The sequence below is a fragment of the Bradysia coprophila genome (genome assembly GCF_014529535.1).
Source record: "Bradysia coprophila strain Holo2 chromosome X unlocalized genomic scaffold, BU_Bcop_v1 contig_26, whole genome shotgun sequence".
Taxonomy (NCBI): Eukaryota; Metazoa; Arthropoda; class Insecta; order Diptera; family Sciaridae; genus Bradysia; species Bradysia coprophila.
The window spans coordinates 4337984-4450520 of NW_023503313.1; the positions used below are offsets into that span (position 1 = coordinate 4337984).

At 34.7% G+C, this 112537-nt stretch overlaps 2 long non-coding RNA genes across 2 annotated transcripts; one reads left to right on the forward strand and one right to left on the reverse strand.

Moving 5' to 3' along the window:
* Window positions 1-28857: 28857 nt before the first annotated feature.
* LOC119069048 lies at window positions 28858-96649 on the forward strand. Its single transcript, XR_005086269.1, has 3 exons — window positions 28858-29359; window positions 95778-95957; window positions 96281-96649. It is a non-coding gene; the product is annotated as an uncharacterized LOC119069048 (long non-coding RNA).
* Window positions 66487-70725, reverse strand: LOC119069050. The gene is made up of 2 exons (XR_005086270.1): window positions 70668-70725; window positions 66487-66701 (listed from the first exon to the last, which is right to left on the reverse strand). It is a non-coding gene; the product is annotated as an uncharacterized LOC119069050 (long non-coding RNA).
* Window positions 96650-112537: the final 15888 nt, after the last annotated feature.

Below are 112537 nucleotides of genomic sequence, written 5' to 3' on the forward strand. Positions count from 1 at the left end.
AGTTTTACGAGTAGCGGTTGTACTAACATAAAGTTCTGTTATGTCAGCAATCACCAGCACTACAAATGAGGTATCAACGGAAAGCTTAGACAATGTATGTTACAACTAGCATGTTAGGTTCACATTAAGCGTCATCAGTACCAGCCCAGACCTGTCTAAAGTTCACACAGATTTTGAAAATTTTTCTTGCTAATTTTTGCAAACATATATCAATGAATCTAATCAAACTAGGCATGACCCGAAAGAACTTAAGCTCAGCTTTCCAAGGAGGCCGATCTCACCCGGAACGATCAACTTCGGAGATCTTCCACCAGCAACCAGGTGTGGCTCGAGACTGTGTGAGGCCTGTTTTAAGGTCTACTGGCAAAGACCTTTCAAACCATGTATGTACCAATCCCAGACGAAATAGGTCTGATTTTGATAGGTGGATTTGCAAAAGAATCCCTCCAAAGGATTTACTTTGAGTTTTTTTTAATAGACGGGGCTACAATTATTTCATACAATCATTGCACTATCCATTGCCGTCAATGAGAACGTTACAGTCATGGTCAAAAAACATGTCTGTGGTTCCAGGAATAGTACTGAAAGACAGTTTAATAGCCCTCAAGGCATTAAGTGAAACTTTGACAAATGGAAAGAAACAGGTCAGTTAACAACTGTGGTCGGCAAGAACTAGGTTTTAAAATATTAACAGAATCATCGAATTATGATATTGTTTAGGTCGTTGTGGCTGTTGATGAAATGAAGTCGAAATCATTATATGAATACGATAGAACTTTGGATAAAATTTTTGGACCACACGAGCAAGTGCAATGCGTAATTGTACGAGGCTTATTCACAAAGTTTAAACAGCCGATTTACGTAAACTTCGACGAAAAAATGACAGCAGAATTACTGAAGCTTCTATTCACAAAACTGCACGAAATTAACTAAAACGTGGTGGCGTTAGTTGGGGACAACGGAGGAGGAAATGTTGGTCTGTGGAAAGATTTGGGCGTCAGTTATGTACAAACTTGCATGAAACATCCAATAACTGGCGATGATATTTACGTGTTCTCCGAAGGTTTACATTGTCTCAAACTTCTTAGAAACTGGATCATTGATGGAGGCCTCCAGTTGTAAGATAAAACAATCTTAAATAAATTTAAAATCAGAGAAATAATTGAGACCAATCCTGAAATAAGTCCAATCTTTTAAATAAGCATGCATCACATTACAGTAACTGGAGCGGAAAGGCAAAACGTTAGAGTTGCTTCTTAGTTATATTCTCTTCGTTTGCAACATATTCCCTTGACTAAAACATGTTGCAAGGAAGTCGAATACTCCGGACGATTGCTATATTTTTGGTCATTACTTTCGTTGATGTACTCGCACCAAGCAGTACATATACTCCGCCTCTTGGTCTGTTCAAGGCCGATATTAGTATAACATTACAATGATTTAAAATACTTATTTCTTGAGTCACTGGCCAAAAACTGTTGTCGGGACCCTCTGACATGACTTCACTTGTGAACGTTATAACTCTTACGACGAAGGATCTACAAAGGAATTTCAAGCTTTTCTATGCTGAAGTAGATTTTGCTATAATTATTTTAACGAATCACCGGCAAACGATCGTTTCTTTATTTATGAAAGACTTCTATCGACATATTGAGGAAAAACCATATGATTGAAATTCTCTTCTATCAAGACTGTAAGAAGAAAGATGACTGCATCACGAAAGGTAAATAAAACTCATCCTTTCATACATAGAATTGCAGTAGTGAACGAACAAACGAATAAATTCAAACAAAAAAAAATATTTAAAACCTCAATCCGTAAATCGATGGTGGAATGTTTTTTTTCTATAAAAAACGAATCGTTTTGTGGATTAAGTTCATATTCCGCAGCTGCTATTATAAAAGAGAGACTTTTCCCGTACATTTCTTTCAATATGTAATTTAAACGTCTTTGCAGATAGATGAAAAGAATTTTATTCGAGCATCTCAGATAACAACGTATTGGCGAAAGTGTTGCCATTTTTTTATATTTTTGTGGAAGAAAAACGAATTTATGGGTGAAAAACATTTGAATATTTCAAGTGAAAAACCAACAATTTCTCGCATTTTTGAATAGAAAGCTTTCTCCTTCTTCTCCCTGATCGCATTGTGATATTGTAATATAAAACTACTATGATATTTGAAATACTATTGAGACTGAGAAATTGCCTGTCGGAGCCACAGGTAACAGCTAATATTTCATTCTCATAGCAGTTTTATAGTATTATATACGGGATGTATGAGAGAATACATCGAAGAAGATTGAATAAAATGACGTACTTAACGGGATGTGAAAAATAAACCGATTCAGCGGATGAAGAATGTGGAAGGACGAACAGATTGGGTCAGGAAGCAGGGATTTATTAATTACTTTCATGTAGTCAATGAGTAGGATTACTTAGAAATTTGGTAAAATTAAAATTAGATGCGATTTTCGTCGAACACGTTGTTTAAAGAAAACATTCTTGTGAAATATTGTTAAAGTCAAAAAGTCGAAATTTTGAGCTTCGCCAAAAAAAATGCTACAGTCTCAGAATTATACGAAGTAAAATTTACAATCCAATTGTCGCTATTCATTCCACATGCACTACCAACGTTACGACATTTACGTATGTATCATGCCCGCACGTTAGTTAGCGGGCGTGACGCAAGTCCACTACCAAAAATGTATTACAAAAAAAAATTTGGGGACGGCGGAGCATATTTACAGCAACTTTTTGACTTCTCCCCCTTAACTCCAACGACCCCAAAACTAGGATATCTGGAATCTAAGAATCCATACGAGTTCAACGAGCTATCACACGTTACTGCAGCTTCAAAATTGGCTGAGATATTGAACTTCGAAATATTGATGTTTGTATGGAAATAAGCAAAATTTCGTTTTTTCAGATAACTGAAATCGCCTACGTCAGTTAGTTACTTAGTTAGTTACTTAGTTCCAGGATTTCAGGATCCAGGAACTCCTAAACGTTTCTATAGATTTTCCTGAAATTTTGGTTATAGGCTAATAATGGCCCAAAAATAAGAATGGAATTTTCAAAAGTTGGAAAAAACCCATATCTTGGAAGCTGGAGCTCCCCAAAGTCTCCATACAAATGCCATATAAAAGCCAATTTGTATGTGTGTGTGTGTGTGTGTTGTATATTTTGGTACATGAAATGGATGGTCATGTGTGTTGTTTTGGGATGAGTTTCTTGTTGGAAATTGTGTGGTATGGTTAGGCAGCTGGAAAAATTTAGTCAATTTCGGTGTATGTTGGGCAGCGGGAAAAATTTGGTCACTTTCAGTTTTTAGACTTATCTCGGGAACTGTGGCAGATGGAAGGTTGGTTTCGTTGGCAAAGTCTCAGAGTTTTGGGAGTAGAATAGGCCAGTATGTACAAAAACTGTAAAAATTTGGGCACTATCAGTTCTTAGACTTATCTCGGGAACTGTGGCAAATGGAAGGTTGGTTTCTTCGGCAAAGTCTTAGAGTTTTGAGAGTAGAATAGGCCAGTATGTACAAAAACTGTAAAAATTTGGGCACTATCAGTTTTTAGACTTATATCGGGAACTGTGGCAGATGGAAGGTTGTTTCTTCGGCAAAGTCTTAGAGTTTTGGGAGTAGAATAGGCCAGTATGTACAAAAACTGTAAAAATTTGGGCACTATCAGTTTTTAGACTTATCTCGGGAACTGTGGCAGATGGAAGGTTGGTTTCTTCGGCAAAGTCTTAGAGTTTTGGGAGTAGAATAGGCCAGTATGTACAAAAACTGTCAAAATTTGGGCACTATCAGTTTTTAGACTTATCTCGGGAACTGTGGCAGATGGAAGGTTGGTTTCTTCGGCAAAGTCTTAGAGTTTTGGGAGTAGAATAGGCCAGTATGTACAAAAACTGTAAAAATTTGGGCACTATCAGTTTTTAGACTTATCTCGGAACTGTGGCAGATGGAAGGTTGGTTTCTTCGGCAAAGTCTTAGAGTTTTGAGAGTAGAATAGGCCAGTATGTACAAAAACTGTAAAAATTTGGGCACTATCAGTTTTTAGACTTATATCGGGAACTGTGGCAGATGGAAGGTTTGTTTCTTCGGCAAAGTCTTAGAGTTTTGGGAGTAGAATAGGCCAGTATGTACAAAAACTGTAAAAATTTGAGCACTATCAGTTTTTAGACTTATCTCGGGAACTGTGGCAGATGGAAGGTTGGTTTCTTCGGCAAAGTCTTAGAGTTTTGGGAGTAGAATAGGCCAGTATGTACAAAAACTGTAAAAAATTGGGCACTATCAGTTTTTAGACTTATCTCGGGAACTGTGGCAGATGGAAGGTTGGTTTCTTCGGCAAAGTCTTAGAGTTTTGAGAGTAGAATAGGCCAGTATGTACAAAAACTGTAAAAATTTGGGCACTATCAGTTTTAGACTTATCTCGGGAACTGTGGCAGATGGAAGGTTGGTTTCTTCGGCAAAGTCTTAGAGTTTTAAGAGTAGAATAGGCCAGTATGTACAAAAACTGTAAAAATTTGGGCACTATCAGTTTTTAGACTTATATCGGGAACTGTGGCAGATGGAAGGTTGTTTCTTCGGCAAAGTCTTAGAGTTTTGGGAGTAGAATAGGCCAGTATGTACAAAAACTGTAAAAATTTGGGCACTATCAGTTCTTAGACTTATCTCGGGAACTGTGGCAAATGGAAGGTTGGTTTCTTCGGCAAAGTCTTAGAGTTTTAAGAGTAGAATAGGCCAGTATGTACAAAAACTGTAAAAATTTGGGCACTATCAGTTTTTAGACTTATCTCGGGAACTGTGGCAGATGGAAGGTTGGTTTCTTCGGCAAAGTCTTAGAGTTTTGGGAGTAGAATAGGCCAGTATGTACAAAAACTGTAAAAATTTGGGCACTATCAGTTTTTAGACTTATCTCGGGAACTGTGGCAGATGGAAGGTTGGTTTCTTCGGCAAAGTCTTAGAGTTTTGGGAGTAGAATAGGCCAGTATGTACAAAAACTGTCAAAATTTGGGCACTATCAGTTTTTAGACTTATCTCGGGAACTGTGGCAGATGGAAGGTTGGTTTCTTCGGTAAAGTCTTAGAGTTTTGGGAGTAGAATAGGCCAGTATGTACAAAAACTGTAAAAATTTGGGCACTATCAGTTTTTAGACTTATCTCGGGAACTGTGGCAGATGGAAGGTTGGTTTCTTCGGCAAAGTCTTAGAGTTTTGAGAGTAGAATAGGCCAGTATGTACAAAAACTGTAAAAATTTGGGCACTATCAGTTTTTAGACTTATATCGGGAACTGTGGCAGATGGAAGGTTTGTTTCTTCGGCAAAGTCTTAGAGTTTTGGGAGTAGAATACGCCAGTATGTACAAAAACTGTAAAAATTTGAGCACTATCAGTTTTTAGACTTATCTCGGGAACTGTGGCAGATGGAAGGTTGGTTTCTTCGGCAAAGTCTTAGAGTTTTGGGAGTAGAATAGGCCAGTATGTACAAAAACTGTAAAAAATTGGCACTATCAGTTTTTAGACTTATCTCGGGAACTGTGGCAGATGGAAGGTTGGTTTCTTCGGCAAAGTCTTAGAGTTTTGAGGAGTAGAATAGGCCAGTATGTACAAAAACTGTAAAAATTTGGGCACTATCAGTTTTTAGACTTATCTCGGGAACTGTGGCAGATGGAAGGTTGGTTTCTTCGGCAAAGTCTTAGAGTTTTAAGAGTAGAATAGGCCAGTATGTACAAAAACTGTAAAAATTTGGGCACTATCAGTTTTTAGACTTATATCGGGAACTGTGGCAGATGGAAGGTTTGTTTCTTCGGCAAAGTCTTAGAGTTTTGGGAGTAGAATAGGCCAGTATGTACAAAAACTGTCAAAATTTGGGCACTATCAGTTTTTAGACTTATCTCGGGAACTGTGGCAGATGGAAGGTTGGTTTCTTCGGCAAAGTCTTAGAGTTTTGGGAGTAGAATAGGCCAGTATGTACAAAAACTGTAAAAATTTGGGCACTATCAGTTTTTAGACTTATCTCGGGAACTGTGGCAGATGGAAGGTTTGTTTCTTCGGCAAAGTCTTAGAGTTTTGGGAGTAGAATACGGGCGAAATGACCAAAACTGGAAAAGTGTTTCAATTTCATGTTTTTAGACTTTTTTCGAAATGTATGGCAGATGAAGAATTGGTGTCTTCGGCAAAGTCTCAGAGTTTTGGGAGTAGAATACGGGCAAAATGACCAAAACTGGAGAAGTGTTTCAATTTTAAGGTTGGTGGCTTCGACAAAGTCTCAGTGTTTTAGAAGCAGAAAACAGGGGCAAATATAAAAATTGTCGGGTAATTCGATTTTCCTGTTTCAAATGTGGTTTTGGTATTATCTCTTGTGTTACGGGATATATAAAACTGCTTTCTTCGTCTCTAAATAAAAACTTTTGATATGTTATAACTGGCGCTTTAACCTTAAAACTTACAAAAGTACTGATATCAGTCAAAAAACCCTTAAAGGGTAAATGTGACGCAAGTCCTTTATCTTACTTACAAAATAACTGATATCGCTTAGGGTGACGCATTGTGCGCCGTACGCAAAAAATTTACCCAAACAATTTTTGAAAGAAAGTTTTACAAGTAGAAATTTGCGTCACAAGTGGCAGATGATTCGGCTTTCTTCCGTGTAAATTCTTTCATAACATTTTTAACTATTTTTCTAACAATACGTTCCTTAACATCTGCCACTTGTGACGCAAATTTCTATTTGTAAAACTTTCTTTCAAAAATTGTTTGGGTAAATTTTTTGCGTACGGCGCACAATGCGTCACCCTAAGCGATATCAGTTATTTTGTAAGTAAGATAAAGGACTTGCGTCACATTTACCCTTTAAGGGTTTTCTGACTGATAATGTATGTTTACATGTTACGGCATGTTTCATTTTCATTTACATTGCCTAATCACGTAAAGCATTGTACTTACGAGGTTATAAGTTGTTATTTGACAAGTGGGGAATACAGCCCTCTTATCAAATACACACCGTACAATGAGAAGAAGCGCCGAAAAAAGAGAGCCAAAATAGGAGTAACCACCAGAAACGTCAGAAAATTGTTCTTGCTTTGACAATTTTTATCGTTTTGACCAATTTTTTTTGGCAATTCTTCTAATTTTGGCGATTCGCCTTTTTCTTTTTGAATCGTCAAAGTGAGAAAAATCGGCCACAAATCCTCTGTTTCGCAGTTTAGTTTTTCTTGATATTTTTGGTGATTTCACTTTGTCCACAGCTCTGCTTCTAGCATGAACAGTTGTTCCTAACTTATGCTGGCAGGCTTTTTTAACGAGTTCGATTCCAGAAGTCACCTCTGGCTCGTGCTGGCAACCCCTCATTAGCTAACAACGCCTTTTAGCATGCGTTAGGAAAGTACCTAATATTCGAAAAGTAATGTGAAAGAATTCTGTTTGCGAAGTGACTATTTGCACCCGGGTGCAAATAGTCATGTAAACACTATTTGCACCCAAATTCAACGTAAATCACGCTTTTGTTATGGAAATAAATAAGAAAAAGGTTACCATTTAACTAGTAGCGAACATACTCTGTTGGACTTTAGCAATTAGATTCTTCCTTTTACGAAAGGGTACGAACATACTCTGATGGACTGTAGCAATTAGATTCTTCATTTCATTTCATTTATTTCATCTTTAAAGAGTTCTGTTTTACATGACCTGCGTAACTCTAGTTTGCATTAAACAATTCAAAAGAGCTACTATAAAAAAGTTAACAAAAAAATACAAAATCGTAAAAACAAAAACTAATCACAAGATTAAATAACTTAAGCTCCATAAATATGGAACCGAAAAAGGGAAAATGTATCGAAGTGCGTATTAATTAGTAAAAAGCACATAATTCGACCATGGTAGTTTCATCTAGTAAGTAACTTCAAAGTAAATTAAATCAGGAAAATTTCGTAATCAATTCAACAAGAATGCCTTTAATGAACGACAAAATTGGTTTAAACTGAGAGAATTTCGAATTTGAGATGGCAGTGCATTAAACAAATTCGGACCAGCGTATAGCAAGCAGCGGCTACCGTACTTTGACGAAACCTTTGGCATCCTGAGCAAATAAGAATACCTAGTACGGTAGCGATTGGAGTTATAAAAAAATCGAACAGGGTGATGTTTCAGATCATTCACGCAGCAGAAAACGAATTTACAAACAGCCATCTCATACATCTGAGGAACAGTCAACATCTCAGGAAAGGGGTACATGAAATGTGAATCAGTCGGAAACCGCATTGGCAGTTTGTGAGTCGCTTTAAGTGCGGATCTATGTAGCACTTCGAGCTCACCAATCAACGACTTCTTGGCCGAGCCCCAAACAACTATGCAATACGTTAAGTGACAATGCACAGTGGAAAAATATATCATCCTTAGAACCCTTCTGGGTAAGAAACGTAGTCGCTTGATAATCCCAATCCGACTGGAGATCGTGGAGCTGACGTTAGAGATGTGCTGCTCCCACGTCACAAACTCGTCTAACGTCAGTGCGAGACACTTAACGGACGAATGCACCTTGACTTCCACACTTTCAAAAAACAGAACTGGAAGATCGTCAATTTTGACGCTGGGTTGGCGGAAGTGGACCAATTTCGTCTTCTCCAAGTTCAACGTAAGCTTATTTACATGAAAGTACTCTGCCATAAGAACAAGATCTTCGGAAAGGCTACTGACGACGAAATAGACATGTTCGTGTCATCGGCAAATCCAAAGGGGGAGGACTTCATCGGTAGATCAAAGAAGTCGTTAATGAACACCACGAAAAGGAGTGGGGACAGCACACCTCCCTGCGGAACACCTTTTACGAAAGGGTACGAACATACTCTGATGGACTTTAGCAATTAGATTCTGCCATTTACGAATGGGTACGAACATACTAGCTCGATGCTCAGATATTGAGTTTGAACGTGATCTAGTGATCTAGTTGACATCCAAAAGTTATCTACTTCAAAAACAAAGTTCTGTTCTACTACAGATTATCGTATCACTATGAACAAAGATAGAGTGCTGTGAGTTTTCTTGTTTATCTACACGTTTTTCACAATGTTTAGATTTCAAAAGCAACGCATTAAAGCTCGCAAAATTTTATTAAACCGTTTGGATGTCATTGCTTTTAAAAATGTTTCGGACCATATCGTCGACGCGTTTTTCGATCATTGTTCTTATAAAATTGTTGCTATTGGTAACAGCATTTGGATTTTTGAACGGAATACACATCGAACAGTTGTTGCAATTAAATCGGTGGAAAGACACTGAAGAAGTAGATTGTTGTAAATTGGCAGTATTGTATAGAGATTTCGAAAAGCCCCATTACATGAACAACTATTATTCATACAGTGTTCATTTTTGTGTCATATATACAAATTCAATTTTCATTCACTAGGTCACACCTTTTGGGCGGGTCAGGTCCCTTGACTGACCATTTTTTCAATATATTTTTTATCAATTTCATTGTTGAACTTCCGAAGCATTACTGATACAAATGCCAAATTTGATAGTCAACTATCAAGTTGTTAGTCAACTATCAAGTTGTTAGATCAACTATCAAATTTGATAGTCAACTATCAAGTTGTTAAATCAACTATCAAATTTGATAGTCAACTATCAAGTTGTTAGATCAACTATCAAATTTGACAGTCAACTATCAAGTTGTTAGTCAACTATCAAGTTGTTAGATCAACTATCAAATTTGATAGTCCCACGGTTAACATACATAATCAGAACGACCCCGTGCTGGCGCGTAATGGACAGTCTCAACGAATACGATCAGCTGCTACGGATATCCTTGGAAGGAGTGATAAATGGTCAATTGGATACCGACGCGTGGATGGAATGCTCTTTATCAGTGAAGTGTGGTGGTCTGGGCATAAGAAACGTCACTAGCGTATGTTTTTCTAGTTTCTTGGGCTCCTACCATTCCGTTTCCGATTTGGTGCAACAAATTCTCCCGTCATACATCCAACCACCAACAAACCTCGTCGAGGAAGCCTTACTTGCTTGGCATGCAGTTACAGGAAAGGAGCCCTTGGAGAGTCCGCTGTGCAAATACCAACATCATTGGGACGATACTTTTTGTGCCGCTGCCCACGATCTCATCCTAGAAAACAGTCAGTCACAAGTAGAGAAAGCAAGAATTTTGGCGAACGTTTCACAGTATTCCAGTACGTGGCTAAACGCTCTTCCATGTTCGTCATTGGGTACCCTGCTCGACAATCAATCATTTCGAATTGCTGTCTCACTCCGCTTGGGCTTGCCAGTCTGCCATCCCCATACTTGTGTGTGTGGGACGGCGGTGGACAAGTTTGGTCGCCATGGTCTAGCCTGCAAGAAAAGTTATGGCAGGAAGTCCCGAATCGACACCATCAACGATTTGATCAAACGAGCTCTTCTGTCTTGCGGTTTCCCAGCACTTCGAGAGCCAACAGGATGCAGCAGATCGGACGGAAAAAAGCCGGACGGCCTGACACTTATACCATGGAAGCGTGGAAAACCACTAATATGGGACTTCACTAGTGCCGACACAACATGTCAATCGTATGTGACGTCAACAAGCCGTCGAGCAGGTGCGGCCGCGTCTGTGAGAGAAAATTCGAAACGAACAAAGTACAGAGCGCTGGACAATTTATATTTCTGTGCGATATCAATTGAAACAATGGGTCCCTGGGGGCAAGAGGGGAAAAAGCTGATTGATGAGATTGGAGAAAAGTTAAAGCAGTCCACTGGCGAGGCCAGATCGAAAAGCTTTTTGATTCAGAGAATCAGCATCGCAAACCAGCGTGGAAATGCGGCGTCTATTCTCGGAACGATACCACAGGACACGAACAAGTTAGACGAGATATTCTATATTGCGAAGTAATTGTTAGTTTATCAATTGTGTTTTTTTCTATGATTTATCGTGTCTTGTCTGTTGCTATATTTTTTTTTGTTTCTTCTTTAATGTAAAATTTTCACTGTAAATAAAAACCGGATGATTTAAACTATCAAGTTGTTAGATCAACTATCAAATTTGATAGTCAACTATCAAGTTGTTAGATCAACTATCAAATTTGATAGTCAACTATCAAGTTGTTAGTCAACTATCAGATTTGTTAGTCAACTATCAAGTTGTTAGCAGTACACAAGAGATCTTTACCGGTTAGAGGCTGGGCATGTAGTGACGAAATTTTTCTTCCTACTTGTTTCATGCACATTATCGAAAACATACTTATACGATTTACACACACTGCGCAACAAAATCAAAATTCATCAAAGTAATCTTTTTCGATTGAGGCTATAATCAACAGTGTAAAATCCTGTTTTTCTGGGATAGCTTCTAGATCCTTCGTCCCACATAGCCCATCTTCGAACTTAGCCTCGGTATTTTACTTCCACATATTTAAAAAACAGATTCATCCAAATTGGTTAAAAATTACTCGAGTTATCGTGCCCTCAACGATTTTTTGTTACCCACATTTAACGTTTTTCTTAGCATTTCATACATTTTCAATCATAGTGAACCTTTTTGTTACCCACATTTTTCGGTATTTTCTGGTGTAAGACCCTGACTTTCAGTCAAGGGAATTAAGTGTTTTATTTTTGTTTTTACTTTGTTACTCACGTTTAGGAACTCAAACGGTAAATTTTAATAATAATAATAATAATAATTCTAATAGTCCCCATATATAAACAGCGTGATTTCCGTGGATTTTGATATGCTTGGGTGCAAATAGTGTTAATATGACTATATGCACCCGTGTGCAAATAGTCTTTATATGACTATTTGCACCCGGGTGCAAATAGCATCTACCGTAGGGCATTGTTCTCGACCCCATAGAATTTCTCTTTCAGAAAACTTCACTAAAAACACCAATGATATTGGGCTCTAGGACTACTTCAACAGCAATTTCTGAAAATTTTAAATTTTGATTACTTTTGTCTATTCTACTTAAAACTGTATTTTCTTGAAGTTGTGATAGTTTTAAAAAAAATCTTCTATAATGGAATCATTTAAACATTTTTATACTTTATCTAAGAATGTTACGTATACTGACGATTGTAAATGGTGTATAATATTAACATTTGAATATATGAGATGTTTTGCAAAATTTAATTTTGTTAAATTGTTCAGTGACTAAATAATACTTGCGTTTGCCACAACTTAGCTATCGAATTACAGCCGTGAATAATACTCTGGTAAACTAAAGCTAATAAAATTTATTGTGAATGAGAGAAAAATAAAAACAAAACAAAAAATAATAATTCAACAACACTGAGAGTTTATTTAATTCGAATCGAAAGCATAATTGAATACCATAAACGAACATATAACATCTGAATTACTATTATATCTACAGCTAACGAGCTCAGAATATGAATTACATTCAAAGAAAATTAAGTGGAACACAATTCAATAAAATGTAACGTGCACTGTTCATCGAACATTTTTTTTATATATAATTCTTATAAATAATCATCCTTGGAAGAAAGGCTAAACTAGTTTCGGTTATTATTGTGTCAGCATAAACAGTAACAAGACAATAATAAAATATTTAGTTTAGTGACAAATAGTTATTACAAATGTGTACCCATATACAATGAAGTGATTACCATGCCACCCTTCAAATAAATAACAAGGTAAGGAAGAGAAAAAAAAATTGAATTCTCCTCGAATAAAAATAAAAACGAAAAGAACAAAAAAATATTTATATGGAGAGAGTGTAAATATAGGTCGATATGAAATGGATGGAAGGTCAAGAACAAACTCATATAAGACATTATTGTGATGACCATCCTTTCAGTATCTGTAACATTCTTATACTAAATTAGATTCATTGCAATAATAACATAAATTTTTGGTGTTAACATCCATTATTTCCATTACATTTGAGAGTGAATCGATAAATATATATTAATGCTGACACGATCATCGTGTGCTTTTCTTTATATCGTTTAGTGCTTTTGATGAGTATGATTATTCTCCAACGTTAATGAATTGTGTATACGAAAAGTATATTTAGCATAATTATAGGCCAGGCCCAAAAAAAAAAAGTAAAAATGAAATTAATGTAAAAATGTATATCAATTACAATATTAGTGATGATTAGCACCTTTAGTTCACTGTGCATACTTACGAAAACAATTTGACCATTTACTGAATATTTTAAGCGTACTCGTGTTTCGTTACATGTGTTCTTAATATTAATAACAAAAAATTGTTGAGTAGCCATAATTTGACATATAAAGTAGGAGCTACAATAAGGTATTTCCCGGCCCGAGGTTTAAAGCATATAACCCATATAGCATAAAATTTTGTCAGAACTGGTACAGCTATCAAAAATTAGGTATTATCACATTTTTCTTTTATGTAGGATCTGATGTTTCTTGTCCCAAACATTCTGACAGCTGTTCTATTTCAATAAATTTTTGTCGCACACATGTAACGACCAGTTTACTGGGTTACAAACCAAAAAACCATTCAATATCAAGACTGTCAAATCCAGGCATGAGCGCCGACGGAGAAACCTCGGCGGCGGCTAGCCGAAAAAAATTTCTCGGCGGTGCCGAAAAAGTCAGCTTGAGCCGGCTTAAAACGGCTCGGCTGGAGGTTCCTTTTAACTTTTTTTCAAAATAGAAACGTTTAGATAAATTCATGGAAAATGAACTAGTAAGCATGAAAATGAAATTGTACGGAAAGCGAAAATGTAGGTAGATTAGGTTGTTCAAAGTGCAAGTGGAACTGGTCTTGTTACAAGCAAGTCTCTAAGTCTAAGGTTCACTAACACGTCAAGTTTTATTGCCTCAAAACTTGAACTAAATGGAAAATCATGCTCCGGTACACTCATTTAACTCATTAAGAAAATGGTTTTCGAGAAGAAATCGAAAGCTCACGAAAATCAAGTAAAAATTGAAAAGAAAAAAAATCGAGAAAATTCGCAAAGATCGATAAAGTTTTCTCAAATTTGTGAATTAACTGATTGTGCGCCTTCGGCTCGTTCCGCAAAGGTCATACTTGCCAAAACAACAAACTTAGAAGCGAGGACGTAATATACCATTCTGGAAAATTCATGAAAATTCAAGAAAATTTTCAAAATTTTCTTAATTTTGAAAAAAAATAATCAAAAAGTACTTGAGCTGCTTAGGATCAACAGGAATCTCGGTTTTCAAAATTATTTCACCCATTCACCTTTCGAAATCTTTATTTCATTTTCCAGCCGTTTCAAGCCGGCTTGAGCCGTGTTTTTGGCACCGGCTAAGCAGCGGCGCGGCTTGCTCAAAAATGGCCGGCGGCGGCTTATTTTCGGCGGCGCTCATGCCTGGTCAAATTTGTGGATCTAGAAATTATGTAGAATCTGTTGAAAACGAAAATGTGATAAAATTTTTTTTTAAAGTGTATATTCAGTGATTTGACAATAATTACCACCAAAGTGTGGCTGATTTACTGATGAAATCCGTGGAGCTGATGGCACTAAAGCTAGAGACATTGAGCATGAAAAAATTGTTCGCATTTGTAAATAGTTATTGACAATCGAAAATATACTCCATTGGATTAACGTGGTTTTTAGTTATCATTCCATAGCGCTAGCATTTTTTCCAACTCACAGCCTACAGTTTCAGAGACATCAGCTCTACCGATTTCAAATTCCTGAACCATTCATTGATCACCAGTTCAGCCAAATTTTATACTTTATGTTTTATACCCGACCCGGGAATTGCCTTAATGAAAAACAATTTCAAAATTTATGCCATGAAGCATCGACATTGTATTGTTTACAAAACACTGAAATCATATGAACATTAAATATTTTTCTATCAACTGTACCGTTGGACTAGACAATATTGACATTGAGCCATAATCTAGTTTACGACACGACGTTTCTAGTAGGACATCGCACTTCGGGAATAAATCTCATCTATTCATTCCGATGTATGTTAGTGATGGATTTTGGAAGACAATAAGACAGCGCTTCGAGTGATTATGTAGGAAAAGATGTTTAATGTTGTTAGATTGAAGTTGAACCGATGTTGGAACTTTGTGTTAGTCGAGCAATATTGCTTTTTTATCAATTTAATTTTAATTAAAGACGAAATAATGTGTCGAGTCGAATTGACTTCTTAAATTTTCGTCTAAAGTATTTAAGAACAAGTCGTTTTTGACCTGCACGATACTTACTGTCTCGATGGTACGTATAAAAAAACTTTCCGATTTCGATTGCCATTGACCCCCTTGAATAAAAGAGATCCTTGATACGTCGAAACAGTGTTCGAAATAAAGCTCATCCCGTTACTAGGTGTAGATCTCACTACTTGTTTATAAGTTTATTCCACTATGTAGGAGACGTCCGTTTTAGAGCCGTCACAAATTGTTTTTAGTAATTTAAGTAATTTTTAGAACGAAAGGAACTAGAATTATATACAAGAAATCTACTACATTTAAGCTTTAGTTTCCAAACACTAGTCCAACCTTGTCTAAACATCTGGGAGAACGAATCGGGGAGATCAGGACAAAATTAAACACCTTGTCAACATCCTTACGATCCTTAAGATAAGATGATAAGGAAACATCTCAGTATTCATTATTAATGTTGCTTCAATCATTCAACTTCGCATATTTGTCTGCAGTTCATTTTACAAAAAAAAGCCACGAGATAAAACGTTTCTAGTCGCAGCAATAATGTAGGCATTATCTCATGTTGACGAGTAAATTTATTTTCGAAATAAAACATTTTGAAAAAGTATAGCTCAATCCCGAGAGGATGCCAGAAAAAAATATTTGAGCATTTTATTTGTTTGCAAAGTTCTGAAGCGCTGAATAATAGAGGAGCAACATTTAAAATTTAAATGGTTGTTTTTCCGATTTGTTTCAAATTTAATTAAAGAAACAAAATTTAATCTGAATAGATTACCGGCATTCTTCATAGTAAATTATTCGTAACATTAAAACCGTTCTTAAAACTTTAGTAGGACGATGACAATGGAATTTGATTCTTTCTGCTAAAAAAAATCTCAAAACTTATCTCTTTTGTCCAACCCACCACAACGTCAGACGCAACCCTAAACCCAACATATTGGTTGTATCGTTTAAATATGTCATAAGATACACCATTCTTAAACTAAAAATAACCATGAAAGACGTAAAAGATGCGAGCGGATTGAAAAAAAAAGAAAATTTTAAAAATTATCTCAATGCTTTTACGGTGTACGGACGAGACCATTTTTTCCCCTGATATATTGCATGCGAAAAGAAAAGACATAATATCCTTTACAATTTGGGTGCGACATCACCACACCTGACTTTCGGATACATTTTTGTAAAATTGTACATTTTCATGCGTTTTAGATTAAATTCTAGATTCACCATAAATTTTATGTCACGATACTCAGCCTACCACGAGTTGTATTTTTGAGAAAGTCATATACAATCTTATTTTTATGTCCCTACGAGTTTAGATGAAACGTTCCTTTCGTTATGATTCCTTTGCATCAGTTTTCTAAAATTTTGTTAATTCTCACAACTCAATCTCCTCCTCAAACCTCATCTATAAATCCCAAAGTAAGATTTGAGCAATCTTCCTTCATGTTAAAATCAGGTTCGAATAGCAATAAATTACAATTTCTGATAGAAAAAAAAATCGCTGAACCAAAGGTTGATCATTCCCTTAACAGAAAAACGTTTCTAAAAAAAGTTTAGTCCATTGGTCTACCGAAGGTAATGGTTAATTTACAATTGAAATCAAAATCAGAAAAAGAAAAAAACCAATCAGACAATAGTTTACTAATTCAATTGGTGTTAATTCTTAAGTATTTAAACAGACAGAAATTGATTAGTTTTGAAGGAATTTCCAACAATAAAAATATCTTCCAAAGACTATGAAACGATAATGAGTTCTTGGCAGTCCTAATATGTATTACACACTTGTCACGAAGAAGTCGAGGCTTGCCGAGACTGATAGTGACAAGTGTGTACTCTATTTTATCACATAAGCGAAAACGAGACAACAGCATAGACCTGAAGTGTAATTTTTGAATTAAACTTCTAGTTGAGTAATTTTGACATCCGAACACCGCGCGTATGTGATAAAATGTTTGTCTCAGGGCCACACCTCAAAGTTAGTACATTACTATCTTTCTGGGACATTTTTTGTTGAGGAGTATGGGGAAGTTGTACTTCGATCCGAAGACGAGGAATGTATCCCACACCCACACACATCAACAGAATTTTTTGCAGCAAGACAGTAATCAACAAAAAGACGGCCTATCTCGACACTAATGTACTATTTGTTCCCATATGTGAAGTTTCCTCATAGTTTCCTGCACCTACAAATTGTGTTCAATATTTAAAAAATTGTGCTCGCAAACAGTGAAAATAGTGCACAAGAGAAACACTATTAATTTACAAGTTGTGCCAATCTCCTAATTAAAATTTTCCGATTTCATGATCATCACCATCTTGTCTTACTCCGCGGGGAGCATAAGGCACCAACCAGTCTTTCTTTGGTCCTTGGCTTCTGCGATGATTGTCCTTTTTCACGTAATCTTTGGACGACCCCTCTTCCTGTTTCCCTGTGGATTCCAATCTAGCGCAGCTTTCGCTATGTCGTCACTGGGTCTACGTAGAGTGTGTCCTATCCAATTCCACTTTCTTCTCCTGATCATTAATGCCATGTTCTCAACACCGGTTATGCGCCACAAATCTTCGTTTGACATGACGTTCGGCCAAAAGATCTTCAGAATTCTTCTTAGACATTTGTTGACAAAAACTTGGATCTGTGATGCTATCGAGTTCGTCACTTTCTACGTCTCACAGCCATATAACAGCACCGAGAGACAGTTTGTCTTGAAGATGCGAATCCTTGAAATTCGTGATGATCTCCAACTGTTGTTCAACGGTCCAAATGATTGTCGCGCTTTTTGCCGTCGATGGTTAGTACACAATTTCCTGACGTGCATACACGAAGTATCTTCGTCTTTCCAGAATTCAGGTTCAAACCGACTAGCTTTCCGTAGTGAATGAGCCGGTTCCATTTGATTTCCATGTCTCTTCCAACGTGTGTCAGCAGACAAATATCGTCAGCGAAATCCAAATCGTCGAGTCGGGTTGTGATACTGGATGCCATTTGATGGGCATTTGTCTGAGTTGCTAGAGATTAAGGAGCTTTCAGGAGGATTTTTGAAAATCAAGGAGATTTAAGGTATCAAGGAGGAGTGGCTCCCTGCAATTACTGGTTTTCAAATTTAAGTGTCGTTTTGTCGTTTTACAATGATCAGCATTTATATGAATTTAATGGTCTACTCGACCATTGCATTATTTTCAATGTTTAATCATGCCCACTCAATTTATTATTTTTATTTCCATACCAATGACAAATAAAATCAAATGCGTCAATTCGAAAAAACAGAAGTGCAAGAGTTGAGGTTGACCAGTAGATCAATTAATTCCATGAGTCTTAAGATATTGAAATATTTGTGAGAATTTTTAAGAATTAAATTCCTAAAACAGACTAAAACAAAATTCAAAATCATGGAGCAAATTAATATGGTCAGTCAATCTTGGTATAATTTTTGAAAATCCAATCCAGTTGACAGTGCCTTTGGAAAGAACCATGTAGACGATACGATCGATCTTTAACCCATAAAAGCGTAAAATTGGCCCATAAAAACTTGGAACTAAACAATAAAAATGTGAAATTGCTTTTTAAGGTTATGTTAAAGGCAGATTAATTAGTGATCCCCATTAACGGCGTAAGTAAATGTAAATGAAGCTGCGTTTACTGTTTTTGTTATATTAGAAATACCTGTTTCATTTTCACAAATATAATTTATCAGCCCACAACGATAATCTCGGATTTATCTCTCTAGTGCAGAACTGATGTTTATCTAGGTATATATAACTTTCAAATCGTCAATATAAACCTTTCGGACAGAGCGGCGCATAATCTACTATTACAATCAAGGTGGCTGAGAGACCATTCCATGCTTTTAAATAAATTGAAAACACTAGCACTTCTCATACGAACGATTCAGATGAAAAGCTTAACATCGAAGAGTAAAAATTAGTTTGTGCAACATGTTGACTTTAACTTTAGTGTTGGTTGTGCTGTTTTTTGTAATTTACAAGCGTAAACAACAATTGAAAATATATGAACGACTGTGCATTCCCGGTCCAAAGCCAAGTTTTATTTTTGTCAATTCATTTGATATTGGTCGCGAAGGATTAAGCGGTGTATTTCCGAAATGGACAAAGAAATATGGGCATATTGTCGGTTTCTATTTTGACGCACAGAACGTCTTGAATATACAAGTGTTCCGTTGGATGCAAGGGGTGCGGCGTGACCGTAGCTATTCGATTAAAGTTAATTTTGGCAAAAAGGCTCGTCCCCCACATACAAATGTGTTGGAAATTCCACCCATCAGTCACAAATAAATTCACCGACAGAACGTCTTGAATAAATGGTGAAATTTATATGGAAACAACACACTGTCGATAGTTCTGAAATCATAACCGTTCCACGGTTTGGGGAAACCGAAACAACAACAGGGAAACAAGAAAAATCCAAAGTACACATCAACACCACCAGTAATTTACAATTCATTAAACGTACATTGAGCTTTCATTTTGGAGCCATTTGGAGCTGGGTACTTTTGGTGATAATTTGTTATGGTTTCAACTTTGTTTTATATTTGTCATACCAAGGCCGAGAAATTGTATTGGAATGCGTTTCGCCTACATGGAACTTCACTTGGCTCTTGCGAATCTAAGTTTGAAGTATCGATTTGAACCTGGACCATCTACAGAAAAAAAGATTGAGACTGCGGAGACGTTCGCAAAGTTAATGCCGAAGAATGGAGTATTTTGTAGAGTAACTAGACTCGACGAATAAAATACCGAAAGCTGTACGTCTTCTTTTGGGGACGAAATTTTTTTTAATTTAAATCCAACAATAACCAAAAGTAACTTAGAAACTCTGCTTCCCTTTACTTAGATACCACATATTGCCAACCCACAAAATCCACTGCCGTATGTATAAATATTGTTAGAGATTTCGTAGACACCATGAACACTTTTCATGTACACACATTGACTCGTCTAACAGGTGAGACGTAACAAACGGTGCAGGTTTAATATATGTTTCAATTTAAAATTAGATGGATTGTGTTTGTGGGTTCAAGAACTGCTAAAACGTGAAAAGTTTCTAATCAACTTTTATTGAGTATATCCTTTATGGTGAGAATTTTGTAATTTAAAAATCGTCTGAATAAACATTTTTAATGAGAAAAAAACTCCAATTTTTAATCTTACACTTCATGAGCACTATTCATGTCCTGTTAAAAAAATGAAAATTTGTAAGAGAGTCAATCGGTGATTTGAAATTCTCACATTTTTTCATACGAGCTGAAAATTTTGACAGATTGCCCATACATTTTCTGTCAAAATTTTATTCGAAATTTCGTAGCACGAAAAACGAAAACAAACGAGCCGTCAGAACAGTCGGAGCGTTTGCTGCGACTGAGCCCCGTACAAACCCGTACATCTATTGCGCACGTGACCCTACTTCGTCCGACGTCCTACTCTTACCGTAAGCCTATTGCGCCCGTAAACGTCGTAAAATTCTTATGCAATGTGTACGTCTTAAAAATTGCGCATAGCGCAATTACGAAGCCCCGTACGACGTTCCTTTCAAAAGTAACACAAACTACACTTCCCACTGATCAGTGATTTTGGAATTATCATTTTCACCGATTTATATTGATTTTACAAAAATCCAAAATGGCGGCCGACGGCCATTTTGTTAGGAGGTGGAAAGTACAACGGCTGCTTTACATTCGTTAGTACCTTTCAAACAAAAAAAAATTCATGAAATTCGGTCAAAATTTACTCGAGATATTGACAAAATACTCCACGTTCACTGTACGGCCGAGTAGCCACATATAAGCTCACTCCAAGAGACCTAGCTCACGCTCCGGTGAACCGAATTTCATAAATTTTTTTCCCTGATTGGTACGGTCAATACCTATCTAATAAATCAAAATCCATCTAAATCCGTTCAAATTTGACTAACCTACAAGCAAAAACGGATTGCCGCCCTGTACCTAGTTCCCTGTACCAAGGGGTCTAACTCACGAGTCGGTCATCCAATTTCCATAAACTTTTTTTTTGTGGATAGGTATTGTAAATACCTTTCATTTGATGTATCACTTACAAGTGTAGCCTTTAAATGGCCAGAGAAATCTTTGGGAAACGTTAAAGCACTTATGGGGCCCCAGCTCTGGAGGGGTCGACACAAAATCGCCCATCTTCGAACTTAGCCTCACTATTTCAACTACCTTTCAGGGAAAAAATTTTTTTTTGAAATCGGATTTGATTTACTCAAGATATCGACGTGACAGACGGACAGACGGACAGACAAAATTTTTGTTGCGGATTCGTTATCTATGAACATAGGCAAACACTTTGCCCTTACCGTCTGCTTCGAATTCCATCAATTACACACGGCATCGTAATCCTATAAGCCCCTTTGTACTTCGTACGGGGCTAAAAACGTTTATCCTTCATATAAACGCAGACAGATTTTATTCAAAATTCATTTAATTTTTAAAGACATGCATTTAAACTGATCGCAAAAAAATAGCAATTGATCATAAGGAAAAGAGAATTTCTTTATTAATAATTTTGTAACTCAATGGGCCATGAGAAAACTGGTCGAATGACATTTCTCGTGAGAAAAGTGCAGCAATATCTGGGGAGAAAATTGAACATTTCTCATTCGAACTATCACTTTGTTTTCGTTTTCGAAAATGGTATGGCGATGTTTTCGTTTCGTGGAGAAAAACGGCAAAACACAACATGCAGGCATGAAAAACGTTGCGTTCACCTCTGGGAGAAATAGAAAATTCCAACTCGAGCGAAACATTGCTCTTTTCTCCCTTTGGTAAACAAATAACTATTTCATACCTAGGACCCGAAAAGTGCGGCTTTGTCGAACTTTTTATCAATCCAATGTGAAAAATACTATTCGCACCACGGACTAAAAGTCCTTTTTAGCGTATTCGAATCCAGACCTCGCCTTCGGCTCTATCTATAAACTATTCACACGCTAAAAAAAGACTTTTAGTCCTATGTACGAAATGTACTATTTCTGTTCTCAGGAATGTTGGACCAGTTTTCAATTTTCATCATTTTGTCACTACAATCAATACTTGTTTTTCTGCGATCAATTCCATTTTTTTTAGGTCAATTCTCTTTTTAGAATTACAAGTTTAAATACTTCCCATTTCTAAATGTGTTGTTCAACCTAAAGTATTTTATTTTAGATTGTTTTATGTTTACTTTTTATAGCTTCCTCTTACATTAATATCTTTTCCAAGAGTTTAAATATTTAATAATATCAGACACGATGATTGTACATATTAAAAAAAAAATTAAAAATTGAATTTTATGGGAAGTTATTCAATAAAAAAGAAAAATTTCACTGACCTAATGTTCGAAAAATAAGTTCAATTTATATATTGTGTCGAAGGTACGCGACATGGAAATATTTTTTTTTCTTTTTTATCACTGAGACACATATTTCTGCAAACAACATGTGTTATGAATAACAATTGATTAAATATTCTCAATGCTTTAACATATGTGAAATTGCTTCGGTATTTGCGACAAAATAGTTTATTAATAGCATACTTTGTCTTTTCAAAGCATTTACTGAAATTTGTATAGCTAAAAATGAATTTTCGAGATTCAAAAATACGTAAAATTACAATTTGGCAACAAAAAAGTGGAAATTAATTTAAGGAAATAGTGAGCATTGATTGGCTGGCAATTACAAATAGTTCTGGTTTTTGCAAAAAATTCTTTCGGTTAAAAATTATTTGATAGCAGAATGACAGATCTCATAGACTAACGTGGGGAAATATACGCGAAATGTAAGGATACCAACTTTTACTCGTTACAGGAATCGAAAGGAACGTTAGGAACATTTTTTTTTTAAATTCTGAAACATAAATTGAAATCTTAGGTAACAAGCTATCTGTGGAGTGCGGTTCTTCTTAAGCTGCGTTCAATAATGACCCCAATTTGTCTATAAATTTCCTCGTTGCTGGGTCCTTTCTAACCAGGCTAATACAGACACTCACACCTTTTATTGAATTGGTAACCCGAACGAAGACCAACATCAATTCTAGCGGCATTGTTATCTAATAGCAAACCTATTGTACTCGATGGGACCACTTGCAGCCGCTTTAAAGATTCTTTTGTATATATAGAAATAACAAATCAAATAACTACCTCCCCATGTTTTCCCGTCCCAATAACAGATAACAGACACTGATCGATACACGATTCAGAAAAACCCATATGAGTATGAGTATGCTCACCCCAGGAGGCGCAGTCGCGGCCCGTAAGCTATGAGTAAAACGCTTATTCGATCGAGCTTCCTAGGTCGTACACACTGTTGATAGCAGCGGCTGCGTTAAAATTCTTTTCAACTTTTAAGTGAACTCCGGGACTAACAATTTAAAGTGGTCAAAGCGATCTTAAAGTTAGCGACTGAGAGTTTGAACTTTTTTTTTTACTCGACCTTCAATTTTCACCAGAGTGTTATTTGTATTGGCGTTATGTAGTACTGCTATGTCTTTCTTTTAAGCATCTACACAAACTGCACTCTCGCTATATGGTTCATCAGTGACCAAGAAAATTATTTCTCAGACGACACGACATGTGTCCTGTATCAAAATGATATATGGAAGAAGTGTTAGTTATCTAATGGAGACTATATCACAACTCTGTTTTTCCATGCACTTTAGTTTTCACATCTGCTATGATGTGTGGAACCACTTTGAAAATTTATCACTTTTTTGACTTTGCCACTATTGTCCGTAGCACCATATAATACCGTATGTCTTTTCTATGTATTCATGCACTTTTAATATATAAAACGAACGTTCCAATGGATTGGAAATCGATCGTCCCTAACGTTCCATAAATAAGATTTGATCAAAAAAAAAAGAAGAAAAAATGGATGGTTCTGATATGGCATTTACGAATGAATAAAACAGAAAACAAGAATTTGAAATCGTTCAACAGAAAGAAAAATCCGCATCTAAAGCCAACGAGAACATATGTGTAAACAGTGAGCTTTAACTTCAATCGGTGCAAAGTTCTAATTCTGGGAAAGTTTGATAAATGTAAAAAACGTGTTGCCAGCCACATTGTGGACCAGGTTTTATTTTCAAGTTTGAATATTCATATCGCAGCAAAATTATTCATAATTATTACGCTGAACTATTCTCCAGTGTACACCAAACATGGAAATTTGTACGTTATTGTAAAATAATCGAGTATAAACATGTTTGTCATTCAAGCGCTGGCTGCCTGAATTCAACCATTAAAACAAAAATACAGTTGAGCAAATAACGTTTTTTTTTTTCAGTAATCGAACCCTACCAGCAGAATCTCATGTTAATTATTTATTATTTTTTTTCTTCATTTCTCAGAACAAAAATGTATAACTCTAAGACAGATGTTTCGTTTGTCTGTGTCCATTGGAATATCATTTATTTTGTGAAAATAGATTAACATTTCACAATAAGACGCATTCGTTTCCGTAATAACAATTTTTCTGTTGAACTAATTTCAATATTTTCCAGTTAAGCATCGCTACTGGTCACTTGTTGTATAGGTCAAGAAGTGGTAACTGAAGACATATATAGAAGAAACGCACAGCCACGACATGATTTTTTAGCCCCGTACGAAGTACGAAGGGGCTTATAGGATTACGATGCCGTGTGTAATTGATGGAATTCGAAGCAGACAGGAAGGGCAAAGTGTTTGCCTATGTTCATAGATGACGAATCCGCAATAAAAATTTGGGCCGTCTGTCCGTCTGTCTGTCATGTCGATATCTTGAGTAAATCAAATCCGATTTCAAAATTTTTTTTTCCCTGAAAGATAGTCAAAATAGTGAGGCTAAGTTCGAAGATGGGCGATTTTGGGTCGACCCCTCCCGAGCTGGGGCCCCATAAGTGATTTAACGTTTTCCGAAGATATCTCTGGCCATTTAAAGGCTACACTTGTAAGTGATACGTCAAATGAAAGGTATTTACAATACCGATCGACGACAAAAACGTTTATGAAAATTGGATGACCGACTCGTGAGTTAGACCCCTTGGTGTGAACTAGGTACAGGGCGGCAACCCGTTTTTGCTTGAACGTTGGCCAAATTTAAACGGATTTAGATAGATTCATGAAATTCGGTTCACCGGAGCGTGAGCTAGGTCTCTTGGAGTGAGCTTATATGTGGCTACTCGGCCGTAGAGTGAAGGTGGTGTTTTTTGTTAATATCTCGAGTAAAATTTGACCAAATTTCATGAATTTTTTTTTGTTTGAAAGGTACTAACGAATATAAAGCAGCCGTACTACTTTCCACCTCCTAACAAAATGGCCGTCGGCCGCCATTTTGTATTTTTGTAAAAACAATATAAATCGGTGAAAATAATTCTTACAAAGTTATTGATCAGTGGGAAGTGATTGGTTATGTGTGTGTGGTGTTTCAAGGATCCCAAATATGGATATCTATATATAAATATAGATAGTATATTGAGCTATATAACGGTATAGATAGTTATTTTGAGCTATATACTAGCATATTTATCAGTAAATTGTTTATTTATAGGTAAATATAGGTTAATATAGGACTGAGGAAATTGTAGGTCAATTTGAAATTTGTGTTACGTTTGAAAGGAACATCGTACGGGGCTTCGTAATTGCGCTATGCGCAATTTTTAAGACGTACAAATTTCATAAGAATTTTACTTTACCGACGTTTACGGGAAGAGTAGGGCTACGGACGAACTAAGGTCACGTGCGCAATAGATGTACGGGTTCGTACGGGGCTCAGTCGCAGCAAACGCTTCGACTGTTCTGACGGCTCGTTTTTTTTTTGTAAAAGTTGGTTAAAATTTATTTGATAAAAGAAATATTTTTCATTTTAAAAGTACCGGCTAAAAACGTAACATCCTCAAGTTTAAAGTTAAGTTTAAAAAAAATAAAAAAAATAAACTTAAAAAACAAATAGAAATCTTTGGGATTTAATTTTAAACAAATACAAGAAAAGGCAATCAGATTTCAGCTGAAAGGCTGAAAGCTGATTGCACTTTTCTGTAGCAAACTCAATTTTTAAATTTCACCATTTTTTAAAGAAATGAAGCCTATCGCCCCAATCCATTGCAGAAACGACACTGTAGTCGTTATACAAATTAAATTGCAACTTCTCAGACACATTGCTCTCATAAAAATAAATTCTTCAACAAATAATGGTAGTAGTCACGAACCACATTAAATAACAATAATATTCAACGTTTACTGCATCCAACATTCTAACAGTCCAACCAACTCGGACACACATTTAATAAATTCGAGCAAATTATTGTGAAATGCTTGGCACTGATAATAATTTTTAATTTTAACATTAACACAACACTCGCTTCAAATTTCCATTGCAATAACAATAATAAAATGCCATTAGTATGCAAAAACAATACATACGTGTCCTTTGTAGACGTGCTTTATCAAGATGTTTCTTATCTAGCGAAACGTTTTTTTAATTGTCGGTCTTTTACCAACAACATTGACCCTTTCGGGAATACTGAGGTCTGTTGGAATTGAACGATCGAGGGGTTTTTCTACTAACAAAGATAAGGGGCTATTGATAGAAGATAGCTTTTTCCTTCCAATTTTACAGAGTTACAAATTGGTAGCAAAGTCAAAATTTACATCAGCTGGTTTATTACTTCAATCACACTACTTATACGTGGTTACACGGTTTTTTCACGTGCGTGTGACTATGTTGAGGCAGAAAATGGAAAATCTTGTCCCACCGTTCGTTGGACCATTATTTTTCCATTATTCGCACATTATTCACCTTTATTCGCCCGACCATTCGCTCCTGTTGTTTCCCCCTCGGACTATGTTAGCTCTTTAAGCTCGCACAAGCATAAGAAGACCTAACAGTTGTAGTCAAACCACGGTACAAATCAGGTTTACTTTAACATCGGAGTCACAGTATAATTGCAGTCTGCTGGTCCCTAAAAGAGTACGTCCTCCAAAAAGTGTGTACGATTTGTGGTGGAGATCGGATCAGCATAAACGTCAGCAGAAGAAGCATCTGAAATTCATTTTTGCGATTGTATCGAACAAAGCTCTTGAGAATGACAACAACTTAATTTCGCATTTGTCGGCACATGCATTCTGAATTCCTGAGATTAATACTAAGAGGGCATGAACTCTGGTAAAAAAAGGTCTGGATGATTTTCTGGTGCTTTGCTAAAGACGAGACAAGATTATTCGATTTGAAGCCTTGATTCAATTCCATATGAAATGAAGACATCTTTCGACAGATTTTACAACGTATAACGGCCAGGAAGGACATATAAAAACAGAACGTCCATATCGATTTTATCATTTTTTTTTCTCTACGAAAACCGTTTATGTTGTTCACTGCACGTAATGCATTTTAACATGTGAACCAGTGGTCTCATCAAATTTTAAATGAAAATGAATTTCCTTTCGAAATCAATGAACAAAGTCTATAACTCGTAGATCCATTTGAAATTGAATCACGTGTATGTACATTTAGCTTGATGTGTTAGCAGCATCGGTATATAAATGTCGGGAAACATAACAATCAAGATGTTGATGTTGTTGATTTATCGTCTTTATCTCCTCAGCAATTTTTTTTTTTGCTCCTCGCAAATGTGGATTATCTTTCTTTTCGTTTCTGTTTTTTTTGTGTATTTGAGCGTTAAAGTTTTATGAGTTTTGATCGTGAAAATAGATCTTCTTGCAGTCATATGAGTTCTTTCAGACTGAACCATTTGGATGATTTCTTAATTTCATGATTATCAAAGTCTATTTTTAACAAATTTCTCGTAATTACATTTTTTTCTTCTTCTCGACGACGCACGAAACATTGAAAGCAACCAAAAAAAAAATTCTTTCTTCACATGTCATCGAAATGTAAACATAAATCCACTTGTTTTACTACTAAAAAAAAATTCTTCCATATTCATGTTATATTATGTGGAGAAATTCAAAACGATAAAAACTTGGAGCCACTCAGTCGACCAGATATTCAATTTATAAATTTATATCTCGATATATTCTCTCCACTCGAATATGTCTATCTAATTAGCATATATGGGGGATTGGACGCATTCGATTTCTCAATGCCACATCTCTTGACACAACATTATGTACAATATGAACCCAGGCTAGCTGAAAGCCATCACAATATCCTTTTCGCTTATCATCATACCATCGTCATTGTTAGAGATGAGATTTATATATAAAATTGTGTGACTATATGATAATGGTATGTAGAGAGAAAAAAAAATCTGGATAATGCACATATAACACAAAAAAAACGCCATCATCATCAGTGATTGTGATAAACCAAATCAATAAAAAAGGTTTTTTCGCCGTTAACTCTTCAATCACGAGTTTATATTTTCAAACTTACAATAAAAAGCAAAAAAAAAAAAATGTTACTAGTTTATACGATGTTCTGGCAAGGCATCTTCAACTCTCTTGTATCTATCTCTGATCGCAGTGCTATAATCAAAAATATGGTTAGAGGTTACATAAGTGAATATTCACCTTCTACAGAATCTACCTAGTGTAACTCTAAATATCTTTTTTCCCTATATAATGTCGTTGGTTTATACTATAATTTCGCAATAAATTCGAATAACCCCGCACCGTTTCGGTCGCACAGGCGCGTTTTTATTGTTACAATATTCTGGTGTAGATACGTTCTGGTCTAGTCCATTCATTATTTCAAATAACAGCTCAGTTCAATGTCGGAACATGAAACGAATACATGGCTGAAAGCGCCGTAGAAAGACATCTTACTACAAGAGTAGAAGTGCATTGAAAAATAATCCGTTAAAAAAGAATTTTTCTTGTTATAATCAAAACAATTTTTTTTTCTTCTGTTCAATCATTTTCGCCACGCGATCTGTTCTGAAACGTTTGGCGACTAGATGAACCGCAACACATAGAGGTGCGTTTTTGGTTTCAGTGTTATTAATCAAATTGACTTTGGTGACATGTAACTGATAAGTAGAGCAGATTATTTATTTGAATAATAAATTTAATTTAAAAAAAAAATATTTAAAAAAGTAATTAACTAACCGCAGAGTGACAAGTGGTTATATAACACTGTATGAGCATCATTTCTGCAATTCTGTTTTTATTTTGAGTGCCACGTTCAGTATAATATATTTTCGTTAAAAGAGAAAAAAAGACATTGATGCAGTTGTGCATTCACCATCTTTTTGTGTCAAGTAAATCTCGGTATCATGATGAGGTACGTCTTCAATTCTTCATTTATAATATTTACACGCTTTCATTGTGTTTTCAAATTTTTTTGAAACATTTTTCACCCGCTAAATGTGACTTGACTGTCGTCAAACTGATATCATTGTTTGCTAATTGTTTTTACCAGTTTAACAGTTTAAGTCTTCAGTTAAAATGTGTTGCATACAGTTAAATGTGTGCAATATGTTTAGTTATAATATATATATATTCAATCGTTTCCATTAGTGCGGCAAAACGTTGAATTCGAAAATATATTGCATTTAAATCATGTGTGTAACGTTATTTGCTATTTTTATTTGTCTCTTTTGTGTGTGCGAGATAAATCAAATTTTATTAATTGTCTAGGGTTACCTCTCCATATTTCCCATTAATATTATGCGTCACTTTTGTGCAATAAATTGATTATGACTTTTTGCATTGTGTGCATTTTGGTTTATCCACAACATATTTGTTAATATAAATTTGAATCGGAACGTTAACCAAATCAAATATTTGCACTGAATATGGCGGATAAACACAATGTACTATTATAGCTGGGATGATTAAAATCTATATTAGGCTCAAAAGAAATAATTTATGAACCGATTCTACACATTTATTTTCCTGCATGAAGTTATTAATGACCACCATCGTTTATTATCTAACTGTACTGGAACGGGGTGGTGTGGGCTAGTTCGTTAGTTAATTTGTACGTACTTAATTTTACTATAGTGCAAAAGGGGTAGAAAATAGTGTATTGATTTCTTAAATTGTAAAAAGGAACGAATTTCTCGCTTTTATTTTGATATTTATTTCACCTTCGCTACTACTTTTTAAAGTTGATTAAGCTCATCACTATCCTAGGTGGATCATTAGGCAACGAGTAAGATTAACAAAATAATTTTTTTTAAATTCAATATTTAACCTTAACCTAAGGACCCGTTGAAATAGCTCACTTCGATCAAGAACTTTAAACTGCATGCGGCTGCTTCGTAATCTCGTTTCAATTGATTACAACAACACATTTTAACGACATAATACTAAACTAGTAGCCTGATTAATTTTACACACAAATAACATTCAATTTGAGTATGGAAGGAATTGCAACAGCTCTGGTTTATTTTGTAAACCATGTACAATTGGGAAATCTATTATTCCGAATGGCGTGTACGTAAAATGGAACATTTATCGAGCAAAATACTATGAAATGAAATTCGAACATAGTTTACAGATTGCGTTGAATTGTTATGTTTTGAATTAGGTACCGAACAAAAAAAACACTTAAAACCCACAGTAAGATAAACCGTCGGTGTCGCTGTAAAAGAATAAATTATAGATTCGCCGTAAAAATCGAATTACCATTTTACACAGTCAGATTTAAAAGGATTAGGAGATTTCTGTCATTCCGGAAAAAGGAATCAACAACATGCATGATTCTGAATAGGCATATTACATATATCACACGTCCCTAAATTCAGTCGCAAAGGTGATATGCATTGAATTAATGTGAACAATCACAGCACTGCTCCTAGCATGAACACTGAATTGACAAGTGTCAAATTTGGAAGCATTAGTGATAAGAGCTACAGCTTAGGATTGTTAGTAAAGATCATCTTCAAGATACGGTACTTTCATACGTAATCTCACTTAAGTTTCGTTAAATGTTTCGTTCATTCATTCATTCATTCATTTGTATGAGATTCTTTTTAACGTGAACTTAATGTGTATGGCATTTCAAACGGCCTTGAAGATGATCAATTGTATGTTTTAACTCATACAACGATAAAAAGTCATCTACTTTTACAAAAAAAATGCTCCGAATATTTTCTTTGTTCATGTTAAGAGAAGTGCTGTGGATGCTCTTTTCATTGGTTCATCATAACGGACACTTTTTACATTTTACCATAGCATTTTAGTGATCCAAACGTTAACACTGGTTAGTAGGTTTTTGCGATACGACTAACCTTACCGTGAGCTACTGCTTGAGATTGTATGTTAAAACTTATACAGGAAAACAAGTCATTAGAAAAAAAAAGCGCAGAGTACTTTTATGTACAGTGGTTTTACTAGTCTCTTTTCATCATGAATGTAAATGAATGGGTATCAGCCCAAAACCGTTTTCTTCACGGCAAATTACGTAAAAACTATTATTGAAATTTAAAAAATGTTTTCCGAAATGTTTCGTTAACATTAATTTGTACTTGAAGAGCCAATTTGTTCTGATATAAATTCATAAAAGGAAAGTTTTTCCGATTTCCGGAAAATTCGTCGATAGACAAATTACCACATACAGATCCGTAAAATTGACAAAATTCGCAATTCAACAACTTCTGATAATATTTTTCTTACTCAGGACTTCTGATAAAATGTTTTTCTTCAGTCTTCTCAGTTTCCCTAAGTTGGTGAATTTCATTCCGTTCTTTGACGGACATGTTGCTTCATAGTTTGTCTAGAATTAATGTATGTACGTTCGATCGTTCGTTCGTATAGCCCAATTATCAATTTCTTTTTTTTTTTCGTTGTGAAAAAGAAACTAGTGCACAAAAAAACTTTCTACAACTAAGTTGTAACAACTTTGCTAATAGATTAGATTCTGAAACTTTGTGATGACTCTTTCATTGTTCAGTTTTTGAAGTCTCAACAGTGAAGCACAATGCATGCATGACGGAAAGAAATTGAATACTGTAACCGATACATTAAATTTGATTTTTTAGCATTTAAGAGCCAAAACAGTCAGAGGCAGTGGTAAAACCGTATTAAGATATATAAAAACTGTTTTCATTTTCTTTGCGGATCAGCTGAAAAACAACTGAAGTTAATTCATGCTGAAATTTCACTGCCTCTAACTGTATTCACGAAAAAACAACCCCAAAAAAACAGTATCTTTGCGTATCTCCGTTGTGGCCTAGCGATGCCTAAAATAGAAAAAAAACCTGTTAAATCTAATGAAGTAGTAGATTCATCTATCGACATATCGAAAACATTTTACATCAAAGAAGTAATTGACTCGACAATTATGCTGGTGATGTTCGTTTCCATCAAGGCCATCAAGTATATAGCCTTGCGTTTCCATATCATTCAAGTTGCTAGTACTATCGCGGTAATATGGAGATTGAGGCTTTCACTCAGAATTGATGTAAAAATTGGAAATTATAAGTTGGTTCTCCTTCGATACTTTGGTACTTTTCAAGTTTTTCTTAGAATATCAATTTGATATCAACATAGCTATTGTTCTATAATCTAGTGGTCAATGTTTGTGAAACTTTCATTCTAAATTAAATCGTTCTTTTGAATAGAGGTGTTTGTCTTTAAATTTACTTTGTGGATATCTTGAAGTCTTCCCGAATCCTGGAAAACCAACATTTTTACGTCAACCTTACACCAAAGTCACAATCTTGCTATATTAGGCGAGAAAGGAAAATCCAAATTTCCCTAATTTTGATTGATGAGTTAAACGTGAATGCGACTTTTAACGCAATCATGACTCTTTCATCCTACAATCTTACATGCATAATTCATTCGAATAGATTCTCCATTTCGATATTTTTGTGTTTGCTAAACTTAGTTCATTCAGATATGCACATATAAGCCAGTTATACTCACTCGAAAACACAAAACACATACGTTTGAACACAGTGGATACGTTTGTTACAATAATACGGCCCGTGCCGTTGCTAACATTGACGAAATTCATATGATTTCTTTCATATTTTTGTTTGTCTAACAAACTGTACTATGTACGTACATCTTCATTTGAAAACAAAAACCTTACACACCCACGATAAGTCTGTATGACCAAACACTACCGTTTTCTATGTATCACTCTACCCGTCTAGATAGCTATAGCTTTCGCTTCTCTATACTGACATTCAAGTTTTTGTTTTGTTTACTACTAACTACTTTGACGGTTCATTAAAATGCTAATAATTACAGTCAGAATCACCAAAATAATTTTCGTTTCAATACCAAATAATTGTACAAATAACTAAAATTTCTGAAAAGAAAAGTAGCTCATAGCAAAGTAAATACGATCATTCAGTCTAATGGCATACCTCTACACAAACCGTAACTAGTAAATAATTAACGAGCTTTTATACAAAAATATACCGAAATCTACGAGTTATTGACTTGTTTTCGTTATTTTGTACGTCATCATTTATATACTACTTAGCCCCTAGCTTAAAGTGTTTTTACCTACTGTAGTAACCATGGAAGATAAATTTTGGTCACAGCTGTCAGAGTAGTCAATGAATCACCTGTATTTTATGTAGGAGTGATAGGCCGGTAACCACAGAATTCTTTTTTTTTCTTTGCTTTTAAAATCAACGGTATAATTAATCAACGAACAATGAAATGATTCAAAGCCTACACGTATTATATACTATACACATCATCTCTATATACACACTGATGGTATTAATGTCAGAATGAGAAAGTATATTTTTGTAGTAGGTTCCATAGACGCGGTTATAAGACCAAAAAAGTATAAATAACTATCCCTTGAGACTAGGAAGAATAATCTCATTTTCTCAATCGCTTCAAAGATGCTATCAGACTATATTAATAAAGGGACTGTATGATGGAACAAATTCTGCGATTTATTAATAAAATATTTAATTACTTACGCTATGGAAAACGAAAGCATTGCGGTTCATCGCCGTATCGTTTACGAATAAGACTTGAAACATTTATGACATCATTGATTACAAGAAAAGTATTTTAACTTTTATGGAAATAATCGGGCATTCTTTGGCTGCCTCTGGGAACTGTGGGCGCCTTAGGTGGCTTAGTTACAATATATCCGTCCTCGTTTTCGATTGAAAGCTATGAAAACTATCATCCTCATAAATCATAAAGAAAATGATGTCAACATACGTGAGAAGCAAACCTCGAAATTTGAACAAAAAATCGCTGCTTTTAGCGACGGCAATAAATCACATCTTGAGATGTACCTTGAGAATTGAGGCAAATTTCAGAAGTAAAATGGTTTTCATGCAAAATTCCCGTAAATGAACGATATCATGAAATTGAACCTATCCACATAATGTTATCTGTGTTATCGAAAGCGACAAGAAACATAAACGATGAGTGCCAGGCGGTCTTACGAATCTGCTAAAAATTCTTAAGTTAAAGGAACTAATGGATTTGATAAAAATTCTTGTGTTTAAATTCAGTGTGTGAAAGTCAACATAAAACTTATAACCCGATTCATTTGTTCCAACCATCGAAACGAAACTGCTTAAAGTTTCGCTAGCTTTAACAAAAGGCAAATTTTCTGAGTAAAATTGCACCATTCAAAATACAAATTAAACGGAACCTCCTCCACCACAGTCGATGGCGTTAATGAAACTGTGAAGTGTGAATGTGTTTATTCTCCAGTACATAAAGTTTAAGTGTTTCATAAAATAAGTGAAAATTGATTCAATTAATAACAGAAGTGAATTTAACTTACCATTATACCGAATTCGAAGTAGTCAAAGCTTCCGTCTAATAGCTGGCCAAACAGAGTCCACTTTTAGGGGTAGTTTTTACACCCTTTCTATTGTTTACAAAAATTCAGTTGAACTAACATCGTGATTTTAAATCCAATTAAAAATGAATACAAAGGGCAATGCATGCAGTATATTGAAGTGGTCAACATAATGGGCAAGTTTTAAAAACAAAGAAAATTTTGTGTAGCAGTGGAAGAAAACAGTGGTGCTGTTGTGTAGTTTAATACAATTTTCGATGAAACAAGCGCAAACATTTCCAGTTTCGTGTTTCCGGTAATAAAGAAAATCTTGTAAAATTTTCTATTCAACCTATATCGATCAAATTATTCATGATATCCAATTTTTATGATGGATGAGCATTGCAAATGAAGCCAAAGTTAAATTCAAACAAAAATGAGCCTTTTGAAGTAGTTGCAAAAAATATTTTAATTTTGCAACTGCCGCTAGTCTTTCGAAGTAGTTGCAAAAGTTGTTGCAAAAAACATTTACCTTTTACGAATTTTACAACTTCTTTTGCAACTACTTCAGCTGGATAAAAAAAAGCAACAAACAGCTCAGAAAATTGTAGTCCTACAGTTAAATCCATAATTAAGTTGATAAAGTAATAGATTCCAAACTAATGTATCGAAATGAGTTAGATAAAAAACAGACTTGATAATTAAACTTGTGACATGTTACTGATAGTGGAAGGTTAAACATATACGTATGAATGTACTTATAGTTCTTATAGAGCATGCCATTGATAAAAATGTTCATATTTTGGATATTTTTGTTTTTGACATTGAATATGATCACTTAAATAACTCATTTTAATGCTATATTTGAAGTGCTTCATCTGACCATATATGAATGAGAGATATATACGACATGTAGTCAGTTGGTCACACTGATTTTCAGCTAGTATTCCTTGTTAAATTTTACAGTTAAATGAAGCTACGCTAGATGTGTTAGAGGTTCCAGTTTGCGGTGAGGAATAAAAGCAGTGATACAAAAAAGTGATGTTTATTCAATCGCTGATTCTAACAGAATAAACATAAAAACTGTCTTTCCTCAAGTGCCAACTTGATTGATTTAACTCAATTAGAATTTATGAGAATGCTAAGTTTAATCTTCAACACTTCTTCTCATTCCCATAAATTCTACCACTTGAATAAATATCATCCTCCGTTGCATAGCGACAACATAACAAATCAAATTTTATCTTAAGTCTTCGTCTCCGTTAACTTCCTCCTTAACCAGAACCATATGGACTGCCGTAACCAGCTTCTCCAACATAACCATACACTCCGCCGTACGAAGAACTATCGAAGCCTTCACATGCAACTTTGCCACCAACGACCGACTCTGCGGCGACCGATTTCTCAATCATTGTCCCAATGAATCTTCCACCTTCGTCTTATTGCTTTCCTTATTCGTCTTCCGCCTTCTGTTTTCTTCTTTTGTTCTGTTTATCATCCTCTCCTCCATCTTCTTCTTCTTCTTTTGTCTTCTTCTTCTCTTATAGTTTTCTTCTTCTTTTGTGTCCTTTTTCTTTTGCTCAAACTTTGTTGCTCTCCGCTCAAGTTCTGTTGCTCAAACTCTGTTCCACTTTCTTCTCTTTTCTTTTCCTTTCTTTTCCTTTCCTTTCTTTTCTTTTCTTTTCTTTTCTTTTCTTTTCTTTTCTTTCGTCCGGTAAACTTTGCCAATGTCGATGCCGTAAATAACACTTGTTTCTTATTCTGTCATTGCTCGCAATCCATTCTTTCGTCCATTTTTAGTCCTGTCGTCAACGTTCTTTCCTTTCCAAATCATATTCCAAATCCTACTCCGTTTTCAGTCCATGTCAGCATACTTTCATTCTCGATTTTATTTCCATCTTCATCTTCTACTTTTCACTGCCCTATCCCCGATCTGGGCCCATAACCTGTTAGAGGTTCCAGTTTGCGGTGAGGAATAAAAGCAGTGATACAAAAAAGTGATGTTTATTCAATCGCTGATTCTAACAGAATAAACATAAAAACTGTCTTTCCTCAAGTGCCAACTTGATTGATTTAACTCAATTAGAATTTATGAGAATGCTAAGTTCAATCTTCAACAAGATGACGCTAGATTGTCCCAGTGTTGATACAACACTAGCTCAAAATCAGTGTTCATATATGATCTGACTCGTTATAGCCATTGGATTTAAATTTTTTCGTAAGTTTGATTCCGTTCATGACCATAGAAATGTCGTCAAAAATCAAACGAATTGCAAATCAGGTTTTAAAAGAGTAAAAAATTCAATGATATGTCGCTTTTTAATAAAGCTCTCGCCCAAAATCGTGCTTCCTTAATAACCAATCCAAATACTGATCTAGCCGTCAGAATGCTCAGAAAATTTTACAGATAAACCTTCTGATAACAGAAATTTAAACTGAAGTGGACCCAATTGATACTAACTCATAGTATCCGTAATTTATTAGACAACATTTTTTACAAAGATCGGTTCATTATGAGGGACATTACAGTTAATGAAGTGAGCGTAAGACAGGGTACTCGGCCAAATTCAAAGAGAAGTCTTATACTGAAGGTTGGCTTTCCCTACAGAGACATCATTTTTATGGTGAGCAAATATCCTATTTTAGTTATCGATTTCAGCTTTATGTGTGACTATTTTCTCAAATTTTTCCTGCTGGAATAGAAAAGAGAAATTCGACATGTTTTCTGATTTGGTGCGGTTTGTAAAAGATTCCAGACAAAATCTAGATTTCATTCCTGTTACGAGCGCGTACTTAACAAAAATTCAGAAAATAGAAATCTAGATCTTCATTGGTTCAACAAAATTGTTGTGGCATCAATTACAAAGCATAACAACTCCAAAATCAGCAAACATGTCGAAATTCACTTTTGTTTGCCTCTACAATCGTGAACACCTGAAAGTGCCTATGTGTTATCAATCTCTTAATTGTGTCAAACACTTGTAAATTTGTGTAACAACGCGGACTAATGTAAATAAGAGATTTAACACGACGTGGCGACACTTTTCGAAAATTTGGGAAAATATAGCAAAACCTTTTCATATAAATAACTTCTGGTAAACTTTGACGACCCAAAGCGTACTGCAAACAATATTGATATCAGTCTAAATCTTAATCTTTACTGTTTTTTACTGTTCTACATAATTTCTTTGACTGTTCTCTTTTGCCATCGAAATAACGTTGAAAATGGAAGTGGTCAGAAAATCGAAGAAGAAAGGAAAATGTTTAATTTTATATGTACGGAATAGTAGTGTTTTCTAGTTTCAGAAACATTCGAATGCATCGAATATAAGTCCTGTGTATATATACATGGATGTAAAGGAATACATAACATATCCTAAATCTACGTAATTAATTGAAATTTAGATATTTTTTTCATTTCGTTTTCAAGGCGATATGATACTAATATAAACATTCGGATAGACGACTGATACCAACCCTTTTTTTCACATGCCACATTATTAATCTTCTTTTTTTTTTTGCCTACCACATAAAAAAAATTATTTTTCAATATTATACTTTTACCAATTCCAAAAATAAGAATTGAGGATTTTATATTTTCCAATTACAGTCAACTTCTTGGATATTTTTTTTAGACACACTCACGCAATCAATTTTAAAATTGATTGTGATGTCATATTTAGCCACAACGGTACGTAATATAGTGAACCCATTTCGGAATATTAAATCTATTTCTGATTTTTTTTTTTTTTTATTATACCCCAGTAACGATCTAAACAAACAAAAACTTTTTCATTCAAATTTAAACACATTGTCCTTTTTTCCACAGTGTTGCTGTATAACAAAAAGAATCTTAACCATAAAACGGTACTCATTTTGATAGAAAAAAGTATACAAAAAACGATTTCTTTCTAGTACCCACTTTATTCGAATTATGTTTATTGACTTGTGGAAAAATGTGCTTATTCACCTATAGGCTTAGCGTAACATAAAAAAAAAATAATTCAAGTTTGCTTATGGCTTATGATGATGGCGACATTTTTTCCCCTAAGATTAAGGTATCTTAAAGTTTATGAAAACCATCATTAGAATTAGACCCACTTTACTCTTGCAGTAGAGAGAGAGAGTAGAGTCTCTTCATATTAATAAATTAATTTCAGTTACATTATTGTTACGTGCATGCTAATTTCCATCCTTAATCCGAAAAAGTTTTTTTTTCAATTTTCGCATTCGAAAATCGATTGTGGATGTGCGAGCCGAACAAACAATCTGATATTGTCTATGCAATCATTGTCTGTTAATGTGGAATGCGAATCAAGAGCCGGGGCTATAAGGATTTTTCATTGACGAGTCATTAAGTCGAAAAACTTTTGCATTGTTCAATTTTTTCGAGTGAGACGATTTTGAATGAAAAAAAGGTTTTTAATACTGCAATAACAATGATGGGCTCTCTCTTCGTACACCACCGACTCTTAAAACAAAAATAAATCCCAAACCTATTCAGGTAACAATGTAAAGCATTAAGATTACGTATAAAGGAAATGTGTGTATATATATAGAAGATGATGTTACATAAAGAGCAAATATGTTGTGTATGAGTATGACTCTGATAAACACTTGAAAACTAAATGACGAAAATAAACATGACAAAGTAGTGGTTTTTTCACGTAGGTCAAGTGGCTGCTACTATCATCATTCTTCATAAATCTTATTCATTTGTGAAAGTGCTGCTGGAATACAGTTCTTCGCTTAATGTGTACTAACAAGTTTCTTTTTTCTCGGATATAAATTTTACATGAAAACTAGAAAACTTTTTGTTGAAATTTATGCATTTTATTTCAAAAATGTTAGGAAACCTGTACTTCGAACGATGGATGCTGCTATTTTTTTTCTTTCTTTTTTTTTGTACAAAGTGTTACAGAACAGAGAGTTATGGAAAGAAACTTTTTGTTTAACAATAATAAAAAGTTTTTCTACATGCTCCTTCGATAAAACAACAAGGCAAAAAAATAATAATAATAACAATATTTTGTCCTCCAAAAATTTGGATTTTGCAGAAAACATGCAAGCTATTGCTCGTATGCAAAATAATGTGAAAATTCATCCGTTCGATACAGAATAATTTGCAATGAATTTAATGAGACATAAACAATTTCATATTTGAACAGTTGCATGGCCATTATCCGCTGAGTGAGGTGCGGGAAAACAGGAAAAGTGTACCCATCAATTTTAAACACTCAAATTCAGACACCAACAACTTTTCCATCGTTAACAATTTAAAACAATTATTACGACAGGAAACAGGCAAACCGACTGAGGACTGAGGACTAAAATTTTAAAAAATAAACTAGTTTTATGTTGTTTACCTCTGGTTTGGATGGGCAGTGGGCATCATCTAACTTTCTGACGTATAAACGTTATCTAAACTCAACGGGAAGTGGTCCAACGCAGTGACAGATGTTTGGAGTCAAGTTCGAGGATACAACAGTGTTGTTATTTCAGGGCTTATTATTTTTTAAGAATTTTTTAAGAATTTTAAAGAATTTTTGAGAATTTTAGGAATTTTTAATAATTTTTAGGAATTTTTCAGAATTTTTAGGAATTTTTCAGAATTTTTAGGAATTTTTCAGAATTTTTAAAGATTTTTTTAAGAATTTTTTTGTTTTTGCTGTAAACAAAATTCATGCAATTCATTTGCTAATTACGGTATAAATTATAAAATCGAACAATTCAAAATTTAATTTTATCGGATGAAGTTGTGTCTGATACGACCATTAATTTATGTGAAGACTCTTAGGTGGGTAAGGTCGCTTGACTGAAGACTGAATAAGTTTTCCAATAATTGCAGTCCCAGTTTTCTTACCATTTTTAAATAAGCTGGTGTTTTTAAGAACACAAAATTAAAGACAGATAAAAAGCGATACAAGAATGGTCTATTTGCTACATCATTAATTGTGTGTCTCTTTTATTTCCACTGGCCGTTTAGAAAACTCAAAATTAATTTAATTTTCTGAAGAAACAAAGAGAGCTGTGAGTTGAAGGTTCAGAATGATATCAAAATGTATCACCTTACATGTGAACTTCATTAAATGAGTCCATAACCACCTTATTTGATATTGGATATTGGACTGGATAAACTTTATTTCCGTTAAAATTGGAAACAAAAAAACTGCCTCAAAAATCTTTCGAGTAAGTCGACTTACTCACATATTTGACATCGTAAAGAATACAAGCCAGATAGCGAATAGGGCAAGTATGGTATTTTTGGAAAGGTGCGGTCTCAGACTATGAGATGTAGTAGCACCCAGAAGAAAGTTTTTTAAGATTTTTTGAAAAAATTGAAAAACCCACTCTCAGTTTTTTTGATATGTTAAATGGGATGTGCTAGCCTTCATTTTAAGCCAATAAAATGAAAAATCGGTTGGGGTGCTCATTGACAAAACCATAAAATTGGACTTTGATGCCTCACACTTACTCACAGCTACAACCTTTCGACCCGACGATACTTTTATTAGAATCGTCTGTCAATTCTCTACAAACTACCATTAGATAAACCATCGGGGTAAAATTTTCTGAAATAGTCATGATTTTGAAATTTTGAAATTTTCTTAGAGTCGCCCCGAGCCGGAGAGGTTGTTTAAAAAAAACATCTTCAACGAAATGATCACTTTGAAATTCCCTATCGATAGCACCATAAACGTCCGGAAACAAAAATGGTGTGTCCGATTCCAAAAAATTTTCACCATATACGAACCTAACCTCATGATTTCATTCTCCATCGATTAAAACCAAAATTTTGAAAATCAGTAGGTAAAGAATTACTTGAGTTATCGCGGTAACAAGTGTACGGATGTTTTCTGTATTTAACGTTTTAAGCCAATGTAGAACATTTTCAAAATATCATATTGAACTTGTCGTTACGGACATTTAAGGTTATTTTGCATAAACCCTGACTTTCAGTCAAGGGAGTAAACGAAAAATTTAATCATATTACAGTCGAAGAAATATAAGAAACTGGCAATACAATCCAATCAATGCTATTTATCCCACATTCATTACCAATGTTACGATATCTATGTATTATAACTTGTAAATCGCATGTGGATTAAATAACATCGTTGAAAAAACCGAAATCTATTTTTCTTCGACTGTAAATGCAAAATATTTTTTAAGAATTTTTAAGAATTTCAAGAATTTTTTAAGAATTTTTGTGAATTTTGAGAAATTTTAGAATTTTTTAAGAATTTTTAGAATTTTGAGAACTGAAATTCCCAATAATAAGCCCTGTGTTGTTTTGTTTTTCACTAGTTTTTCAAGCGTTCAAAAATCGTGTGCGATATGTCAAATGAAAGGTATTGACGGGATGAATCCTAATATACCTATAATTATTGAGAAAATTATTTGAGAAATTATTTGTCGATCAGTAGGTATTGCCGAGAAAGCAAGCAAAACATCAACGTGTTTGGCGGTGCTTTTTGCATACATCTCATGAAGTTGAGATTCAATATTGACCAATACGTCAAATGGTAGTGACGAGCGAAATAAAAATATCCAATTTTTCGGAAGAAAATCGGGTTTGCTTTTTGACCAATTAAAAAATATAAATGTGTTGAATATCAGGCTCGTATCAATAGCCATTGTGGCTGGAATCAGCAAAACAACCTGTTTGTTTTCACTTGTATTATTCAGTTTTCATCGAATACCTTATAGAAAAACTTGCTCAACATTGGTGTGCTATATGTCAATGACAAAAATTTATGGTCTTTAAAAATTGGGTGACGTAAATCTTCAGATCTAATAATAATTGTAGATAGTTAACGAGGTAAAAGTTGATGTCACAATTTGAGTGTGAAAAAGTCTTTGAATGGTATACTTTTTCTGTTTTCCCGCAACTCCCAGTGCCATTTATAGGTGAAAATAGAATCATCTGAATGGTGCTCACCTTCATTATTTCGATTTAAAGTGACAATTAAATTGCAAAAACCAGACGAAATAGATATTCAGTTTCGTTTAAATACTTTGAAATAAATTCGATGATGTTGCATCAATTTGTGTTGTGTATATTGTTTGCAGCATGCATTCATATATGGTTCATTCCAGTTACATTCCCAAAATTTTACGAAATTTCACCGAATTTTCGCAGAGAAATGAATTACGGTTGCATTTCGTTGAATTCTACGAATTTCATGACGGTAACACTGGAATGAGCAATATATTACATTTTCCATTTTACTCGCATTCGTACAGCAAGAGTGCGATTTTCATCCACCGAAATAATGTGCTGTTGATCCAAATATTTTTCTTCCTATTTTTTTTAAACAGACGACCGGAATCTGAAACTTTGAAACAATTTTTCCATGTCAGAAGTTTTTGTACTGTGACAACGAAACATGAAATCAAATAAATTCGTGCGTTAGGAGCATATATATGTCGCACAGAAATGTTTCCGCTGAGAAACGGTGCAGTATGTCCTAAATATATAGAATCAACGAAATTTACCATTATTTTATCGATTACATCAAGAGACAGCTTATCTTAGTCACTATGTTAAGAGATTTTCATTCTTAGTCCGTGTAATACTGTTCAAGCACTTCGAATTTCGACACAGTATTGAAAATTTATAAATGCAAATCATCTACGTTATCGACACCAGAGCGACAAAATTAATCAATGTGCTGTAGATGCAGTCTTGTGGAAGATGTTTGTTAAAAGTTATGAAGTATCAATCCGTTGAAAGTTGTTTATATCGAAAGAGGTAACAGATTTGATAATCGTTGGTAAAAGTTCTTACCGCATTTGATCAAGCGGAAGATAAGACTGCCTAATGAAAGTTCTGATCTCTCCGATTATTAAAAGCTGTTCACTTTTTTGTTACAGTACTGTAAGTCGCACAATTTATAAATTTCAAGAAAATGAAATAACGTGGGACGGTGGGACCTAGGAGCGATACTCTCATTAGTTTCTGCAGAATATTTTTTCCGATTTTACCCAAATTATGGCAATTCTTTTCTTCTTCCTGTATTCTGCTTCTGAAAAGTTTTACAAATCACGACCTTTAACCACCTTTAAATGTTGCATGAATTGAATGTTTTCGGAATAAATATGAATGACAATGAATCGTAAACACTGCTATATTTGAATACCGTACATTGACGTAGGTTAGTGATTGTCGTCACATTGAAATACAACATCAAAATGATATGAAATGATGTGGACTTAGTTCCCAGCTAATTTTCAAACAATACCATCCTTGTAAATGTCGTGTCTAGACAAGTTTCCTATTGTGTGGGTGTTAACTTGACGTACAATATTTCTGCTTTGACATTATGTGCATTTGCATACCCATTGAGTAATACCCAAAACGTGTCTGAATGTTCAGCAATTACTGAAATTTCCATCGCAAACTTCGCAAACGATAACCACTATTCAATTTACTACTTCAATCAATAAGTTTAATGTAATTTTAATTAGGTTAGTTTCCGACACGAATAACTAAGAAGTTGGCCAACTGTATGCCAACAATTTGTCTCCCAAAAGAAACGCAAATTTGATCTTAATTTCATAACAAAGGAAATCATCGGATCGGACACATTTTCTCTCACCAAAGACATTAACAAAAATTTCAGAATTGATTTTACATGTAATTCAATTATAACGATCAACCAATAAATATAATTTTCTACCAGGAAATTCATTCGGCCGAAACTAACTTTATTTAAACTTCACTCGACTTAAAACACCAGCAGCAATTTCAGACCTTTACCGTCATAATGTTAACGTTTTACATAACTTCATTAATATATTTTTAAGCCTCTCAAAGAAAATTACTTTTGATCAAACCAAAATGTGTATATAAAATGTACACACGCACATACCACTTAAATTTTCGTCTTTAAATGGCGAATTGTGTATGGTCGTTAAGAATTAATTTTGTTTTTTCGGCATAAATTTTCTTAATGAGTAGTAATTATTTGCGCTTTGAATGGTTGTGAGGAAATTATGTGTTTTTTTTTAATTGCGAAGTGTTAACGATTTTTCCTCTATTGTTACATGTTACGAGAGGACGAGGTTTTTGTTTAATTTTTTCTTTGGCGGGAAAAATGAAATAAAATTGTTTGATGAAAATAATCAATTAAGAGTTCCTTTTTTCGTTTTAATTAAACAGAGTAGTGATACAACACTTCACCATTCTCTTCTTTAGATTTGTGCCTTAAATACTGAAAATTGAAGCTATCACCGTCGTGTAGCATCTGAAATTTGTATGAATTAACATCACTTTCGCGGAGATGCATAAGCGTTGGAAATTTGATTTTGTTACTAATTCAGTAAAATTACAGTGAACGACATCTCAAATGTCTCACTGTCATTTTTTTCAGAGAATGTCATTGTGAATTTGCAATGACACAATAAAATTCTCAGAAAAATTTGAGATGTCGTTCACTGTAAGTAACAATAATCACTTTTCCTGCAATAACCTGTTCCCAGAGAACATGATATCTGGATTTACCTGAGTAAGGTTCATTACAGTTTGTTCATTCTAAAAAACATAGTTTCAAAAGTCAATATTTTACCGAATTCAAATTTTGCGCCAAAATATCATAGACTGCGAAGCAATAAAATTCAAGGTTCTGAAAGAACAGGTGAAGACACTTTCGAGTTGATCACGAAGGCGGTGAAATCAAAATTTTCCTGTAGCGCCAATTAGGTTTGGAAAATTTTATATGATGATTTCTACTTAACAAAAAAAAATTGTTTTCAAGTTGACTTTTCAAACAATATGTATGTATGTCTAAATAGTCAAGATTTGTGTTTCACCCGCCTTCGTAAGACACTTGACAACCTGCTCTTTCAGAACCTTGATATAATTGACTGAAAACATCGATGACTTTTTAAACTCTGATAATTCTAAAATTGTGTTTTCTAAAGATGAAACACACTGTGAACTTAAGTTGCTGGATTTCGGTACCATGCATTTTCTGCTCCTGATTCGTGATTCATGAGCTTATTGGCGACTGAGGTTGCTTATACAAAACTGTGCTGATGAACATAAACACCACATACGGGCTTACGACTGTTATCCAAATGTCCAAAATCCAAACCGAGAAAAAACGCAGATCTGTGCCCTAAATACCGAACATTTAAGCTATCGCAGTCGTGCGTACCATCTGAAACTTGTATGGTTAATAAATATAATTAAGAAGATAAAGGTATGCACATGCATTTGGTATGTCACATTTTCCTATCAATATATTTCGAGCCGAGTACTAAAATGTGAGAAATTGTATTTGTGTCTAAATTGCTATCTCAAATAAATTTCAACAACAATCGAAGTATAATTCCAAAGACGATCATAGACTCTACACACTCGTGGACTGATTTTTTCCATTTTAAAGAATTGGTGGGATGGTATTCTTGAACGGCGTTTCAATAGGATTTTTCTTTTTTTTTTACTATTCTAACATTTTAAATGGATTAGCATAAAAATGTTTTAAAAAAAACTTACAAACACACGACAGTAGAGTGGGATGTTTTCAATATTTATTTTGCATTTTAGTGCAGAGCTAAGAGTAGGGACATTTACAATTTGCATGTAAATAGCGTCTTAAAATCTGATTATGACAGCTGGGAAACTGAGAAAGGACTCTGAATAGATTTTTTTGATTTTCATTAATTATAAAAACATTTAGACTGACGACGAATGTAGAGATATGTTGACTGTAAGGGAATTGGAGCGTTAACTATACCTCGAAATGATATTAACACGGCAGAGTAAAATAAACCAGGCAGGATCGGTTCATTCCTGAAATGTCAAATAAGGGACCTAATGAATCATATGAAAATGAACTCAAATGAACACTGACATAGGTAAATTGAATTAATTTTATTCGCAAATTATAGGGTTACTAGATAATTTAGATCCCTAGTCAAATCAATCGCTACTGCCTGGCTTACTTTACTCTGTCGTGATATATTTACAGTGCATAATTTTATAGTCGATTTCAAATCATTCCAACATCACTACCACTATCACTACGTTAATCATTCCCTTTCACATAAAAAAAAACATTTTTTTCCCAAAATGAACACAACGTTTTTCACGGTCGGTGTGACTAACCATTTCTCTGCATGAAACGAAAACATCAATTCGTTAAAACAAAACAAAATGACAATATAGGTACGAAAACTTCTATTTTCTCCCCGTGAGAGAGAAAGAGTTGAGGAAGTACGAATTTTCTCACCTAAGCTGTCATCAAACAAAACGTTTTGGAAAGGCATTTTTGATAGAGAAATAAGGTTATTTGTTTCAATATTTGACCTGAGTTGGGAAGATAGCTATTACAGTTCTTCTCGCATAAAAAAACATTAAAATTGTTGATTGCTAGAATAAGTACCATCCCAACCTTACGTGCTGGACTATTATTGTTTAAACAATTGGATTTGTTTAACCAAGGTTAAAATGTTACTTTTTTGCCAACGTGTTTGTTTATGTCATCCGAGGCGATGAGAGTCTGCGTTTATTTATTTTTAAAGAAAAATTGATTGTATATGCGAAATTGAATGAAATTTGTTTTCATTAAATCAAAATTGTGTTTGCTGTCTAGCTAAAAAAAATCTTTTGCTTATAAAGTTTATAAATAGAAAAAAACAAAGCAATAAAAAAATAATGAAAATTTAAACGAGAAAAGTCGTTTTGCATCAGGAGGATTTAAAGAATAAAATTTTAAATATCTGCATCTCTGCCTGTTTATAACGTTTGAGACAGCAAACAAGTAAAATTTTAATTTGAATCATAAAGCTGTATGCGCTTATAGACTCGTTTACATTTTTTTCCCTACCTTCAACGTACACAAATTAAGTGAAGAGGGAGTCAGGTGCCTTTTCTTTTAAGCGAATTTATGTCGCAAATTTTTATCCACTGAACAAAACTGCGTCCGACACATTTTTTCCTGTTAAAAAATTCCACCCACATAGACTGTTTAAGCTGGGAAAAAAGACTAAATTATCCCGCAGGAAAAGACATTCAAAAAAATTGCAATTTCTTTCCAACTCAAACAGTAAGGCGCCTTAGTCTGGCCGTAAAGGATATTGAAAATGCTAAATATGAAGATGGTGCGATTGGTCGATTGGCCATTAGCAAATTTTCAGTAAACCATTTATCGCCACCTAAAGTTTTGCTGAAGAGTTAGAAAAGTGGTTTTTCGGAGTAGACACACTAGAAAAAAATCGACAATAACCACACAAAATAAGTAATTGTGTCGGATATCACATTTCTCTGGATGTATTTCAACCGTTTGGATTCTAATTTCAACAATGATTTCACAAGAGCGATAACATTTAAAAATCCATTACGTTGAAAAACGTACAATAAAAGCTTGCTCACATGAGTCGTAAAAAAATTCTTGTCAGGTTCTTACTTGAAATATTAAGCTCATTATTTCGCTTTTTCGCCATCATTTGTACACGAACAACAGAATTTAAGAGCAGCAATTCGTTTTTGTTTTTAAAAACGCTTCAGCCAACTTTCATTTCACGTTGAATCCCTTCACTTGATGGAAAATATATTTTTAGCATCAAGGTAAACAGGAAATTGTTTGATATAACTTGTAAAATAATTCGTCGAACTCCACATGCAACCAATCGTCGTATTTTGTAATATTTTTTTTTTTCTTTCTTACCCGACTCAGTCTTTTTAAGCTTTCCCAATATTTCATTTACCTATTAATTTTCGATAACAGTTTTTCACCCACGTCTTGTGCTTTACTTCTAAGTGAACACAGTTAGAGCGTTATAAGACATGCCAGGCAATATTACGTTTAATTAAAATTACATTTTCGTAGGTTTATTATTATATGAAAATTATACACAAATATGGGAGCCTTTTTTCGGATACAGCGATATAATATGGCATCGTAAAAGATGTTTTTGTTAGGAGAACCCCCTCGGTTTGATTTTATCTACCACCACCACCAATAATTCACGTAGAGAATTCTGTTATACAAAATTTTTAGATACTTTGCTTAAAGTATGTTTACCCGTCACTTCCTGTTTTCCCACAGACGTTGCCAAGCTTTTGTTCGATGCAATTTCAGAAAAAGTGGCCTACGACAATGTTTGCCAAACACTAATAATTGAACAAAATTTTCTCTTTGTCTGTCACCTTTCAAACTCTTTCCGTTATTGTTTCCCACTCACAATCCGTGTATACTTTTCCCAAGAGGTGGGTGCACATTCATAGCTTTGCCATCGATTAAGCGGAAACGAAACTGATATAATTAATTAATTGACTTGCAAGGCTTTGATGTTGCATTGAAATAAACAAATTTACGGAGCGTATAATATATAGTGCTTCTCGAGAACGAACGTAAGTTTGAGCAAAGCTGGTGGGCTGAACTTTATTCAAGTTTATCATTGGTCGAGTGACACAAGCGTGAAATTGATATTGGAATAGGTATGCTGGCTGAATAGACAACGAATCTATTTATTTCCAACGGTGAGACAGTGATGATAAACGGTTGCAATCACTTTAAATAACGAACGACGTTCTGTGTCGAATTTCGGTCAAGTGAGAATTTTGGTATCGGAAAGTAAATAGCTGACGATTAAAAGAAAATCTGAAGGCGAGTCATAAATTCACATCGACTAAAATAACTAGCAAAAACGTTTGCGTTGGCATCGATTTCGCATATAAAAAATAATGTTGTTGAATTTAATTGAAAAATAAAATCACGAGACTAAATTAGTGATCAGCAACAACCGATTGAACACACATTTTTAATGCTGTTTCCTCAAAATTTCACCATCCAAAATTGTGTAATTAGAGCAGACGTTATTTAACATCTGATCGGCAAAATATAAAGCCGACGCGACTTAGTTCATTTTTAATTTGTATTCTAGAGAAAATTTGCGAACCATCCACTTGCTTTATGGTGCTACGTTCAATATATTATACAGTCGATAATACTTAGACCAAAAAAGTATATTTTTAAATCGTACCGTTGTTGTTATTAAGTATCAATTTGAATTTGTATTCTTCAAGTGGTTTTCAGGCAATGTGTTAAGTAAAAAAAATTTGAAATTCAATTAAAGTTGATCGTAAAAAAATCTTATTGAACCGCATGTATAGACAGCAGTTGAGAGAGAAAATTCAGTCTTATGATGTAATGAAAAACCATTTAAAATTAATATTACAGCGATATTGATAGCGATATGGAACACGACTGTTTGCGTTTCAATGAGTTTGATGTTTTAAAGAAATTGTTTCTGAGAATGTTTCTTCTTCTTCATTATTTCTTTACGGGTAACTAACTTCTACGATCTCTTCCATCAGTTTTTTTTTAAATAAAACCATCTCACCACATAATTAATAAACAGGAAATAACAAACAGGAAATAATTGGGTATCCGTATCCGATATAATATCTGAAATTCTTGGAAATAAAAGTACGGACAGCTGAAAAATGTAAAAAAGTATGTTCTGTCAAGAGCAGATGTGAACGGGGGCAGCATTATGTACAAAAGTAAATAAACATGCAATTTTTAGTTTTGCAAATTGTTTTTTTTTGCGGCAGTCCTTCAAGCAACCTTTCTAAAATAAGACGTTCTCTAGATGGACTACTAGTCAGCCGCTGATCGTTCAAAAAGTTGGGAAAGCGTATAGAAAATCTGTGCATTTTAATCATTCAAAAATAATAATTTTGAGCACTCTTTAACTTGTTGCCTCGGCAGCCAGTTCTGCCATTAAATTGTTCGCTCATATCAGATTTAAATCACTGCTATTTTACTTAAGGCTAGTTTAAGGCGTCTGACATCTTGACACATCTGATTAGTTCTCTCTCACATGATATCGTAGTTATAAATCTGTCTTCGGCGGTGACGGTACCTCCATAGGGTATGCATGAAGAAGAAGAGTGATAAGTCTAATTCGTATTTTGCTCCGTAAAATTTAGAAAAATAAGAGTTAAAACCAATGTGAATAACCCAAGTCAGCGTTATCCAATATTTTAGTGCATGTTCAAGCTTGTGTATTTGAAGTTTCATCGTTTGCGCTGCATTTTGCTTAGGAAATTGAACTATAAAGTGCCGAATGCGAAACATAACCTCACCAGATCCGGTCAAAACATACAAATACACAAATTTGTACGGATTGCTGCAGTTACAATCGGATATACAAAGGCCACGACGGTAACATTGCTTGATGCTAAGTCACCTGCATCAGAAATGTGTTCTGTATTGTGCAGAGATTAAGTCACAATTACCTTTGTATCATTACGCGTTTGCACGCCTGCGTTAGCATCAAAAGAAGCCTGCTGATAAACCAACTTTCATTGGTCGACGAATTTTTGTGGGTAATGTTTTCCATTTGCTGTTTATAGACGATTCTCAGTCATCTTTTAATTAATTTTCCTTTTCATTTTCCATACGTAAAACCGAAACGAAAAACCGAACGATAAATTTGCAATTTCTATTGTGAGATTCCCGATTGTAAGAGCAACCTTATGTAAGTCCAAAACGAAAGACCAAATTTTATCCCGCTCTTCCATTCGTGTGAATCAACTAACTTAACTCTAACTGGTTTCTATAAATTGTGTAAGATCGAAACGTAAGACTATACCCGAAATTTTTGTTTTCAGAAATCTTCTTTCTGACTATTTCGGTTGCTTAGTGCCAGTCATGAAGCTGCGTGTGTATTACCAGAATGTTCAAGGTCTTAAGTCGAAGACCTACGAGTTCAGGTCTGGCGTCCTTTACAATGACTATGACGTTATAATATTGTGTGAGACGTGGCTGACTGATGATTATGATGATTCTGAGTTGTTCGATGATAGGTATATAGTGTACCGTCACGATCGAGACCGGCTGCTGACAGGAAAGAATGATGGTGGTGGATGTCTGATTGCCGTAAAGAGGGAGTACTACTCGATGAGGATCACTGATTGGGAACTTGAACAGGAAGACGTTTGGGTATCGTTAGACCAGCTCAATGGTAGCAAAGTTTACTTTAATGTTCGGTATGTCCCCTGCAGGAGTTCTTTTGATTTGCAGCAATTTAAGCGACCAGAGAGTCTCATCAAGCTCTACTATGCTTATGTACGCAGTAGGCTGGAGTACTGCAGCACTGTCTGGAATCCATATTATCATAAATACTGTGAGCAAATAGAAAGAGTCCAACGGAAATTTACACGAATGCTATATTATAAGTTCAACTGGCCTAAACAAGACTATCCGACAAGACTCAAACGGTTAAAAATGAAATCACTTGAAACTCGGAGACTGGAGTTGGATGAAATGGTTTTGTATAAGATCGTTCATGGTAAAATCGAAACTAATCTATCGTCACGGCTGTGTGTATCTCAACCGCAACGATTCACCCGTCAGAATGCTCATTACCTATTCTACCTACCAACACCCGCGTCGAATATTCAACTTAACTCTCCACTCCACCGTATGCAGAACCATCACAATGTCTATTTCAAGAGTCTGGATATTTTCAATTTGCCGTTTAATCAATTCAAGGCGGCTGTAAAGAGTGCGTATCAGTTCTAGAGAGTGACTGATGCCTCTAGTGATGGGATTTTTATCCTGTATTTTTGAAATTTTTTCTTTGTATTTTCTCCTTTGTATTTATTTGAACTTTTTTCTGATGTTAATTTATTTTTTTTAATTATGCTCTCTCGATCATTGTATAATTGGGCGATAGCCTGTACGTTCCTGATCGTTAAATAAATAAACATAAATAAACATAAATAAACAAAGGTGTAAGACAACTTATCCTGGCCTAAAGGAAAATTTTTGATAGAACATTTTCCAATATTTTCACGAATTTTCCTACGTTCTTCCAAATTTTCGCAAAAATATTTGTTGGGAAAATTTAGGAAAATATGGAAGATTCCAAGAAAATGCGGCAAATTTAAAAAAAAAATGTTTTTAAAAAAAAGACCTTGAAAATGTTTTAATTTTTAGCCCCGTACGAAGTACAAAGGGGCTTGTAGGATTACGATGCCGTGTGTAATTGATGGAATTCGAAGCAGACGGTAAGGGCAAAGTGTTTGCCTATGTTCATAGATGACGAATCTGCAATAAAAATTTTGTCTGTCCGTCTGTCCGTCTGTCCATCTGTCCGTCTGTCACGTCGATATCTTGAGTAAATCAAATCCGATTTCAAAAAAAAAAAAATTCTTTGAAAGATAGTCAAAAAAGTGAGGGTTAGTTCGAATATGGGCATATTCGGGTCGGCCCTTCGTGAGTGATTTAAGGTCTTTTGGTGATATTTATGGCAAAATAAACGATGGAAATGTAAATGACACGGCAAATGATAGGTATTGTCAATACCAATCCAGGAAAAAAAGTTTTTTGAAATCGGGTGAGTGGACCGTGAGTTAGGGCCTTAGAAGTGAAATGATACTAGGGCCCTATGTGTATTTTACATAGAACTCGAGTAAATTTCATTCGTTTTTTGTAATTTTTGTTTGATTTGGAAGGTAATCGAAGGCCGAATAGAATGTTGTTGAAAAAAAATTAAATTTGGATCCTGGGACTAAGGCCACTACTAGGGCCCTATGTGTATTTCACATAGAACTCGAGTAAATTTCATCCGTTTTTCGTAATTTTTTTTTCATTTGGAAGGTAATCAAAGGCCGAATAGAATGTAGTTGAAAAAAAATTTAAATTTGGATCCTGGGCCTAAGGCCGCTACTAGGGCCCTATTTGTATTTCACATATAACTCGAGTAAATTTCATCCGTTTTTCGTAATTTTTTTTTTCATTTGGAAGGTAATCAAAGGCCGAAGAAAATGTAGTTGAAAAAAAATTTAAATTTGGGTCCTCGGACTGAGGCCGATACTAGGCCCTTCAAAAAAATAAAATTTTAGGGCGATTTTAAATTTTTGTTTCATTTGAAAGGAACGTCGTACGGGGCTTCGTAATTGCGCTATGCGCAATTTGTAAGATGCACACATTACATAATAATTTTACTTTAACTACATTAACCGGCGCAATAGGCTTACGGTCAAAGTAGGGTGACAGACGCACTAGGGTCACGTACGCAATAGATATACGGGTTTGTACGGGGCTCAGTCGCAGCAAACGCTCCGACTGTTCTGATGGCTCGTTTTTCTTGAAATAATGTCAACTCTCTGAGCTCAACCAATCACAAGATATGTATTGTACTTAGAGGTGTGCACCGCCGATTTTACGCCGGCGCGCCGCCGATTTTTTGCTAAATTTTCGGCGCGCCGCCGCCGAAAAATAATAGCTCACGCCGCCGCCGCCGCCGATTGTATTTTCGTCGCGCCGAAATTTTATACGTTTAGTGCTTTCAGAAATTTTAATGGGCGACAATAAATATAAACTTAAATTGAAAAATCTATACAAAAGTGTGTGCCTGAGTACATGTACAAGGTTTTAGCAAATGTTTATCGCTCTTAATTTATAAGTCAGGTTTCTATATGCTGCTATGTTTCTATATGCGTAGAAAGGAGTTTTTTGTTAAAAATTTTTTGTTGAAACTTTGGGTTTTTCTTCTTACTTGCACTGTACGACGGTGATTTTGTTTCTGATGCTACGATACGGTTATCTTCGAAGTAGCTTTCTATAACGTATCCTATTTCCATCAATAGATGGCAAGTGTTTTATGCATATTTTTAAATACTTCTTCTTCTTCTTTTTCAGCCTGTTTCTATCCACTGCTGGATGTAGGCCTCTCCAACTTCTTTCCATTTCGTACGATCCATTGCCATTTGCTGCCAGTTTGTACCTGCAATATTCTTAATTCCGTTTGTTCATCTCTCTGGTGGTCTACCTATAGCTCGTCTTTTATATGGTCGCCATATAAATACTAGTCCAAAGAAAAAGTTGGCTGCTGTCTTGGGAAGGGTATCGATGGATACTACTGAGGATGGTCAGATCACGCTGGCCCGAGACCGCCATCGATACCCGAGGTCGAAACAGCATTTGTCTTTTCTGTATCCTCACTTAACGTGAACTCTTGGGTACGTTACTCTATTTTCTGTGCATATAAGAGGAAGAAGAAGGAGAACAAAATTCAGTGAATCAGTCAAAACTACTGTAATTGTAAAGTGGCAAACTTAAGACCTTATGTGGAATTTGGGTGGAAAATGGCGCAAATCACGTGTTTTAGGAATTTATAAAGTGGAAAATCTTTCCGGTTTCAAGTTTTTTCGTCAAAAAGACGAGACACGGGTATCTTTATTTTCAATTTTTAGCTGCTTTATTTAAAAAATTTGGGAAAAAAAAATCATTTTGGCGTAGTCTATGCACTTATTACTTATAAATTTAAGTTTATCTAAATCTCTTATTTGCGAAAACCGTCTACTACGATCTCACTCCTTCATCGAAGATGGACTAAAGGCAACGGGAACGGTTATTGCATAAATCGAAAGATAATAGTAGTGAGTTTGCGTAAATGACATAAATTATAAGTTGGAAATAAGAAGCCTGCAGAACATCTGGTATGAAGATGTGACTTAAAATTTCCAAATTATAATTTGACTTATAGCTTACATGTCATTTACGCAAACTCATTAATCATTCTTGGATTCATTAAATTAGATGTTTTCAAAATAATAGGTGATTGTACATTGTACACAATATAAAAGGTGAGATACGCCTCAGTTGATTCCCCTTGTATAAGTGGTTGATACTTCAGATTGCAAGATAGTAAGATTTCAGTGTTCGGAAAAATGATTGCGCACGCTTTTTCAAATGTTTTTGCATTATTTTCGAAAGTTTAGATTTTTTGTAAATTTATCGGCGCGCCGATCGGCGCACCGCCGCCGACTATAAATTTCTTCCGGCGCGCCACCGCCGATCCCTTACCAGTCGGCGCACCGCCGCCGACTATTTTAAGATCGGCGCACACCTCTAAGTACTTTTCACTTTACAACGCTATATTTGTGACGTGAGTTTTCAATTTATCAGAACTGCACAAAATACATTGCGGCTTTATAGTAGCGCTCAAGAACCTGCGAAAATTACACAATTTGCTAAGCAGAATAGCATTAATGGTGAAGGAATTCAATTATGCGACTTAGTTATGTGAGTAACACAAAAAAGAAATGAAAAACCTATTTCGACGTTTCAACAAAAAACCGAATACATCGGATGAGTGTTTGTGTGGGCATTGGACAGGGTAAAAAAATACTATGCACGGCGCATTCGTATTTTCAAAAATTTCAATTTTTGATCACGTGGATGCTTTGACACTTTAATATCATTGTCACCGACTGTAGACTCCTTAATTTCTTTTATATACAGACAGAACTAATATTGCAAAATTTGGTTTAGAACAGGCATGAGCGCCGACGGAGCAGAGGCGCCGACTTTGAATTCGTTCATGGGGGGCTCATGGGGGGCAAAGAGCACAAAATGATAAAAAAATTGTAAAAAACCCTAGGAATTTAAAGAAGTTTTGCATTGTCATGGGGGGCAATCGCCCCCCTCGCCCCCCTATACTCGGCGCCACTGCGACGGAGAAACCTCGGCGGCGGCTAGCCGAAAAAAATTTCTCGGCGGCGGCGAAAAAATCGGCTTGAGCCGGCTTAAAACGGCTCGGCTGGAGGTTCCTTTTAACTTTTTTTCAAAATAAAAACGTTTAGATAAATTCATGGAAAATGAACTAGTAAGCATGAAAATGAAATTGTACGGAAAGCGAAAATGTAGGTAGATTAGGTTGTTCAAAGTGCAAGTGGAACTGGTCTTGTTACAAGCAAGTCTCTAAGTCTAAGGTTCACTAACGCGTCAAGTTTTATTGCCTCAAATCTTGCATTAAATGGAAAATCATGCTCCAGTACACTCATTTAACTCATTAAGAAAATAGTTTTCGAGAAGAAATCGAAAGCTCACGAAAATCAAGTAAAAATTGAAAAGAAAAAAAATCGAGAAAATTCGCAAAGATCGATAAAGTTTTCTCAAATTTGTGAATTAACTGATTGTGCGCCTTCGGCTCGTTCCGCAAAGGTCATACTTGCCAAAACAACAAACTTAGAAGCGAGGATGTAATATACCATTCTGGAAAATTCATGAAAATTCAAGAAAATTTTCAAAATTTTCTTAATTTTGAAAAATAAATTCAAAAAGTACTTGAGCTGCTTAGGATCAACTTAGAATAAAGACTCACGGTGAATGAAAAGCGAATGCTTTCAGGAAGAAAAGCAGTTTAATGTGATCGTTCCGTTAATCATTTTTGTTGGTTATAATGTGTCAATAACCAATAAAAATTCTTATCGGAAAGCTAGGCAAAATTGTAAAATTCATGCTTTCACTTAATATCGAGAAAATCGCTTAACAGAGATAATTAAAATCTCTTTGAAATGTATCTGTGAACCATGTCAAAACTGTACGTTAATATTTAAATTACGTAATTGCGTTGTGCCTTTGTGTCTTCATTCAATGCCAAATGATTTTCTTTCACACGTTGTTCGATGTCTATGTATAGATAAACGACAAAATATCAAAAATACCCAAATCATAAATACTTTACATACACTTGATTTTCAGCATCCATTACCACGCAATTCCCAATTTTAACTTGATTAATGTCTACACTGTCTGCGTTTGATGATACTCCGACAAATTAATATCATTTCCAGGTATATGTGTCATAATCGCTAATTCGACTCTCATTTTCCTTTCATGGAAGTAATTTGGTTATGGCATATCGAATATTATATATAAATTTTGCGTTAAATAAATAAAATTTTTGGGTTCTTTTAAACTCATTGTCAAGCTCGAGGTTAATGCTTTTATTCCTCAGATATACATACTGATGAAAAGAGGGTCTCTCACGTATCAACAAGCACACATACATAATTCATATCTATAATTAAAATCGCAGTTTTTTTCCGTGTCCCATTTTCTCTTCGAATAAGATTTAAAAGGAAAAAACAACAACAACAACACGAGCAGATTGAATTCATTAGCCGCAAACTTAGCTGTACGAATTAATCTTCAAAACTAAGAAAATAAATTTTTCGGTTGTTATTTAAATGATGACAGATTGAAAATGTTGTATACACACCCCTCTCGTCTGGTGAAATCATAAAGGACTCTGACCATTGAACCTTTCAAACCATAAAACTTTCTATGAATATAAAACACAAAAGATTTTGTTTTTGTGAACGCTTTTTCCACATTGAATTTTCGGGAAAAGCGATGTAACAAAGCCAACAAATCCTTTTCATTAAATCTGTTCATATAAAAAAAGGAACAAAAAAAAACGAAGAACGAAAAAATATTAAGTGGTTTTACGAAATAAGTCTTATCATCAACGAATTATACATATTTAATTCGAGTCGTTAATTAGTCGTCGTTCACGGTTTGCATGTTAAAACTTTTAATTTAAACTGTTCAAGCATTCAAGTCATTTTTCGAGAGAATTGCTTTCCATATATTGCACGCACTCCGAGTAATAATTTGAGAAGATGTTCAATACACATAGTCTTTCACTTGCGGCAACATTGACTACACTGACTCGTTCGTTACACAAATGCTGACGTTCCATCAAGGCTCTCTAAAACGGTTTTTCGATAACGAACTAACAACCAATTCGTTGTTTTTATTGTATTTGTATAGAGAGATTTAAATCCAGTTCGTTGTAAAATTGGGACATTTTCTTTCGATATCCATTCCGTTTTTATTTACTTTGTCACGCCAACCGCACAAGTACATATTGCATCAAAGTAATGGAAATTGCAATAGACGGTTCTATTTACGCAGACGGATGTCAGATTCACATTAAAATCTCATTTTTACGATGGCAATTGAGCACCTGAGGCATTGTTTGAAAGGACAACCATATTTTTGTAGCGAGGAATTTTTCAAACTTTCGAAATTTTGGAGGAGAGCTCGATGTAGAGCGTTTTCCGGAAAAATAAAAATTGTAAATAGGAGCGAACTCAAAAAAAAAAGAAAATTTTCCTTTTACAAAAAGTTAGCCCGAAAATAGAAAATATTTCCTTTACATAAAGCGTTAGTTTCACGGAAAACAAACTTTGCACACATAATTCGCTCCCATTTCCAAAATTACGAAAATTAAAAAAAATGTATGGGCGCGACCTTGGATTTTTTCAGTTTTTCAATCAATGAGTGATGATGATACCTCTAGAGTACGAATCTCGAATGGTGTGAGATTCCTTTTTGTCACTAAACGTAGGATCTCGCTCTCCATGGGAATTCTTAGCATCACTCAAGATATTAGCACGGACAATGTGCTCATAGTGTCGAAGATGTACCCCTATGGTTCAATAATACGACGAAGTCTCCACGCGAACAAATGTCTAATTTCAGAACTTGAATCATTGTTACGACCACCACGACAATTATCGCAACGCTACACACTTTTCTTTTAGCGGTTAACTTGAATGGGACAAATGAATGAATGAATGCGTACTTCATTGCGCTCTACACATTTTTTTCTTCTTCGTACAATGAAAAATCAAAATTCTGAACATTTTGAATAAATTGAACTTTTAATTGGAATACAAAGGACTGTTATTCAGACGAAATAATGCCGACCAAAGTACATAATATACAATACAATGTAGTGTAGCGATTGTTATTTATCAGAACTTTTCATAGCATATTCTCCGATGGCAAAGCCCCAATATAAAGGTGTCAATAAATGATTGATTTCGCTGACTTTTCTTAAGATTTACGTTCTGGTTGGTATATTATAATAGGGAGATTGTTATTTTCACCCATAAGTTTACGTAGAACGTGGAAACTCAAAGTATCTAGAGAGTCAGCTCATAATTTTCGTCAAAAGTTTTACGTCAACTCATAACTGTAAGTGAAAATCGAAATCTCCCTAATCTCACGTAAAATCCATTTTCGGTTGTCGAAAGAAAAACTTTGTGCGATTTTTTTTTTGAATAGCTGAACAAAGAAAGGAACTGATTTTAGACTTTTATGGAAATTATCTGTCTCCACATGATGTAAAATTTAAATAAAGCCAAATCACGGTGCCATTTAACTTATGCGTTGTCATATAAAAATACATTTATTTTAAATATGCAGAAGATATCACTTTTTGAAGGAAATTTTATCAAATTACACAGCGTACGGCTGCGACTGATTTTTCCGTTTCTTTTTTTTTTTGATTTCGTAACACATTCGATCGATAATTCTAAGGGAAAAAAAAGTTTTTCCTACTTCATATTAAGCATTATTATTAAAATGTGTACCATTGAAAACCGAAAATGAGGTAGCGATAAAACGAGCTTAAGTTGTAGACATTCCACAAATGGGAGAATATATATTTACGGAAGGAGTTCAGAATATTGTAAGCACACCTTCCTATAGCTTTATGCGTTTTTTTTGGATCACGATACCGTTTTATAAATGGCTAGCGTAGCGATACAATGTTGGTTTAAAATAGGTGGTATACGAACAAGTGCATAAATTGCGCTTTTTATATAACAACTATAATATGAATGTCGTGAAGTTGGTAGCAATGTCTGAGATTTTTCTGTTGTTTCTGAAATAACAGGTTACTTAGAATAAGATCTTTTGTGTATATGAAACAAAGACTCGTCAAATTTTACTGCCCTCGTGAGTGCCTTAACCTGTTCTCTGAGAACCTAATATTTTCTGAAGAGTTGGAAAAGGCCCCACCTGTTAGGTCAAGTCCCTTGACTGACTAAATTTTTCAATAATTGCAGTTTCAGTTTTCTCACTATTTGTCTTCCAGTTTGTATGGGCAGACCATACCTGGTTTGAAACTTACCTTCAAAATTCACTCTTCTGAACTAAGACCGAATGAAATTATAAGACAATATTTTCAAGTCTGCGATTTCTAAAAAAAACCTCTCGAAGGATCGTGTTATCAATTTATGTAAAAAAAAACCTTTTTTGGGAAGTACCGAATTAGACCACAAATTCTGAATTTTATTACTCTACCGTTGGGAATTACTCAAGTTGCGCAAGTTGATTTTTCTATTAGCACTCGTCCTTACTTACGATTTTGTGCAATTTGATGCACCAAAGACTATTTTTTGCACCGAACTGAATTTGTTAGTGCTACAAAACTACAGCCGAAAGATTGTCTAGTATTCCATACAGAATCTTTTAATTCGTCTGTTTAACCTTTCATAGACGGCAAGAATATCAGAAGTTTTACTATCGGATCTATTACTTCATTTGAATATTTTCAGCAAATGGAAATAAAATCTTAAACAAAAAAGCTTGTCGATTATCGATGATAGCCAGCAGTAATTGGTTCACACAAGATGAGATAAAAATCATAATTTAAAAATGGAATTAAAATTTTACAGTAATGTAAGTAAGTTGTTGAACCAGTCCCTATTTTGAAGGTCTATTTGAGTATACTTTGATCAATTATGTTAACAATTTTGAAGTGAAAGTTCAAGATTCAGCCAACCCCTTACGAACTCTGTCGAAATGGAATTTAATCTACCTCTGCGTTTAAGCAATGTTGTTTGTGGTTGTAATTCAATCTGAATGAAAACATTTCCACAGCACAATGAAAATCACTACAGTCTGAAAATCAATCGTCAATAATAACTCTCTGAATAACTGAAATTTCAGATTTTGTTGCACATTTACTTAATTACACACTCTAATCATACCAATCAATTTCGATGAGACTCAACCTTCCATTTGATGTATGACTGCTATCATTATACCTACGATGAACATGGGGATAATATTTGGAACATAATGATTATTCATAGTTTCTGAATGTGTCGTTTACGATGTGAACAGTCGGTCGTTTTTCTTTTTCGGTTTGAGCTCGAGGGCGGCTAGCAACGCTATGAAAACAAACCAAAAAAACAAAAAAAAATCGTCCAAAAGTTCATCTGATAAAATTAATCGTCCATTTTATCCATCGAAAATTTAGTTAATCTTAATAAATTAGGCAGGCAGTCAATACAAATCAGTAATTATATATTTTTGATGTTATTAACGTTGTTGTTATACCAGCAGAGAGTTTGTAGTTTGTTTGTTTATGTATGCCTCTAACATGATTTACGATCTTAAAAAGTTGTATGTTCCAGTTCCAAAATAGTATATGACCGGCGAAAAAAAAATCGAAACAAAGAAATAAACTAGAAATGCTCAGACATTTTTCCAAATTGAATTACATCGTGGATAAGTTCATCATGGTTCGGCAGGAATATCCAATTAAATGGGATTACACGTAACCCACAGTTAACGTTGCCTGTGATATTTTATTTTATTTTTTCTGGTTCTCTCTCTGTGTGTAGTAATTTCGGAGACACGCAAATTGGCAAGCCTAATGAAATCGACGTTAACAAATTTCTAACAATTAAATGTGGATAAAATCTCTTCGAATTTAAAATTAGAATTGATTCTCTTACCGTATGATTAAATGATTAATAAAATGGTTTAGGACAGCATTTCAATCAGCAAAACGAATGTTGTGTCTCTCTTTTCAAAGTTTTTTTTTTGGTTTTATCGTGGACAAAAAAACATAACGCCTAGTGTGCCATTGATCCGTAGTGCTTTCACAGTGTTTACACACGGAAAATATACACAGGTGGATGGAAAAATGTGGAATATATTTTAATAGTACAGTGTGAACCTTGTCGGTTGCGATTAACAACATTATCCTCTTGTTGTCTATATATGCATGATACAACAAAGGTAACCAAAGTTTCACAATAACTGCGATATTTTACCGTAGCTCCACATTTATCTGATAATAGACATTCTATGTGTTAACGAAAAAAATGGGACGTAGGCATGCATGGCAAACAATTTTTTTTTATCATATATATATTTAAGGACCATTCATCCATATAAATAACACCAGCAAGAATATTTTACTGTCAACAAAACGATATCAATTAAAACTTCTATTTATATGAACTGTTTTGTCGTTGCCATGAATATATTTAGCAATTAGCTGGGATCAGATTAGTGCGAGGACTTTTATTTTTGGAAAGAAACGAGGAAGATGTTGCTGAGAAATTATAAATGGGAGTCAAAACCAATATTTCATTCGAGTCTTGGCCAATCAAGAATGTGACAATGATGTTTGAGAAAATCGTATTTTACCAACCAGTCAAATCTACGATAGTCGTGGTACTTATTTATCAATTCGTAATTTAGACAATTTATCAATGAAGTAATAGATTCGATATACTGTCTGCGATAGATTAATATATCCGACGGATATTATCCGTAGGACATTTGCGAAATAATTTGTTAATTTAATGGAACTGTTGAAGACTGAGAGCTCCATCGGCACAGTTGATAATTTATTAAATAAATTTGAGCAAAAATTGTTTTAACAAAATAGAAATTCACTAGGCCAGACATATCCATTGCCTTCTGCTCAGGCTATAAACTGTTTACTAGCCAAAATAAAAATTCGGATGCAGGTAGGTAATGTCCTATTTTTTGTGTGACATTTTATGTCTTTTGCAACAGATTCATTTGTCTCCCGACCGATTCATGAATACACTCTCATCGTATACCGTAATAGCATATTTCAACATAGACCAATACACACAAGGTGTGTACGTATACCGAGGACGCAGCACGAGTGTGTTCTTGACTTTTTGAAACACATTTTACTCTAATAGGCGAGAGTGAGTTGGTGCACATACAGCGGAATTGTTCCTAACACCAATACACTCTCGTAGTATACAGTAAAATTTATGAACAGCCTCCAATGTTCCTGCACCTTAGTAATACATTTTCGTCGAGGATGAAATGAATTTTTATAGTCGAAGCTACAATTTACAATTTTGTACACAGTCATTGAAAGTAATTCAAGAAATATAATCTGGTATAAAACCGAATTAGAAGTGTAATCGTGAGCAAAGCAAAATCTACGAAATCAAAATGTAAAAAATTTATCTAACGCTTAACACGAAGCTGAAACGTTGACTCTCGGTACGGGTGTGTGATGCGTGATTTGGTTTATCCTAAACTAAATCACGTTACGACTGTGGCAATTTTTAATTTCTTTATATCAAAAAACCGTCAGACTTCAATATTATTTCCATTCTTTCTGTGTATTACACATGGCGAGGCATTACTGGAAAAATCGAGTTACTTCAAGGGTAACACGAAATTTCATTTTTGACATATAACTTTCTGCTGGTTATACATCCACGTTGTAAGAAAACGTCTTGATCATCTTGACGCGAGGTTTTCCTCTTCTTCTTCTTCTTCATTTTTGTGTATAGAATTACCCATTTATTTCGGAATACATACAAAAATATTCGAAATATTATCACGTATCACCTTAATATCTGAATTTTAGGTTCGTTGAACAGACAACGTTTGTGTATTTTATGCTAGTGTACTTGTCTATTTAGAAAAAGGTATTTTTGTGCACGCCTAATTTGGACGTTACCTCTCACCAACATTTATATAAATTTGCAGAAAAAAAAAGTTCTTTTCTTTTTCTTTTATATTCAGACTACTTTTCAAGCCCTAATCTCAATTTGTCGATCTGAATTTCATCTCGAATATTGTATAGACATATGTCGCATATGATTGAATAAAACAAACAAAAAAAAATGACAAAAAATAATTCTATTTATTTTAATGCTATTAGGTGCCTCTTATTTGTAACATGAAAGCGTGTGTGTGTGCCGTGTATTAAAGATTCGAGGATTTTCTGTGGAATTCTACTTATATTAGATGACATTTTGTGAAAATAAATAAATTTTTTACTCGGGATGTGTGTTATATTCGCTGGTATATGCTGATTTTGATATTATGTTGTCAACCAATTTTATAGGATTTGGTTTCAATGCGCTTACAGAAGGTATACTGTAAAAAAAATCGCCCTATCTTTCGTTAGGTCTGCTTTTCGATAGGTAGGTAAGATAAATATCCAAAAGTGATCCTATTCTGTCATATATTTACCGTACCCATCAATCGGATATTTATTAATTCGTCGATCGTGTAAACGGTTTTTACATGACAGTAAGACAATAATGTTGTTACGCCATTCGTAAGCGAATGCTTGAATATTTTCGTCATCATTGATTCAGGGTTGATAGTGAAATCAGATGTTAACAGGGAAGGGGGAGGGGGTATACCAAATATCTCTGATATAATCTTATAGAATGACATTTACAAAATACAACGGAAGGTAGTGGAAATACTTTCGGTTGACACGTTTCGTAGAAGGAAAGTGATCCTAGAACTTTCCGCTGCATTTAGGATAAGGTAAATCCAATTTTGTTCAAGGAAAATATTTTTGGTCGTTTTGTTTTTGGTTAAAACTTTACTGTAATTTTACGAATGACTGCAAAAAAAAAACAAAAATTTCGCACAACGACGGAGACGGACATTTTAAATCTCAGAAAAGAATTCTTCTACTTATGCACACATGGTGCAACATGCATTATTCACCATTATTTCTCTGATGCACCAAATAGCTTTTCGAAATTATAATATTTTTGCGCAAAAAAGCCACAATAAAAATGTTCTGCTCAGAATAATGTTAAAACGCGAAGTAGGACGCCTTTAAAACTTATCATTAAACTTTTCGATTGTGCTGATAGAATACAGTAAAAGTATATATAAATACGACTCTAACCCACTCTACCGCTTATGAATGTTAAATTTATCGCGGTGGTTTCAGACACGACAAGTTGGTTTTCAACTTTATGCTTTATTGCGCTCATTTTTGGGGAAATGTTTTTCGTTTATTTATTTATTAACCCGAAATAAAATTACTTACCGTCAAGTGCGGAACGCTTCACAGACCACTATTTTGCATCATATATGCAAATTGTAGATCTGTTGCCGATGAAGTTTTCAACAAATTCGAAATTTATTTCCTCTATTTGAGAAAATTTCACAGGAACTTTGTAAAAAGCGTAAGTTTTGCCGTTGTTAGGAATACTGTTATTGTCACATGTGCGATGCGAAAATCCTATGGTTTATCCCCACTGAAGCCTTCACTAAACACTGTTTTTCTGCCGCTCTCAGAGATGACATTTCAGCGTGGATAAAATTGTAATTCCCTCTCTTATCATTACCGTTGTATTCACTCCGCAATTACCTGATATATCGTGCACTTTAATTTTTTTATTGATATTAGCAGAGGGCAGCCCCGTCATAAGAAATCACATAATATTAAAATCGAGTGTACGGCAAACGTTTTTGGTTTAAGTTTGTATTTGTGAGTTAGCCTAGAGTCTCACCTTTCCAACGATACCAAATATGCTGTGTTTCAACATGGCCAAGTAACTTTCTTGCGGAATTAAGGGCTAACTCAGCAATACAAATTTAGAGCAAAAAAAAACATAGCTAACGCCGACCCGTACGAAACACCTATTCGTATCAAAAGCCTTTATTGTGAAACTCTTTATTTCTCTTACTTAAAATCACTTACATTATCCACTCTTTGCCTTGTTATCATATACAAAAAATTGCTAGAGGCAATATCGACAGTCCCGTACGAAGTCAAATTTCATAAATTCCTATTTAAACAGCTATATACCGCTATATTTACCTATATTTTCCTATAAATAAACATTTCACAGATGAATATGCTATTATATAGCTCTATATGCCTGTATATAGCTCAACATAGATGTATATAATTGTATATAGATGTCCATATATGAAATGCCTGAAGCACCCCACACACATAACTAATTGCTTCTATGTCAACAGAAACTCTCTAAGTACAATTTTTCCCACTTTAAATCACTTTTAATAAAATCCAATATGGCCGTCGGCAGCCATTTTGTTAGGAGACAGGAAATAGTACAGACGCTTTGCATTCGTTAATAACTTTCAAACAAACAAAAAAATCATGAAATTCGGTCAAAATTTACTCGAGATATTGACAAAATACTCCACGTTCACTGTACGGCAGAGTAGCCAGATAAGAGCTCACTCCAAGACACCCAGCTCACGCTCTGGTGAACCTGATTTCATAAAAAAAATCCTGATTGGTACGGTCAATACCTACCTAATAAAGCGAAAACAGACGAAATTTGTTCAAATTTGTGCGCCCTATTTGGGCAAGCAGTTTTTGCTTGTAGGTCCGGCTTTTGAACATATTTCGTTTGTTTTCGCTTTATCGATAGGTATTGACAGTACCAATCAGGGAAAAGAAAGTTTATGAAACTGTGCTCATCGGAGCGTGAGCTGGGTCTCATGGAGTGAGCTCGGCCGCACAGTGAACGTGGAGTATTTTGTCAATATCTCGAGTAAATTTTGACCGAATTTCATGATTTTTTTTTTGTTTGAAAGGTATTAACGAATGTAAAGTGCATGTACTATTTCCGGTCTCCCAACAAAATGGCTGCCGGCAGTATATTGGATTTTAGTAAAAGTGATATATCTTTGGAAAAATGGTACTTAGATAGTTTCTGTTATCGTAGAAGTAACTGGTTATGTGTATGTGGCGTTTCAGGCATTCCATATATGGACATCTATATTTAACTACATACAGCTATATTGAGCTATATATAGGCATATAGAGCTATATAATAGCATATTCCTCTGTGAAATGTTTATTTACAGTGAAATATAGGTAAATATAGCGGTATATAGCTGTTTAAATAGGAATTTATGAAATTTGACTTCGTACGGGGCTGTCTATATTGACTCCGGCAATTTATTTGTATATGATAACAAGTCAAAGAGTGGATAATGTAAGTGATTTTAAAGGGCGAAAAGCTTTTCAGTAGAGAAGAATATGAAGTAAGAGAAATGAAGAGTTCCACATTAAAGGCGTTTGCTATGTTTTTTTCACTGATTTGGCATCTATGTACCACCACAATAGGTTTCCACTTACTCAGGGAGTCCAATTTGACGTGTTACAAACGTATGCGTAAACCTATAAGACCCCAGTACTTCGTACGGGTCTAAAAACTTTGACACAGGTTCTAAACAAAAAAAAAATCGGCTATCCCAAAATTTTGCCGTACGCTCGATTTTAATAATATGTGATTCTTAATCCCTCTACAAATATCAGTTAAAAATTTAATGTGCACGACGTATCAGGTGTGGACATTTTCAAGCTCACCGTAAAGTATGTGTTATTATTTAAAACAAAACATCGTAAGCCAATTCGAAACGGATCAATTTATTTTTTCTTATAATTCGCTAACATGTGACAAGACATTTTCTGCATTAAACTATTCATATGGAACCCGATTTTTCGTTTCTTACAAATGACATAAATCAACCATAACCAACGTTGCCGTAATATCCACTTTGAGAGCGTGTATAGTAAATATTAATTTTTCAATATTCAATTTGCTTGCGTAATGAAAATCGTATTTCTAACTTTATGTAAATGAAAGCTTTGTGTGCACTTGGTTTCGCCTCGAATTGACAACTCTCGTCGTATTTTCCTTTTGTTCTTTTTTTTTAAGTAAGCTGTTAAGCTCTGATATTAAAATCGTAAAGTGAATGCTATATAGAACGGTACAGCCTTCAATTCAACTCTGAATGAAAATGCATTTTTATAGAGACATGTAGAAAATAGTATTAACAACTGAAAATCTCGTTTATTCAGTTGTAAATAAAGGAGATTATATTCTGCTTTGCATAAATATACTTTGGATCGAGCTGTAGGTTTATTTCTTTCGTTCGTTTGCTGTTACGAACTTATTATTTCGTTTAACATTAGAAAAAGTAAAATTGCATTGGATATGAACCATTCAGTTTGAAAGAGATTCGAAAAAATTGGCTAATTGATATTTAACGTATAGTCACCCTTTTCGTTGCGCATTATTTCCCAATTTATTAGACGAAATCGATGCCCATAAACGAGGTGATTATACACACATATTTACAACTAAATTATTATGTGCATATTAAATCCTTCGCTGTGCAAACAATAGTTTACGTATGCTATCCGAAAACATACAAAATAAATGGAATCATACGGATAAAGTCAAAATACCAACCATAATATTACACTTGCTCAAACAAAAGCTCACACTCTGAATGTTTGTTCTACAGGTCGTGAGCTTGAGATGGTCTTGAAAAATACACTCGTCAATATACATACATATTTGTACACACAATAGCAGATTATATACACATAAATGCCTATAGAGAAGGTACAAATAATAAATTTCATCTGAGCATACGGAAAATACACATAGTTTTCGTACGGCAAAAATAACAAAACCATCACGCACAAGCTCTTGATGAAGAGAAAGGAAGAAGTTGAAAACAGCTAAAAAGGGTAGAATGTTTAATCTACGATGATGATGTAAAAACCAAGTGAAATTTAATTGTATATGAAAACAAACTGACGTATAAAACAGTAAGCACTATTGTGGTTAATTGTAGGCACATTGAGTTTGTTCAGATCAGGTTGTCACAAAGAGTTTCGGTATGTATAAGGATATATAATATTTCACCATACTCATTTGATAAACGAAACTTGTGGCTTCAGCATCATGACCGATTTTCGGAAATATTGTTTGCTAATTACCAGAAATTACCAAACTTGCTTCTGGTAATTTTTAGTAAACAAATTTCACTAAAATAGTCCTCTGGCAGCGTTCATCTCAAATGACAAAAAAAAATTATTTTCCCCCCAATTTGTGTTAAACATTTAAGATAATCCGTACCGCCCACACATTCGTAACCGATTCCATCAACACAGCATACATATCGGTACAATTTCATCGAAACGGCTAATTCATAGGAGGATAAGAATCTAACGTAACCGAATTTGACTAGTGATTTTTTTACACACCGTTTTTACGATTGAAATGTGTTCGCGAACAGAGTTCTGTGTACGTACAGTTTATTGACAACCATATTCTTGGGTAGCAAGAACGACAAAAAAAAAACATAGCTAACGCCGACCCGTACGAAACACCTATTCGTATCAAAAGCCTTTAGTGTGAAACTCTTTATTTCTCTTACTTCATACTCGTCTCTACTGAAAAGCTGTTCGCCCTTTGAAATCACTTACATTATCCACTCTTTGCCTTGTTATCATATACAAAAAATTGCTAGAGGCAATATCGACAGTCCCGTACGAAGTCAGCTTTCATAAATTCCTATTTAAATTGCTATATTTACCTATATTTTACTATAAATAAACATTTCACAGATGAATATGCTATTATATAGCTCACGGGATGGCTCAGTGGTTACGTACTAGCCTTCCACCAAAATGATCCGGGTTCGATTCCCGTGACAGACAAATTCCGCATGGAATTTTTCTAGCGATTATATCGCATTGGTAACGTCCTTAGTTCACTCAAGCTTCATAATTTGGGTAGTTGCGGTGTGTTTGGTGGCTGCAACGATGTACACACTGAATGAATCGTATGACGTAACCCAAATACGATGAATTTGTGTACATATGCCTAGCCTACATTAAGGCGAGATATCAATTTCGCACCTAACTTTCCTCAGAGAGTAATTACATACTTCGAGGCGTGGTTCGGAAGTCACGTAAAGCCGGTGGTCCAGACTGAACTTGTTATTGGCTGTAAAAGGCTGTTAGAACGGTCTCAAAACTAACAAATAATTATTCTGAGTAAATAATTATATGCCTGTATATAGCTCAACATAGATGTATATAGTTGTATATAGATGTCCATATATGGAATGCCTGAAGCACCCCACAAACATAACCAATTACTTCTATGTCAACAGAAACTGTCTAAGTACAATTTTTCCCACTTTATATCACTTTTAATAAAATCCAATATGGCCGCCGGCAGCCATTTTAGGAGACCGGAAATAAAACCGACGCTTTACATTCGTTAATACCTTTCAAACAAAAAAACAAATCATGAAATTCGGTCAAAATTTACTGGAGATATTGACAAAATACTCCACGTTCACTGTACGGCCGAGTAGCCAGATATGAGCTCACTCCAAGAGACTCAGCTCACGCTTTGGTGAACATAGTTTCATAAACTTTTTTTCCCTGATTGGTACGATCAATACCTATCTAATAAAGCGAAAACAGACGAAATATGTTCAAATTGGGCCGACCTACAAGCAAAAACTCACGAGTCGGTCATCCGATTTCTATAAACTTTCTTTTGTCGATCGGTATTGTAAATCACTCATCTTCGAATTTAGTTAAAAAAAATAATTTTAGAAATCGGATGTGTTTTACTCAAGTTAGAGAACGGACGGACAGACGGACATTTTTTTTTTCACTGATTTGGCATCTATCGACAACCACAATAGGTTTCCCCTTACTCAGGGGGTCCAATTCGACGTGTTACAAACGTATGCGTAAACCTGTAAGACCCCAGTACTTCGTACGGGTTTAAACACACATACAGTATGTACTACACAGTTATACCACCATTCACTCATCCATTAAAGTTAACGCAGAATGGTACCACACGTTTACATACAGAAGTCGTGTTTTCATCCATATCCTCCTCCTGAAAGCCATATATATATTCACTCACTCACATGAAACTCCACAAAAGATATTTTACGGTTATACAAGAGATATATATCTTGAAGTATAAAACCAAAAGCTATTGTTTCCTTTAACTGTGTAGGATGGTATTCAGAACACGTTTTTCGAATGAATAGGTAAAGCGTTCAAACATAAACTAACTAAGGTGTGAGTGTATATCCCACGGAAATCATTTGAAATATTTTTTTTCTCTTCTTTCCCGAGTCATTCTCGAATTAAGCGCAATTGTAATTTTAAACACAGTTCCCTACCAACATCTTAACATATTTATTATACAAAACTCATTGCCAAACCGAGCACATCACGATTCGTACAGTAATCCGTATACTCCCGTATACACATTTTTACAGCAGCTCATCATAAAAGAAAAATCAGTCTAAATATCTTGCTACTCAAATTGAATAAATTAACCAAATTTCATATTTGCCATATAAGTATATCAATGGTTACTACAAAGACTAATGTCTTGTTGTGTCTGTTGACACTATGGTTTTCTATTAATAAAAAAGACGAAAAAGTTCGCTTAATAAAAACAACGTTTTCCCATTTTATTAATACGACACAGGCATACCATGATGGCATACCTCATTGGGATTTAAAGAAGGAGACGAAAAAAAATCCGTTTAGTATTTTTTTTTTCGTTGTATAAGCTTACCTTTTACATTTGTTGTTCCTTCTGTTGAGCTATTTTTGTTTATTTTGCCATTTAACACACCGAAAGAAAAGCCCTAATGTCTCCACCAATCTCAAATCGAAACGATTGCATTATTGGACGTTTTTTTTTGGGTGTAGGGCGTTTTAAATCCTCGAGAATGGAAACAGAAATGAAATTTGATGTTGTGTGGATTTGTATTCATTAAAATTGAACGCTTTCGCTTGATTGATGAAAAGTGGCCGGAATAACAAATTTACCCCATCAGCATGTACCGTTCGTTTCGTTTGTCTTTATTATGTCGTTTTAAGTGAACTCATTATATCCGGATAAAGACAGCAATAACAGCAGACACCACGGATTTCGTTTTGTTTATCAAGCAGTTATAGCTGTCGTTAAATTTCATTTTGATTTAAATTAAAAACTATTTTTAACGTACAATCATGAACACCTAAAAGTGCCACCGTCTTATCTATCTACTATTTTCATTAGTCCACTTTGTTTCGCACATTTTCACATTGGATTTCTCGCAAGACATGAATGTGTGTAACAGTGGAACAAATAAGAGTTAGGTGCTCATGAGCGTACTTGAGTGTACTTTCACAGCTATTAGGAAGAGGTGTTCCGCATCTTTTACCTGTTACTTGATTATTTTTTTAAAATCTATGAAAAAACCAAGACATCTGCCGCCACAGTGTGCCAAAATAAACTAAATGACCTGTAAGATTGAAGCATATTATATTCTAATGGCAATATCAGCTTATTTGTAATGCGAAGACGGTTCTGTAATTTTGAGAATTAATTTCTGAATTATCCTGGAATGTAAGGAATCACATTTTCAAAAATAAATTACTAAAAATTCATGAGTAGTGCCATGCCATATACAATTTTCAAAAGATGTCTATGTGCCGAATAAGCACCAGCTGATCTACTAACACATACTTCTTTTATGATAAACAATCGAAACACATTCTTAACAATGTGTTTACTTCAATCATACGTGTTATGTGCGCACGCAGATTACGTTAACGTAGAAATGCATTGTGTTTAGGTTGGCTTTGAATTGTTTACAATATAAAGTGTTTTTGTTTGTACACCTTTCTTCTTCTTTTTCAGCCTGTTTCTATCCACTGCTGGATGTAGGCCTCTCCAACTTCTTTCCATTTCGTACGATCCATTGCCATTTGCTGCCAGTTTGTACCTGCAATATTCTTAATTCCGTTTGTCCATCTCTCTGGTGGTCTACCTATAGCTCGTCTTTTATATGGTCGCCAGTTCATGATCTTTTTGGTCCAAAGTTCGTCTGTCCTTCTTGCAATATGTCCCGCCCAGCTCCATTTCAGAGATGCTATTCTTTCCATGACATCAACGACCCTGGTTTGTTGTCGAATCCATTGATTCGTCATTCTGTCTCTGAGTGTTATTCCAAGCATACTCCGTTCCATGGCTCTTTGTGTCACTCTCAATTTATCTTCGGATGCTTTCGTTAAAGTTAACGTTTCCGCTCCATAAGTGAGCACTGGAAGGACACAAGTGTCGAAAACTTTGCGTTTCAGACTATTATTCATTTTGCTTTTGAAAATTAGTCTGAGTTTTCCGAACGCTGTCCATGCAAGACCAATCCTACGTCTTATTTCTGCAGTCTGGTTGTCCAGACCTAACTTCAGTTTATGTCCTAGATATACATAGCTGTCGACTCGTTCAATGACAGTGTCACCAATTTTGATTTCTCTATCGTCCCCGATGTTGGTCATGACTTTTGTTTTCGATAAGTTCATCTTGAGGCCAACTTTGCTTGCCTCTTCACTTAACTGTTGTAGCATAAGCTGAGCCTGACCTAGATTCGCTGCTATCGGTACAATGTCATCAGCGAAGCGGAGATTGCTCAGGTACTCTCCATTTATCTTTATTCCCATTTTACTCCAGTTTAACTTCTTAAAAATACTCTGCAGAATCGCCGTGAATAATTTCGGTGAAATAGTGTCACCCTGCCTTACACCTCGGCCGATTCTGAATTTCTCCGTGCTCTTATGAAGTTTTATACATGAAGTAGCATTTTTGTACACATATCGAATTGTGTTGGAGTACCTTGAGTCTACTCTACATTCGTCTAATGCGTCCAATATCGACCATGTTTCCACTGAATCGAAAGCTTTTTCGAAGTCTATGAATAGCAAGACACTTCTCAATAAGCGTTCTCATCACCTGCAAATGGTCGTTTGTGCTGAAACCAGATCTGAAAGCAGCTTGTTCAACAGGTTGGTAGAAGTCGAACTTGTTAGTGTTCCTCTTCGTAATGATTTTCATAAACAACTTGTAGAGTGTTGACAATAGGCTTATGGGTCGGTAATTTTCCAGCTTTGTTACGTCTCCTTTTTTATGCAGCAATGTTATCACTGCATTTTCCCATGCTTCTGGTACTTCTTCCCATTGGAGACATTGATTAAACAAAGCCGTCCAGGTAGCTCAATCGGTAGAGCATAGGACTTATACCCAAGAGGTCCCAGGTTCGACTCCCGGTGCAAAAATGCTTGCCTGGTTTTATTCTAATCACTTGGTGATTAAGCACTCGCTATTAGTTATCTAATGGCTGTACGACCATAACAAAGTCGCAAATTTCAAAGAAATCCAATATTCGATTTCTTCGCAACAATAATCACGCCATATTGACACAATGTCAATGACACAATTCACAATATACAACATACTGTAGGATAAGCGCCATCTATGATCGACTAGTCGCTCATTGGGAAAATGCATGAGTCATTAGTGATGGTTGTGGTCTTCGCATACCACTCGTGGCTTAGAGAATTCACAACGTATGGGACGTTTACACGGTCGATTTGTGAACTATCTGAGTCCGGAGAGATATGATGAAAAATCACAATTCATATGATCAAGTGACTTGTGCAATAGCACAACAGGCCCACTAGAGGTTTAGGTGCTGGGCTAACCCCCTTCCCATCCAATCCAATCCAAACAAAGCCGTGATTGCCTTTAATAAGGAGTCTCCACCCAGTTTAATGGCTTCCACTGGAACACCATCTTCTCCGGGAGACTTTTTGTTTTTCATCTCGGCTACTGCGGCCTTGACTTCATCAACAGTTATGTCGGGCATATCCTCCGATCCCACGTTTCTTATTATTGGTCTATCTTCGGTTTCTTTCGTTGGACTCTGTCTTGCTGAAGAAAACAAATTCTCATAAAATTCTGTTGCAATGTTTAATATCGCATTTCGATCCGTTTGGATCGTTCCTGTTTTGTCTCGTAATTTGAAGATTTCTTTTTTGGCGTTTGTCATTTTTCTCCGTAGGACTTTCATATTGCAGTTAGCTTCAATTATGTTTTGAGCCAATTGGACATTATATTTTCTTTCATCTGATCTCCTTGCTTTGTTGATACTTTTAGACAAGTTCCGGTATTCCACCGAATCTCGCCCTCCGTTTTTTACCAACTCTGCTCTGCTTGTGATCAGGTCTAATGTTTCTCTGCTGAGTTTTGATTCTTCCCTAGGACGGATTTGCATTTGGATTTCATGAAATCCAGCTGGTGCTTATTCGGCACATAGAAATCGTTTAAAAACTGTATATGGCCTCAAGATCCAGATTATATTAATTTTCGCTAAATTTTAAATGCAAAATCTCGGTGGGACTGTGCGAAAAAAAAGCGATTCCGAAAGTAGCAAAGACTCTGATGGGTGGTATTCTATTTTTAGATTATAATATCAGAATCAAAATTTGGAATATGTGACAACATTCGTATACGATCTGAATGCAAATATTCGTCTTTCTTTTCGCCTTCACACACGCCCCCACAGATCCAAGAGTTGTTTACACCGCTTCCTCACCGATAAATTTTAAATTGAATTAAATACAACATCATAACATTCAATTCGTTCCCGAATTACCGCTGATGAGCAACAAAAGTAATTGTCGTATTTCTTTCTGTATAGTATGGGAGATGTACATATTTATACCAAAATAAACGGGAACGGCATCTCCAATTTAAAAATGGTTTATTTTGAAATTGCGTAAAAACATATTTATTACAGTGGAAACGAAGTCTGGGATAAGGTTAGAGAGATGGTAATATAAGCGAAAATCTAGAAGACGAAGAAGGAAAAAAATTATTCACCTACAATCTACAAAAAAAAACTTTTATAGCAAGAAAAAGAAATGTAATATGAAAATTGGCATAAGCCGTACACACTAATGACGAGAACAAGAAAACTTCCTACTTGATTTGAATAATAAATTATTCATCAGACATTTTCCGGCAAACAAAATAAAAAGAATAAAATACTGAGAGCGAGATAGAGAGAGAAAGAAGAAGAAAAAACTTTTAATTGCCATATACCAAGCTTTTTCATTGTTTTGACATTATTATTATAAATTTCCTGATTTGTTTTCCATTTTCTCATATCACTGGCCATATTCATACAAATTCAGACATGAAATGATTTTTTCTTTCAATGTCATCATCCACACACAATGTCATCTTTCCAATTTCACCATCAGCTGAATGCACTCTCAGGCGCAGTTGTAAAACAAAGAAAATACATTTATGTCGCACACGGGATACACACAATAATATCAATAAAATTTCGAAATTTATTCAAATAATATCGACGACTTTGAAACCGTATTGTGCTGTGAAGTACATAATGTGCCAGAAAATCAAAATTTATGAAGTAGCGGTAGCTACTTGCAAAAAAACGACCAAACTAAATTGTCTGAATTTATCAGCGTACGTCGATGGGGCGAATCGAGGGGCATAGAAAATCCTTTGTCAGTCAAAAGAAAATTCTAAGAAAATCCTTCAATGTTTTAAGAAAGAAAATCCACAACTTCATAGAAAATCCTTACCAAAATCTGCAAAGTCACAGAAAAACCTTTGAAGGGTTCAACAAAATGTAATAAAAAGAAGAAAATCCTCTGAGGATTGTCTTCTTGAAAATCCTTTGTCAACAAAATTTACACATATCTGCTGCTCGGGGCGGAATAACATCCATTGGACAACATCAAGAAAATGGAACATCCTCAAAAACCTATAAAATTCTTGAAGTTCAAAATCGTCCACTGAATTCTTCCAAAAATCCTCTGAAAATCCATTATCCTAAAGGCAAAGGCTTCTTGACAATCTTCAAGACGTCATTCGCTCAAGACTCTCGTCAAATTCTTAGGCATCCTCGAGAATTGCGACTCATAGCTTGATCAAAATCGATGAGAGAAAAATTAGACGCACTCGATCCATACCAGCCTTTACAAGTAGTTGCAAAAGTTGTTGCAAAAAACATTTTCCTTTTACAGATTTTGCAACTACTTTTGCAACTACTTCAGCCGGCTTCCAGCCTTTCGAAGTAGTTGCGAAAATTGTTGCAAGAAACATTTTCCTTTTACAAATTTTGCAACGTCCTTTCCAACAACTTCAGGAAGGTATCCATACCACTTGATCCCTAAGGTGTTTTTTCTGCAACGGTTTATTTATAGCGACAGGAGTAGATTTTTCAGTTTTTAAGTCCAACTCGTCAAAGAAATTAGTGTTACCGCTACTTTCTTCCATCAATACAACGGTTTATTCCAATTCTTTTCGCCAAACACATGCTGGAGGTGTAATATCACTTCAATACTGAAAAGAGTACAAGAATATAAGTTAAATTTAGACTTCGGGACAACTATACAAAAATCATTTTGCGAATAAGTATTTTAGTCTAATCTGCGTGAATTTTCTCTCTGAAACATTTCCTAACGGAAACATTACCTGTAAGTATATATGCTATGTGCACAAAGCCTAACTAGATATTTAATTTGATCGAAAATAAACGTTAACATACAATATGATGACATATCGAATTGTAGTAAAATTCTTCGAGATAGAGATTCGACGAAATGTTCAACATAAATACTACACACGATATCCATGTCTCGATAAATGGATAAGTTGTACGGTATAGCCGAACATGCAAGTAAAAGGAATAAAATTGAATATCGTACAATATACCTCATGTGTGGGTGATACACATAACCGTCCACATTCCCCCGGAATATGTAACGATGTGGGGGAGAAAAAAAAACACACTCTCAACCCTCTCAACAGTCCACAATTCGCCGTAGTATGTAACGTTGGAACAACCCTCTCGCATAATGGTATCAATTGTTTGTTTTCCTCTTTTTTTTCCTGTTTCATTGATTTTCTAGATTCATATAAAATCTGAGAAAATATTTTCGAACCAGCTCAAGTAATTGGAACTTTGAGAATGGCACAAGGAATTCAAATAATTTCGTTATCGACTTTACATCTAAATAAATAAATTAAATTGGCTAAACTGTGGGAATTCCGAATCGAAAAAAAAAACAAAAACAGGAAGTTGAAAGCCGAAATGATCGGTTTACACGTATTCGAAAACAACAATAGAGGCAGCAATAATTGTAGGACTGCATAATAGTATTTTCGTATCTTAGTCGGAAAACTACTTCGCATAAAACTTTAACTGTTAAGTCGACCCTAATAACAAGAAACGAATAAAATTTATTGTTTCTTTGGTAAAGCAATAATATCAACGATAAATATAAATATCAAATATTGATATTGAATGGTCGGGTTGTTGTATACAGCTTTATCTATTTTCTTTCTTTTAGTCATAAAATTTGATATTACAAAATGTCAATTTATGGGCCGCTGGGTTTGGTATATATATAATATATATATAAATTGAAGCTAAAGGAGAAAGAAAGCCCAAAGAATTGTTTTTAAGACAGAAGAGTTGTATCGTTGCTATTGAATGTGTTGTATATGTATACAACAGAAAACAGAAAAAAAAAGAAAAACCGAAAAGCTTTTATGTCAATGCACTGGTCCTGCGTAGCTATTTTAACAAACGAAAAGGAAAAAGTGGCGAGATATTCGAGACAAAAAAAACGTTCATAGCGACACACACTTATACATTTGTATATTCATGAGTATTTGAGGAATGTTATTTATTTTGCTGGAATTGCGATAAATTTTTCCCTTTCGTTCGAATAATTCAACGTTGATTTTGTTTTTGTTTTATTTTCTCTTCTTCGTTTTTTTTTCATGCTGTGGTTTATGTTGTAGGGGTTTCATTTGATTAATGAACAAGTACTAACAACACAAACGACTCAACATCAACAAATAATATTTGTAAGATCAACTTTTTTCAATGGATTTATTGTTTTCAACGAATACCGCAACAAATCACTTTTAATAAAATAAATTAAAAATTATTTGCGAAAAAACACATCGAATTTACGATATTATGTTGCACCAATGAAAATATCAAAAAAAGGCAACCATTTTTGGCGTCAGCAAACGATTCTTTCGTCAGCAATTTTATTTATTCATTTTTTCAATCTCGGCAAATCCATTCGCAATGACAAACAATTGGTCGCATTACACCTACAAATGAAACGATTCTAGAAAGTTCATTTACGTGTACGATGAGAGGGTATATTGGTCTGATTTAATTGCATTTTCGCTCACATTTGCTCCAGGCTCCAGTGCTTCTATTACAGTAAAATATACTTCAAAAGAGACCAATCACCCAGTTTTTATTGGACCATTTTGAAATATTAACAATTTTTATGTAACATAGCTCTTGGAACACCAGCACACAATTGGAAATTTTATTGCAGCAGTTGATTTTTTTTTACACGAAAATTTTACTTTTTATCACTGAGTGGTGAAAAATAACTACAAAACAAGAAATATTTTAGAACACTAGGACTGCAGAATATATCAGTAGGGTGGGGCCTATTTTAGGGAAATTAAATTCTAAAAAATTTCTTAAATTTCTTAAGCCAATCAAGCAGAAACAAAGAAAATTGACCACTACAGTGACCTAGCAGATCATTTTATTTTTATTCCTGTTGCCACTGATACGTCTGCAGTGTTTGGTGATATTGGTTTGAAATTCATTAAACAAATTGGCAGCAAAACTGCAGAGGTTACAAATGAAAAACATTCAACTTCACGTCTTATACAACGTTTAAGAGTGATATCGCCAAAACTTGAACCAATTTTGTTGAATATAAATACGATGGTTCGGCAATCCAGGCAAGCTATAGCTCGTTTGAATCGTCTTTTACTTCTAAGAAATAGGTATCTTTTCGTTTTTCTGTTAGTTTCCCATTTTCTGGGTGAACACGTGAAAAGTGATAGCATGTCAAGGGGTGGTGAAAACAGTTTTTTTGTGATAGCTCAAGATAGACATGTTTCTGAAAGTTGAAAATTTGTAGGAATATAGGTCTTTGACAGACCTTCATAAAGAGTATAATCATCGGTATGGGCCGCCACCCGTTCTGGACTTATGACTCAAAATATGGTCAATGTTTGGACAGTGCTGCTGGCTTGCAACAGAGCTTTTCAGCGGAACTGACTATAGGGTGTTGTAGCTGGACTAAACCTCTTTCGTTCCACGTATAATACACCCCAGAAAAATTGTGTTGCAAGCCACAAAGTTAGTCGAAGTAAACTGTCGCTCCAGGAGACCCATATTTTTCAGTGTTTTCAACTTGTTTTTGGTCTTCAAACAGGCTGGAGCGATGGAAATGAAATAAACTAAATCAAAATTACATGTTCTGCTCGAAATTGTCCTAAACCGAGCCAACATTGGTCTTGAAAATGTTGCTTTCCACCTACTTCGAAGTAGGTGGAAAACCTCCTTTCTTTGACTTCACAAAATGAACAGAAACTCAATTGCTTTCACCGAATGTAGGTTTATTGTAAAGCAGAGATTGTAGCTCCTTAGAATTGTAACACATACTGGAGCTACGCGGTGTACTTAGTTTAAGAAATTATGTTTAAAAATAAATGAAATTGAAATTGAAAAACCTTGTACCAGGGCCTATTTTTCAGATTTTCTAATGAATTTTAAAGAATTTTGATGAATTTGATGAATTTTAATGAATTTTAATGAATTTTAATGAATTTTAATGAATTTAATGAATTTTGATGAATTTTAATGAATTTTAATGAATTTTCAAGAATTGTGATCACAGAGCTATATGTGAAAGTACTTCCAGGATTTCTCATTAATTACAAAATAAAATAAATAACTAAATTCTACGTTAGTTACAACTCGTTTATGACCCGTAAATAAAGATTCAATCTGTTTCCGAGCATCATCGGATCTCTAGACGTTCACACATTTGCTTAAATATTTTCTAGCCTTTAAAATCAAATGTAACTTTTCATCACCATGTTACCAAAAGAATTTGTACTTAGAGCTATCTTTGATTGATCTGTTAGTTGAAATCGTGAGTCGTATATTGTGCCGGAATGGCTACCAAAAGGCGCATCGGGTGGATTGGCTGAAAAAGGCTCAGAGGCGCATAAATAAACTTTATTGGTCTGAGGAGCGTCAAAAAGCAAAAGGCGCATCGGGTATCGCCCAGTATGGCCAGTCCAGGCCTGGTCGTATAGTTCAGATGAGGCTATTGTATACGTTCTAAGCGGAAACTACTTTATGCGGAAATGGTTGACGTGCTTTATGTCTGTATTCAAAAACCGCGTAAATACAATTTCATTATGTTATATTTTACAGAAATCTCGATTTCCACTGATAATAGACAGTTTGCGCGAATGACGTATAATTTATAAGTCAACTTATAAGTTGGAAATTACAAGTGAACTTCCAGAACTTCTCGTATGAAGATGTGACTTATAATTTCTACCTTATAAGTTGACTTATAAATTATTTGTCATTTGCGCAAACTGTCTAATGGGAGATTAAAGATTTGATAAGTTTTTTAATTAAATTTGACGTAAAACTGACGGATAATGTTTTGTTAAACTTTTTATTTTCCAACAAATTTGAAACGGAAACGAATTTTAATGAAGCTTAAAGAAATTTAATGAATTTTAATGAAAATCAATGAATTTAATGAATTTTCATGAATTTTAATGAATTTCATGAATTTTCATGAATTTTCAAGAATTTTAATGACCAAGGTTGACCAAGGTTGTACCAAGGTTGACAAAACGATCTCAAATTAGGAACAAATTTTGTTTAGTATTTTGCACATGTAAGGTATTGTATACTTTATCAAATGATTATTTAAATACTCACACAAAATGAATGTTTGCGCATTCCAGTACACAAAATAAAATTTAAGCCGAATCAAAAGTTCAAACTAAAATATATTTTTCTTTCAAAATTTTTAAATCCATTTTAAAACTACATCTCTTTATGCACTACTGCAACAGTGCAGCAATATTCTCTTTGATTACGTGAATACGCGTTTTATTCCTAACTCGTATATACCTAAAATTTATATCCTAAATGGATGCGTAGGTTTTTTTTTACATATTTTGCGCAAAGCTTTCTAATTTAGAGAACTTTACAGGAAAATTGCTATTATAGTAGTCAGAATAATTTATCGCCCAAATTACCACTTACAGTGGAATTGTGACGCAAGTCTTTTTCTCCACTTACAGAAGAACTGATATCGAAGGGGTGAAGCTTAAAGCTTCGACAAGCAAAAAGTAATGAGTCTCAAATAGCAGACAATGAGGAAAGTGTAAACACCTGATTCAGAAAATTGGTTATTAAAAACCCACGAAAAACAAGTTTCAATTTTTTTTTGGTCTTGCGTCACGGCGTCTTACAAACGTGGCACCATAATTTCATTAACATTAATGGCCAAATGATATCAAACGGCGAAATACTTTATGTTGGAAATTTTTTATTAGCTTAGCCACTTAAAATGAAAATGTCAATTTAAAGGGAATTTTCCTTTTACTAAAGATATTTGTTTGAATGCAGTTAAACTTTCATTTTGAAGTAATTTTAAAATTTGCCAACCAAAGGCGGTAAAAGTGCATATATATTGAAGTGTGCAGAAGGTAAATTTCTTTCTGTAAATAATTCATATTCGCTCATTCAGAAAATATTGCAAACAGTGCATCTAAGACTGCATCAGAGATGGTCTGAAGTTTTTTCTTTTTTTAAACTTTATTGTCGTAAAATGTTTTTTTAATCGTGAGAAAAATAGAAAGCATGGAAGACAGGTTTCATAACAAATATGATGTTGGACGAATGAAATGGGAAATGATGCTTTGAGCGGGCTGTAATTTCCGTAATATGTTTCACCACAAAAATGTTAGCTATGTTAAAGAAAGACGAAGGATATTTTTTCAACTGTAGGTTAAACTGAGCTCTCGCTCTTCATAGTACAAAAACGAGCAAAGCGTAAAGATTTATTTTTAAATTTTAATGGTGTTGAATGGAGTCCAATCCATTGTGACACACATAAAATTTATTATTTTTCACATAATTAAGTCTTGTGCTCCACTTCAAATACCACACAAATAAAGAACACAAACACCCACCAGCAAGCTCTCATAATAATTAACAAAGATCAAAGCTTTTTATTTTCAAACAAAAACAAGACACAGCAAATAATATGGCATCCATTCGCTACAGAGATTTTTAATTATTAAAAACATTTGTATCTATAAAATGAATATTTTCCCTTCTATTCTCTATATCTTTCCCTGCGAACCGAGATCCATAAATAGCAGACATCTTATTGTATATTGGGGAAAAAAAATTGCCGAAAGCTATTATATGCAGATGATAAAATAGTAATTTACGCAACTAGTTGCTAAAATGTGATAATTTTCGGGCGATAGGTGGGCAATAATGTTTGTCGATTTAATGTTTCTCACATTGCGCTAATGACAAGCGATGTCGTCTAATCAGCTTTCTGTCATCTCTTTCCACTTTTGGTGTAGGTGGTGTTAAATTTATAATCCTAAAAACGAAGACAACTTTATGATCTCGATTCAGTCAATTTTCTGTGCTAAAAAGTACGATAAAATGTGTGGGAATGTGTTTGCATAAAAATAAAGTTTTTGTGTAGCGCAATTGCAGACATATCGAAAGTATTGTGCGTGATCCGCGTAGGAAGAATTACCACACACAGTAAACGATATTATATGTACTAATTGATTTGTTCCAAATGTGCCATTACAGGCTTTATGCAATATACTCTGATTTTATGACGAATTTCATCGTAACAACGAGTTACACTGAATATTTGATACTTTATTTTATGATTTATCGTACACAATGTGAACATACATCGTTTGCGACGCCCGACGCGATAAAACCTGATATGGAACAAATTTCTGCAGCGAATGATTTTAGTTCATAGATCCGATTATTTTAATGCGATTTCGAGTAAATAAGCGACGTCACAAATAGAGAACTGGAGCGTAATGCGGTAACATTTTTCTCCCTCGTTTTGTACGAGACTTTGTCATTTGTCAACCGTTCCGTTATCGGCAGCGACCACAATAATACGGTTTTACAGAGCGAAATACTCGAAAATTGATTTGTGATAATGAAGATTATTATATTGCAGCCATTGCAGTGGAAAATGTTTAGCGTAAACCAATATTGCACCTCAAATAAGTTCCTTAATTGAGTTATACCTTTAGTTTCTCAAGTGTTTCGGTACTGAAAACACTTTGACGGAAGTAACTCTTCATATATGCACTGCACCCAGAAATTTCTAGTCATTTGAAACGATGAATCTCGTTCCCTTATCAAAGTGTGGTGTTCAATGAACACTGTTTGATGCTTCTTCGAAATTATTTCGAGATCAAATTATATGACAATGCGATAACTTTGTCGGCAAACTTAAACACAAAGTTCACTTACAGTTTACGGTAAGGTAATGCGACGAATATCCTTGGTAAAAACTTTTATTTGCAACGCTGATGTTAAACGAACTGCCGTAATTTGCATGAAGGACTGGGTGAAATATTTAAAAAATAGAATTCTTTTGTTTAAAATTTTCGCTAGGTCCTTATGTAAATTACGGCAGCGAAAGGATTCAATTTTTGCTGCCCAATGGTTCAACTTTTAGCCACTTCATTAATGAATTAACTATTATGTGAGCGAATGACACTTTATATGGAAGCGACGAACATATTTTCTCCGCTTCGAAACAATACTTGCAGTCTACTGCATTGGGCAGATAATTTTGCATTTTAAGTGTCCCGTAAAAAGCCCGAGGGGCAAACCACCCAAAAGAGTTGCAAATGAGTTGCATTCGAAAAAAGAGTTGCATCGGAGCTACACGCCGAAAAGAAAGAGTTGCAGAGAAGTTACACTGAAAAAAACAGTTGTAAAAGATTGGCATTCGAGAATGAAATAAATTCTAATGCCTTTCAAGCCATTACGTGAACTAAGCCTAAGACAACTTCAAATAGTGAATAGTGAACCACTTCAATATAATCCTTGATCGAGTCCAAAGTATATGAACACTGAATGTAATGCAAAGTGTTTATATACTTTGGATCGAGTCAACGCTTTTCAAGCAAATGTGCTGCGAGTGACATCTGTCAAATAGAGAACTATTTTGTATGAAACCTGTTTCCAAACTTTGTACGTAAACAACGCCAAAACTTATGTGATACTATCTAGTTTCAGAACTCTGCCTAGAGTATTACTCATGCATGAAGTGCGATGATTAGATGCTTGATCTGTCAAATTTGACAAAAGCTCGAACAATCAAGAAGAGAAAAATTTAATTTGTTGCTCGCTCTCTGATTTTGTAATCCACATTTTGAAATCAGTGAGTCTTACCGATAATCGTTGTATATTATCAGTAGAAAGCTTATCGCTAGAAAGCTTATAGTTAGAAAGCTTACCGGTACTCAGGAACATCGATATCGGTAGTTTATTACTGTTTCTTTGCCGAAAATATAATTTTTTCCCAAATTTCGTTGATTTTGTGATTTTCCTTTAATTATTTGAGAGAAAACGACTTGCGACAGATTGTTTCAGATTGTTTCAGAAGAAAAGGTGCATAGAGTTGCACATTAAAAAAATATTCGTAAATGAGTTGAAAATGAGTCGTAAATGATTTCTGTATTTCCGAATTGGAAATTTCTTCAACATATTAACGTTCGCTTATTGTAACAATTTCCAAAGTCACTGTGTGTGCGACACACACTGTGCATACATTATATTATGTGCACATACCGGAAAAAGATGTACAAAAATCAATGATGGCCATCGGTATTTCGTTAAATTATTGAAATTATTGAGGAATAAGCCATTAATTTGATTATAATTTGGATATGTAAGTGTATGCTACATACTAAACACACAATATTGAGTAAATTAAAAACGAAACTTTGAAAGCACACAACTATGCCATATCGTAAGTTGAAGCACACACTTAAAACCGTCAATCTTGAATATGTTCAAAGTTTCTTACTTAACGCCATTACCTACATTAAGGATATCAAGGAGTTAAGAGTAAGGTGTATTTATAAGGACTTATGAATATAAATAGGAATTATTAAAGGTTCGGTTAACGTATAACATTATTATTTTTAGCTAAGAAATATCGTGACGAAAATACATTATAATAAATTTGTTTAACAAAAATATATATATATAAAGATGAGGTGAGGGTTGGGCTGAACAAAAAAAAAATGTTGTTTGGCTGATATAAGACTGTTTGACATTTCAATGTTTCCATTCAAGGTTTTCACGGCAATGAACACGAATTTGTAATTATTATTCTCCAAATTTGTTGGTTTTTTTCGTCGTCGTCGTCGTCGTCATCGTCTACGATATTATTCCAATCGAATTCCCAAAATACAGAATGGAAGGTGACAACGATGAGTGTCATCGATTGTTATGTTACAAGGAATATGTCTCAATATAAATTGATCCGTTGTATTCAGTTAAAGGCCTGAATTTAAATGATTATTTTTTTTTGTTGGTGTAGGAACAGAAGAATAAGAATGCGAAGAAAAATTTCGTAGAAATGTATCACCTCCCTACCGATGACAAATGAGTCTGTGTGTGAGTGTGAATACAACATTTATGTTACCTGTTGTGAAACAAAAATTGAATACCCTAATTTATTCGGATGGGTCACCCCATGACCGACACGACCCTTACGACGACAGAGAGGAAAAAAACCCAAACTTTTGTCTTCCAATTACCACGGAACCGGGGGTTTTCATAAGTTAATATTGTAATTTGGAAAAATGAATTTATTAACCAAAATATGCAAATCGATTTAAAACGGTCGTTTTTTTTAAGTGTTGTATACGCCAACCCGATATTTACGATGGGTAAAATTTTTTTATTTTGTTTTTCGATACGATTTTTGTTTTTGTTTTTGTTTCGGTTGATTATTTGTATATGTGTAATGTCAACTCCTTTACCCGAATGACGGGTTAAGGTTGCGGAAAAACACACATTTATACTCACATCCGTATACATTCAACGTTGTCAATTAAATTTTTTTTATGAAATAGCAGACCGAACCGACCAATAAAAATCCTCTCGCTTTAATTTCGTTCAATCTTAAAATTTAATCGAATTGTGAATAAGGTTTTCTTTTTAGAGTTTCGTTGATTATTCCAGATCTTTCACTCGTTTTAATTAATTTAATTTATGTTATCGTTTCTGTGTAACCCTAAAACGTATATATACGTATAATACGTAGGCGCACATCTGTCTATATACCTATTATACGCCAGGAACCCTCAGCAATAGTGATGATAATTAATATTTTAGATGAACTCAATGGAAGCGAAGTTTTTCTATCATTTTATATTTGGCCTGAGAGCAATTAACCCAATTTTATGCGCATCAAAAGCATTGAATGGAATATTATATATTTGCAAAATTTAATATTCTGAATGCGAAGTACATTTCACTACAAAGAAAATAGAGAATTGTTGTGATACACGGAAATTAGGGAGGATACAAATCAAAATGATGAAAAGAGCGTTTCTTTATGCAATTAAATTCGAAAGGAGTTTTATCAATGGAAACGAAAATGGATAAAAAAGGCTTATTACGGTTTCAGCTAAATCAACTTATATGGAACGGTTATATATGTGTGTTGTGTTTACGTGTGTAACCGAAATAAGTGACTTTTTCACCTTTTTCCTTTTTGGCAGCGTTGGCGTTGCCATTCCAAGCCTAATGACTTAATAAACTGATTGCGTAATTAGAACGTTTTTTGAAATGGTTATGGAATGATAAAAATTTCGGTCACTCCGCTTTTTAATAAACTGAATGAAATCGGAATATTATGATTTGTGTTTTGATTCAATGTAGAAGGATGGGACTTTGGTGGTTTGTAAAGTATTTAAATCTCATTGTCAAGATGACTTTTTCTTGTAAGATGTTAATAAATTACCAAACAAATCAATATTATTCCAGAGATGTAAATTATGCAAAGGGATAGTGGTATTAACGCAGCGCGCTGCCGTAATTTGCATAATAAACCTAACTTTTTGAGAACATTAGAAATTCTTTTTTGTTCTAAAAAAAAGAGTTTAGTTTGTAATGCAAATTGCGGTAGAAAGACGATAATTCAGATTTTTCTGAACAGCTTTCGTCAAAATCAAGGCAACACCAATTATATGACATACCCTTTACCACTTGTGTGGAAATAAACGACATTAGCGTGAATTTCGTTTTAATTTAAGTTTGGTTTTTAAATTATCGCTTACAACGGCTTTAACTACAAAAAGAGTTATTCATACAGGAAATTCTTAATCGCAAAAAAAAATTCAACTCGCTCCGCTCGCGTTGTACACTACATTAATCTAATATCCTTGAATATAGAGGTTGGAAATTTTACAATACAGAAAATTGTGTGACATTTGAGAGCCTAAATTCTATAAAGAAAATCAAACATAATTTAAGAAAGTTTGATAGGTTAGAAATTAGTCACTAACAAAAGAATATCCTAACGATTTTAATGTGTGTCCTCTGTGAAAAAGTGTAGAAAATTAGAATTTTGGGCCTGGTGTTGCACAGTACTAAATTTAGGATTAGTGCAAAAAAAAAAGGAATCAACTTATGCAACGAGCTGCAGCTGCACACTATTAGTTTTCGATCGACACTTGCAATGTAGAAACGCGCAAATAATTATAAAAAAGCTCAAACTAGTGAAATCTGTTCGAAAAAAATCTTATACTTATCAACTGCCAAATTGGCAGTGCCAATATCACAATATTGTAGTTGTCAATCGCAAAAACTACTATTCCCAATCAAAATTTATGTCACAATATGCACATGTGATTGTCAATTGCAGAAAATATTATTTATTTCCTGTAGCAAGCTATTATATGAATTGATTTGAAAGCTCACACGTATATATGTGGGAAATGATGAGCTTCTATATACATAAATCTTGCTGTATTCTCACTTTTTTTTAAGTTTTGTAGAAAAGACTGCACTAATGTATTTTATGGTTAAGAGAATGTGAAACTTTGTGCACACAATAAATACGGATTATTTTTTCCACTTATGTAGGTAAAAAAAATTGAATTAAGGGTACGTCAGCAGGAAGTGATGAATAAGCTATATGCATTGTGTACGCTGGGAAAAAAAATATTCCGCACATTTTCTATAGAAAGTGAAATTTTAGAAAATTAGCTGAAATTACGTACCAAACTAAACGAAATGGAGACTGTAGGTTCTCGCAGGCTTGTGACTCAATCCTTAACTCCGTACCTACGGACTTAGACTGTGCAATTTGTTGCTGATTATAGGCATGTTTGATAATGGGAAAATATATGCCAGCGACACAATTTTTCAGTTTACCAATGGAATTTCCTCTTTCGCAAAATTTTTAAATCACTTTACCAATATTTTCATCAAATTCGATGAAAATAATATTAAATCGAATTATTTATAACGCTCACCCAAAACTAAATAACGCTCGAATATTACCATTCGTGCGATTCGATTTTTAAAATATCGATTTGTTCCTTGGAATGTTTAATCTATAATCGGTAAATATCGACTGATATTCGATTATCAGTTGATAAATATCGATCATCGATCAAACATTCCATAGATACTGTATCGACTATTCGGAAATTTTATCATCGATTGATGATAATCTTCCAGTAAACATGCGTAACTGATTGACTGAATTCGAAGCAGATCTTAGGAGCACATACAGCGTAACATAAAGTACTTAATACTTGAATATGAGAAAATTAGTGTCTTTTATAACAAAATTTTCTCTATTTCTGCGGTCAGAATATAAAAGGTCTAATTTGAGAACTTGCACCCGTGCATATGTGATTATTCTAGCCACCACAAGCGTGCGTTTATTTTGAGTAGAACTAATTTATGGAGATGAATGCACGTGTGTTTGTATCCCATTTGAACGGAGAGACAACCGAAATATGCCTTCTATACAGAAATGACTCCCATTCACTAATTGGTTAAATAAACGCTATTAAAATACAATTTCAGCAATGTCTTTCAGCGTGAAAAGCGTGTTTTGTATATTTATGCATACTTATAATAGCGCGACTCTGTTATTATTCATTACGATGATGAAATGGTCTGTAACAGGCTAATTATCGCTTTAACACCCGTTATGTATTCAATTTATTTCGGGTGAAGGAAATGACGGTACCTCTTAAATAATAACCCTATCGAAACATCTAGTCAACTGGTAATCGACAGCGACGACACAAGTACGCGATGAGTTCTGTTTAATGTTGTATTATGCCGCAAAATGTTTGCTCAAAAATAATGAAGGAATAGATTTTATATCGAACCAACGCACTTCAAGCATGAGTGGTACCAACCTAAAAATATTACTAAAAAAAGGGCAGTAAGTCAAACGACATTGTAAAAAAATTTAGAATATTTTTTCATACAAAATAGTACTTTATTTGGCAGCTGTCACTCGAAGTACTTTTGCGTGAAGTTCTTTGATCAAACACTACTTTGCACACTTTGGATGCTTTCAACAAAAGAAGCAAGAGAGTACATCGCGATACGGTTGCCGTTCTCAGATAGTTAACAAACCAATCGAACATGAATTGATTGCACAAACGTTTCGTTTTGTGATTCTATCATCATCGTCAAGAAATAAATTTCTAAAATAAAAGTAACAGCAGAAATCAAATGGCAATTTTTGTGTGTCGCTTTTTGCGATCCTTTAATTTTCGTACAGTTTTCGTAGGGGGCCTACGTTTTTATAGCGGAAATGATGAACAAATAAAAGTTTATTAGATTTGCTGCTTCCTATTGATTTACCTGCCTCCTCCTTCCGAAGGAAAAGGAAGAAAAAAAATGGAATCAAAAAATCCATCTTCTTCTGTAACCTATTGTCAGAATAAATGTAGTTTTTCGTGCAGCTAAGCTCTAAAGCTAAAATATAGCCATGAGCCAAAAAAAACAACAGAAATATTATGTAAAGTTTTTTCGTTTTTTGTTTCTTCGTCACCACATAAAAGCAAGGATATCATTTTGTTTTTCTAAGACGACACTGACATAATAGATGTTCAAGTAAAAGTTCCATTCATACCCCGAAATGACTGATTATTTTTATCGTTGTTCCAAGAAAAGTAGAGTATCGATTGTTCGTCCAAATGAAATCTCCGGTTCTATTAATTTTGGGAAAACAAAGATATCCTCCGATCCATAAGTTGAGTTTGGTACTGAAACTTGTTAATGAAAGTCGTTCTTTTGTGCAATGATGTGTAAAGACCTCCCCCCATAAACCTTTTGATTGCAATCTAAATTAACCATTAATATCGGGTGCTTTTAAATCATGGAATTGAATTGTTTTTTCTTTCGCTTTTTTTTTCCTGTGTAATATACAACTAAAATGCGAGTGTAGTCACAAAAATATCTCTCTCGATACAAATCGTTTTATTCATACCTTTGAGCGACGACATATACATTTTCACATTTTTTTCCCGTCTTCCTTTTCATAAACTGTTGGAAAATGGAAAAATAAATCTGATAACAAATAGCTTTCACTTGATTTTATCGAGAAATTTAAAGTGTGTACCAGTTGGCTTCTCTGACTTCGGTTGAAGTAAATTACATGTTTTTATGTATACATTATATGGTATATATACCTACATACAGACACTACACACATGTCTAAAGAACATGGTGTATGTGTAACTCGATATTTATTTATCGAACATCAATCATGTGTAAAGGTATCCTTTTAAAATGATTTAAGAGTTAGAGCTGGGGTTTGCCTTATTTCATCAGCCATGGATGGATATTATACTTATATAGAAAAAAGAATCTCTTGTTTATCAAATTAAACTATTAAGCACTCAATTGAGTCATTTTACTCCTTTTATATTTTGTTTTACGTTTCCACACTTTCGTGTCTTCCATGTCTATTGATAGCGTACACAAACAGGCAGATCTGGTAATATTTCCGGTATACGTATGATAGACAGTTAGTTTTATTAATACTTAAAAGTTTCCGTTTATAGCGAACAGAGACGATTACGATATGGAATAACATTAGATGAGAGGAAATTTCCGACTAAGTGGAAGGTCAGTTTTGTCTCTCGTATACATAATGTAGAAATAAAAGAAAATCCATAGAGACGATGTGTTCGATTATAGTCTAGTCAGCATTCTGTGTCTGAAGTGTTTAAAAAAAAAACTCAAATAACTTCTAGAAGGACGATCTCGACATCAATACCTCGAGACATTTTAAATATTGGGCGAGATAAATCGGTGTGTATGCAGTGTGTTTTGACTATCTTGATTGCCTTCCTCTATCAGTTATTTAAGTTTTTTACAAACACTGAAAAAGCTCTTTATCGAAGTTAGTTTAAAAATTCGACAGGAAAAGAATGTGATAGATTAATTGTGTGAAATGGTCCCGATGGTGGTTGATGCTGCGGAGGATGGATGGTGGCGAAATGGATCTTAGGTTGACAGCACAACCACCTATTGTCGGATAGAATTATCCTGACAGCCGGTGACCGCCAGCATCGACTTGCACAATTTTCACTATTTCCTCGAGTCGACTTCTATGTAATGTATTTTCGATAAAATACTGCTCGTCATTCTTCCGTCGTATTTCTAGAGCGTCACTCAGATCAGATATAGCGAGATAGAGTTCAGAGAAGACTCACGATAATGTTAAAACTCAGAATTCCCCACTCGAGACCATCATATCACTCGCGTCCTACGAAATTCAGTCGGTATTCTTTGAAAACCTGTCGTCTGGAAAAAGATGAATTGATGTGATAAAAATTGAAATTCTTTATTTTATTTTATTCAGTTTAACGACCAAACTAACAGGCCGGAGCCTAATAACAAGCTAGTCACTTACTACTACTACATCAAATCATTCATCAAAACGTATACAATCCAAATAGAAAACTCACCAATCCGAGAAATAGCCATCCGTTACCGAACATAACAGTCCTTAACTGCCTTCTTAAACTCAGGCGGCCTCATGCCGATAATGTCTAGTTCACGGAAATAGTGCATATGATTAAGTTGTAATCTATTTAACTGTGAGTTTAGCTGGTAATTCGTAGACATATTTGGAAGGTAGAAAATTGAGTTCAGCCTGGTATTCGTGGACGGTTGACGGAATGACAACTGTCGCCTCAATGATGAATCTACACGATAGTGAATAAGTTTGTACAGCATCAGCTCGTCAGATTCCAGACGGCGAGTCTCCAATGAATGGAGTTTCAACTTCAATAGCCGTTCATTGTATGGTGGCCTCGGGTGAGCAATGCCGAATTTGAAGTATAGCATCCTCGTGTACTTCTTTTGTACTCTTTCAATCCGATCCCTGGCATTCAGGTAAAATGGATTCCACACTGATGAACAATATTCAAGCCGATTCCTAACGAGTGACGAGAATAGCAATTCAAGACTCGATTGGTTCGAAAAATATCGGCCACATCTAAAGATGAACCCCAGTAACTGGTAGGATTTACGCACAATGAAGTCCACGTGATCCACGAATGACAATTTATCGTCCATCAGAACACCCAGATCTTTCTTCGTTGACACTCTATCCAACGTCTCATTCCCGACGGCATAAGGATAAATCACTTTATCCCGGCTGTGCGTTGTGGACATAACTGCGCATTTATTGATATTCAATGTCATACTGTTTCTGCTACACCATTCAACGACTCTGGCCAGGTCACCCTGTAGTAAATTACAATCATGGACAGTCTTAATTGCTCTGAATATTTTCAAGTCGTCTGCAAACCCAGAGCAGGATGGTAGCGTCATATCATCATGTCGATTCATGGATTCATCATTGCATTAGCGAATTTTTCTCCTACATTCGGTCAAATGCACAAAACAGTCGTTGACTTTTTTCAGTACTTATTTCAGAGAATTTTAATTCCGAAAAATTCGGAATTTTTCGGAATCATTCGGAGTTTTGAGAATTAAAATTCTCTAAAATAAGGTCTGCCGTCATTAGGCTCGAACTTCCGACTTCACGTACTGATTTAGTGGAAAATCTATTTTTTGTCTTTTTTCTTGAGAATGACTGGCTTCTTATTGTTCCTGTTAGCTGCGGTCAACAAAGGCCATAAAATAAATATGAAGAAAAAAAAACTTTTAACATCATTTCTATCTATACCATATTTATCGTTCGCAAATATTAGCTATTGCGATGTTATGAATACTTTTTCACATTTTTTTTCATGGTTTTATGGTTTTGAATTTGACAAGCACCTATTGCTTTAACTTATCAATATATGCCTACAGCTATTTTCTGTATCTTAAAGTCAACATAAGCCTGCGAGGAATATATTTAGCTTTTAAATTCCGTCGTACATTAGATTATTGCTCCCTCGATGTTTATAAGGGTAAGTAAATTTTGAATCTAATAAAGAGAAAGCAGACAAAAATAAAGAAATCGAAAATTTATAATTGACACAGATATGAAGAGGCTGCAATTTGCGATTTAAATTTTTGTTTAGGGGAAAAACACAAGACAATGTGTGTATGAGTGTATATTGTAAACCGTGTTGATAGGGATTGTTGATGTTGATTGTATGTACCACGGTGATGTACGAAATGTGTACATACATATACATATATATATATATATATATATATAGTCATGTATGTTACGACGTTCCCAGATACAAATGGAGAAATGTTTGGAAAATAAATAAGATGTTTTCATTCAGCTTGAGTGATTTCATTGTAAATTTAATTTTGAATGGAAAATTTTCCAATAAAATATCAAAAGTTGTAAAGAATTTCTAGTCACGTTACTTTTCATTTCATCCCTCCAACCATATATTGCTGCTCGTAATCCATAATAAGTGTTTTGTTGGGATACTTTTTTTTCTATATATTTTCCTAGTCAGTGTGGTATCACATATAGAAATAAAACCCGGTGAACAATTTCATGTAAAATATTCACCAAGAAAGTAGTTTCAATGAAACGGAGTTGGAAATTATTTGGGAAAGTTTTTTTTTTCGGTCGAAACTTTTATACATTTGCATTATTCATTGCTTCGCGCTACCATGACCTAAAGGTTAATTTGGAAATTATTTGACTTTGTGATAATATTAAGTGTGGTTTGGTTGGTTCGAAAGTTTCGAACCGACAAAAGTAGGATGCTTCCTCACTCCAAAGTTTACTGACTTATCAACATGTCGATTGAATTTTTCCAACATTGATTGTACCCATACCCATCCATATATGCCTATTATGTCTAATAATGTATATTGTTAAATTTCCCAAAAAAAAACTGGAAAAAAAGACGTGTCGTCACTGTGCTGTTCGGGATTTGATATATTTTATAGTTGTGTATAATTTGAACCGAAAAAGGTATCGTATCATGGAGATGGATCTATTACAATTTTGTTAACATAATTTATTAAAAAGTAAATTTCAACAAAACATTTTTTGTTGTTGCTGTGTGGTGTGGCAGAGTCCATATAACACTGTCGGGTGAAAGAAAATCCTTTGTAGAATAACCATCAACACTTTGTTTATTGGCGGTGATGTCTAACATTTTGATAGAAATTTTACCGAAACATTGGAACAATAAAAACATTTTTCATAAATTACTTAAGGATTAATGGGTGTAAAATGTTATCACAAATATTTTCAATTAAATTTACAGGTTTCGGGAACACTGTTGGCGAAATTCCATTAATAATGCCGTCGGTATAAACCAAACAAGACTAATCTTAAGTCAGAGAGAGATTCACCGTAATCGTGTCTAAAGATTATAATACCAAACAAAAAGCTTAAAAAATGGAACGAATAGAATTAAGAATAAACAGATGGAAATGGATTAAAGGTATGGTGTTTGAGTTTGTTTTTGGTATTTCCTTTTAATATTAGAGTAAAAAAATAAAATAAAATTGAAAAAGAGAGAAGAAAAAAAGTATCAAAAAAGTATCTATCTTAATTTAATCCGAAATAACGTTACATTTATAAATGTATGCATAGACAGAGAAGATAGATAGTTAGATGGAGAAAGAGAAACAGTGTGAGAGATAGAGAGCGAGAGTAAAAAGAACGAAATATAAACATAAAATTAATGGTTTTTCTGTTATAAAAGCACATTATCCATTAAACCTGTTACTTATCTTATTGTATTTTCATTTCTATTCCGTATAGGTGGTAAAATCAAACAATCCGATTCGTAGTGGCATCGCGCAATGAATAAAACAGAGTGTATTGATTTAGACTCCGTAAAATGGACGGATCTAGGAAATATTATATCTTTAGCTATACTGGCTTTCATAAATGTTCTTGTTATTGTTGGAAATTGCCTCGTTATAGCTGCTGTGTTTTGTTCACACAAACTTCGGAGTGTTACGAACTTTTTCATTGTTAGTTTAGCCGTTGCTGATCTATTGGTGGGATTATGTGTACTACCGTTTTCTGCAACATGGGAAGTGTTTAAGGTAAGTTTTCGTATAGCAAATAAAACTTTTAAAAAAATATCTTGCAAATGAGGCTTGCTCGAACTTACGTCAAGCAACTCCGGGTTAAAGTTTCTATTTTTGTTAGAAAAGCGAAATAATAATTTACACGCTTTATGATAGGACGATACTCGAGATAAGGCGCCAAAAGTTATTCGACAGCATCGTTTTTTAGAAGAGATCGGAGTACTTGCAAACAGTCCAAGGAGTAATTCAAATTGTATGACTTTAACTAGCCGGTAATAGAGCGACCTAAAACAAAACAAGAATAGACCGGCTAAAGCCTGGTGAGGTCTTTTTTCTTTTTCTGGAGGCAAGGCGGAATAATAGCTTTCATCAGTCAACATCTAGCTGTTGAAGAGTAAATATCTCTACCAACGTTTTACCAATTTGGTATTCAACTACCAGTTTGGTAGTCAACTACCAAAAATTAAACTTTAAATAGGCGAGCATGTAGAATAATTTCGTCAGTCGGTTTGTAGTTCTCAAATAGTAAACATCTCTTCCCCAAAAATCTGTGAGCTATCGGTGATCAGATAACAAATAATTATTATTTGCCTGGTGTTGATATGCTCATGGTGGCTTTGCAATTTTAAATGTCAATCCACCTCGCAACTACCAACTACCAAAGCTACCGACTACCAAATTTCCGATTTATAAATATCCGAGCATGTAGAGTAATTTCGTCAGTCGGTGCGTAGTTCTCGAATAGTAAACATCTCTTCCCCAAAAATTACGTTTGGTAGTCCAATTATAGCCTTGGTAGTCCAACTAACAACTACCAAATTTTCGAATTGCAATTTTAACTGTGAGCTATCGGTGATCAGATAACAAATAATTATTATTTGCCTGGTGTTGATATGCTCATGGTGGCTTTGCAATTTTGAATGTCAATCCAGCTCGCAACTACCAACTACCAAAGCTACCAACTATCAAATTTTCGATTTATAAATAGGCGAGCATGTAGAGTAATTTCGTCAGTCGGTGCGTAGTTCTCGAATAGTAAACATCTCTTCCCAAAAATTACGTTTGGTAGTCAATTATAGCCTTGGTAGTCCAACTACCAACTACCAAATTTTCGAATTGCAATTTTAACTGTGAGCTATCGGTGATCAGATAACAAATAATTATTATTTGCCTGGTGTTGATATGCTCATGGTGGCTTTGCAATTTTGAATGTCAATCCAGCTCGCAACTATCAACTACCAAATTTTCGATTTATAAATAGGCGAGCATGTAGAATAATTTCGTCAGTCGGTGCGTAGTTCTCGAATAGTAAACATCTCTTCCCCAAAAATTACGTTTGGTAGTCCAATTATAGCCTTGGTAGTCCAAAGAAGAGTACCATGGGAGTTATGGGCTGAACTGTCAAACTTTTAATTAAAGGGTTGCCGCCTTTTATTGGTCATTAATTACTTTATTACTTTATATAAGCGGTAAATTTCCTTTATATCACCGCTATATATTAAAGAGATTACCGCTTTTTATTGTACATTAATTACTTTATATAAGGATCAAATTTTCTTTATGTCGCCGTCTTATATAAGCGGTAAATTTCACTTTATATCACCGCATTATATAAAGAGATTGCCGGTTTTTATCACACATTAATTACTTTATATAAGCGGTAAATTTCCTTTATATCACCACTTTATATATGCGGTGGATTTCGTTTATATAGCAGTGATACCTCTTTATATACGCGTCGCATATCCTTTTATATGTAGATACACTGTATAAATGATATATTGTTTACGGTATATTTCCTTTGTAAAAATGGAATATAGGAATATGTAGGTTGTAAACATTCTGTGAGAATTTTGTATTACATTTTAGCAAAATTGATGTTTCAGTATCTCATTGCATTGATTATAATATTTCTGTTGTCCCTTTGCACAGTTTTTTGTTTCCGATAAAAAAAGAGTTTTGGTCGCACATCTGGTATACATTTTCTGGTATTCTTAAAATGCAATGTTATTGCTCTTGTTTTTTATCACACATTATTTACTTTATATAAACGCCAAATTTTCTTTATATCACCGCCTTATATAAGCGGTAAATTTCCTTTATATCACCACTTTATATATGCGGTGGATTTCATTTATATAACAGTGATACCACTTTATATACGCGGCGCATATCCTTTTGTGTTATTTTCACTTATTCTAGGCGGTATAGTCACAGTAACTTTTGCTATAGGCGGTGTATATCCTTTGCAAAGACTATGCGCTGAACTATGCGCATATACTCCATGTATAAACGGCGTTTCTTTTAAGTCCTTTGTGTTGAATAATTTGTGAAAATATCGGTTTTTTTCTTTTTAAGTCGGTGTATATTCTCAGATATGTTCCTAGAAGGAAAAATTGTCTATGGAATAGATCCGTGTGAACGTTGATTTTCTCACATTTTTGGTGATATTTTCTGTATAAAAAGGACTCAGTGCAGAACGAACAGCACAGTCTATTTCTGGAGAGAGGTACGATAGGTTGTACTTGTGTTTTGGTTTTTTTGTTGTTATTATTATTTTTTGAATATTTTGCGAAGATAAAAAAGTAGTTGGTGTTGTCTTGCTGTCATCAAATTGTTTTTGACTATATTGAGTGACACCTGGCGCTGAGAGTTTCTGGTAGCTGAAAAAGGTTTACGAAAATATAAAATCTAATTCGTTGAGAGAAAAAATCGGGTTAGAAAAACTAATTAGAAGACTAATTAGGGTGAGCAAAACAAAAATCCATCCAAGAAAAATTTTGGTGGAAGAAATCTCACAAAACGATTCTAACAAGAAAAGAAAAAATCGCATCAGAAAACTATTTAAACTAATTTGTGTATTATGAAGAAATGGGTCGTGTCATGAATGAACTTATCCTGTGGACGAAAATGGTGCTGTGCAGTGTATTGATGCTGAAAGTTGTACTGTAGGGGTACTACCGCGTGTACTGGTATACAATAGATTCGAGTGGTGCGCGGTTGAGTAACCTTTACGATTGTGCACCTACTACTGGCCTATGACAAGGAGTATTGAATATGCCTCATGAGAGAATGTCGGTTTTTTCTTTAAAGGTCGGTGCATATTCTCAGATGTGTCTTAGAAGGAAAAATTGCCTGTAGAATAGGTTCATGTGAGTGTTTGTTCTTTCTCATAGTCTTTGTGATATTTTCTGTATAAAAAAGACTCGGTGTGGTATGAAGAGTCTATTCAAAGCACCTAGCAGTGTAATAGAGGATTTTACACGTCAAATAGAGTAGTTTTTTGATACCAATAATACCATTAGCAGCCTTAATGGTAATTTTGCAATGACATTATGAAAAAAAGGTATGGAAATATTCGCATACTTCGATTAAAGTACTACTTTATTTTTTTCTATTACCCTGCTATGGGCTTTGGCCTATTTCTAGATGTGTTCTGTGAAGGAAAATTTGGTTTATGAATAGTTCCATGGGAACGATGGTCCCTTCTCACAGTTTTAATAATATTTTGTCTTAATAAGACCTCTATGTTGAAGGATCAGCACAGTCTTTTCTGTTGCGGCAATTTGTACTTGCCTTTTCGTTTGATTTCATAAATGTTGTTGTATTGTTATGTTTTTTGTGACAAGTGGAAAGTCAATAAAAATTAGCTGACAAAGCTTGCGGAGAAGTGACATTTAGTTGGAAAAATTTTGTAGGATCAGTTTCTATCGTATTTTCTAACATCATTGTGACTTGTATGCAGCGCCGATATCGTCCATAGAACCATGGTTCTTTTTCTCAAACTGTGAGAAACTGTCTTTAAAATAAAATATTTGAATATAAAACGACTCTGTGTAGTGAGATCGGTGCAGTTTTGTTCTGGGCTCGTAGAGTCAGGCTGTTTGCATTTTCGCCAAACTAAAAAAAAATCCAGTGGTGAGAACAAGGCGTACGATTCTGACAATTTGGAAGGTAAGGATAAATTTTCTGATTGCAAAGACTATATAACTGCACTACTATACAGACGATCAGTGAAGATCCTGTTTTGCATAGCTGTGTTTCTTCGATGTCTTTTGTATTGAATATAACTCTTGAGAGAATTTCAGTTTTTTTAATTCGGTACATATTCTCAGATAAAGAAAAAAATGCCAGTGAATGTTGGTTCTTTCTTAGATTTTTTGTGATATTTTCTGTATAAAAAGGAGACGGTGCAGTATGAACAGCACAGCCTATTTCTGTGTTCTGTGAAGCAAAATTGAGTTTATGAATACATCCATGGGAACGATGGTTCTTTCTCACAGTTTCGACAATATTTTGGCATAAAACGGACTCTATGTAGAAGGACAAGCACAGTCTATTTCTGTTGTGGCATGCTGTCCTTGCCTTCTCGTTTGATTGTAGAATTGCTGTTTGTCTTGTTATGATTTTGTGACAAGTGGCAGTGGAGGGTCAATAAAAATAGGTTGACAAGGTTTGCGAAGTGACATTTAGTTGCAAAATTTTTGTAGGATCAGTTTCTTTCGTAACTTTCCTACATCGTGACTCGTACACATCGCCGATATCGTCCATAGTTCCAAGTAAATAATGGTTCTTTTTTTTTGAACTGTGAGAAACTGTCTTTTAAATAGACATATTTGAATATGAAACGACTCTGTGTAGTGAGGTCAGTACAGTTTTGTTCTGGGGTTCGTAGAGTCAGGTTGTTTGCATTTTTACGAAACTAAAATATCAGTGGTGAAAACAAGGTGACAATTTGGAAGGTAAGGAGAAATTTTCTGTTGTAAAACCTTATGAAGAACGGTAAAAAGGGGGTACTGATGTATGAACATCTTTCTAGACCTACACTTTGACCGTACTACAGCTGAGTCAACCACTGTAATCGCTTTGTTGAAATTGGTCAAAGATACAATGAATACCATTGTGCTGCAGCATTTCTTGGAAATCAATAATTCAGCAAAAAATCGGAATTTAAAGTCTGCACAATGGACAAATTGGAGAATGTTATACTGTCGGAAAAGGATGAGTACGGCTTCATAATCAACCTTTCGTCATCGTATTCGCCCGGTACTCACTGGGTAGGACTTTATGTGGATAAAAATCGTAAAGGTTCATTTTGCGACAGCTTTGGATTTCCCCATACATCTATGACATGACAGATTTTTTATCAGAAATTGTTCAACTTTTGAATCAAACGAGCAACAGCTCCATCAACTTGAATCAAAAGTTTGTGGTATGTATGCTGCGTGTTTTGTCCTACATATGTCAAACGGTGGTTCAATGAAATCATTTATCGATAAGTTTTCTTTAGATTTACATCTTAATGACATTTTCATTAATAAGAATTTCAATTATTATATACAAAACTGTGTTGTCAGAAACTTTTTGGCACAAAAAAAAGCGGATCAAGCAATTAAGAAAAAAAAAGTTAAGGAAAAAGATGATGAAGTTTTGTCGTAAGCCAAAATATACCTTTTTAAGTTTTAAGTAGTGAAAAAATTTGTGTCAATAAAAATCGGATATTGATTTACTGGGTAAAATTGTACTTTATTAAAATGAAAACAAAGAAATTAATTAAAGAGCTTAACTGTTACATAATCACTGACAAGTAAATTATTTAAAAAAATCATTGTTGTAGTTGTTGGTGTTGTTCCAGATAAAATCTTAGTACTGCTACAACTTCGTCGTATGTGTATGTACCATCTTCATCGGCTGAGTCGGTAGCTTGACTTTCGGTAGATTCTGGTCCTCCTGAGTTATTGTCTCCTTTGTCTTCTTCTTCTGCATCCTCATCATCTTGATCACTAATCAGTACCAACATTGTCGCTTTCTTGATCACTATCGCATTCTTCAACTTCTTCTTCACTATCGTTTTGGATATATTCTGAATGTTTTCTAGAAATATGCCTTTTTAAGTTGTAAGTGGTGGCAAGAGTGCTCGAGCAATGCGGACAGGTTACAGCCATTCTTTATCTTTACTCGTCACCGTTTGGAGTAAAACTGAGTAGTATTATTCTGGAACTCCTTATTTATTACAATGATGCTTATGAAACCGAAGAATTGCTCGAAGCTCTTTATATGTATAACTTTGGAGGTCTCTAAGAGTTCCATCGCGTAACATCCCGTTCCAGTTGTCAAGTCTGTTTCGAACTGTTTTGTTTCATTTACTTTCAAAGTGTTATTCGCTGGATATACAATCAAAGGTGGTCTGCCCAGACGTCTAATATTGCGGGATGCTCGAGGTCTAGGATCGATCCATACGTTTTCAGGAGTACCGTACAAATATTGTACTTCAGGTTTGGTTACGTTTACGTGTTTCTCGTAGTGGTGAGAATATAAGTAGAAATGACTTATAAACACTTCACCGCATATTGGACACTTCATTTTTCTTCGTGGAGCGTTGTGCCAGGTACAAAACCCAAAGTCCTATAATCTTTACAATTATGTAAAGATTTTTATTTATATTAATATCCGTTCTCGCTACTGTGCCAACTGTACCAATAACCTTCTCATTGACTGAATCATATCTAGACGTAACATTTCATTTATAGTCAAATCTCCGCGATACTTGGTTTTGCAGCCCTATTTAGTGTTACTCTGAGATTTCACTAGTTTAGGGTAAAATATTTTAGCACAGACTAGTTCAGTTAAATGTTTCAACCCCAGGCCTATCACTCCGACGGCTGAATGCCAATTTTTGTTTCTTATCCAATCAATGAGAAACGCTAAGATGGCCTTTTTGTCGGCATTGTGTACGTCATCACTAGTACAGGCAGTTTTGTAAGCTAAATCGTGTTCTTTCGCAATTAAGTCGTCACTATCAACCGGAGCACCATTATTCAATTCATTGCCTGGACCAAGATATTTGTGCCCGGAAACAAGAATATGTTACCAAATGTCATTCTCATCAGTCTTTAGTAGTTGAAGCTTTCATTATCTTTAACACTTTTTGGTTAGAAAATTATTTTTCGAAACTTTTTTGTTAGAATTTTTTTTTTCAACATTTTTTTTGACAGAAAATTATTTTGTCAATATTTTTTTGTCAGAATTTTTTTTTCAACAATTTTTTTGTCAGATTTTCTTTTTTCAATATTTTTGTGTTTATTTTTCAACTCTTTTATGTCAAGTGAGAAGATTGCACCGCAATGAATAAACTACGTGTGTGTTGTACACACACCGACGAATCACTCAGTAATGAGCTGCTAAATGATTGTAGCTCTTTATAAAATGAAACTTGTCCCCTTCCATCGTTGAAGAGGACAAAGACCAACCCCGTCCCCGCCACATAATGTGTATATATTATTGGCGGGGACGGGGTTGGTCTTTGTCCTCTTCAACGATGGAAGGGGACAAGTTTCATTTTATAAAGAGCTACAATCATTTAGCAGCTCATTACTGAGTGATTCGTCGGTGTGTGTACAACACACACGTAGTTTATTCATTGCGGTGCAATCTTCTCACTTGATATAAAAGAGTTGAAAAATAAAACACAAAAATATTGAAAAAGAAAATCTGACAAAAAAATTGTTGAAAAAAAAATTCTGACAAAAAAATATTGACAAAATAATTTCTGTCAAAAAAAATGTTGAAAAAAAAAAATTCTAACAAAAAAGTTTAGAAAAATAATTTTCTAACCCAAAAAAGTGTTAAAGATAATGAAAGCTTCAACTACTAAAGACTGATGAGAATGACATTTGGTAACATATTCTTGTTTCCGTGGCACAAATATCTTGGTCCAGGCAATGAATTGAATAATGGTGCTCCGGTTGATAGTGACGACTTAATTGCGAAAGAACACGATTTAGCTTACAAAACTGCCTGTACTAGTGATGACGTACACAATGCCGACAAAAAGGCCATCTTAGCGTTTCTCATTGATTGGATAAGAAACAAAAATTGGCATTCAGCCGTCGGAGTGATAGGCCTGGGGTTGGAACATTTAACTGAACTAGTCTGTGCTAAAATATTTTACCCTAAACTAGTGAAATCTCAGAGTAACACTAAATAGGGCTGCAAAAACCAAGTATCGCGGAGATTTGACTATAAATGAAATGTTACGTCTAGATATGATTCAGTCAATGAGAAGGTATGGTACAGTTGGCACAGTAGCGAGAACGGATATTAATATAAATAAAAATCTTTACATAATTGTAAAGATTATAGGACTTTGGGTTTTGTACCTGGCACAACGCTCACGAAGAAAAATGAAGTGTCCAATATGCGGTGAAGTGTTTATAAGTCATTTCTACTTATATTCTCACCACTACGAGAAACACGTAAACGTAACCAAACCTGAAGTACAATATTTGTACGGTACTCCTGAAAACGTATGGATCGATCCTAGACCTCGAGCATCCCGCAATATTAGACGTCTGGGCAGACCACCTTTGATTGTATATCCAGCGAATAACACTTTGAAAGTAAATGAACAAAACAGTTCGAAACAGACTTGACAACTGGAAACGGGATGTTACGCGATGGAACTCTTAGAGACCTCCAAAGTTATACATATAAAGAGCTTCGAGCAATTCTTCGGTTTCATAAGCATCATTGTAATAAATAAGGAGTTCCAGAATAATACTACCTCAGTTTTACTCCAAACGGTGACGAGTAAAGATAAAGAATGGCTGTAACCTGTCCGCATTGCTCGAGCACTCTTGCCACCACTTACAACTTAAAAAGGCATATTTCTAGAAAACATTCAGAATATATCCAAAACGATAGTGAAGAAGAAGTTGAAGAATGCGATAGTGATCAAGAAAGCGACAATGTTGGTACTGATAGTGATCAAGATGATGAGGATGCAGAAGAAGAAGACAAAGGAGACAATAACTCAGGAGGACCAGAATCTACCGAAAGTCAAGCTACCGACTCAGCCGATGAAGATGGTACATACACATACGACGAAGTTGTAGCAGTACTAAGATTTTATCTGGAACAACACCAACAACTACAACAATGATTTTTTTTAAATAATTTACTTGTCAGTGATTATGTAACAGTTAAGCCTCTTTAAATTAATTTCTTTGTTTTCATTTTAATAAAGTACAATTTTACCAGTAAATCAATATCCGATTTTTTATTGACACAAATTTTTTCACTACTTAAAACTTAAAAAGGTATATTTTGGCTTACGACAAAACTTCATCATCTTTTTCCTTAACTTTTTTTTTCTTAATTGCTTGATCCGCTTTTTTTTGTGCCAAAAAGTTTCTGACAACACAGTTTTGTATATAATAATTGAAATTCTTATTAATGAAAATGTCATTAAGATGTAAATCTAAAGAAAACTTATCGATAAATGATTTCATTGAACCACCGTTTGACATATGTAGGACAAAACACGCAGCATACATACCACAAACTTTTGATTCAAGTTGATGGAGCTGTTGCTCGTTTGATTCAAAAGTTGAACAATTTCTGATAAAAAAATCTGTCATGTCATAGATGTATGGGGGAAATCCAAAGCTGTCGCAAAATGAACCTTTACGATTTTTATCCACATAAAGTCCTACCCAGTGAGTACCGGGCGAATACGATGACGAAAGGTTGATTATGAAGCCGTACTCATCCTTTTCCGACAGTATAACATTCTCCAATTTGTCCATTGTGCAGACTTTAAATTTCCGATTTTTTGCTGAATTATTGATTTCCAAGAAATGCTGCAGCACAATGGTATTCATTGTATCTTTGACCAATTTCAACAAAGCGATTACAGTGGTTGACTCAGCTGTAGTACGGTCAAAGTGTAGGTCTAGAAAGATGTTCATTCATCAGTACCCCTTTTTACCGTTCTTCATAAGGTTTTACAACAGAAAATTTCTCTTACCTTCCAAATTGTCACCTTGTTTTCACCACTGATATTTTTAGTTTCGTAAAAATGCAAACAACCTGACTCTACGAACCCCAGAACAAAACTGTACTGACTCACTACACAGAGTCGTTTCATATTCAAATATGTCTATTTAAAGACAGTTTCTCACAGTTCAAAAAAAAGAACCATTATTTACTTGGAACTATGGACGATATCGGCGATGTGTACGAGTCACGATGTAGAAAGTTACGAAAGAAACTGATCCTACAAAAATTTTGCAACTAAATGTCACTCGCAAACCTTGTCAACCTATTTTTATTGACCCTCCACTTCCACTTGTCACAAAATCATAACAAGACAACAGCAATTCTACAATCAAACGAGAAGGCAAGGACAGCATGCCACAACAGAAATAGACTGTGCTTGTCCTTCTACATAGAGTCCGTTTTATGCCAAAATATTGTCGAAACTGTGAGAAAGAACCATCGTTCCCATGGATGTATTCATAAACTCAATTTTCTTCACAGAACACAGAAATAGGCTGTGCTGTTCATACTGGACCGTCTCCTTTTTATACAGAAAATATCACAAAAAATCTAAGAAAGAACCAACATTCACAGGCATTTTTTTCTTTATCTGAGAATATGTACCGAATTAAAAAAACTGAAATTCTCTCAAGAGTTATATTCAATACAAAAGACATTGAAGAAACACAGCTATGCAAAACAGGATCTTCACTGATCGTCTGTATAGTAGTGCAGTTATATAGTCTTTGCAATCAGAAAATTTATCCTTACCTTCCAAATTGTCAGAATCGTACGCCTTGTTCTCACCACTGATTTTTTTTAGTTTGGTGAAAATGCAAACAGCCTGACTCTACGAGCCCCAGAACAAAACTGTACCGATCTCACTACACAGAGTCGTTTTATATTCAAATATTTTTATTTTAAAGACAGTTTCTCACAGTTTGAGAAAAAGAACCATGGTTCTATGGACGATATCGGCGCTGCATACGAGTCACAATGATGTAGGAAAATACAATAGAAACTGATCCTACAAAATTTTTCCAACTAAATGTCACTTCTCCGCAAGCTTTGTCAGCTAATTTTTATTGGCTTTCCACTTGTCACAAAAAACATAACAATACAACAACATTTATGAAATCAAACGAAAAGGCAAGTACAAATTGCCGCAACAGAAAAGACTGTGCTGATCCTTCAACATAGAGGTCTTATTAAGACAAAATATTATTAAAACTGTGAGAAGGGACCATCGTTCCCATGGAACTATTCATAAACCAAATTTTCCTTCACAGAACACATCTAGAAATAGGCCAAAGCCCATAGCAGGGTAATAGAAAAAAATAAAGTAGTACTTTAATCGAAGTATGCGAATATTTCCATACCTTTTTTCATAATGTCATTGCAAAATTACCATTAAGGCTGCTAATGGTATTATTGGTATCAAAAAACTACTCTATTTGACGTGTAAAATCCTCTATTACACTGCTAGGTGCTTTGAATAGACTCTTCATACCACACCGAGTCTTTTTTATACAGAAAATATCACAAAGACTATGAGAAAGAACAAACACTCACATGAACCTATTCTACAGGCAATTTTTCCTTCTAAGACACATCTGAGAATATGCACCGACTTTAAAGAAAAAACCGACATTCTCTCATGAGGCATATTCAATACTCCTTGTCATAGGCCAGTAGTAGGTGCACAATCGTAAAGGTTACTCAACCGCGCACCACTCGAATCTATTGTATACCAGTACACGCGGTAGTACCCCCTACAGTACAACTTTCAGCATCAATACACTGCACAGCACCATTTTCGTCCACAGGATAAGTTCATTCATGACACGACCCATTTCTTCATAATACACAAATTAGTTTAAATAGTTTTCTGATGCGATTTTTTCTTTTCTTGTTAGAATCGTTTTGTGAGATTTTTCCACCAAAATTTTTCTTGGATGGATTTTTGTTTTGCTCACCCTAATTAGTCTTCTAATTAGTTTTTCTAACCCGATTTTTTCTCTCAACGAATTAGATTTTATATTTTCGTAAACCTTTTTCAGCTACCAGAAACTCTCAGCGCCAGGTGTCACTCAAATATAGTCAAAAACAATTTGATGACAGCAAGACAACACCAACTACTTTTTTATCTTCGCAAAATATTCAAAAAATAATAATAACAACAAAAAAACCAAAACACAAGTACAACCTATCGTACCTCTCTCCAGAAATAGACTGTGCTGTTCGTTCTGCACTGAGTCCTTTTTATACAGAAAATATCACCAAAAATGTGAGAAAAATCAACGTTCACACGGATCTATTCCATAGACAATTTTTCCTTCTAGGAACATATCTGAGAATATACACCGACTTAAAAAGAAAAAAACCGATATTTTCACAAATTATTCAACACAAAGGACTTAAAAGAAACGCCGTTTATACATGGAGTATATGCGCATAGTTCAGCGCATAGTCTTTGCAAAGGATATACACCGCCTATAGCAAAAGTTACTGTGACTATACCGCCTAGAATAAGTGAAAATAACACAAAAGGATATGCGCCGCGTATATAAAGTGGTATCACTGTTATATAAATGAAATCCACCGCATATATAAAGTGGTGATATAAAGGAAATTTACCGCTTATATAAGGCGGTGATATAAAGAAAATTTGGCGTTTATATAAAGTAAATAATGTGTGATAAAAAACAAGAGCAATAACATTGCATTTTAAGAATACCAGAAAATGTATACCAGATGTGCGACCAAAACTCTTTTTTTATCGGAAACAAAAAACTGTGCAAAGGGACAACAGAAATATTATAATCAATGCAATGAGATACTGAAACATCAATTTTGCTAAAATGTAATACAAAATTCTCACAGAATGTTTACAACCTACATATTCCTATATTCCATTTTTACAAAGGAAATATACCGTAAACAATATATCATTTATACAGTGTATCTACATATAAAAGGATATGCGACGCGTATATAAAGAGGTATCACTGCTATATAAACGAAATCCACCGCATATATAAAGTGGTGATATAAAGGAAATTTACCGCTTATATAAAGTAATTAATGTGTGATAAAAACCGGCAATCTCTTTATATAATGCGGTGATATAAAGTGAAATTTACCGCTTATATAAGACGGCGACATAAAGAAAATTTGATCCTTATATAAAGTAATTAATGTACAATAAAAAGCGGTAATCTCTTTAATATATAGCGGTGATATAAAGGAAATTTACCGCTTATATAAAGTAATAAAGTAATTAATGACCAATAAAAGGCGGCAACCCTTTAATTAAAAGTTTGACAGTTCAGCCCATAACTCCCATGGTACTTCTGTCCAACTAACAACTACCAAATTTTCGAATTGCAATTTAACTGTGAGCTATCGGTGATCAGATAACAAATAATTATTATTTGCCTGGTGTTGATATGCTCATGGTGGCTTTGCAATTTTGAATGTCAATCCACTCGCAACTACCAACTACCAAAGCTACCGACTACCAAATTTCCGATTTATAAATAGCGAGCATGTAGAATAATTTCGTCAGTCGGTGCGTAGTTCTCGAATAGTAAACATCTCTTCCCCAAAAATTACGTTTGGTAGTCAATTATAGCCTTGGTAGTCCAACTACCAACTACCAAATTTTCGAATTGCAATGTTAACTGTGAGCTATCGGTGATCAGATAACAAATAATTATTATTTGCCTGGTGTTGATATGCTCATGGTGGCTTTGCAATTTTGAATGTCAATCCAGCTCGCAACTACCAAAGCTACCGACTACCAAATTTCGATTTATAAATAGCGAGCATGTAGAATAATTTCGTCAGTCGGTGCGTAGTTCTCGAATAGTAAACATCTCTTCCCCAAAAATTACGTTTGGTAGTCAATTATAGCCTTGGTAGTCCAACTACCAACTACCAAATTTTCGAATTGCAATGTTAACTGTGAGCTATCGTGATCAGATAACAAATAATTATTATTTGCCTGGTGTTGATATGCTCATGGTGGCTTTGCAATTTTGAATGTCAATCCAGCTCGCAACTACCAACTACCAAAGCTACCGACTACCAAATTTCGATTTATAAATAGCGAGCATGTAGAATAATTTCGTCAGTCGGTGCGTAGTTCTCGAATAGTAAACATCTCTTCCCCAAAAATTACGTTTGGTAGTCAATTATAGCCTTGGTAGTCCAACTACCAACTACCAAATTTTCGAATTGCAATGTTAACTGTGAGCTATCGGTGATCAGATAACAAATAATTATTATTTGCCTGGTGTCGATATGCTCATGGTGGCTTTGCAATTTTGAATGTCAATCCAGCTCGCAACTACCAACTACCAAACCAACTACCAAAGCTACCAACTAAATTTCGATTTATAAATAGCGAGCATGTAGAATAATTTCGTCAGTCGGTGCGTAGTTCTCGAATAGTAAACATCTCTTCCCCAAAAATTACGTTTGGTAGTCAATTATAGCCTTGGTAGTCCAACTACCAACTACCAAATTTTCGAATTGCAATGTTAACTGTGAGCTATCGGTGATCAGATAACAAATAATTATTATTTGCCTGGTGTTGATATGCTCATGGTGGCTTTGCAATTTTGAATGTCAATCCAGCTCGAAACTACAACTACCAAAATACCAACTACCGACTGAGAGNCACGAGCTACCAAACTAACGCAATTTGTGGAACGAGCACAGACAGACGGAACAGACAGACAACAAGACAGACGGACAGACGACAGACAGACAGACAGACGGAAGACGGACAGACGGACAGAACAAGACGGGGACAGACACGACAGACAGAAGACCCAGAAAACCGCCAAAAGACCAAAGACCTAAAAATTGAAATGAAGGAACCATTTTCTGTATCGTGAGAGTGTAATTGGTGAGCTGTATGATATGAATCGGTCGGTAGCGAAAGTAAACGCTCGAGAAGGAAAGTAACGGTTGGGAAGATGCAGCCAACACACTCTCACTATTACAGAAAAATATCTTTCGAAATACCCCAATCCACCAAGATGTGTGTTGCGACAGCGCGGGCGAAGCGAGTATGTTGAAATATACTATTTTGGCCGAATTCAGAATGTTGACTTAACAGTTAGAACGGTAAAACTGGACCGTTTGCAAATGTCATGCGATTCGTTTTGAATTGGTTGCATTATGAAGGCGCAGTTAATTCTCTTTTGCTTTTTTGTTTTTGCGTCTTTCTTATCAAATTAATGCGTGTTACCACTCAATCGCACTATGGCGTGTGAATTTTCCGTTCGATGAAATAATAGTAATCATTGACTGATTTGATTCGTATACCTTCAGAATTAATTGTTGCGCACGTGCTCCGTTTCGACTGCAGAATAATTCTCTCACATTACGAGTCTAAACACTTGTATTGCAATTTAGTGGTCCCCCCAAGTGATGTAAATATCTATTTTTTTTTTTTTTTTTTTTTTCTGCCTAATGAACGATAATCGTGAAATGAAACATTTAGACACAGAGGTTGCATTAATGCTACTATTAATCGTGCTTATTGCATACTCCGCATATCAAATCTCCGCACTCTACTGCGGAGATAATTAATTGCGCAACTGTCACAAGTTCGGAGTTAAATTTGTAGAAAGAACTACAATATGAGTTCGTAGGACGTGGGCATAAGACTCCAAAGACCGAAAACGACCATTCGGTCGAACATAGACTTAATTTTTGATTAGATTCTGCATGAATATGCACGGTGTTCCACTTTAATGTCTATGCCGTTTGTCTGTTCGTACATGGACGCGTGGTCGCAATTTTTGTGGCATAACACTACAATGGTGTGAAAATCAATGTGACTCGGTTACAAATTCAGCAGATTGAGTGATTTATCTCCTTGTGATAATATCCAGCTGAAAGCCCATAATACGTACCGTTCTCATTCAACGTGTACTTGTAGGTAGAAGACATTTTTTATGGCAGGCGAGAAATGCATTTCCTAGTGGCATTATTATGAAGTACAATAAACATCAAATGTGTTCCAATCTTACGATCGAGCAAGTTTTCTAATGCTGCTTAATTGGAACGCGGAATAAAAAACTACCAGGAAACTATCTAGATGTTTTTGAACACATGAATATAAAGCGACATGTTAATCACCAAGCTT